This window comes from Pinus tabuliformis, chromosome 7, assembly GCF_031772625.1.
Source record: "Pinus tabuliformis cultivar Carrire ecotype Pingquan chromosome 7, CPIR1, whole genome shotgun sequence".
NCBI lineage: Eukaryota > Viridiplantae > Streptophyta > Pinopsida > Pinales > Pinaceae > Pinus > Pinus tabuliformis.
In genome coordinates, this window is record NC_142293.1 from 221,669,280 (window position 1) to 221,813,458 (window position 144,179).

The following is a 144,179-nucleotide window of genomic DNA, read 5'->3' on the forward strand; positions in this document are numbered from 1 at the left end:
AAATGAATGTATAACTTCCTCTTCTGGAGATAGTTAAGCTTGAACACCAAAAGGGGGAAGTTACGAAGGTTTTCAATTTTGTAAAGGAGCTCGAAGATCCTCTAGTTATCTTACAAAACATGTATAACGATAAAAGAAATGGAGGGCATGAACCATTCTTGTTTTCTTTGTATATAAAAAATATCATTTTATGCAATTGTATGCTTGACTTCAGTGCTTCTACCAATGTAATTCCTTTAGGAGTCATGAATCATTTAGAAATGGAAACCACTAGACTGTTTTCTCCAAATCTATACCTGTCTATGACCTCATGAAAGATGTTAAGGTTGTTTTCTTTCCTAATGGATATCATAGTCATAGTTGTACCATATACTTGGGGAATGTTATTATCTAGAAATTGGTGTGCCTCAATTGGAGAGAAATTACAAATGGATATGTCATATGCTACTATACCTACCATTGAGGGAGCCCCATTTATCATTTATAAGGAGCCACATATGCTAAACATGTAGAAGATATGGAGCCCTTTTCCCAAGCCTGTTGGCAAACCAAAGGTTACCAAACTTCCTACATGTATGTATCAAAGTCATTTCAAATCAAAGGGCCTTGAAAAATTGAAGGAAGTTGATCCTTCTCAAAATGTTTGTCATGTCAAAAATATCTACAAGAAATAAACATTTCAAAAGAAACAATGGGTTCGAAGACCGAGTAGAGAATACCAAGTAGGTGATCTTGTTCAAGTCAATAGGAACCCTATTCTTTGTAGGATCCATGGTAAAGTTGGAGTTAGATACTTCTATATTGCTAAACTTGATTGTGAACTCTTTCCTTCACTGGTAGGAGGGAACCACCTCACTTTGTTTGATGGAAACTAATCATGTTTTATGTAGTTAGATGCATTTCATATTGTGTGAGTATCCTAACCATTGCATTCTTCATACTGTTGTGTTGCATTGCAGATTAGATTGTATTTCAGCTAGATTTATTTTATTTTTGTCTAAATTTTATTGTGTCATATAAAACAAGGATGATAACCAACACCTAACACACATGCTTCCAAACAATTTGATTTGAGTGTGTAGGTAACAGGTCTACGAGCCTAGTGATTACTAGAGTTCTCATGAATTCCCCATTCGAGCATGTGGATCATGTCAATGAATTGGAGCCAAATGTTACCCACCAAAATGGGTAACCCCATAGGAGAAACAATTTCTCCTACATTTGACAACTAGCCAACCAACGACCCCTGATGTTCACTTCTTGATGATGATATGTCATGTCTTTGCGCCATTTGCATCATCCATGCACCTTTCACCATCTGGCATTCCTCTTAGATGAAGGTGGGTTACTACTCAACATGTAATTTGATCATTTTGCAATTGGGTGCTTATACTTGTTGTTTTGGGCATTTAGTATGGATAAAGGGGTAATTTGGAAAATTGACCAATCTTGAATGTAAAATATTCTCTCACATTACCAGGGGTTTAACCCTTAGCCATAGTCTAGTGGGGCCTCCCTTGAGGCCTTAGGGTTATAGGAGGGGCACTACTTGGAAAACCTAGATTGAAGTAGTGTCTTTATTCTCCCTTACACCATACTTAACACTTTCCATGTCACATAATAAGCCCTTTATAAACCATCTCCATTACTTGGGTCTAACTTGTCATTGGTTTATTCAGATTTGGCACCCTCTTATCAACATCCGTGACTAAGGCCACAAAAACATTTCTCTTGAGGTTAATGTAGCTAAAAGAATGATAAATCCTAATGGCCACAATGAAAGAAAAAAAAAATCAAAATGCAAAAGATGGCTCGGACATAAATGAGTGTGTGGGAAAAAGCCTAGCATGAGCTCTACCTTTCTCGTTAGCCATCACCTGCACCTGATTCCCTAACACTTGATGCTCCATTTCATAAAATCGAACCCTTGAATGTCCCAAATCTTATGAGAAATAAATTGTCTCATCTTAAGGGGTGAAATTGAATTCTATATTACAAAGAGCAAGCTCTAACCCTTGGGCTATGCACCCAAAATAAAAGGCGTTATTATGAAAAAGTGAAAGGGGCACTATAGGGGTGGGAAAAGTAGGCCGAGTAGGGTAAATAATGCATCCATGATTGCTCCCTCCACACATCTATATACTCAGGATGTTGACTCCCATTAGCTAGTCCTCTTGTCCATGGCACTTGTCCATGAAGCCTTTTCCCCCTCCATTTCCACTCATTTACACCAACACATATTGATTGAAGGGTTAACTTCAGAAATGCCACCTTCCCTTAGGGGCTGGAAGCACCTAATAGGGTTGACTATTAGCCACCCATACCAAGGTAGGGAACACATTTACAAGAATTCGTCTAGTTAGATATTGGACAATGATCCTAGTTTGAATTATAAATGTGCCCTTAACATACAAGTTTGGTCCACTTAGATGCTTATATGATTTTGGTCTCTAATGAATAATTGTTTTCTCTTGAGTTTAAGTAGGTATTTCTAGGAGGTCCACAACAGCACAAGCCTTATGGTCACCCACTCCACCAATACCTAGGCCTTTTAGAGAGGTTGATGGCTTAGCAGATGCAACATTTCCCACTTACATAAGAGCATTGGGCAGTGTGATGACTTCAACAACTGATGCACGTCCCAAAGTACCACAAGGACCCATGGCGCTAGACTTCTTTTGCTAAGTACAAAGGATTCTGGATGATTGCATCATTAGACCCAGCATGCCGCTAGGCTGTCCTTAACACTACATGATGGGCATGCCATGATCCAAAGGCCATATGAGGATGGTCTTCCATGAGATGACTAGGGATGGCTTATTTCACCTAATGGGGCCCTAACACAAGAGAAAGGAGGCACTGAATTGATCATTGGAGATTATATGGGGGTACCCCTATTGGATTTGGGACATTTGGATCTTCTTTGAGGTTGGAATTGGGGACTACTCCTCAAATGATGGATGATTATGATGATTGAAGACATTTTCAACTTTCTCTTCACCATCACATAACATTTGGAGCCAAAAAAGGGCATGACATCATCATTTTAGAGGCTTGCATCTCACACGTATGGGTCTATTATGGCATAATTACATGTTGAGCTAGTGGGTTGGATTGTAACCCAAGGTTTACTTGTGTTTACTCATTATCAAACTTGTTTTATGGGCTTCTTAGCTAAAATTAGGTGAGGTAGACCTCATATAAATAAAAGGTCACCTCACATTTCATTTAAGCATTACTTGTGGACTATTTCAACCTTGTAGAAGAATTCAACCTAGCTCTTGTACCTCGCTACTCTCAGGGAGATGTGATATTTCTGGATAGTTTTCTATTGGAGACTAGTTCTTGTTTTTGATATGTCATATTGGGATATTGAAGGATTGTTCATTGATATCTTATGAGCACTTCTATTGTTGAATATATTTTATATGGTCATTGTACGCAATGTATTTTGAGAGGATTTCTATATTCCTTGTCTAAATGCATACCTTTATATGAAATTTTTGGTGAAATGTTGCATGCTTTAATTTAGAGTCATGAACATCCATTGAGAACCTCCTAAAGAGATTTTATCTTGCTTTTATCCCTGTATTGAATGATAGCTCAGGTTTAAAAGTGGAAATTTAGGTTTTCCCCCTTACCCCTTTCAAGGGTTTTATATCTCTATAGTAATTTTCCCTTATACTACATCACCCAAGTAGTTAGTAGGCACTGGCTTCCACATAGATGGTCAAACCTATGAAAACTACATTAGTTTCTCCCTCCTAATGAATTTCAGTCCTTCAAGGCAAGTTGTGAGGGCTAGGGCATAGGGCTAAATTCAACCAAGGTTGAAGCCTTTATTTTTTTTGAGGTTGTTCTTGCTAGTTGGACCTTATAACACTTAAATCTTGCAATTTGCATGGTTGGAATAACCTCCCTAGGGACAATGTCACAAACCTTATGAAATGTTGATTTTTGTGTAGCATTGGGAGGTATTCCCGCATGCCAAGAGGCCTCCTAAGTCGGCCTAGAAGAATTATGGAAATTAAAATAAAATAAATTTATTTTGGGCATCATGTAGGCTCAAGAAGTCAAGTCGGCCCCACCATGAAAGGGTGTGTCCCTTGGTAAAATTCACCCATTTGACTTGTATATATATATATATATATATATATATATATATATATATATATATATATATATATATATATATGATGTGACACTTCAATTTTTCACTCACACATCATCCTCTCTTTCATAGCAGCCACATGTGGCAGAAGATAGAGGACAAATTTGACTAAAGTTTGGACTTCGATTTTTGGCACAAATTTCCATAAAATTGGACTTAATTGGCTATTTTTCATATAAGCCCTTAATTTGCAATAAAAGATCATAAAGCTATGGCCCTAAAAACCTTGGAATATTTATTATAGCATTGTATGAGGCCACTTATGTTAGATAATGCCTAAGTAGAGTTGTTACAATCATTAGTTAAATAAGTGTTTAATGACCCTTTTACCCCTCATATTAACATGAGTGGTAAACATAATGTTGTGCAAATTGATGGGATAATTGTAGCCTTCCAAAGGTTTGAATGTTGGTGGAGTCTGCTTTAGGGGTGTATCTTATTCTTCAAAGATTTTCATCCTTATGGTCACATCCTAGTCACTTTCACTTAGTGTTGCAAGATTAGCCTCTAACATAGTGATGCATTTACTTAGTTTTATTCAAATTCATATGTCATTTCCATAGTTTTACATAGGAAAATTGTTTACTACAAGCATAGTATGACTTTTTCCTAGGTGAAATCGGCTTCTCGCCATTTTACCTAGGTGATTTATGTATCACATCACATCTTAACTTTTTTCCTAGGTAAAATCCTCAATTACACCTAAATCAATCACTCCATCTCTTAGAAGGTACACTGTAATTTTTGTCTATGTTTCCCTAAGTTTTATGTGAAAATTCGGTGACCCGAATTCCTACTGCAACAACTGATATATTTTCTCCTACTTGTTAATTTACATGAACAAGCTATTTGCAGTTTCCTACGAAAAACATTGAAATACATAAACTGTAGCCTACACCATTTAAAATAATATTTCAAAACAAGAAACTAAACAATAGAGAGATGAACATCAAATGACATAATTGTTTTTGGATAAACATCCCTGGAAAAACCCAATGCGGGAAAAACAATGCGACAGATCTGAGGGTTTTATTATTAAGCAGAAGTTATTTCTGAATACAACCTCTAGATGCCTTGCAGGCAATCCATTACAGAGAATATCACTCGACAAAAGAAATTAGTGAGATTACCTCACTCTACACTGCAAGTCCTGGTTGATCCGACAACTGAACAAACGAGTCGCCCACTGCTTCTGCGCTGCCCCTACGCAGTCACTGCGTGGGCTGTGTCACAACCCCTAAGGCCATGCGTCACCTCTTTGTTGGATCGATTTTCTCTCAGGAGCTGACTCTAGCCCACCCGACTTAGAACGTCAAACCCCCAACAAATCTTGGACTTCTGCGTGAAGGCTCTGCGCTCCTCTGTGTCACCCTCTCTGGGCACTGTGCTGCCTCCTTTGTGTGTCTCTCTGCCTCTCTTCTAAGTATTCTTGGCTTCGGAGAAGATACTCCAACTAAAAATCTCTATGCCCCTCTCTACGTGATCACTACAAAATCACTGTGCGAGCTTCAATAATTCAATTTGACTGGTCAATTCTCTTTGTGTCTTCCAAATGACCCTCAAGCCTCCTTAAATAATCTTCTCATTGACATTCAATGCCCCAGATTAGAAGCTAATCAATGGCTAAGATCATTTATGCTTGATCCTTGTCTTCTTCTAGAAGTTACACCCACAGTTTAGATTAATACCCATTAATTATTTTAATTTCCTAAGTTTTGTAGGTTTTAACCCTGTACAGAAATTACCTGCATACGAATTCTTAAACAAAGAAAATAAACAATGCGAGAGCATAACCCATAAAACACATGCACAGAGATTTTTCCCTGGATCCCAAAACCGGGACTACCAACTTGATTTTTCATTATGTTCCTTTCAATGTTATAATACATATTTATACATGCCGAAGCATCCAATACCATGGACCGAAAACCGTCGCGTCCAATACCATGGACCGAAAACCATCCCGTCCAAAAAACATGTGCGAAAATCATGCACAAAACCATAGGTGGGTCCGCCCAACCTAACATATGGTCCAAAACCAAAATTTTCCGGCGCGCTGCCCCGGACCCCATAAAGTGGGGTTACGGGTGCCCTTCAAACCCCCTATTAACTACGTGGAAAGAATATAACACAACCCAACAATCTCCCACTTGTTGTTTTCTTTCCACAGGGGGCCACAGGAGAGCTTAGTCATTTTTTCAGCCCTGAGATTCCCATTGCTTCTCTACACCAAGAGAACTTCTCAGAGCTCACAGATTTTGTCAATGCATCTGCAGTATTCTTCAAAGTGTCCACCTTTACTAGCAACACCTTTCTGTTTTCTATCATATCCCTCACAAAGTGATATTGAACATCAATGTGCTTTGTCTTTGAATGATAAGCAAGGTTATTTGCCAAGAAAATTGCACTTTGGCTGTCACAGTCTATTCTTATAGCTCCCTGTACTAACCCCATACTTGAACACAATCTTTGCAACCAAACTGCTTCCTTGCTTGCATGAGTGGCTGCCATGTATTCTACCTCTGTAGTTGATAGTGCCACTACAGATTGTTTCTTACTCATCCAACTGACTGCACCTCCAAATAGGTTAAACACATACCCACTTGTAGATCTTCTCTGATCCAGATCTCCAGCCCAGTCTACATCAACAAAGCCATGAATATCCAACACTCTGTCCAATCCTGGTCTTCCTTGGTAGCACAAACCATAATCACTAGTGCCACGCAAATACCTGAAAACCCGCTTCACTGTTGTCCAGTGCTCCTTCCCAGGTTTTGACATAAACCTGCTCAGTACTCCCACTACATGTGCAATGTCTGGTCTAGTACAGACCATTGCATACATCAGGCTACCCACTGCACTTGCATATGGAACACGGGACATGTCCTCTTCCTCTTCTTGTGTCTTGGGACACTGTTCAGCAGATAACCTCACACCTACAGGAATAGGAACCTTCACCGGTTTACTATCCTGCATATTAAACCTCTGGAGTATTGTCTTGACATACTTCCTCTGGTTTAACCAGAGCTTCCTCTTTGACCGATCTCTTTTAATTTCCATGCCCAAAATATAGTTTGCAGCACCAAGATCTTTCATGTCGAATTTGGAGGACAATTGGGTCTTCAAATCTTGGATAATTTCTTTGTCATTTCCAACCAGCAACATATCATCCACATACAAGACCAGATAAATAATACGGTCACCAATTAATTTAAAATACACACAATGATCTGCTTTGCTTCTGGTGAAGCCAAGTCCTCGTATAAATGTATCAAATTTCTGATACGACATCCTTGGTGATTGTTTTAACCCATACATAGACTTCTTTAACTTGCATACCAGTGCTTTCTTACCCTTCACCGCAAAGCCTTCAGGTTGCTTCATGTAGATTTCCTCTTCCAAATCCCCGTGAAGAAATGTTGTCTTCACATCCATCTGTTCTACCTCAAAATCAAAAGCAACAACAACAGATAAAAGTAATCTAATAGAAGTTACCTTGGCAACAGGAGAAAAAATATCACCAAAATCAATTCCCGGCACCTGGGAATAACCTTTTGCTACCAACCGAGCTTTGTATTTCTCCACCTTTCCTTCTGCATTTGTCTTCTTCTTGAACACCCATTTGCTGCCAATGGGTTTCCTTCCAGCCGGCAACTCCACCAGATCCCAAGCCTCATTTTTGTGCAAAGATGCCATTTCATCAACCATGGCCTCTTTCCAGAGTTTTCCATCCTCTGAATCCACTGCTTCCTTCATAGTTCTGGGATCATTATCAGTAACAGACAAAGAAAAATTTGAACTGAAAGCAGATGGACTATACCTTTCTGGTTGCCTTCTTTCTCGAACTGATCTTCTCACAGCCGGATTTTGTGGCTCTTCATCTTCTGATTCCTCCTCTGCTGCAGAGTCCGATTCTTCCTCCTTTGGCTCAAACTCTATCTTCTCAGGTTCCTTTGGTTGGAATTCATGTTGAATAACATCTTTTACCTCTCTGAACAACACATCTCGGTTGTACACAACCTTCCGTGTGACTGGGTTCCAAAGCTTATAACCCTTTAAACCATCCTTATACCCAATAAAGATGCACTTTTCAGATTTACTATCCAACTTGGTTCGTTTCTCCTTTGGAACATGTACATATGCATCACATCCAAATACCCTTAGATGTGAAAGAGAGGGTTTCTTACCAATCCATACTTCTTGTGGAGTCTTATCCTCCAACGCTGATGAAGGTGATCTGTTGATCAGGTAACATGCAGTATCCACCGCCTCTGCCCATAATTCCTGTCCTAACCCGGCACCACTGAGCATGCTTCTTGCCCTTTCCATCAACGTCTTGTTCATTCTTTCTGCGACTCCATTTTGCTGAGGTGTATATGGAGTAGTCTTCTGCCGTGCTATACCACACTTCTTACAAAATTCTTCAAATTCCTTGGTGCAAAATTCTCCACCATTATCTATCCTCAACACCTTTATCTTCTTCTCTGTCTGATTTTCCACTAGAGCCTTAAATTCTTTAAACATGTCAAAGACTTTAGATTTCTTCTTAAGAAAATATATCCATGTATTCCTTGAGAAGTTATCTATGAATGATACATAGTACACAGACTTACCCAGTGATGGAACCTTCACAGGTCCAAACACATCACTGTGCACAAGCTCTAATATCTGTTTCGTCCTCTTACCACCAGAGGGGAAACTCACCCGATTCTGCTTCCCATATACACAATTTTCACAGAAATCAAAATCCAGAGAGCTATTATTCATACCTTCTACCATACCTTTACCATGAAGTATTCGAAGGCCCTTCTCTCCAATATGTCCAAGCCTTTGATGCCACAACATGGTCTTCTCTCCAGAGACCACTAGATTCTCTACTCCATTTTCAGGAACCATAGAACTATTTCACCCATCAACAACAGTGCTACCTTGCAGCTTGTACAGAGTTCCAATCCGAACTCCCCGCATTAATATCAGTGCTCCTCGAACCATCTTGCAGGTATCTTTCTCGAACACCGTCTTTACACCTGCATCATCCAACTTGCTTACAGAAATCAGATTTCTGGCCAATGCAGGAATATGTAGAACACCCGAAAGTGTTCTAACCCTTCCACCTTGCAACTTCAACTTTACTTTTCCCCGACCAATGATTCTAGCCTTCCTATCATCTCCTAAGAAGACATCACCACCATCGTATTTCTCATACTTGCAGAACCACTCTCTATGGGGAGTGAAGTGAAAGGATGCACCTGAGTCAATCAACCATGCCTCATGATCTACATGTGTACTTGAAGAAGCCAAGTACACATCCCCACCTTCATCCGAGGTGGTTTTCGCCTCTGCAGAAGGAGCATCATCAGATCCCTTTCCTTTATCAGGAGCTTTAGATTTACAATCCCTTCTGAAGTGCCCTTCCTTTCCGCATTTCCAGCACACCACCTTTGTAGGTTTTCCTGGAGATTTAGATCTCCCTCTAGATTTAGATCTCCCACTCGATGACTTATTTTTGTTTCTGTTCTGGGACCGTCCTCGTACAAACAAGGCATCACCATTCTGGTTGTCCATATTTTTCCGTCTCATTTCCTCCGTCAGCAAGGCTGAGACTATTTCATCAAACTACAAAGCAGTTGCATTGCTGCCTATTGCAATAACCAGACTATCCCACGAATCTGGTAGAGAACACAACAGACTGATGCACTTATCTTCATCTGAAATTTTAATATCAACAGATAATAACTGACTTACCACAGTATTAAACGCATTCAAATGCTCTGTCACCGAGTCTCCATCTTTCATCCTCAGGTTATACAGCTTTTTCCGCAGGAACAATTTATTCACCAGACTTAGATTGGTACAAAGTCCCTAACTTGACCCATAAAGCCTTTGCCGTAGCTTCCCCTGATACATTCAACAATACTGAATCCAAGACACACAATCGTATTGTGCTCTTTGCCTTCCGATCCAACTTCTTCCATTCTTCGTCGGTCACTCCCGATGGTTTAGTACCTGGATCTACCGCGATCCACTGACCTTTATCCACCAACAGATCCTCCATCTTGAGTTTCCACAACTCAAAATTCTTACCATTGAACTTCTCAATCTCTATCTTTCCACTGCTTGCCATCTTCTTTCACCACCAGAATCGATCTGGCAGATCTCCCACTGAACAGGGTCTACCACAGGCCCGAGCGAAACCCCTCAGCAGCAAAGGCGTCCCCTTGAAGCCAAAACAACTCCGATACCAAATGTAGGTTTTAACCCTGTACAGAAATTACTTGCATACGAATTCTTAAACAAAGAAAATAAACAATGCGAGAGCATAACCATAAAACACATATGCACAGAGATTTTTCCCTGGATCCCAAAACCGGGACTACCAGCTTGATTTTTCATTATGTTCCTTTCAATGTTACAATACATATTTATACATGTCAAAGCATCCAATACCATGGACCGAAAACTATCGCGTCCAATACCATGGACCGAAAACCATCACGTCCAAAAAACATGTGCGAAAATCATGCACAAAACCATAGGTGGGTCCGCCCAACCTAACATATGTTCCAAAACCAAAATTTTCTGGGGCGCTGCCCCGGACCCCATAAAGTGGGGTTACGGGTGCCCTTCAAACCCCCTATTAACTACGTGGAAAGAATATAACACAACCCAACAAGTTTATACTTAGGGTCCCATTAAAAATAATTAATTATTTTAATAAAATTGTCCCCGAGTGAAATTTCCCAAAAATCTTTTTGGGTTCTTTATAATACATGTGCCCAAGCCTCCCTACAAGATTTGAGACTTAGAGCACATTCGATGCTACCAGAAATCAACACTCCCTCTTAGCGAGGAATGTGCTCTAGCAATGCCTCCCACTGAAGCAACATCCCGACTTCATAACATCGTCCTCTATCCTCCTGATGTCCGAAACGCTGTCCACCAACTACTGCGCTGCTGCTGACACTGCCACTGTCAACATTGCATCCGTACTACAACTCCCTCTGAATTTATGCATCTGTACTACCACTGTCAACTGTCCCTGCACTGCAAATTGCTACTGCTACTGCATCAACAACGGAAAAACATCCAAAATTACTGAACAAGTGTTCAACATAGATGCATCTCGATGTTGTAGATCTGACTGCTGCTAGTCCCATGCTATCTTTTTGAAGCCACTGCGCTGCTGCTGCTACTACATTATGCCTCCTTGCACTGCTGCAACTCTGCACAACGCTACTTAGACTTGGCATTCTAGCCACTGCATCTGTCGCTCCAACACTCCTCTACACCATCTGACACTTACTCCATCTTGTTACTACTGATTTGGGCTCCCATAGTAAGGAATTGATCCGAGATATGGGCTCCTCAAGGATCTTTCCCATCTATAACTCTTTTGAACTACAACTCTAAATCAACCCACCTCCCTCCTGGAGGTATCTAGACTGTCATGGAAAACTCCTCCTCCTCGATCTTCGCGGGTGCAACTTTCAGATCGTGCTTCTCATATTTGTCCTTCTTCCTGAGAGGACACTGTGTTGTGTAGTGACCCATTTCACCACACCTGAAGCATTTGATCTTCAAGACGTTCTTCTTCCACCTTCACTGCTCCTGTTTCCCCTTGGATGCAAGGGCTGAATTCTCATCCTCCTCCTTGGGCTTTGACCCACTGCTGCTGCTTCCGTCAAGATTACACTTGAATAGATCTTTCCTCAGCTATTCCTGCTTGAACGCTGCCCACATACTATCCCAGTCTAGCAAGGCTTCCCTGCCCAGGATGCTTTGGACAAAGACTTGCCACTCTTCCGAGGCTGAGTTTAGGGCCAGTCTCACCATCTCGGAACCTTGATGTGTAGATCCGACTTCTACTAACTCGTCCCAGGTCTCCTGAAGCTTCATGAGTAATGAATCTATGCGATCACTCCCCCTTCTGCATCTATGTAGATCTCAGTTTCTGCTCTAAGTACATCTTTCGCTACTCAAAAGATCCTTGATACAACATTGCCAAGGTATCCCACATCTCCTTAGCGGTCCCTCTGTTAGCGATGTGGCAAACCACATGATGATCATCCTCTTGGCCTTCGCCATTTCTTCCTTGTACTTCTTCAGTAGATCTACATCTGCAGGCTCAATCATCACGTTTTTGAGATAGGTCTTGAGAGAATGCTCATCTAGAAGGGACGACATCCTTACCTTCCAGATGACATAGTTGGATGCCCCATCTAACCTGTCCCGATCTCTCAACTCACTAGTTGCCATCTCTACCACGAAAATGTCGAACTACTCCTCTTTGTTGCTACTCAGTCAATAAGAAAACAAACTTCTTGGCGGGAAGTCTATTGAGGAAAAATTCCCTCACTGTGCTTCTTGTCTCTCTTCTGACATCTTTCAACCCAACAATCTCCCTGCTGAAAAACTTCGTCCCACTAGCTCTTCCTTACGCTGTGGCTTTGCGTTGTTCCCTCTGGCATGACAAGATTTCGATCTAGAAGCCCTTCATTTCTGTCGACTCACTTAGAGAGATGCTTTCCTAAAAAATTCATCCCTCATGGCTTGGACTGCGCAATCCCTCTAAGGATTCGAATTACTACCTCGTGCAGTTCTTCGACCTCCTTCTCTGCTCAATGCTAGGTTCTCTGGCTCTGCTCTTCTTGTTTCACCTGCACTGCTCTGATACCATGTGAAAATTCGGTGACCCTAATTCCTACTGCAGCAACTGATAATATTTCTCATACTTGTTAATTTACATGAACAAGTTATTTGCAGTTTCCTATGACAAACATTGAAATACATACACTGCAACCTACACCATTTAAAATAATTGCCGAAACAAGAAACTAAAAAATAGAAAGATACAACACAAATGACACAGTTTTTTTTACAAACATCCCTGAAAAAACCCAATGCGAGAAAGCCAGTGCATATCGAGGGTTTTATTATTAAGCATAAGTTATTTCTCAATACAACCTTTGGATGCCTTGTAGGCAATCCAGTATAGAGAATATCACTCGGAAGAAGAAATTAGTGAGATTACTTCACTCTACACTACAAGTCATGGTTGATCGAGCAACTAAACCAATGTGTCCCCCACTGCTTCTGCGCTGCCCTTATGCAGTCACTGCGTGGGCCTGCGTCACAACCTCTAAGGCCCTGTGTCACCTCTTTGCTGGATTGATTTGCTCTCAGGAGGTGACTCCAACCCTCTCATCTTAGAACGTCAAACCCCCAACAAATCTCAGACTTCTGCATGAAGGCTCTGCGCTGCTCTGCGTGAGCCCTTCCTAGATCTGTGTCACCCTCTCTAGGCACTGCGCTGCCTCCTCTGCGTGTCTCTCTACCTCTCTGCTGAGTATTCTTGGCTTCGGAGAAGATACTCCAGCCAAAACTCTCTATGCCCCTCTCTGCATGATCACTACGAAATCACTGCGCTGCTCTAGCTTTAGTAATTCGATCTCACTGATCAACTCTCTGTGTCTCTTCCAAATGATCCTTAAGCCTCCTTACAGAATATTTTTGTTGACATTCAACGACCCGGATTAGAAGCTAATCAATGAATAAGATCATTTTTGCTTGACCCTTGTCTTCTAGAAGTTACACCTACAATTTAGATTAATACCCATTAATTATTTTAATTTCCTAAGTTTAGAGTTAGGGTCCCATTAAAAATAATTAATTATTTTAATAAAACTGTCTCCGGGTGGAATTTCCCAAAATGCATTCTGAGCTATTTGAAATACATGTTCCCAAGCCTCCCTGCAAAATTTGAGACTTAGAGCACATATGATGCGACCAGAAATCAACACTCCCTCTTAGCGAGGAATGTGCTCTAGCAATGCCTCCCACACGCCTCCCACTGAAGCATCACCCCGACTTCATAACATCATCCTCCTGTGCTGCTAATGTCTGACACGATGTCCACCAACTACTGCGCTGCTACTGCAACTGTACTACTACTGAGACTCCCACTATCAATGTTGCATCCGTACTACATCTCCCTCTAAATTTATGCATTCGTGCTGCGGTTGGCATTGCCACTGCCAACTGCCCCTACACTATAAACTGCTGTTGCTACTACATCAACAATGGATAAAAATCCAAAATTACTAGACAAGTGTTCAACATAGATGCATATCGATGTTGAAGATATGATTGTTGCTAGTCCCACGCTAGCCTTCGGAATCCACTGCGTTGTTGATCAATGGTTGTCATTGATGTCAACCAAAGCAACACCACGGTCTACCCCAATCTTGCATGGGAATTTTGACTTAACAACTTACTCTATTCTGAGTCAAGGATCTTCTAGATGGATTCTACTCGTCGATATTTTTCTGTTGATATATGGCACGCCACAAAATTCTTCACGGTTTGAGAGATATTCGTGATTGAAGTTAGTAAACCCAGTTAATGGGCTAAAACCATATGGGGTCGTGGCATGGCACTCATAATTGGTTGTAGCCATTGAATAGTCAATAATTAACAAAAAAAATTCTCATAAAATCCCTCCAACATTCACTTGTTGAGGACCCTCTCAACTCAAAACATTCATATAAATAGTGACCCTCATATCCTCCTCTAGTAGGGATTTTGTGGCTTCAAACAAGTCATCATGGAATTTTCGCTATAATTTTATTTATTTATTATTATTATTATTTTTTGTGAAGCTTCAGAAGCTGAAATTAAAACCCATTTGAGCTGAAATCTTGATGAACCTCGTGACTGAATTTCATATCTTGGTTCGATATATTTTCGAAGATATGATCTGAGGACTTTAGGGTTTTTACAGCCTCCCGAATTCCATGTCAAATAGGTGACGTTGGGAAACTTGTCATAACTTTCTCTCTAAGCATTGGATTTAAATTTCGTAAATAGTCACAGAAAGAGGATGGGTTGTAGTTTGTTGAGTAGCGTTTTCAAGGCCGAAGGTCACAACAGTGACACGTGGCACGTCATACAAGTTCGCTCTACTGAACCAGTCTATAATAAGGTCATCGTGGGAAGTTGGGCATAACTCTTTCTTGAAGAATCCAATCTTGATTAGACTTGTGGGGTTGGAAAGATGACCTAGAGGGATACCACAAGATGAAATTTCATACCCCAGAGATTCAAAATTACATAGATACAACAAATTCAATATCGAGCTCCTAGAAGGAAAGAAAAAGCATGCATTCAAGGATCACTACAGTAAGGACCACACATCAACAGTCAAGGGTAAGTCTCCTACAACAAGGTATGTATGATTAGTGTTTACATTTGAAATATGAGTATCATCTCTAACATATGTTTTTGCAGGACAACGTAAGTATATACAGGGTCTTGGTTATATCTCTATGTCTCTATATGTCACAGTTAGTTTTGATACCACATTTCGGATGTCCTATTCTTGATACTACACATTTGATGCTACATATTCTTGATGCTACACCAAGTCTACTAAATCTATATGATGTTGTAAGTTCATGTTACTTGTATTTTCATAGTTGATAGAATGGTCTCTGTTGTTGTACTTAGAACTTGGTCCATCACAAATCTAGGGTCTGTCATCAATTTTTATTGTATATATCTTTAGGTCAGTTTTGGATATAGTCTTGCATAGAGTCCAGGCCTATATCAAGAGTGGGAGTCTTTGTCTACTGCTGCAAAAAGTCAACAACAAAAGTGACAAGCACACTTCAGGTACGCATCGTATTTTTAATTTGTATTTATTCATTATTATGCACTTACATGTGTTTTGCAGGCAGAGGTAAGTTGAAGGGTATTTTGTTTTGTTTTGGGATTGGTTTCGCCGGGCAAATTTTGCATGCAAGTAGAAGAAGATTCAAGTACAACTTCAAGCAAGAATTCAAGAGAAGAAGTATCAAACCAAAGGAAGCATTGCAGTGTGACATATTTTGAAGACATGACAACCATCCGTATATTGTGAAGAAGTGTCAAGGCCAAGAGTCATCATTGTAAAGTTGTAAAAGAGTCATTTGTAAAAGTGTCATCATTGGAAGAGTCAATCTTCCTAGAGTCGAAAAGACATTATTGGGAGGTATGGAGTCTTTGTTAGGATGATGTCATGGTTGGGTTGCAGGTCATAGTGTGATTGGGTGTTTGGTCAAAATCATTGTAAATCATATTGTATCGTTGATTGTTGTCCTTGGTACGAGAATCCACACTCTTGTCACATTTCTGTCATTATAGGGTGGCAGGGAGGTGCTAGGCTGGTGCATGAAGTCGCCTACAGATTGGAGCCTGTGAACACTTTAGGGTGGTAGGTTGGTCTAGGATGTTGGGGCATCCATTTAGGTGACTACTGAAGAAACCAGGGCGTTGGGGCGTCCTTCTAGTGGGAGCTGGAGAAGAATGCTTTTCTAGAATTCTAGGAAGTTGTTGCTTTCATTTATGTTGGGGCTGAAGATTAAAGAGTTTATTAGAAAAGTGTTCGATGGTTTTTGACCTGGAGGGGGTTTTCCACCTAAAAATATTGTGTCTACTGTGTCCTTTTATTTATTTATATTACCACATAAGCATTATTAATAATTGAAGATTAACTAATGCTCCGAAAATATTTAAAAGTGCTAATTGCTAAGGAATACTGATTCACCCCCCTCTCAATATTTCCAACAATTGGTATAAGAGCTTGGTTCCTTCAGTAACAACTTAACGCTGGAAGTCAGTTTTCAGAGCATAGAGATGGGAAAGTCAAAGAGCAGGTTACAAGGATTTCAAAAGAAGTTAGAGGTACAACAAAATCTGAAGAAAGTGAGTATTGTGTACCAACCCCTGATTTTGATGCAGATAATTATTGGATATGGGAATCCAGGATGGAAGTACATTTGCAGGCACATGGAGTATGGGAATCAATTGTTTTTGGAGACACATCTACCGACGAAGCTAAAAGGTAAAATTCAAAGGCCATGAATGTAACTTTGAATGTTTTGCCAAATTTTGTGAAAACAAAAGTTGGTCAATGTTCAACAACTAAAGCTCTTTGGGAAAAGCTTCATAATCTCTATTCAACAAAGCAATCAGGTCAAGATGTTATTGAAAATTTGGATCCTTCTGATTATGATGAAGAAATGGGAGAAATGAGTTAAACAAAGTTTCAAAATGAAGTGATCAAGGTGATAAAGGAACTCAAGAGTCAAAAGGAAAAGACAAGACTTTTGGAAGCATACTTGAAGACAACAAATAACTCATTAAAGAAAACGAAGTGTCTGAGAAGATGATTAGTTGTCTTAGAACTCAATTGGAAGAAATCAAGAATACAATGACATGAGACCTCAAGAGAGAAGTCCAACATAAGCAACAAGAACTCGACACAGCGTTTGCATAGATTAGCAGGATCACACAACAGATGCAGGAAGCAAAAATTGAAAGGAAGGCTCTGATCAAAGATACATATCCGCTATTGACCAAAAGAAAAAGGAATTTGAAACATCTTCAGTAGAAATGAGTAGGCTCAAGATTGAAAATGAGAAGCAGAAGGAACAGATATAGGTTCTCAAAAGAGAAGTAGAGAAGATCACTCTTCTCAAGCTACAGGTTGAGGAGGCAGAAAAAAGAAGGAAGATCTTGAAAAGATGGTTTCAAGAAGATCTTGCTCAAAAGCAAGAAGAACTTGATGCAACCCGTGATGAGATCAACAAACTCAAGGGATCGCAAAAAAAACACTTACAAGGTAAGACAAATGAAGAAGCAAAAATAAAGGCAATTAAAGATGGTAAATCTCTAGTTGATGAAGGTACAAACTCCACATCTTTGCAGGGTGATTCTAAGAAGGAAGTTGATCAACGTGAAAAGCCAAAGAAGAATGTTGCAACTCCAAAGAACAAGACCAAAGCAATCAAGAACAAAGGACCACAATATACTACAACACCACCTCCAAAGAAGAATGAAAATCCTTCCAGGTATGTTGGTTTATTTAACAGTTATTGCTTTTTATGTGCTAACAATGGACATATGGCTAGGGATTGTGAAGTTTTTGAAAGGTACAATCATTATCTGCAAAACCCTAGAAGCAAGTTTGCAGGATCACGAGAAAAGTTCCACGATGATTTTGTTAGAAGAAAATACGTGCTATATGGGCCAAACATTGAATGTTTCAAATGCCATAACTATGGCTATAGCGCTTGCGGTTGCAGATATCAGATGGAATCACCTATGGACAACATTGAATGCTTCAAGTGTCATAACTATGGGCACATGGCTCGAGATTACAGGAATAAGAAGGTCTGGAAAAGGAAACAGGTACAGGAAGACAAAGCAGATAACAAGGTTTCAACAGTTATGCTTTTAGGATTTGTAAAAGCAAAAGTTCATGAGGAATTAGCAATTGCTTCAGATAATGACTCAAGTCAAGATGGCCCATTAGGTGACTCACTATTTTTAACAATCTGACTTGTTGACTCCTTAATGTTTGTAGAGGAGGAGTCTATGTATCAGTCTATGGCACAAGTCTACGATTGACAGAAAGGTAGTTTGAACAAGATGGCAGTTCCATTACAGGTTTAGGGGGAGCAAAACAGTTGAAGGATTACAGGTTACCAAGAACAAGGCAAGATTAGTATGCAAAGGGTATGCATAGGTTGAAGGAATCGATTTTGAAGAAACATTTGCTCCTGTTACTAGAATGGAAGTTATCAGGATGTTTCTCGCTTATGCTTGCTCGAGAAAAATCAAGGTCTACCAAATGGATGTTAAGTTAGCTTTTCTAAATGGTGAATTGGAGGAAGAAGTTTACATTGAACAACCTGAAGGTTTTCTGCTCTCTAACAAAGAAGATTCCCTCTATAGATTAAAGAAGGATCTATATGGTCTCAAGCAAGCTCCTAGGGCTTGTTATGCTTGTCTTGACAGATATCTACATCAACAGGGATTCAAGAAAGGAAGGTTGACACCGATCTTTATGTGAAAGTGGATCGAGATAACCTAACAATTATCGAAGTATATGTGGATGATATAATCTTTGGAAGCAATGATGACAGATTAAGTAAAGATTTTGCCACAAAAATGCAAAGTGAGTTTGAAATGTCTATGACTGGCATTCTGAAATACTTTTTAGGGCTTTAGATTTGTCAGCAAGATAAAGGAATATTCATATATCAAACCAATTACATCAAAGAAATGCTCAAGAAATTCCAGATGGAAGATTTGAAGCCAGTCCTTACCCCCATTGTAACATGTTGCAAGTTAAACTTAGAAAATTGGACAAAGGATATGGACCAAAGGTTGTATAGATCCATGATTGGTAGTCTCTTATATGTGACAACCTCCTGGCCTGATGTGATGTAGGCAGTGGGAAAAGTAGCAAGATTCCAAGCAGCACGAAAAGAATCTCATATTATTGCCGTCAAAAGAATTCTTCGGTATCTTAAGGGCACAACAGAATATGGTCTATGGTATCCCAAAGGGAATGATCTGGTCATCCAAGCTTATACAGATGCAGATTGGGCAAGAAGTGTTGATGATCGTAAGAGTACCAATGGAGAAACATTCTATCTATGTGGTTGTCTTGTTTCATGGTTAAGTAAAAAGCAATCTTCAATCTCGTTATCCACAATAGAAGCAGAATATGTCACGACAACAGCTTGTTGTACTCGAGTTCTTTGGATGAAGCAAACTTTGGAAGATCTTCAAGTCAAGTTTGATGAGCCTATTCCCATATTTTGCGATAACACCAGTGCCATCAGTATCTCCAAGAATCCTGTGATGCATTCCAAAATGAAGCACATTCCGATTAAATATCATTTTTTTAGAGAGTAGGTTGCTAAAAAGAATATCAAGCTTGAATATGTTGGCACAAAGGAACAAATTGCTGACATCTTTACCAAACCATTACTCCTTGAAGCGTTTGAGAATCTTCGCCAAAAGCTTGGGATTTTCCAAGTTTTCATTAGACTCTTTCTCTTATCTACTTGATTAGAAAGGGGTAGTGGAGCTGTGTACAGGTCCACAGGATGGATATTTGTCACGGGGAGTCACCCTTTGCCATTGATGACAAAGGGGGAGATAAGGCAGTAGGAATAGGTGTCATGATCGCAAGGGGAGTACTTGTGGTGCCATCAATTCCAAAGGGGGAGATTGTTGATCAATGGTTGTCATTAATGTCAACCCAACTAGCATAAGGGGCTAGCCTGATCTTGCATGGGCATTTTGACTTGACAACTTACTCTATTCTGAGTCAAGGATCTTTTAGATGGATTCTGCTCGTCGATAGTTTTCCATTGATATATGGCACGCCACAAAATTATTCACGGTTTGAGAGATATTCGTGATTGAAGTTAGTAACCCCAGTTAGTGGGATAAAACCCTATGGGGTTGTGGCATGGGACTCATAATTGGTTGTGGTCATTGAATAGTCAATAATTAACAATAAAAAAATTGCTCCTAAAATCCCTCCAACGTTCACTTGTTGAGGACCCTCTCAACTCCAAACATTCATATAAATAGTGACCCTCATATCCTCCTCTAGTAGGGATTTTGTGGCTTCAAACAAGTCATCGTGGCATTTTCGCTATAATTTTTATTTTTTATTTTTTATTTTTTTTAGCGAAGCTTCAGAAGCTAGAATTAAAACCCATTTGAGAAGAAATCTTGATGAACCTCATGACCAATTTCAGATCTTGGTTCGCTATATTTTCAGAGATATGATCTAAGGAAGTTAGGGTTTTGCAGGCTCTCGAATTCCATGTCAAACAGGTGACGTTGGGAAAATCGTCATAACTTTCTCTCTGATCGTTGGATTTGAATTTCGTAAATAGTCATAGAAAGAGGATGGACTGTAGTTTTTTGAGTAGCGTTTTCAGGGACTAAGGTCGAAACAGTGACATGTGGCACGTCGTCCAAGTTCGCTCTACTGAACTAGTCTATAATCAGGTCATCATGGGAGATTGGGAATAACTCTTTCTTAAAGAATCCAATCTTCATTAGACCTGTGGGGTTGGAAAGATGACTCAAAGGGCTACCATAGGACGAAACTTTAGACCCTGGAGATCCGAAATTACATAGATACAACAGATTCAATATCGAGCTCCTAGAAGGAAAGAAAAAGCATGGATTCAAGGATCACTACAGTAAGGACCACACATCAACAGTCAAGGGTAAGTCTCCTACAACAAGGTCTGTATGATTAACGTTTACATTTGAAATATAAGTATCATCTTTGACATATGTTCTTGCAGGACAACGCAAGTATATACAGGGTCTCGGTTATATCTCTATGTCTCTATATGTCACAATTAGTTTTGATACCACATTTTAGATGTCGTATTCTTGATACTACACATTTGATGCTACATATTCTTGATACTACAACAAGTCTGCTAAATCTATATGATGTTGTAAGTTCATGTTAATTGTCTTTTCATAGTTGATAGAATGGTCTTTGTTGTTGTACTTAGAACTTAGTCCATCACAAGTCTAGGGTCTGCCATCAATTTTTATTGTATATATCTTTAGGTGAGTTTTGGATATAGTCTTGCATAGAGTCCAGGCCTATATCAAGAGTGGGAGTCTTTGTCTATTGCTGCAACAAGTCAACAACAAAAGTGACAAGCACAATTCAGGTATGCATTGTATTTATTCATTATTATGCACTTACATGTGTTTTGCAGGCAGAGGTAAGTTGAAGGGTATTTTGTTTTGTTTTGGGATTGGTTTCGTCGGGCAAATTTTGCATGCAGGTAGAAGAAGATTCAAGTACAACTTCAAGCAAGAATTCAAGAGCAGAAGTATCAAATCAAAGGAAGCATTGCAACGTGACATCCTTTGACGACATGAAAACCATTTGTATATTGTGAAGAAGTGTCCAGGCCAAGAGTCATTGTAAAGTTGTAAAAGAGTCATTTGTAAAAGTGTCATAATTGGAAGAGTCATTATTGTAAAAGAGTCAATATGCCTAGAGTCGAAAAGGCATTATTGGGAGGTATAGGAGTCTTTGTTAGGATGATGTCATGGTTGGGTTGCAGGTCATAGTGTGATTGGGTGTTCGGTCAAAATTATTGTAAATCATATTGTATCGTGGATTGTTGTCCCTGGTAGGGAGTCCACACTCTTGTCTCATTTTTGTCATTATAAGGTGGCAGGGAGGTGCTAGGCTAGTGCATGAAGTCGCCTACAAGTTGGAGCTTATGAACACTTTAGGGTGGTAGGTTGGTCTAGGATGTTGGGGCATCCATTCAGGTGACTACTGAAGAAATCAAGGCGTTGGGGCATCCTTCCAGTGGTAGATGGAGAAGAATGCTTTTCTAGAATTCTAGGAAGATGTTGCTTTCATTTATGTTGGGGATGAAGATTAAAGAATTTATTACAAAAGCGTTCGATGGTTTTTGACCTGGAGGGGGTTTTCCACCTAAAATTCTTGTGTCTACTGTGTTCTTTTATTTACTGTTATTACTGCATAAACATTAATAATAATTGAAGATTAACTAATGCTTTGAAAAGATTTAAAAGTGCTAATTGTTAAGGAATACTGATTCACCCCCCCTCTCAGTGTTTCCAACAATTGGTATCGGAGCTTGGTTCCTTTAGTAACAACACAAATGACACAGTTGTTTTTGGACAAACATCCCTAGAAAAACCCAATGCGGGAAAACCAGTGCAACAAATATGAGGGTTTTATTATTAAGCAAAAGTTATTTATGAATACAAACTTTGGATGCCTTGCAAGCAATCCAGTACATAGAATATCGCTCGATAGAAGAAATTAATGAGATCACCTCACTCTACACTGCAAGTCGTAGTTGATTCGGCAACTGAACCAACAAGTCCCTGATTGCTTCTGCGCTGCCCCAACGCAGTCACTGTGTGGGCTTGCATCACAACCTCTAAGGCCTCATGCCACCTCTTTTCTGGATCAATTTGCTCTCAGGAGTTGACTCCAGCCCTCCCGGCTCAGAACGTCAAACCCTGAGCAAATATCGGACTTCTGGGTGCGCTGCTCCACGTGAACCCTTCCTGGCTTTGCGTCACCCTCTCTGGGCACTGCGCTGCCTCCTCTTCATGTCTCTCTGCCTCTCTACTGAGTATTCTTGGCTTCGGCGAAGATACTCCAAACAAATCTCTCTTTGCCCCTCTCTGCGTGATCACTAAGAAATCACTGCGTTGCCCTAGCTTTAGTAATTCGATCTGACTGATCAAGTCTATGTGTGTCTTCCAAATGACCATCAAGCCTCCTTAAATAATCTTCTTGTTGACATTCAATGACCCATATTAGAAGCTAATCAATGGCTAAGATCATTTCTGCTTGATCCTCGTCTTCTTCTAGAAGTTACACCCATAGTTTAGATTAATACCCATTAATGATTTTAATTTCCTAAGTTTAGACTTGGGGTCCCATTAAAAATAATTAATTATTTTAATAACACTATATCCGAGTGGAATTTCCCAAAACTCTTTCTGGGTTTTGTTGACAGTGCTAGACCTGCCAACATTCAGGGGATATCCCAGATATGAAGTCCCAACTAGACCTCACATCATTTGGTGTAGGAGTCCCATCCGGTACGACAACCCGATTGCCATTATCTTAAAGATTTGCCTTAGCTCTTGCTTGTCAGCACATGAGAACGGTTTACTTTGTCTTTGAAAAATGAGGTTTGCATGACTAGTGAGTGCTTAATGTCGTTTGTGTCAAGATTCTTTCACTGCGGAGGGAGAGGATGAGAGTGAGTCTCAAGTCGAAAGGGAATAGTCCCAACAATGTTAGAGACACACAACACATAAGGACATGCATAGCTTCTGGTGGAGTAGTCCACACGGATGCGATAATCACAAAACTCAAGGTGAACAGATAACACGTACAACACCCAACAGAATAGTCCAGACGAGTGCGACGATAGTTATAACAAGTTTATGAAAATGAATTTGTTAGGTGTTCGACGGAATAGTCCACACGAGCGAGACAACGTTAAAAACTGATACAACACATTTCCAATAGCATATGTACTAGAACAACCGAAATAGTTCAACTGTCTTAATACAGGTTAAAGCAACATGCATTACAAGCGTCCAAAGAATAGTCTTACAAACAAATACAATACATGTGCGAAAATGTGTTGGCCTGTTAACAAGCTTCTGAATTAAGTGAAAGTTCCAAGACACATTCATACACCATTACATCACTAATCCCGATAGCGGGGTGTTAGAGAAAAGACTACAGACTCTCAAGGATATGTGGGAGGAGCCAAGGTGAAAAAGTCCTTTACATGTACAAATGAGGGGTATATATAGACAAGGGTGAAATTGACCCTTGCGACTCTTCGACTTCCCTCATGACTGTTTGACTTACATGACTCTTCAACTTTGTATGTGGGTCTCTTGGACTTCCATGTTACATTACATTGATTACAATAGTATGGTCCACCGTGGTGATGTGGCCGAGATGACTCATGACATGACTCGACATAACAGGGCTTGTATGTTCATGCTGATGATGGTGCCCATGTCAAGCTGCAGTGCTAATGAGTGATGAGTGTGCTCTTGGTGTATCATAGCTTCACCTCTGCATGGCAAGGTGTGCATAGTCTTCGATGGTATTAGTGTTCGCTTGATGTTGCACGTGCATGTATCCCCTTTTCTGGTACTTGGAATGCTTCATGTGTTCATCCGTTTGTGAACAAGTCTCCTAGCATGCGCTCCTTGCTCATTCCGTTCGTCATCGCGCCATGTCTCATTCATGTACCTGTATTTGCAATCACTCATGACGAAACGACATCAAATCTAGAAATATCCTAGTCTACCATGATGCATCATCTTTCGTTTTTGGGTGTAGGTGACCGGGAGAGAGGACAAGTCTTTGAAACTATGCAGAGCACATTCAGGCCGGGATACAAGGCTTCGGGGCATTGTCAAGGAAAATTGCGCAGAGGTCACTAGGAGGCTGGGATGAGAAGTCCAGAACAACATTGACATTCTGCGGGATTTGGCTCAGCTGGGAGGCAGAACTGCGCAATGTTTTCAGGGAGGCAGTGCGGGCAACAAGGAGGACATTGGCTGTGAAAACTGTGCAGATTCCAGGGGAGGTTGGGAGTGGGCTGTAGGAGCTTGCCAACCAATACTGTGCAGAACTGGGAGTCAGGCATGCTGGACATTTATGCACAGTTTCTAGGCTGAGCGAGGTGTTAGGTAGCTGGAAGGAAGTCCCAAGAAAACTGCGTAGTTTTCATAAGGAGCAACAAGTCGGCTAACAAGGGGATCGGTTGACAGAACTGCACAATTTTTGGGGACAGTGCAGCGAAAGGCAGCAGATGCCTGTCCCTCATGTCTGTGCAATTTCTTTCATCAGTGGAGGCGGGCATGCTAACAACTTCTGCACAATTTTTTGGAGTGAAGCCCGAGGTCACTGCTTGGTCAAACTTTCTGGTTGACTAGATGGAGGCTTGATAGATTGGCTTGCAGGCAGCACAGATTGAGATGGCTTCTTAGGAAACTTTTGCGTTGTTCTGGGTGACATTCAGCTAGGTCGATTCTATGATAGCACAGTGCAGACTGCCTGGGAGGCAGCATTAATCTTTTCACAATTCTGGGCAGCATTACATGACCATTGAGGGCTGAGACTGCACAACGCAGCTCAGTGGAGGTCTGGCTAATGGAGGGTGGTCTGGTCGACAGATCTTCGGAAAAATGACTAACTGTGTGAGCGAGTGAACTCATGGTGCATGACCTTGCTAACAGACACTCAACATGACTTGACGACAAGGCATGTCGAACCAACAAGACAACATATGATCAGTGTGACTGACCAAAGGGTGTGAGCGATAAGTGCGACACTTGTGATAGATTGTTGAATGATTGTGACGACACTTGCGCGACATTGCATACAACTTTGTGTGTAAGTGCGACATATGCTTACATAGCAAATACAACTTGTACACACAAAGATGAACGTTTAACATAGCCAAAACATGACTATAAGCATGACATTGTGACCAACATGCTAAAAGATGTCCAGTGAACGGTCAAGCGAGGAGGGTGCAAAGACTCAACACGAGATCATGGGATCAGCTCGAGTGTTTGCAAACATCAAGGAAAAAACCAAGGAAGGCTCTGAAATTGGATGCAGGCCAAAAATTTTGGAGGGTGTTGCAACCGCTACAACACTTAGCGACACACCGGTTGAATACGAGCTTCTTTCTTTCATTCCATTAACAGCACAGGGCCTTGGTCTATCAGGGAGTATTGAATTGTTGTGCGGGTTACTTGGGCTTTCCCACTTACCCCATGGACATACATGGTTCACCTTTTACCAAATCAGTCAAACACAACAAGAAGTTTCAACTTGATCACAACATTTCGAAATCGGGAAGGGTAGTTTGGCTTGCGAGTTTAAAATTTTTAGAGTATAAGTTTTCATCTCTGGTGTTGCTCTGTTGCCAGCAGGCCTAGACAATACCTCCACAAAGTTATGCAAGAACACACACATTTCTCCACTACCAATGAGCCTGGTTAGTACCCTAGTGGAGTTGCATGCTTCACCTCTCTATGCAGGAAGCCTTTCTTTTCTTTCGCCTTTGTATTTTAAAAGAGGATTTTGCATAGGCACTTATTTATTTTTGGGGCAGAAGAGGGATCCCACCTTATTGAGAGCAGAAGAGGTTGTTCCTTCAGAGAAGCATGTAAGATCTATGATATAGGTTTGCTCGTTTAGATTTTCCCTTTCTCCATTTCTACTAGTTGGATGAGCTTGGGGACACATAATAGAGTACAGGCGTGGGGTTTCCTAGTGTGGACATAGGTTCATTGTTGGACTAGAGCTTCCCTTGCAGACGGCTCGTATTTTCCGTTAAGACTTCATCAGTCGAAGGTTATAACCAAGCACAGAGAAGATGAACACAGAGTTGGCCAAATGCTGCAGTGTCACAAGACTCTTTGGATCTCAGCCACATACTCATTCAAAATCCAGAACTCAGTAGAGGGCAACACTTATTGACAAAACAAAAATAGCATGATACTAAGAAAAAAAAACAAAACATAACAAAAATAGTAAAGCAAAGCGAAAATACAACAAGCAGTAAACAGACTATGTACATAGCGCGGGGCACGACCCCGACTTACTGAAAGCAGTGCTTGAGATCTTGGTCATTGACAAGAAGGTTGTCAATCCTCCCGTCAAGTGATTGCAAATGGTACATGTGTGGGCCAAGCTTCTCCTGAACAATATACAGACCAATCCATAGGGACTGGAACTTCGTATGTTTGCCTTTGTCTTCATGGGGTTTGTCCCACTTCAAGACTAAGTCACCCATATCGAAGTTACCGTTCCTTGTAGACTTCTTGTTGAACCATCTCTTGATAAGGTTCCGATGGAGTGTGAATATTTCTTTTGCTTTCATCCTTTCTTCTTGCAAATTGTGAAGTGTATCCATCCTACGCTGAATTAGCAAACAAGGCTTGCCTTGGGATTCTTGGGACAATTGGAGTGCAGGCAAGTAGATGTTTGGCAGAAGGATGGATTCTTTCCCATAAACTAGGAAGTATGGCGAAGTGTTCAAAGAGGGTTTGGGTGTTACGCGGTTAGCCCATAAAGCATTCGTCAAAGCGGAGTGCCAGTTACGTTGTTCAGAGTAAATGGTCTTCTTGATAATGTAGATAAGGTTTTTATTTGTGGATTCTGCGAGACCATTTCCCTGCGGGTAGTAGTTAGATGAGTGTTTAAGCATGATACCATATTGCAATGCAAAATCATAAAGCTTTAAAGACGAAAAGTAAGTTGCATTATCAAACACAAGTGATACTGGAATGCCAAATCGTGAGATGATGTTCTGTTGGAGGAAGCTAATGACTTCTTGGTCATTCACTTGCTTAAGCGAAATTGCTTCTGTCCACTGCGTGAAGTAATCTGTAGCTATCAAGATGTAGCGGTGCTATTTTGATGAATGTGGGAAGATTTACCCAATGATGTCCATGCCCCACTGTTGGAATGGTTCAGTCACTGCAACAGGGTGTAGCGGGGCCGCTGACCTTCGTGTTCTGTCGACGCATCGCTAACAGACCAGGCACGTGCATGTGTAAGCGTGCGCTTCCTTGAATAATGTGGGCCAGTAGAAACAGGCTCACATAACTTTGCGCGCAATGGTATTTCCCACAAAGTGGCCCCCGACTGGTCCGTCATGTAGATCATGCAAAACCTTCTTTGAATCATGTGCCTCTAGGCACCTGAGAAAAATTTTGTTACTGTGCTTTCTGTAAAGCACTCTGTGCACCAACTAATAAGGTAAAGCTTTGAGGTGAAGTGCCCTCTTCTGTCTCATGGAGAAGTGAGAGGGCATGGTGCCATGCTCAAGGTACTGGCGCACATCTTCGTACCAAGAGTTTTCGCATGAAGTGGGTGGTGCTCGCTCTACATCGTACATCTCGATTTCTTGCTCCCAACCAGCGAGCTCTTCTTCTTCCTCCTGTGCATGGACTGCTTCAGCTGCAAGTCTGTAGAGACCATGACCCTTGACAGTGTGAACTGGCTTGATGTCAAGATCATACTCTTGCAAGCCTGTCATCTAGTTCACATGTATTTCACCCAACTCTTGTTGTACAAGTAGTGATCTGACTGCTGGGTGTGGCACAAAGACTATGAAATGGTTCTTCAACAAGTAGGGTCTGAAGTGTTTCACCGCCTTGTATACTGCATATGCTTGTTTGTCAATGGCGGGGTAGTTGAGTTCGGGTCCCTGCATGCTTGCGCTCATGAAGGAGATGGGGCGTTCGTCGTTCAACTCATCCTTCTGAGTGAGTACTGCAACAAGCGAGTTGTCGGAGGTGAAGGTGTATAACAATAAATCTTTGTTAAAATCTGGGTTGTAAAGTGTAGGCGCATCTGCTATAGCCTGCTTGATACAGGTGAATGCATTATTTTCCTTCTTACCCCAACTGTAGACTACATCCTTCTTGATCATGTCTTGCATAGGTTTCACTATCTGTGCATAATCTGAGATGAACTTCCAGAGGAAGTTTATCTTTCCCAAGAAGGACTGCATTGCTTTCTTGTTGGCTGGGTGAGGAATCTGTGTAATCGTCCGAACTCAGTCTGGATCAACCTTGATCCCACTTCTGGCAATGATGTGCCCAAGGAGGTTCCCCTCAGACATTGCAAATACACTCTTTTTGGGATTCAAGGAAATCCTGTATTTTCGGCATCACTCGAATATCTTCTTCAAATGGTGTATGTGGTCTGACCATTTTCTGGAAAAGACAGTCACGTCATCAAGGTACACCACTACGCTCTGTCCGATGAGTCCATAGAAGGTGATGTCCATGGCGCGCTGAAAGGTTGCGCCTGCATTCACGAGCCCAAATGGCATTCTCCTGTATGCGAACGTACCCCACTTGGTACGGAACATAGTCTTAGTCTATCAAGTTTCGCTACGAGAACCTGGTTATATCCCGAAAAACCATCGAGCAAGGAAAACATTTCTGCCCCAGATACTGTCTGTAAAATATGCTCCATTGACGACACGAGGTAGTTGTCTTTGTCCGAGGCGTGGTTCAAGTTTCAGAAATCAACGCACAAGCAGATCTCCCCAAACTTCTTTCGTACAGGAACTAAGTTAGAAACCCACGTGGAATGACGAACTCTATAAATGATTCATGCATCCAACAACTTAGTCAACTCTTTCTGTATGAGGGGTTCAAGTGACGAATGTACTTTTCTCAGCTTCTGCTGAAATGGATTGACCCTTCTTTGATTGGAATCACATGTTGGATTATTCACGTGTCGTATGTTTTCAGATCATCGTATGTCCACGCGAACACATCCTGGTACTATTTGAACAAGCAGACAAAGGCTTGCCGCTCCTGTTGTGTGCAACATGTACCGAGATTAACGAACTTCAGATCTTGTTCCGTCCCCAAGTTAATTTGTTCGTACATCATGGTGGAACTGTGGGTTTTGTTGTTCCTTGGCCCTTGAAAGCGGTTTTGCAAGTCATAGAGCTTTTCGAGAGATACCACACCCTTGGGGATGAGGTTGCCTTTCTTGTCATCAACTGCAGCTTGAAGAGACTACACATGCTCATCTTCGTCAATCGTTGTGTCCTTGAAGACATCAACATTGGCCATGAAATGCAGTGTCTGTCGATCATCATAAAAAATGCGTAGATTAGTTATGTTATCAGGGATAAAAGTCGTGTACAAAATTTCAACAGTAAATCTATCCCTAAGCGGTGACATCCTGGCAGCTACATGTTGGAATTTCTAAGTCTGACACGTTAGAAACCCTTCATGCACTTTACTGATTTATTCCTACCTACTTGTTTTGTTAATTAACAAGTTATTTACCATGTAAATACTAGAAATAAATACAAGTACATGTTCAACACATTACAGATCATCAACTGAAGGAAATAGAAACAAGCACACAAGTGACACCGTTGTTTTTGGACTAATGTCCCCGGAAAAACCCAATGCAGGAAAACTGGTGCAACTATCTAAGGGTTTGATTTATTAAGCAGTTTCATAATACAATTTGGGTGCCAAATCCGACTCACCCAACAGAGAAAAATCTCAGCAGTAGTACCTCTCTACTCGGAAGCAGATATTCTGGTTGAAACCCCGGATAAACACTCCAACAGCTTCACAACTCTAATCTGCCCCACGAAACCCCAACGTCAACCTCTCTCTGGCTTAGCGTTAGCCCAATGTCACTCTGGCTTGGCCTGCGTCAGCCTCTAGAGGCACTGCGTCAGTCCTCTGGTCCTCTATGTCACCCATGCTGGCCCTCGAGGCACTGCGCAACTCCTGGCTGGCTCTGTGTGAACCCTTGGCTGCTTCTGCGTCCCTCTCCCTAGCTACTGCGCTGATCCTCCTGGTGCTATCTCTACCTCTCTACTTTTGTATTCACTACCCCTCAGCTGCAACTCTGATCACTCTCTCAACTTTCTCAGCAAACGCAGCCCCAGAAAGTCGAAATCTAGATCTCTTGGTGTGTTCTCCAAGTGACCCTCAAGCCTCCTCTTATACTTTTCTCGTTGACAAATCAATGACCGAGATTAAGTCCCTAATCAGTGGTTAATATTAGATCTAGCTTGATCCATGACTTTTGGACCATTCTAACACAGTTTTATATTAATTTACATTAATATTTTATTTTCCCTAAGTTTAGACTTAGGGACTCTATTAAAAATATTAATTATTTTAATATCTCCCAAACTGTTTAGAATCTGCCCAAACCCTTTCTGCATATTGGAGATCTAATGCGCCTTAGCATATACACCATTTTTTGTGGCTAGAGCACATCTGTTGCTACCCCAAATCAACATTGCATTTGCTAAGGCATCGACAACTGTATTACGCATTCTGGGCACAACAATGATATTGAAAGCTTGAAAGTTAGATATTAGTCGCCATACCTTTTGTTAGTAACTTTTGAGATGAGGTGATAAATAGTGTATGGTGTTACGTACCTGTCGTACCATGATTTTTAAATCACCTACCACTTTGAGCGCAACAACATTGAGGCTGATGGTTTTGTGCAAGCCCAATACGAGTGCTTCATATTCAACAGTGTTGTTCGTGCACTCGAACTCCAAGCGGCTTGAGATCAAATGTTTCCTGTGCTTCGGGTCTATCAAGACACACCCAGCTTCAGAGCCATCATGTGTCTTTGATCCATCAAAATACATGGTCCATAACTCGTCTGTACACGGACCGCTTGCCACGCTAGTACTACTGCTTCTATTGCTACTAGTGTTACAATGTACTATACAAGTTTAATTTCCATCAGTTGGCCAAGGAAGGAGAACCAACTGCATGTCTGGTGGGGTTGGAGCTGGCTGTGTGAGATAACACCCTAGCTGTGTTTCCAAGAGGCAATTGCTGAACATGAGTTCCGTGAAAGCCAACAGTTCGTTCTCACCATTGATGGGAGTGACATTGTGTTTCATGTATCTCTCAGATAACACTCAGATCTGATTGCTTTTGCCCTAGTACGGAAGCCATAAGTGTGACCAATCTGTAGCAAAGTACCCATTCAACTTGTTGGACCAATCTTTGCTAAGCAGTAAGCCATACGCTTCTGATATGTCCACAATGACAATGTTGATGCACTGGTGAACTCGGCCATCATGAGATAATCGGATGATCACATCCCGAAGTTCACCAATGGCTGGTACGCATGTTCGATCTAGTTGGATGATTTGCGCAGATGTCTTGCTCCATTGTGCATTGATCTTCTTGGCAATGGAGAGTGGCATGACGTTCGTTGATGAGCCAGAATCTTCCAAACAATTGTGAACATTGCAATTAAAAATTTCAAATGAAAGCAAGAATGGAGGGCAAACAGAGTTTGCTTCTTCCATCTGGAGTGTGTTGAGCACAGTTGTGAGTGAACCGGGAGATGTGCTTTCTCCCTTGCTAGTAGAGGCTGTGCTGTCTGTGGATGTTTGCCCCAATGTGCGCAGCATAATATCCCGCTGACCCTGGATCTTAGCTAACTTGAACAAAGAGATGTTTGCACGATTTTTCTTCATATCTTCCACAATATTGTAATCAAGAGTGTATTAAACTCACCAAGATGTTCGGGGTTAGACTCATGTTCATACTGTTCAGGTGAGTGTTATGAATTTTACTGCTCATGGACGTACTCTTGTTTGCAACTGTCTTCCCTGGCTTTCTTTGTGCTTTCTGCTTTGGGACGGCTAGTGGATCAACCCTCCTCAACAGTTTAATCTTTTCTAGCATCTCCCCAATCGTAGGGAGAGCCCCTTGAGTTTTGAGATTGTATCGACCACTTTGCTTTGGGGGCTACTTCTCAGTGTTTGTTTTCTATGGTGCTTGCGAGCATTGATACATGTTGATCACTTGCCTAGTGCTGGGTGCCTCATCAGATGCATCATCTTCCTCATCATCTTCGTCTCTTGATTGACATTGCGCATTGTTTACCGCGTTTGGCATATGCTTGCATACTAAGTCCGCAACTCGTTTCCATTTTGGATAGGTTCCTTTCGAGTTTCGGGTGACGATCTAGATGGAATGAGAAAAAATATTTGTTCGCGCACAGTTCTGTCTAGAACACTGCGCTGGAGCTCTGCGTAGTTTTAGCCAGGAAAGGGGTGCTGCATGATGACATGCTACCCTTCTGTTGTTTGGGAGGCCGACTGCTCACATATGTCTTGATCATTTGTTGTTTTAGCTTAGAGACCTCTGTTGTCAAGTTCTTGATGATACGAGTAAGGGTTTCAATATCACTTGCTTCCATGTCTTTACCCTTGCTCCCCGCAACTTGGGGCTTCCTACTCGCATCTCTGGAGTCTTCTGTTGGTTCATCATCCTTGATGACTCCAATCACGTGCAGGTCTTTTTCCACAATGTTTGCCTCTTCGCAGTTCTCAAGTAACCTTGGTTTTGCAGCTCACTTGACGAAGTGTGCAATATTGGTTGGCAGTGCAGACGTATAATAGTTGATAGTGATGGAGTCATGAGGTTTTGTGTCTGGTGCAAATTTGTTCAATATGCACAAAAACCTCTAATTAAAATCTTTCACTTTCTCTTTTGACTCCATATTCAGACTGCCCAACTGTTTGAGCAACATGGTAGGGGTCTTGTCATCAACAAATTTTTCCAAAAACATACTTTTGAACATACCCCAGTTATGGATGGAATTGACAGGAACTCTGTGATACCATATTGCTACTTGACCATCCAAGGTACACAGAAACAATCTGCATGTAATGTCATTGTGTCGTACCTCGAGTGTTTGTAGTTGCAGGTAGAAGTTGTCCAAGTGGTCTTCTGCCTTCACTGTTCTGTCAGGGTCATACTTTGTCAACATCCTCTTTGAACGCTTTGGCATCCCATGCAAAGCACCTGGGAAAGCCAATGGTCCCTGAGTCATCCGTTCCAAGTTTTGGTCAGCCATGTCTTCTTCTTCTTCGTCCTCCTCTTCTTCAAAATCTGATGATTCCAGCTCTGAGTCTGTTGGTTCACCTCCGCCTCTGCCTCGTCCGCTGCCTTCCCCTTCGTCTCCTGTACCGGAGCCTGAGCCCAAGATCACGAGGGTGTCCTATTCTCCTTGTCGGAAGACTAGAGGTTCCTCTTCGTTCTTAACAGCTTCTGCCAAACCTTTAAGCGTGGCAACAACTACTTCTTCCACTGGTGATACAACAATTCCCGTGGGAGTGGTCTTTTGCTTCTTTGATGCGTATGGAAGATCTTGTATTCCTGGGAACAATCTAACTACTTTGGTGAACTGACGGGTGATGGGACGGACATAGCGGAGGTGCTGATACAAAATTTCATGTTCACGTCTAGGAGGTGAGGAGTAACCAACTTCAGATTTATGCGTAGGTGAGAGGGAGTGCGAGTTACTACCTTGACCAGATGATTGATGAGTGGGGGTGAGAGGACATTCAACCATAAACAACTGGCGGCCCTCCTTCTAGCGCCAGAAATGTTGACGGTGTTGGACCCACCAACATTCAGGGGATCTCCTCGATATGAAGTCCCAACTAGACCTCACATCGTTTGGTGTAGGAGTCCCATCCGGTACGATGGCCCGGTTGCCATTATCTTAAAGATTTGCCTTAGCTCTTGCTTGTCAACACATGAGAGTGGTTTACTTTGTCTTCGAACAACGAGGTTCGCGTGCCTAGTGAGTGCTTAGTGTCGCTTGTGTCAAGGTTCTTTCACTGCAGAGGGAGAGGGTGAGAGTGAGTCTCAAGTCGAAAGGGAATAGTCCCAACTCTGTTAGAGACACACAACACAGCAAGACATGCGCAGCTTCCAGCGGAGTAGTCCACACAGATGCGGCAGTCACAAAACACAAGGTGAACAGATAGCACATACAACACCCAGCGGAATAGTCCACATGAGTGTGACGGTCGTTATAACAAGTTTACGAAAATGAATCTGTTGGGTGTTCGGTGGAATAGTCCACACTGGTGAGACAACTTAACAACTGATACAACACATTTCCAATAGCATATGTACTAGAAAAATCGAAATAGTTCAATTGTCTTAATACAGGTTAAAGCAACATGCATTACAAGCATCCAAAGAATAGTCTTACAAACAAATACAATACATGTGTGAAAACGTGTTGGCCTGTTAACAGGCTTCTGAATTAAGCGAAAGTTCCAAGACACATCCGTACACCATTACATCACTAACCCCGATAGCGGGGCGTTGGAGCCACTGCTCGCTCCTCAAAGAAAAGACTACAGACTCTCAAGGCTATGTGGGAGGAGCAAAGGTGAAAAATTACTTTGCATGTACAAATGAGGGGTATATATAGCCAAGGGTGAACTTGACCCTTGCGACTCTTTGACTTCCCTCATGACTGTTTGACTTACATGACTTTCAACTTTGTATGTGGGTCTCTTGGACTTCCACGTTATGTTACATTGATTACAACAGTATGGCCCACAATGGTGATGTGGCCGAAATGACTCATGACATGACTCGACATGACAGTGTTGGTATGTTCATGCTGATGATGGTGCCCATGTCTAGTTGCAGTGCTGCTGAGTGATGAGTGTGCTCTTGGTGTATCATAGCTTCACCTTTGCATGGCAAGGTGTGTGGAGTCTTCAATGGTCTTGGTGTTCACTTGATGTTGCACGTACATGTATCCATTTCGCTGGTACTTTGCATGCTTCATGTGTTCATCCGTTCACGAACAAGTCTCCTAACATGCGTTCCTTGTTCATCCCAATCGTCGTCGCGCCATGTCTCATTCATGTACCTATATCTGCAATCACTCATGACGAGATGACATCAAATCCAGAAATATCCTAGTCTACCATGATGCATCATCTTTTGTTTTTGGGTGTAGGTGACCAGGAGAGAGGACAAGGCTCTAAAACTGCGCAGAGCACATTTCAGGCCAGGATGTGGGGCTCTGGGGCACTGTCAAGGAAAATTGCGCAGAGGTCATTGTGAGGCTGGGATGAGTAGTCCGGAACAACAATGACATTCTGCGGGATCTGGCTCAGCGGGGAGGCAGAACTGCATAATTTTTTTAGGGAGGAAGTGTGGGCAGCAGGGAGGACACTGGCAATGAAAACTGCGCAGATTCTCAATGGAGGCTGGGAGCAGGAGCTTGTCGATAAAAACTGCGCAGAACTGGGAGGTAGGCATGCTAGACATATTCTGCGCAGTTTCTAGGCTGAGCTGGGTGTCGGGCAGTTAGAGGATAGTCCAAGAAAACTGCGCAGTTTTCAGGAAGAGCAGCAAGTCGGCTGACAGGGGGACTAGCTGACAGAACTGCGCAATTTTCAAAGACAGTGCAGCAACAGCAGGTGCTTGTCCCTCATGTTTGCGGAAATTCTTTAGTCAGCGGAGGTGGGGATGTTGACAACTTATACGCAATTTTTCGGAGGAGCAAAGCTTGGGGTCACTGTCGGGTCAAACTCTCAGTTGACCAGCGAGAGGCTTGATAGATTGGCTTGCAGGCAGCGCAGATTGAGATGGCTTCTTGGGCAACTTCTGCGTTGTTCTGGGTGACAGTCAGCCAAGTTGATTCCAAGATAGCGCAGTGCAGACTGCCTGGGAGGCAGCGTAAAGCTCTACACAATTCTGGGCAATAGTACATGATCAATGAGGGTTGAGACTGCGCAGTGCAGCTCAATGGAGGTCCGACTGATGGAGGGTGGTTTGGTCGACAGATCTTTGGCAAAATGAGCGAGTGAACTCATGCATGCATGACCTTGTGAACACACACTCAACATGACTTGACGACAAGACACCTCGAACCAACAAGACAACATATGCTCAGTGTGACTAACCAAAGGGTGTGAGCGACAAGTGCGACACTTATGATAGATTGTTGAACGATCGCGATGACACTTGCGCGACATTGCATACAACTTCATGTGTGAGTGCGACATATGCTTACATAGCGAATACAAATTGTACACACAAAGACAGACCTTGACATAGCCAGAACATGACTGCAAGCATGACATTGTGACCAACATGCTAAAAGATGTCCGGTGAATGGTCAAGCGAGGAGGGTGCAAAGACTCGACACGAGCTCATGGGATGAGCCCGAGTGTTTGCAAACATCAAGGAAAAAACCAAGGAAGGCTCTGAAATTGGATGCAGGCCAAAATTTTGGAGGGTGTTGCAGCCGCTACAACAGGTTCTTTGGAATACATGTGCCCAAGCCTCCCTGCAAAATTTGAGACTTAGATCACATCCGATGCTACCAGAAATCAACATTTTAAACGATATTAAGGCTTAAAATCTCATATTTCCATGTTTTAGAGTGTGAACACACACCTAACTAGATTAGGATATTTCATTTAAAATTTTAAACACTAAACTGTAGGTTAAGTGCCTAATATTAGCTATTAGTACTTTATTATTCTAATCATTTATTGAGGTATTTTCTCCTACGTTTTACTTGCTAATTGGTCACTATTGGTTATAACTTAAAGCCCATGTGATACACATTACACTAGGAACTCCCCCCTTGGCACTTATGTTGAGGCAAAATAAGAACAAAACCAATTCGCCTTAGCCTTAATTTAGCATTGCTCAATGTGCTAAACCTCATTCATGCTTTATCCTTAACCATTATAACAAGGTTTGAGGAGATAGTTAAGCCTTGGGTTGACTAGAGAAGACCAATACCCATGTGCCCTAGGGTTTTTACCTTCCATCTCATCCATCCACCTCATCCACTCATGCACACATCCCTAGGTGGTGCACTCCACTAAGAGCATATATCCACTTATTATTCAATTTTGTTCATACATTGCACACATGTGAAGTGACTTGTGATGGTTTTGCTTGGTCAAAAGGCACTTATATGCACACATTTTGAGGAGATCTCATGGATTTGAAGACATATTTGCACAAGCGTCAAGGCCCTTCTAGGGTGAGAATTTCAAGGTTGATTTGGTCAAAGTGGGCACAAATTCATATTATTCAAGGACACTCATTTTCTCTCTTTAGGATGAATTCATGAATGGTGAAGGTTTAAATTTGAACACAATGCATAATTCTATGTATTTATTTCAGTCAAAGTGGTCCACAGGGCACAAGTTTGAAGGGTGCACTTGCTAAAGGATTATTTTAAAGTTTTCTTGGTCAAAGGGCCTCTGGAAAGAGCACTTAAGCCTTACACTTGGCATTTGCATACATTTATAGAAGAATGCCCTCATAAATGAAGCATACACATGGAAATCCACTCATTTTCTTGGAAATTCACCCTTCTCAAATAATATTATTGTTTGAAGGTGGTTGTCTCTAGGTAAATGTCTTCATCATGAACTTTTATACTTGCCATTCATGCGCACCTATTGGAAATTCACCCTACCTATTTGACCAATCCTTTTATTATTATTTTTGCACATTTGGAGGACAAATGGCACCTAGATTTTGCCTTTACATGAAGATAAGGATGGGATAAGGAGACACATGGCAACACAATCATCTAGAACATTGTATCCACGGATTTTTCCATGGTCGTTTCACCTAATTCGCCCCACTAGTTAGTGGTAAATATTTTAATTTTTCTTGGGAAAATAATATTTTTTGTAAGGGAGAGTTGACCTAAAATTTTAAGGATTTGCTCACTCTATTTGTAAATGGGGATTGGATTAATTGGAAATCATTTGAATGAACTTTCTTTCCATACAAAAGCTTTTGTGTGAGACTTGCCTCAAATTTAAGTATATGTTCTAGAGTTACAATACAGAATACTTGATCGTGTAGGTTAAGAAACTACTACAACATCAAGCAAATGCATTGCGGGTAATGTATGTCTCCTATCTCTTATCTTTTGTGAAAATCTAAGCTTAAATTATTGTATAGGACATAGAATTATTATGGTTCTATTCTCCGACTTTATGCTTAGTTAAATTTCATGTTGTAGTACCTAGGCTAAGTCTTTATACAATTAGTCTCTCCTAAAATCTCGTATTGCATAAGTATCTACGCTTGAAGCTCATTAAGCAATCCTTCATGGTGATGGTGACTTCAAGTACTAAAGATACAAGAATATCACTTAATATTGGATTAAGTGTACCCCATAGCCCAAGCAAGGTAGGCACTAATCTCCCTTTCAATCATCACCCCAAGCCCATGTTTTACATTTACATCAATTTTCCATTACATTAGTGGCTAGGTTCTCTTTACTCCCCCTCCTACTATAGGAAGTGAGCCTAGTTAAGCCATACGGAAACCCCCCTTGACTAGGAAACTTTTCCCGAATTGAAAGTGTAGGGGAGAGTTGGTGAGGTGGTAGTGGCCAATCTCTTGAGTTCCACAAGGTTAGCACCCATTTTTGGGACTTTTAGCAAAGGTGCTAGTTTGTATGGTAACAAACCCCATAAAAATCAATGTTATTGGAACCAAAACTAACACTAGGGTCAACATTGTTATGTGCATTTTAGTCAATTGGTTCTTAAACCCCTCTTTTGAAAATGTTTGGTCTAGTCACAATTTAACACTTTACCTGTGTTGATCCCATATTTTAATTTTATATACACACACACATTGCTCTATATCCAAACCATTAGACACCAAATATGCAAAGTTATCTTATGTATATAGGATATAACCATGAATATAGCATAATAGCAGTTTTTTCCCCACTTTTGCATGTTTTTTTCTTGTTTTATGGCCATGATAGCACTTGTGAATCTAGTTTCATTGAGGGTTGATCCAGATCAGAATCAATGAAACCCGAGGTTTAGAACAAATGTCCAATCTGATTTGCCAACTGGTATAGAACCCTCAGATTCAGGACAGAACTAGTGTCAGGTCCGGTTCAAAAGCTGCTTTAGCTCCCCTCTGGTGTGCACTGCTCCAGGCCGGCCTGTTCTGATCCAACCTTGAGTTAGAGCTTCACTTTCTCTTTTATAACTAGGGATTTCCCCTATCTTTGTAATCATTCCATCCATTATCAATCAAAACCATTTTTAACTCTAGATAAAGATAATTAGAATTCCTTTAATTATTGGATTTGCAGAAACAATCCACTTTTAAGTGTACAGGGGTCACCAACCTTATATTTATTTGTATATGGTGAATAATTGTTGAAACATTTTAAACTTCATTTATGTCACTTTCAGCTTACTTCCAACATATTTCTAGACCAATTTGCTGTTCATTGCAGTAGCATGTTACTTTTTCCTTCAATCACATTACGTATGATCCCTCTCTTTGATATTTCAGTTTCTTTGGTGTACCTGCTTTTATAGAGTTAAACTTTGAACTTTGGATACTATTAATTTTTGGTACACCATATGGCACTTACCTGGTTTAGGCATGATCTAGGGAAGTTTTATTGAAATTAGGCTTTTAACGCTTTCTGTGTGTGCTTGATACTAACCCTTCTGTTTGTCAAAAAAGCTCTGTATGCAAATATTGAATTGTCTAGACGCATTTAACAAAAATGGTATATGGATATTTTCATTTGAATTGGGCTTGTCCACTAAAAAAAAACTATTTCCAGAATGGTTTTAAAAGGCGAAGGCACTATGTGTTTCCCAAAGAAAGTTAAGACGAGTTTCTCATGATGGGATTTATTTCGGCATCCTCTGCACTAAAAGAAAATAAACAGAAGAATTACAGTCTACATGAAGTTAATTGCAGCTGAAAACTATATGATCAGTTGAAAATTAAAGATCCCTTCCGGACAATGTTCAGTTCTAATTTAGTTATGTATCAAATTGAAATTGGCAGTGGCAAATGCTAAAAAGCTTGATAAAACTTAACAAATACGGAATTTTCAGCATTGATAAACAACTGCTGTTAATCATTCGTCTTTTTTATCTATTTTGGTCTTTAGTGGAGATTAGTACAGATTTCGATTTCAATTGGTCCCAGCTGCTTCACTTTATAGTAGTCTATGGAGCTACAATGAAAATGAACAGAAAGTAAACAAATCTGATCGAATTGTTGCAACCATGATAGGACCTATCTTGCTCTTTGCCAGCCTTGAACTGTAAGGTGACTAGCTTTGCAGCACCAGAGTTCTATTAAGTATCATATCGTCGACTGAAAAGTCAGGTGCCTTTCTGAATGTACCTCGGCCAAAGTCTAGATTGTAGGAATCAGCAAGACCATTGACAAGATCAAACTCTGGCTTCCAGCCAAGATCTGATTGAGCTTTCTCGATGGATGTAAAAAAATGCTGCAAACAGATATGTGTGTTCAGCCCATGGAGAACAAAACTGTCAACAAAATGGCCAGGAAATAACAACAAATATTATATAACATGCATTCTGACCTGATCTCGAAGGGGAAAAGACTTTTTCTTTCCAAAATCAAATTCCTTTGGGTTGTAATAAACAATCTCAGGCTCAGGAAATCCAGCAGCCTGATGAAAAGAAAAACATGTGTTAGAATTCTAACATGTTGCTCAGTCAGTGATTCTTTCAGTGATTGCACAACCAAAAAAGACAACACAGACAGTGCTTTCAGCCTTTCCTTACAGCGGTAATGAACAGGGTTAATGAGGATGCAGTTAGACAGAAATATAGGCTGTTTGGTAGAGGGCACATGCATGCATGTACCATCTACAGTTAATTTATGTCCAGTTCAGAATTAGCAGTTCCAGTTTAGATGGAGTTAGTCTATAATCAGAGTGTTGCTTTTGTTAGTCTTCAGTCCAACTTGCAGTTCAGTTCAGTTATAGTCCTGCATGCATGGTTTATTAAGAGGGGTGCAGATCTGTAGTCTATTAGAGCACTCTTACATGGTAGTTCCGGCTTAAGAAAAGGGTGCAGTTATCAAGGGAATGTATGCTTCACTTATTCATCCAGTTGAGGCACACTTATCCATGCAGCCGGGGCACACTAGGTCATTATACTAGGGTTAGGCTTTGATTAAATCGCCTTTAGCACTTCAAGCATGTGACCAGATACATTGTATCTTCGCTCATCTTATTCTATAAAGAAGATGCAGGGTACACACTGTCTGGTTGGCAATTTTTGAGCTATAGCATTAGAACTTCCTGTTTTCCAGATCTAATAAAACAGTAATGGAAGTTATATCCCTATGGAAGTTACATCTCTATGGAAGTTACGAGTCTTTCTAGAAAACTATATGATCCAAATGATATATTATCTGAAGTTCTGGAAAACATACAAGTCCTAAGTTCTATCAATAGAAACATCAAAAGACCGAGTTTATGGTTCTTTATGGTCGGAGTTCTTATGCACACATATTTTTAATATGATCCAATACAAGGAGATCAAGTTTTATGAACTAGTGCGAGTTCAAGTTTTCCATGTCTGAAATTACATGATGATAGAGAAGACCAAGCTCTCTGTGGAATAGGACCTGAGCACTAACAAAATCTGTTCAATCTAAATCCGCACCTCTTAAACATCATCCAAAGACTGATATCTAGTCCAAGTATGTCGAGATGAACAAGTCTGTGATACAACATGATTTCTATACTCAAGTTTTGTGGCTACTGAAATAGAAGTTCCGAAGTCTGCTGCTCCTTTAGAGGTGGTCTGAAGTTACCTCTGTAGAAAGACCTGAATTCCTTCAGAGACTGAGTCCTGTTGCAGCTCTCTAAACATCAATAGCAAGCTCTGTGGATCAATATGACATAAAATATGAAGCTTGTCATAACTACGATCTCTGAAGCTCGAAAATGTTAGTACCATCTAAAAGCAGTATTTCGTATCCCAGTACATCTCATTGTAAGAGAAGAACATCTGATCTGGCCGCAGCCTATAGGAGCAAATCCAAGGAAAGGATGAGTTTCTTTGCATCTTCTCTGTGTTTGGATTGGGCTGAGGTTGGGCAGCTAACAGGCCGAGTTGGAGGGAAGCTCTGTGCAAGTGTTTTCTGTGGCATAACCTTGTGAATAGGCTGAGTTACAAACCTGTGTTTTGGAGGAGGGCTGAGCTTTAGTTAGGGGCTGTACAGTAGTCTTATCTCTGTTGAAGCAGCAAAAGAAGGCCGCATTACCTCAGAAAAATGTGCTGGAGATGAGGGCTTGAGAGGAAGGGTTTGATGCAGAGTTTTGAGGAGATTAGGCCACAGAATTAGGGCTGACGTGGCTGCCACAGGAAGCCCTGACAGAGGTCCAAAAACCTCAGGAAGAAGTGTGCACAAGGTCAAGTTCTTGAAGGCAGATTGACTTCCCTCAAAGGTATGTTGTGTCGTCCTTCCAAATTGTTGTTTTGCAAGGTGATATAGGTCCAGTTTGGGCAGGTGTTGGGCAGCCAAAGTACAATGATTGTGGAGGACTGTTAGTGGCTGTTTGGAAGCCCTAGAACAATGGACAAAAGGAAGATTTGTCACTGTGTATGGGCAGACTTGTAAAGCCTAAGGATTGACTCTTTGGGGAAGGAGCAGTCAAGTGGGCTAGTTATCAAGCCCTAGTTCATTGAGTTGCAGAGAGGTTATCTTCAGTGATAAGAGGGCAGCCTCCAAGTCCTGACTCCTAAGTCTGGTCTTTTTCAAAGTAGAAGAGAGACAAAAGATCTAGCAGTTTGTACTGTTAGATGAGAAGCAGTTTTGGCTCCATAAATTGTTCAAATGGACTATTTGATGACATGCTACATTCAACCATGAGATGATTGTCGAGAACCCCGTTTTTCATGGAAGATTCAAAGAGCATGGTGCTGATAAGGGACCGAGAGGCTCCAACAGATCTCCACGGAAGAACATGTAGCTGATGTAAGGGAAGCATGAGTACTTCCATTACAAGCTTGGGCTTGTAGATATCTCCTCCCTGTTTGAGAGGGAGTGAGGATGGATTTTTCCTCCCAGGTTGAGAGGGAGTGAGGTTGGACACATGGTTCTCCTTGTGTCATGTATTGTGACGGATTAGGATTAACACCCTAAGTCAAGTACATGGACATGGATAAAGAGAATGGTGGATTGGATAAACATCTTGGACAAACATTTTTGAGTCATGTACTATGATAGATTAGGATTAAAACCCTAAGTCAAGTACATGGACTTGGATAAAGAATGGTCCAATGGACAGACATTTCCTTGAGGGAAATGGTCTAATGGAGGACATACTCTGGTGATCCTAGGTGGAGTATGTGCCTCGGAGAGGCAATGTGGTGTCCTATGGAATGCCTCCTAGCATTGTGCTCTGATCTTGTGGAGAGATAGAACGTACCTGTCAAGGCCTTGGTATTGTGACAAGGTTGGTTATGATGATGTTATCATCATTGATGCTTATCAATCCAGATCCTTTCTTATAGAAGTTCTCAACTTGAGAATATCTTGATAAGTCATTATGAATACCTCCCTAGTTAAGAGGGAGTGTTGGAATTGTAACTAGGTTCGGTCTTCATAATTGTCATTGTACTTGTGTCAATATGTAAAAACAAAAAGAAGAAAAATTATTATTATCATCAAGCATGTTCTTAATGCTTTATTTTGGTCAAAAGAAAAAGACAAAGGCCATGTTCTTCGCAACCTTATGAAAAGAAGAAAAATTTAAATTTTGTAAGTGTCATTTGTTTGTCCAAGTTGCCAAGTCGGCCCTCCTGGAAGACAAGTTGGCCTGCCCAAAGGATGTGTCTCCTCATATGCTCGAACAACTATATATTAGCATCAATCCTCCACAGTTTGGAAATTAATTTCGATCTCTCCTCTGCAATAGATAACTCGGATTTATGTCGTGGAATCTAAAGCACATTATTTTGAAATAAAGCGAAAATCTGAAGCACCTTTCTCTGTGTAATGCGAGCTAGTTTGAGACTATAATTTTTGTGCAATCCGAGATAATTTGAGGCTATATTTTCTATGGATAGAAGCTAGTCTAATACACATGATGATGCAAGGACAGTCTCTTGTGATGATGTGAATTTCAGAGATACTTGATGATTCAAGTTTCAGAGGGGTAGTCTTCTATGATAATACGAGTTTTAGAGGTACAAAGACATCTAAGGGCATGCATATGGCAAAATTGATTAACTATCTTTTGGACAAATCATGGCAGGGTTTGGAGGGTTGACTTGGCACTTTGATGACTAGTTGGTTTGACTTGGATATCTCTTCTTGACGAAGAATCTATAAAGAAAGGATTGATGGGTTTTTCCCCTTGTGGGTTTAGCCTTGGCCTCTGGCCTAATCTTTGGTGTCTCTTGTCTCTTTTGTGCATTGTATTTGTGTAATTGCTTGATGACCTAATGAATGAAGTAAAAACTAAATACACGATATATATATATATATATATATATATATATATATATATAGAAAGAGTCACAAGTAATTACCTTGTTTAGAAATTCTCTCTTGCACTGGAATTTCAACTCCTACTACATGAAAACACATGATTGCAATCATGTTTTTTCATGTATTCCACATTTTTCGTGTAGTAGGGTCTATCAAAAGTATGCAACATAGGTACTCCTTGGATGCAAAATTAAATTTGCATCCAACGAGTGCTCCCACTCGAAATTTGAGTAAAATCATGGGATATAAGTTGAAAAAGTAGTTTTTTCTTTTTTCCTTCCAAAACTTGATGAGGTAATCTAATCTTATTTTATTATTTCCACTATTATTTTATAATATTCCTTAGGAGGTTCATTTAGACCTCAAAATTTCTCTAATGAGCCCCTGATCATGTCCCAAACTTTGATGGGTGATGAACTACATCCTTAAGGGGGTAATAACTGCTATATATCAGACAAAGAAAGCTCTCATTCCTTGAGCTACAAGCAGTAATACAAAGAAGAATCAAGAAAAGGTAAAAGGCGTTTGGAGGGGTGGAAAAACAAAGGCCGAGGTTACTCATGTATTCACGATTTCTCCCTCCTCACATCTATACACCCAGAATGAGGTACTCCATCATAGTTGGTACCCTTGGCCATGGTACTGGGCCATGAAGTCTTTTCCCCTTCGCTCCATAATTATTCACATGGCACCTATTGATTGAAGGGTGGACCAAGGACATATCACTTCCCCTTGGAGGTTAAAAACACCTAATAGGATTGTCTATTAACCACTCCTACCTACGGGGGTAACACCATTACATGACTAAGGCCCCAATTTTGGAAGAGAAGTCTTATGTGAAGTGTTGATTTGCCCATTTCATTCAAGCTTGGTTCACTTGGATGCAATAATGATTAATGTACCCAATGGTGAAAGTTGCAGTGCTGGATATTGTGTGTAATTGGTAGGTGGTTCCTTCTATAGGTCTGGGCAACTTAACTGGGATCCAAGTTCCAAAGGGACATATTGACACCCACAGGTGATGCGTTGAGAGCCATGGGACTCCAAAAATTTGTAGAGCATCATTCGTATCCATGGGCACCTTCAACACCCACAGAGTTCCTGCACTTTGCCTTATAACATTTATGGGATGATGCACCCGAACCAACATGCCCCCAGTCGGCATAACAATATTACAAGGTAAGGCAGTTGATCCAGGGGCCCAGATGAGGTTTGTCTCATGCTTTGAGACATGGGAGGGCTTCTACACTTGTCATGGCAATCAAGGACCCCAACACAAGCCTTAGAAGGGAAATCCGCTAGCATGACGTAAGAAATTACTTCACTTCAGCTCACACGTGTGGAGATATTTATGTTTCTATGAGAGCTACATGGTCGGCTTGTGACCTTGCTTGTAGTTTTCCCATTATTTTATTATTTTAGGGGCTTGTAAGCTAGAATAGGTTGTAGTAGGACACATAAATTAGAGAACATATTATTGCGATCACTCATCATCATTGGAATTTTGGTCTCCTTAGAGGAACTCGCACTTGCTTTCTTGTGGATTTTTGGAGATCTTTGGATGCATTTTGATGTTTGGAGCTGATCTTGGATATTCTTTGTTGCAATTCTTTGGTATAATGGATGGAAATCTTGCATGTTATCTTGTAAGTGAATTTTATTGTTGAATATATATTTCTTGAATGTCTAATGTATGGAATTATTGATTCTAGGTTATGCTAAATTGTGCCATAATTTGTTAAAAATCAATTTTGAATGTCATCTAGATGAATGTTGCATGCATTACTCATACATAACATGTGATGAATTGTCGTAGTGGTAAACTCCTAGTAGCTCTCCCATAAAATTCCATTTTTCCATTGAGTGGGTAAATGCTTGAAATTTGATTGCTAGGGCATCAAATTTCGGCCTCCTTAGGAACAATTTTAGCTAATATTTGACATCCTTGACTCCATATTCCCAAGGGACAAGGCACTAGTCCAATCAATTGGTGATCATTCTCAAATTTTATCCATATTTTCTCTCCCATAATTCAGCCCTTTCAAGGCTAAGTTAGGAAACTAGGGCTTGGTGCGAATCCCTAAGAAAGAGGAATTTTGGTGGTTGGAGAGCCTAAACATCAAGAGGATAGTATTTGCCACAAAATCTATCCTTTTGGTGGGCATCCACTTCAATTTCATCCATAAATTTCCTTGCCCTAGTTTGTCCAAGAGGGAAACCCTAGTTCTCCTTCCTTCAACTTAAGGGCTTCCTTGAAGGTTTCATGAGCCTTGGCATAGCTGGTATACATTGTAAGAAACCTTTTCTCCTAGCCTTGACCTTTGGTTACTCCAACACTCATCAAATTTATCAAACCCTAGGTCTTGTGCCCTCTTTTCTAGGTCTCATCATAGAAAGTGAATTGCTTCTTTGTGAAGCCTTGGACCTAAGTTGTGTCTTTCTTGAAGAGCTCCTAGCGAGATCATTTCACACATTAACCATAAAATATCCATCCTAAGTGATCTCTCTCCTACTTAAACTCCTCCCATTGGTGAAAATCCATAAGAAGTAGGGGGTTTTGGTTGTGGTGACAGTGGGCCATGTTGACCACTGGAGTGGCACCTGATGATTATATGAAGACTCCATGCCAAAGGATGATCCAGAGGACACTTGTACCATCAGATATCATCAGTCAACAAAGTTTTTTAACTCTACTTCTATTTTCTCATCATCTTTCTTGTACCCAGATTCCACTCTGCGGGGAATTGTAATAAGTGATACTAGTAATGATGAGTTTTGAGTATGTAACAGGCCTAAGATGTTCGGACTCGATCATCAAATGAGTACACCTTGGATTTTTTTTTAATTTGGTTAATTATCATTTTTTTCAGAGGCGGATAATTTTCTGGGTTTTTTCACACACTCTTTACCCTAAGTTGGGGTGACGGTTTGAAAGTTGAGCCCCTAACACATCTTAGTGTCTAGAGTTGATGTATATTATCATACTAGATAACACAAAAAATTTCGTGGAATTTGGTTAAGTCTAGGTAGTCATTTTTTTATTTTTTAGATTTCCCACAGGTCAAAAATTGCAAATAAAATTGTACTTGTAATGTAATAAGTGATGTCTAGAGAAGTTGTATGGGGTATGAGTAATGAAATTTACACCTCTCACCCTCAACTTTTTACTATGACACACTTTGATGGGTTAAAAATGTGTTTTGAATCCTCAAAACCCACTTTTCCTAAGTTTAGTGGGAAATCTGGCAATTAATTAAGCCAGAAATTAAATAAATGGAAAAAAATAAATATCCACACATGCTAAATGTTGTGGAAATGAGGTGGAAAATTATGGGGGAGTTAAAGTGAAGTCCCAAGGTGATGTGGACTCCTAAAATCAAGGAAAGGACGTGCTCAAATAAAATCGAATTTCTAGCATTAAAGGAGAACGCTGCTTACTTGGAAATTCGAATTTGTGAAGTTAATGCACATTTGGGAGGTTTTGGGAGAATATTTGGTGGATATTTTTGTGGGGAATTGTTCCCACATGGGTTACAACCCATATACACTTGTCATTCTATCATAAAATTCGAATTTGGCACATAAGGGAAGAAAAAAATGATGTCCACTTGCCAGAATTCGATTTTTACACTTGGCATTGGAGCTCCATCTAACAAATTCGAATTTCTCTTTGGGATTGTCACCTCATGCCACTTGTTTAATCACTTCTACATTGGGATTGGCTCCAATGCCATTTGTCATTGTCATTCTTCATTGGGATTTGCTCCCAACTCTCTATATAATAGAGCCATGGGCTCTCACATTGTATCATGTAATACGAGCTATTGTGCTTGAGGAGACTCTGCGGGATTGTATTCACTACTTGCAATATAATACAACAATCTTTGGGGTAAAGCGTGATGGTGTTCTTCTCCTTGCATGTGTGGTAAATTCTTGACTTCTTGTTATGCTTCTATTTATTTCCTCATGTCATTATTTCTTTCATGCTTGTTTCAAGTTATGTTAGTATGCAGCTATCTCATATTAGCATAAGAATTAATTATTTGTTTTAGGAAAAGAAATATTCTAGTAGATAATAAATGTATCTCTAGGAATTCTTTTCACTGCACTTTTTCAATTTCATGTCGATTTAATGATTTGTGGTGAAGTTTTGTAGATGAATCATTATTTGGTCAAGATTTTCAAGCGTGGGGCAATTCTCGGAGGAATCAACCCATTTTTGAAAAATATTCAAGGAGAACCCGCATGTTTTGAATTCCAAAGTCTCATCTATATCTTATATGTGTCTTGTAGGGATTCTTTCAAGTTTCTTAAAGCTTTTATTTCTTGCATCAAAATATCAAACTTGGAAAAAATTATTTTTATTGTACTTCATTTATCAATATCTGACTATTTCAAAGAGCTAAGTCATGGCTAGTCAAAGAGGAGAGCTTGCTCATACTCTTAGGCCTAGCCTCTTGTAGATTATTTTTATAACATACTTTGTTGTCATCTTGGTCTAACATTTGAGTTATTTTTGTATCCTTTTGAGAAAGATAGTTTCCATGCTTTGATTTGTAAACTTATTCATCTTGAAAGCATTTATAATATCTTGTGCTAACAATTTAGTGTTTCACTTTTCAGGTTTATTTTGGCTTTCCATTTGAAAGCATTTCACTTCATTTTAAGCAAAATACAATTTCATTTCTTAAAGAGCAAATACTTGGAAGGCACTGGTTGTTTATGTATTTGATGCTTATCTTATGAAGGCTATTGCTCATGTCAATTTTTTGCTTATAAATCTTTAAGAGATAATCTATTTAACTCTAACGATTCTCCTAGAAACTCACATCCTTTTTAAATTAACTTTTCATTAGGGACCACCCCCCTTGGCTAACTTAGGAGATAGCTTAAACGGAGAGAGTCGGGATTAGTGTGACAACCCCTTCTCTGAGTTCCCTGCCACCAACCACACCTTGTGGGGTTGAAGGCTTTTCTCACTGACTTGTAGGTAGGTGTAGGCGGCAGGGTCAGTAGGCCATGTTACCCACCCAAAGTGGGTGACTCCTATGAGAATTTTTCTCCTATTCATCTCTTCCAACCAATAGCTAGTAGCCCTTGAGAGCCACTTTGTAGTTGATGTGATGTGTCATTCATATCTCCACCACCTGCATCACTCATATGTCTCCTCGCCCATTTGTCAAGAGCACATGTTGGAAGGTGGGCTTTTGATCAAAAGGTACTTTATTCGTTTTGTTAGCAGGTGCTTATGCCTGTTTGTATTTGGGCATTTTGGCATGGATTACAGGGTAAGTTGGAAGAAAGAAGGGTCTTGGTCGTAATCTTGTTCCCTCACCTTAAATGGGGGTTTAATTCTCAATCCTAGTCTAGTGGTGTTAGGTGTAGACCCTGATTATCTTCTTTATTCAGAGGTATCACCGCATTGGGCCCCAGTTCGTAATGTGGAGGCAACGCCGCTCGTAAAATTTGTGCTGCAAGGGGGGTCTAGGGGGGTTAGCTGCTATCTTTGGGAGCCCCATTGAAGTTAAAAATAGATGTAAAATTGCCTTGTAAAATGTTGTAATTTCGTAGTCAATCTGGGCCATTCATTAGGCGGAGATTTGACGGTAGAAGTTATGTTTAATTTAGGAATTTTTGCTCTAGAAGGCAACCCCTCGCTATATATGAAGGAATTGTATTGCGTCTATGTAGATCTGTATTCTGCGTGAGAAAGAGAGAGGAGATTGTGTGAGAGCGAAGAGGGAATTACAGCAGATCTGCTGTAGGTTGTATCTCTTCAATTTGCTAGATAATATAAAAGGAAGGACTGGTTGTTTCCCGTGGACGTAGCCCAAATTGGGTGAACCACATATATCTATGTCTCTCTTGTTTTATGTGTTTTTTGTGTTTATATTTCTGCGATATATTTTATGTGTTCCATTGCTCTGTAATATATAATTTTCTACAAGTGGGACCTCCCCTAATGGCTCATGGATTTAGGAAGGGGCACTAGTTGGTAAACCATGATTGAGATAGTGTAGCCCCATCTCTCCCTATTCCATACTTACCACTTTTCATCTTACATTATGAGCCCCTACTCCACCTCTAGTCTTCGGGTCAATTGACCATTGGTTCTCAGGGATTTGGCACCCACACATCCTTATACCTAGATAGGGCCTAGAAATGCACCCTGGGAGGTTGATGCAGCTAAAAGAAAAAGAAAGGGCATATGATGGACACAAGAAAAACAAAAACTGAATCAAAATGAAAAAGATGGTCGAGACTTACAAATTAGCATGTGGGCAAAAGCCAAACATGAGCTCTAACTCTATCATATGGCCATCACCTTGTTCCTAGGCCAATGTTTCCCTACCTCATAGAAGACAAGGAACCCTTTCGTGTTTCAACCCTTGATGGGCGATGAATTGCCCCATCCCAAAGGGGGTAATAACTACTATACATCATACAAAGCAAGTTCTCATTCCTTGAGCTATGAGCAGTAATACAAGGAAAAGATCAAGAAAAAGTAAAAGGAAATATACAGGGGTGGAAAACCAAAGGCCAAGGTAACTCATGTATCCACGATTGCTCCCCCCTCACATCTATACACCCAAGATGAGGTATTCTGTCATAGCCGGTCCTTTGGCCATGGCACTTGGCCACAGAGTTCCTTCCCCTCCATTCCATTATTATTCACATGGCACCTATCGACTAAACGATGGACTAAGGACATGTCACTTCCCTTTTGGGGTTGAGAACACCAACTAGGGTCATCTATTAACCCCTCCTACCTAGGGAGGTAACACCATTACGTGACCAAGGCCCCAATTTTGGAAGAGAAGCCTCATATGAAGTGTTATTTTGCCCATTTCTTTCAAGCTTGGTTCACTTAGATGCAATAATGATTAATGTACCTGATGGTGAAAGTTGCAGCACTGGATATTGTGTGTAATTGGCAGGTGGTTCCATCTATAGGTCTGGGCAACTTAACTGGGGTCCAGGTCCTCTAGAGGGACATATTGACACCCATAGGTGATGCATTGAGAGCCATGGGACTTCAGATAGTTATAGAGCATCATTCATAGCCATGGGCACCTTCAACACCCACAACGTTCCTGCATTTTCTTTATTATTCATGGGATGATGCACTTGGACCAGTATGCCCCCAGTCGGCTTAGCAGTAATTACATGATGTGGCAGTTGATCCAAGGCCCATATCAGGTTTGTCCCATGCCTTGAGACATGGGAGGGATAACACCATCTCCATTGCCCTCAATGTTGGAGCGAAATCGGGCTTATTCATCACTTAGAGACCCATGAGGCCCAGTTTTGTGCCCCAAACCCACATTTGGGGGCCATAGGCTGATTTGCAGAGGGATCTAGGGGCCAACCCCTAGACCTTGATTTTCGGAGCCCTCTACACATGTCATGGCACCAGAGGAACTCAACGGATGCCCTAAAAGGGCTTATGACTATTAGAAATGAGAGAGATCAGAGAAAGTGATTACACACAACACCAAAACTCATTATGATTTTATTGATTACATAAGACATTTACATATATAAGAATTTGATCACTGACTCCAACAAATTATGACTCAGACATGACTCGACTCCAACTCATAACATAGGAATCAACAACTTCTAGAATAACGCCTAGGGACTCACAGTGACAACTACACATGACATGGAAGCATTACTTCCAACACCCTCCCTTAATGCTTACATGGAAAACACTGAAAACACATATTACAACAACAAATAAATCTTTGTCTAACTAGTCTTCATCAGCACCCACATCCATTTTGGAATCTCGCAAACACTGCTCTTTCACCACCACATCTTCGAGTTGTTACTTAACCTCCATTTAAAATGTAACCGCCTTTGACCATCATTGACGAACTTTGCATGATCAACAATATTGACAGCTCGGCTCGTAGGGGCTTTCGCGATAAGAGCCATCAAGTAATGAACCATCCTATGCACCAACCACCATCTGTCAGATATTTCTCTTTCGGTTATCCATCAGTTGATAGGATGGAGGTCTGGATACTGAATGTGCTCAAAAGTTGATGAAACAACTTGACCTTAGACAAGAATTGATGTTTCGAACACCGGGGCTTCCAGTTTAAGAACCACCATCCCTTTTTATAACCAAAATTACTAACACACAAGAAATGACCTTAAGGACACCCGGGCTTCTAGTTTAAGAACCATCAATCCTTTTTATAACCAATAAAAAACATAAACACCAAAACCATCTCTCACACTTTTTATTTTTATTTTTAATAATAATAACCCTACTTTATTTATATACAAATATATCCTCTCACTACAATCTTGCACACACGAACAAACACACAACCCAAAAGAAAACCTACAACACTCTTGACAGCAAAACCAGTTAACCATTCTCCACTAAACTCAAACTCTCCCCACAATAGTTGGAAATTTTCAAGAACCCAGAAAATTCACAATCAAATAATTCATTAAGTGACATCCATCCTCTGTCCTCTATTGTTGTACCAATGGCTTCCATCCAATAGTGATCAAACTTATTGATGCAATACCCATCACCTCGTGTACTTCTAATGAGACAGAGATAATAGGAAACACTGTTGCTTAAACATGGAAAATTGTGGTTGTAATAAGTGCCACAGAATGAAAGAGTTTTGGCAACATCCAGAGGGGAAGAAGCTGATGGAGACGTTGTGGGAGATTTAATCACGGCTGCCTTGGGCGTTGCAGCAATAGAAGATTCTGCTCATGAGTGAGACTCTGCCATTGAGGCTGAGCATGTGGATTTTCCCATGCTACTTTAAACAACTTGACTCTTACTGCAATTTAGCTTGCAACATATGAATATTTCCCTCAATTGATTTGATCTGATGAATGTGAGCTCTTCCACCCATGGAACGCCACCTTAACCATGCAGATCTTGGTCCTTTTTATGTTAGGGTGACAGCTATAAGTAGATTTGCGACTTTAACAGGAACAACTTTGCACCATTGCATCGGCTCCTCACAACGCTTAGATTCAACGTTTAACCAATCAATGGTTGTTCCAAAAAACAGATCTTAGCACAACAAACCATGCACATGTTGTTTAATTTATCACTCCACACAAATCCAAGATCTTGATCCTCATTGGCTCTGATACCATATTAGAAATGAGAGAGATCAGAGAGAGTGATTACACACAACACCAAAACACATTCTGATTTTATTGATCACATAAGACATTTACATATATAAGAATTTGATCATCGACTCCAACAAATTATGACTCAGACATGACTCGACTCCAACTCATAACATAGGAATCAACAACTTCTAGACTAACAACTAGGGACTCACAGTGACAACTACACATGACATGGAAGCATTACTTGCCCTCTACACATGTCATGGCACCAGAGGAGCTCAACGCATGCCCTAAAAGGTCTTATGACAGCATGACATCAACATTTCGGCCCTCTTGTTGGAGATTTTATTATGTTTCACATTAGCTACAAGGTTGACTTATGACCTTGATTGTAGTTTTCCCATTATTTTACACGATTTGAGGGCTTTGTAGGCTAAAATAGGAGTTAGTAGCACATGTATATAATGGAGATCAATCATTTGTGATCTCTCATCATCATCACTCTTGGAAATTCGGCCTCATTGAGGAATTCAGCCTCTCTAGAGGAATCAAACTTGTTCTCTTATGGATGTTTTGGATCTATTGGATGCATTTTGACATTTGGAGTTTATTCTTGGATATTTCTTGGAGCTATTCTTTGGCATAATGGAAGGAATTATTGTATGTTTTCTTGTAAGTGTGCTTTATTGTTGAATATCTATTTTTCTATGTCTAATGTATGAAATTATTGATGCAAGATCATGGTAAATTATGCCCTAATTTGTTGAGTATTAATTGAATTACTATCTAAATGAATATTGCATACATTACTCATGTATAACATGTGATGAATAGTCCTAGTGGTGAACTCTTTGAAGATCTCCCATAAAAATCCATTTGTCCATTCAGAGGGTAAATGCTAGAAATTTGCTTTGCTAGGGCATCAAATTTCGGCCTCCTTAGAAATAATTTTAGCTACCTAAATCATCCTAGACTTCATTCTCCCAATGAGCAAGGAATTGGTCTAATAGGTTGGTGATCAGTATTATTTTTTATCCATTTTTTCTCTCTTAAATTTCAGTCCTTTCAAGGCTAGAGAAGAGAGTTAGGGCTTGGTGCGAATTTCTAGGAAGGAAGGATTTTGGTGGTTGGAAAGCCTAAACACCAAGAGGGTAGGGTTCCCCACAAAAACTACCAATTTGGTGGGCATCCACTCCAATTTCATCCATAAATGTTTTTGCCCTAGGTGTTTGCCCTAAGAGAGAAACCCTAGTTTTTCTTCCCTCAACTTGAGGACTACATTAAAAGTTTCATGAGCCTTGGTTTAGCTAACATACATCGTAAGAAACCTTTTATCCTTGCCTTGACCTTGAGTTGCTCCAACACTCGTCATATCTACCAAATCCTAAGTCTTGTGCCCTTGTTTCTAGGACTCTTCATTGAAAGTGAATTGCTTCCTTGTGAAACCTTGAACCCAATGTTTCACGATCCTCCCCCCCCCCCCCCCCACAAGGATCCAAGGCCGGAACCGCAGATCCAAAAATCAGATCCGCGGTTCCATCATTTTGAGACCATTCCTAGAAATCTGGAACCACACGAGCCCAATCCATGGTTCTGGATTCCCGATCCATGGATCTGGAAAAGGATCCGTCACGGATCCGTGGAGGTTCGGGCACGGATCCACGCAGATCGCCAGGGGATCTAGAGGGAGATGGGCGGTTCCACGGGGTTCTAATTTTTTTTTTTAATTTTTCCTTTGACTTAAGTTGGGTAGGGGCTTCTTGGACACTCCCAAGGTGCTCCCTTGATGCTCCTTAGATGCTTCCTAGATGATCCCTCATGGTAATGTTAAATTCTTAAAGTAAAAGTGACATTCTCCTTTCTCTTTCATTTTCATCCTTTTTACTTAAATTTTTAACATTACCATGAAATGACTCGGGATGTTTGAGACTGGTTCCAACCTCATCAGACTGCATATGGAGAAAATAGAATTTCATATCCTATTCAAAGTTCAATAAACTTAATAGTTTTTATGAATTCAAGATCAATGAGATTGTGGCATTTCATTAGATTATATCATGTATGAGGGTATGTGATTGGCATTTAATCAAGAGCACCAAGCCCTATATGTGCTCATGTACCCTAGTGTTGGTGGTGTTAATTGTTGAACTCCTTTGTCATGGCCTTAGCAAAAAATTACCTTTCAATCAAGTCAAAATCATTGATCAAGCATGTTAAGCTTTTTCCACCATATTTTAAGGCTTGGATTAGGTAGTTTGATCAAAATTGGGCAATGTTGACTAATATCCCTAGACAATTGAGGTAGAGGCAAAGGCAAGACAAGAAGAGAAGAATCTAGATTCTAGACGGTTGATGCTCGAATAATATATCATTGATGTACAATGGATGCCATATCTATCTTGATTTATGTACACATATGCATGTTTTCATATCTTCCACAACTAAATTGGTATTTTGGATGTTTTTTTTTTTAATATAAATGCAAAAAATATAAATAAATAAATAAATATATATATATAGTAGACGCTTCGCTTCCTAGATTTTTGGGAAATGATGCGTCCGCATATCCGCTTCCAAAAAACGTCTCCGCTTTGTGCAACATTGCTTGAACCTAAATTGTGTCTTTCTTGAAGACCTCCAAGCGAGATCATTTCACATATTAACCCTGGAATACCTATTATAATTGATCTCTTTATTACCGAGTCTCCTCCCATTAGTGAAAGTCCATAAAGAGTAGGGGGTTTTGGCTATGGTGACAATGAGCCACTAGCCCATTGTTGCTTCTTGGTCTAGTTTACACCTTGTAGGGTTTCCCTCTCCAAAACCTGCTAGATTTTGTAGTAACCGACCACTAACCCATTGTTGCTTCTTGGCCTAGCTTATGCTTTGTAGGTTTCGCTCTCCAAGGCCTGCTAGATTTTGCAGCAACAAACTCGAAGGCCTTAAAGGAGGTCCCACTGAACTAGGGTCAAAAACTAACCTCCCTGGTAAAGTGCGAGAATAGGTTTATAGTCAAGATCTTTCAATCATTCAAATCATCCCTTAATTCATGTTAGAAAGCCCAAAACATTAAGTAAAAGGACATTATTGCAAAATGGTTAAAGTACTTGCCAAGTGATGATCCACCTTCCTTCGAGAGGAATGCCAAATGGTGAGAGGTGTATGACCGGTGCAAATGGTGGAGGATCATGGCATATCATCATGTACTGAGCAATGTAGAGTTGTTTGTTGTCCAAAGGAGAAAAACGTCCTCCTATCGGGTTACCCACTTTTGGGTGGGTAACAAGGCCTGTTATGAAATAAATAAATATCCTCAACTTCCAGCTTGAGGGGTTGGTCATCCAGCATGAAAGCATCATGGTCAGGGCTCCAATAGCCAATCAAAGTTTGCAGGAGGCTCTTTGGTAGATGCATGTTGGCCATTCTTAAAAACTTCAAAAGGCCACAATGACAAAGGGCATTTAGTGCCTCTGGCTCATTTAGCACTTCATTGTCCATGTCATCATGCTCTCTTTCTCTCCATGTAATCAACATTCTGCCCAAAGAGCAATTTTTTATGTCAGATTTCAAATTTATTTATTGTAGCATGTGCACAAGTTGTTTTTATTACGAACAGGTATGTATATATGTGCCTTTCCTTTAGGAGAAAAGCATATACGTGTGCATATATGTGCCCCGTTGAGTAACCTGACACGTGGATTCGAGATTCGTCGAATACGGGGATTTGAGTGTTAGATTCAGACAGGTTGACCCCCCAAAACAGTACATGTTCGGATACGTTATATATTATTTTATATATATATATATTTGATATTTCTTACACAAATTCTCATTCATGATACAAATTCATTGATTTCAAACATAGATCTTCATCTAGATGTAAGTTTTACTCTTTACAAAGTATGTTAGTAACATTATAGCATGCATAGTACATACAAAATTCAAATACGTGTCACATAAATGGTAAATCAATGAATCATAAATTCTAAATTCATAAATGATAAATCATAATACATATTCAATTCATCAATGATCCAATTGGAGAAAGACAAGATAGTAAGATAAAGACACTGACAACTGTAGTTTTCTCATTAAGTCATCAAAATCAAAATGTGTTACATAGGTATGCAATGCCAATGGAAAATAAAAATACAAAATACAAAACAACTACAAGTATACAAGCCTCAAGGCAGTAGGTAGCTCATGACTCATGAGCCATCAATCCTCATAGTCATCATCAAAATCAACATCATTGTCCTCATCATCATGGTCACCACTACTCTCCTTGGCATCCTCCTCCTCCTCCGTATCCAAAGTCATCTTTGCATTTGCTGGTGTGGAGGATGACCCGTCTACAGTATCACCATCATCAAATCTAACAGGATATAGCACTGGATCATTGAGATCCATGTTGGCCAATGCCAACTCAACACTATTGTCTAGACCCATATCATCAAGAAAAACATCCCACATCTCTGCCTTTCCCTTCAACCACTCTTCCCTCTCACTGTAAATAAGACGAAGGTTGGTGTGCACATACACCATTGTCTCTGCCCTAGACTGCTCAAGCCTGCTCTTCTTAACACTATACAAATTCCCATATGTGCTCCAATTCCTCTCGCAACAAGAGGATGAAGTCACCTGAGAGAGGAGCCTCATGGCTAACTGCTGTAGAGGAGGGCTTGTTGCCCCATGATTTTCCCACCAAGAATAGGGCTTCTTAGCCCCCCTATCTCTAATCATATCATATCCTGCAAATTGACTAGTGTTAGTGGAAAACTCTGCAAAGGCATCCTCCACCTCATCAAGCAATGCTCTATCCTGAAAAACTCGCCTGAATGCATCTTTCCTCCCCTGTGAGATTTCACCATCCATGTGAAGAGAGAATCTGTGGGAAGGTCCACCATTCAGCCACTCATGGTTGTAGTATTTTGGGTTCAATGAAGTGAGCCAAACAATGTAAAGCAGTGTTGAAAATATCGGTATCGGAAAAATATCGACAAGGGTCCAGAAAACATCTTATTGGCAATATCGGCAAATATCGGCAAGCATAAAAAATGAATTATATATATATATATATATATATATATTTTATTTATTTATTTTACATTTTTTTTTTTTTTTTTTTTTTTTTTTTTCAGATTTTTAAACATATAAAGCAATAACAACATGAACTAAACACATTGGCACATAAATATGAAGAAAGCACTGATATATATGATGTCAAATAGAAATGATACATCAAACTTCAAAGGCGATTCCAAATGCTGCTGATCCCTGATAATTGTCCAATCACAAACTCAAACAAAATAACATTACATATCTTGCCAAGCCTTGATAATTGTCTAATCAAGGACTCAAACAAAATAACATCACATATATAAAACTTTAGAATTATTTCATCATCATGAGTTACAAACTTATATGTAGCAAAACAAATAAAACTAGCATCGATCTATCTGAGACCAGTGGCCTCTCCCTCGCAGCTTTCTTTCTGTCTTGTTTAGCAATTGCTTCAAGAGATTTTTGTATAACCTCCACACTAGAAGCCATACAAGGCATTACATCTGCGTCATGTGCAGGGAGTCTAGCCAGATGGTATTTCAATCGCGTAACCCCTCCTGACATCTTGGTCCCACACAATTTGCATGATATATATGTCCGATTTGCCCCACCAACAACCTCCCCATATTCCCAAAATGGGTCCAAGGCTTTTGGCATATTTGACATTTGTAGTGAACTAATTCAAACCTAAGGCACAAAAAAAACAAAAAATTGGCATTAAACCTCCCAACACAAAAAATAATAAGTAATAACCACCTTAGTTAAAAAATGAAAAATGGCAATAAGAGGGAGCATAAGAAAGTTGAAAAAAAAATGAAACTTGCTGTCCAAATATGGAGAAAACCCTTGCATTGGCTCATGGGCATGAAAATCATAGCAAATGGAAAAAAAACAAAGAAACAAAATGTTGGTAGGCAAAGAGACAAGCAAGCATAACCCTAAATCTATGAAAAATCATTAACATAAGGGTTTTTAAGAACATACCTGTTGATAGAAGAAATGAAATTTGTCTCACTATTCTTCAATCTTTGATCCACAAAAAAATCTTACTTGGTAATGATAATTGTTGTTTGATCCTGAATCCCTCCTTGACAACCACCACAAAACTCTTCCCCTTCCTTCTCCAACACTTAGAAACAGAAATGAAGAAAAAAAATGATTTTCCATTTTTCTAGCCATGGCATAACATGCCCAGCGATATTTTCTATCGTTTCGTGATATTTTGCCGAGATATCGGCGATATCTCGAAAATATCGCGATATTTTCGATTATCGGCTATATCTCGCCGATATTATCATCACTAATGTAAAGGTGTGTAATTCTTGTCCCATCTGCTGACAAGAATATCCTATATAGTACCACAGAAGGTCTGGTGATGTCTCATACGCAAGGCACTCAATCTGTAGAATAATGCTTCTCACAGACTCAATCATGGAATCCCATCCTTCATAAACCTCTCCTAGGATGGGTTTGTCTATATCAAATCAAAGCAAAGAAATGATAGGGTCCATGATCTGAATAATTAGATCTACCGTCTCCCACCAAGCATCATCTAGCACTGTGTCCTTCACTCGTTTAGAGGCTACTTGATCTGTCTTTCTCCAAAAAGACCAAAACTATGAAATAACCATGGCCCCAAGAGCTGTCTTGACCTCCCTCAACCTCTTCAACATGATGAATGAAGAGGCAAACCGTGTATCTGCAATCTTCAACAATGATAGATTGTTGTATTCCTTGTAGATAGTGAGGGCATTTGTATGATTTTGTACAAAGTTACAGATATGCCGTGCATCCTCAATAATGTTACCAATCCAAAGCACATCAGAAGCAATGGATTTCAGTGCTAAGTTCAATGAATGGACAATGTAAGGTGTCCAAAACACTTGTGGATATTTAGCTTCCACAATCATGCTAGCAACCTTGCAAACAGGTGCATTATTTGTAATGATTTGCACACAAGAATCAACACCTACATCTTCAATAACTTTAATAAACAACTCACCCATATATTGTGCATCCTTGTATTCTCCAAGTGTATCCACTGCTTTCAAGAAAACTGGACCATTCAAGGAAGACACCATGAAGTTGATGAGTGGGTACTGTGATGGATCTGTCCATCCATCAGAAACAATGCTAACCCCAGATGTTGGCCATGATGCTTTAATAGGCTCAAGCATTTTTTGCACCTCTTTTTTTGCCTTTGTCAACAATGTGGTTCTAAGCTTCTCTGAACCAAGAGGCACATACCATGATGGAGCCTCATGAGTTAGAGCTCGGCACATCTCAATAAATAGAGGTGAGCGTGCAACATTAAAAGATATGAAGTTTTGGTAGAAAAAAGGCAATGATGAGATCAAGCTCTTCCCGTTTCTCTTTTTGAAAAATCTTGTCCATTGGACCAAGTGAAATTGCCTTTCTTTTTGCTGCTTGTCCCCCACTAGAACTCTCAAATGGAAATTTGTTGTTACCTTTCCTCAAAAATGGAAGGGTGGGGGGGGGCCATCATTCTTGGTTTTTATTTATTTATTTTGCAGCCACATTTGCCATACCAACAGTGAACTCCCTTTCCATTTCTTTCCTCTTTTGTAAAGGAACTTGTGTACAAGTTCCAACTCCACAGCTTGGTAAAGCCAACAAATGGCCTTTCACACGAAAATATGTGCTTGTGAAAGTACTATGGCAAAAGTTGCATCTCCAATTCACATTGCCTCCTCCCTTCACCTTGCTGCTTGGCCCATCCTCTCTTGTGAAATATTTCCAGAAGGGATATTTCTCAATGTTACCTTTAGGAGGAAGTATTCCTTCAACATTACTTGCAATAGAAGGAATACTTGCAGCATTTCCAATAGGGACATTCTTCCCCTTCCTTTGCACCCTACTTGCTGCCCTTGATTGAGCCATGAATACTGTATAAAAATAAACAAAACATGCACAAATTTGTAAAATAAATGCATATACAAACTGTTGTAATACAAATGCAAAAAAATAGAGAGGAAATGCACTTACCTGTTCCTTGGATCTCCTTGAAAACGCTCCAAACCCTTGGCTCCTTGCTCCAAACTCCTCACAGCAAACCCACAGCTCATCTATTGCAAAAGAAATGACAAAAAAATGATACAAATGAGAGGCATTTTGTTAAAATTGGCAACTAGGGCCAAACTCCATGTGGGTCATCTTATTTATGGCAGCTGATATTTTTCTTGGATCCCTCTCATCGAGAGGTGTAGGATTGATTAAAAGACCATCTGATTCTGATAAGTATTCATGGAGTTATGAATTTATTTGTGTTGTAAGACAATTCGTCAAGGTCGGCTAGCAACCAAATAAACCCCACATGTGCTCAACGTTATAGTATAAAAGGAGATGACTTGAGAGTCATTTCTTACACACACTTCTAGTGATCTCTTCCTCTCCACTTGTCTTGGGTTTTGGTGGGAGGAGAGATCCTAAGAAGACAATGCTGCCCTAATGGAGATGATGCCCTAAAATGCAGTCATGGAGTGAGAAGCCCTAAAGCAGTCAAGTGAAAAGCCCTAACGCTATCAAAGAGGAAGCCATAACGTTGGTATCTACGCAATCTAGATTGCAGGAGGCAAGAAGAGGGCAGTTTTGCGACACGTTGGAGCAGCCTCACCTTGCAAATCAGGCTGCAAACTATAGGTAAGTTTAATGATTGTTTTGTGCATGGTTTTGGGTGTATATTTTTATTTATAGGGCCACGGTGAGGAACTGCTACAGCAGCAATTGGGAGGTGAAGTTTAGATGGCCGAGAGGCCTAGAAAGGCCCTCCTAACCAGGTCGCAGTCATCTCAAAGGGACAGTGTGGGAAAGCATAAGGAGCAACGTGGAGGGCTGTGGTAGGAATAACTGTTGTAGGTGACAATGGATCTGTGAAAGGCTGATATGCATCCTAAGGAAGCATTGTAGCTATGGAAGAAGCTTGCCAAGGTGGGCGGTAGTCATCAAGGGACTTGTTTGATGACTGTTAGGTGGAGTTAGGGCTGCCTAGTGCCCTAACCAGATCAGTCATGAACAACAGGTTGGGACAGCACAATGCATGGGACAACAAGGCAACTAGCACACTAGTGCAGCAAAGATGAATGGGATAGCAAGGTACATAGTGCTGCTAAGACACATGGACAGCAACAAGGTATGCTAAGACGTATGGGACAGCAGCAAGGTATGGCAAGGTAAAGTGGGATAGCAGCTGTGACATGGCAGCAAAGGCACATGGTACAGCAGCAAGCATGGACAGCAGGCAGCATGGCAAGCAAGGTGTAGCAGTATGATGTGTACAACATGATCATGAGATCCAGCATTATGATGATGGTTGCAACATGGTGAGGTGCAACATGATGACGAGATGCAACACAATGATAGGTGAAGGAGTCACCTTGGAGAATCAGTTGAAGCAGCATGTCTTCAACTGATCTCATGTATCATCTTCTTAGAGATGATCTATGCTCTTATCTAGATAAGTCAAAGTGTTGACTTCTGTTGTAAATGTACTATCTCTCTCTCTCTCTCTGCTGAATTATTGAAGAACATATAAGAAGAATTGATCAAGGGTTTCCCCACATTGGGGTTTGTCCTTGGCTAGTGCCACATCTTGTGTCCTCTTGTCTTCGCTTGTCTTCTGCGATTTATGTTTATGTTCTATCTGCAGTTTACTTTAATGCTGATGTGATTGCTAATCTGGAAAAAATATTGAGCTAACTATGAAAATTGAAATAAATTGTTCTAAGCATAGAACATACCTAAAATTAACACATTTCTGCCCTTTTATGGCTGCGCAAGTCCCAATTTGCCGGATTCGTGTCTGGATTTCGTGACATGATGTGTTTGATCAGGACACGATCCGGATTCGATCGTGTCCAAATCAGACACGATTTAGGTCAAATCGTATCAATTTGACGGATTCAGACACATGGCCCTCTAAGAGCGAATCCGCTTTCTGAGGTGCCCCATAGGATCTAACTAAGCACCTATTTAGTGCTTAAAACATGTGACTAGATACATAGTAACTTCCCTCATCTTCTCCTTCTATAATGAAAGATGCGGCGTGCACCACTGTTTAGTTGGCCAGTTTTTGATGTTTTGAGCTATAGCATTAAATTTTACTGTTTTCAAAATTTAATAAAGCATTGATGCAGATTTCAGAGCTTTGTTTTATTTGTAGTTTCTGTTAGTGTTTCCAGCAGCGCGTGTTTGTAGAATAGTGTATTTGAAGATTGCTGTTTTGATAGGGTTTTGATTTTGAAGTTACCTAGGATTTAGTTATTCTTTGAGTGCAGAATCTGCTTAGCATGGTTTCAGAAATTTCAACAGTATGTACTTGCCAAACACAAAACAAGCATATATGCTTCAGTCTGTTTAAATCAATGGTGCCAACTTGAAATTTTAAAATGAAATTGATGACCAAGCATGGCAGAAGATACCTTTGCACATGCTTTTGCTAAACCAGTAAATGTAACATATTTCGCTCCAGATATATTGTAGACTTGCTTACTTGCTTTCTCATTACCGAGAACCATCAGGAAAGCCCTGGCCAAATCCTTCAGAGACAAACAAAAATCTACTTTTCACAAACAGAGCCCAGGCAATCCATATTCTAATAAATGCCTTCTCATACTTAGCGTCAGACAGTTACTTTGTTTAGATATATCTAAAAGGGAAAAGACATTCCATGATGAATTGCAGACCTTCACATGGCCAAGTTGAGTCATTTGAAGACCAGAATTGGGAATTGGAATAGGCCGCCCTGCCTTAAGACGGTGAAAGAACCATTCCTCCACTGGATTGTAGTTGAGGGGTCCATAAATGTAGACTGGCCGTAAAGATGTAAAGTTGATGCCTCTTCTGGTAAGCAGATTCTCAGTGTCAAGCTTTCCCTTGTGCCTACTTTTGGGGTCAACTGCATCAGTCTTTCAGGAACATTTACAAAGATGGCAATGAGTCAATCATTGTCAAGACACATACTGAACAATCATCTCACATCACAAATTTTAGAGAACATATGTATAGTTATTAGTAAGGCACCTCAAAATGTGGAAGTATATCAGACTTGAGATAAACCCCAGCAGAAGAACAGTAGATGTACCTATAGTCAACAATGTTGGAGAAAATGAGACATCACCAAATAATGTTGGAAGTAAACATCAAGAAAAAGTACAGAAATGAAAGGTTGGGAAATGGATGTACTGCTCAATGTTTGGTAAGGCATCCAAGATCGGTTCAACTTCAACCGCCTCTCTTCCTGTCCAAAACAAAACTCAGAAGATCTGTTAAGTGGAAACTTCTCTTTTAATAAATTTTCTGGATCGATCCCATTCATTTTACTTTTCAGATCGACATTTCTAACCTGCAACTGAGGTTCATCATCAGGATGAAAGTATATAGGAAACTGATCAACCTTAGTATTTATAAATAGGGAACTGGCGATAGGGTTTGAGAAAAATGGCCGACAATGAAGTATGTAATTAATTAGAGATTAAATGAATAAAGTGTTTTATTACTAAGATTTATAGTGTATTGGAGTTTTATTAAATGATTAATATATTTAGATATTTTTTTAGAAATTATTGTAATGTATTCAAATTAATACTATTAATTTAAATTATTTTTAATTGAGGGGTTAGGGATATCTTATATTAATTTCTAGGTTGATGTTATGGAATATTATTTAAATAACTAATATATTCAGATTTTTAAAACTGAATGTATTAAAATAATATTATTAAGAGGAATATATTAAATGAGGGGTTGGGGTATATAATTATGTATTATGGTAATATTTAATAAATTTAAAAATTAATGATATTTAAAAATATATTATTGTATTAATGATAGTTAAAAATTAATGAAATTTAAACTTATATATTTATCTTATATTAATTTTAAATTTATGTATAGGTTGATATAATGGACTATTATTTGAATAATTAATATCTTCAGATTTTTAGGAATTAATGTAATATATTAATAACTTCTCTTTGCTAAAATCTAATTGAATAAATCAGAGTGGGACAAATTCAAACAAATGAAAACCTAAGGACTAAATGAAACTCAGCTATCTATTTCTATAGTTTGTGTGTCACTAGCGAATAGTGCAAGATTGTTGGGAATATTCTGCTTAAATTTGAGAGAGATGAAAACAGAACATGGAAAACACATTTTAATGCAAATGGATGCTAGAGATGCACAGAAAATCACAACAATCTTTGAATACTCTCTGAAGATGAGGAATAGAAGTTAAGATCTGAGCTTGTGCCTCAGTACACAAATCGCTGAAAAATGAACATGGAAAACACATTTTAAGGAAAATGGATGCAAGAGCTACACAGAAAATCTAACAATCTTTGAACACTCTGAAGACAAGGAATAGAAGTTAAAATATGAGCTTGTGCCTCAGTACAGAAATAGGTAACTTGTAAATACCATGCAGACTTCCCCAGTTTCATGTAATTTTAGCAGTTAAATCTGGTTGATTTTTGACCAAGATACTAAACTGGTACTTACTACTACCACAGGAATTAAGATGAAGCTCACAATAGAAAAAAATACCTAAAATTCTTAATAAATAGAAATAACCTGGTCAACGGAAGACCTTACCATTTATGTCATAGACAACGTCAAAACCAGAAGCCGAAAGCTTGGTCTTCACAAACTCAAAGTCCTGTCTATCACCTTTAATGTGCAATACCTAAACAGAGACACAGCACATGGACACCATGCTGTGAGGTCACCTCAAGGTTCAAGTAGACTAGTAATCATTTATTCCAAAGGTTTAAGCACTATAGAGTTATTTTTCAAATTATATAAAAATCCTCTTATTTGTTATTGAAAATCTACTATCAATAATTTGTTAGTACAATGGCTGATATAATTACTCTGTCAATACAATACCTCCAAATTGTAAAAGAAACGACAAAAAACAACCGAATTCATACTCATACCTTTGATGAAAATTCTGCATATTCCTGATCTGACTCCTCTGCAAGCTTTTGTGTCACTGGTGATTTACCTCGGGTAAATAAAGTTACCTGTTAATCCATACCACCAAAGTTAACTCCTTCCAACTCCAAACTCAATCTTGAAATAATGAAAGAAAACTTTTGCGTGTTAAAGAAGTGAGAAGCCTGAGTACTATCAATCCACTTATAAAGGGCCTTGTTCCTAGAGGAGTTTTGTTTGAAAAAAGACAGACTGGGAATCAAACCAGAGACCTACTTCCAGCTAACAGGATGCTCTACCACAGTACCACTAAAATCCATGCCTTTTCACAATGGGTACCCTTAACAGTTTGATCTAAAATTTGTGGATTGCTACCTCTGACAAATTCCCCTGCACCTTAACCCACACTTGGGATCAAGGGATACGGCTGAGGTAACCACAAACCAATCTTTGGGCTGGAGGTCCTAGCCTACCTGCAGTCAGAGAGGGCTCTCTCTTTAAAATTTAACTTTGTTTTGAGTTGATTTTAGGCTAGTTATGGTGTACATGGGTTTTGTTGTGATTTTGGTGGGAAGTATGATGTTTTCAAGTAGATTTGGGGTGCACAGTGTGAGAAGTTCAAACCATTGGGCATGGAGTCATGGATTAGGGCTTGCTATTGCGTTTTCTTGGTCACAAGAGGAATATGGAGCAGGATAGCTACACATAGAACAATATCAGGCTGGAATAAAGATGGAATGAAGGTCAGAAATGAAAGGCAACTAAGAATCTTTCATTAGCTAACAGAGAGGGAAGGTGGATGAAAGTTTGTCTAGGAGCAGTCAAGAATTCCTAAATAACAGTCATATGTGAAAGAAACAGGGTAAACATGATCATTTAAGTATGCATATTCATAACCATTTCTGAAGAAAACATATAGAAATAACTAGAACTGAGCATAGGGTGCAGTCAAGCAAAACCTAAGCTATTCTTCTTTCTTGTTATTTAGATGGTAACACAATGGTGCATAAACATATGTAAACTGTAAACAGACGTAGGAGAACACTTATTGAGCCATGTAGTAGCACAGGAATTCCACAGTCACTCTTTGGCCATTAAATAACACAACAGTCAATTCTTCATCCAAAGCATTCCAGCAGTCTTTGATTACAGAGCTTCTCAAAAATACAGCGCAAGTCCAGAATGAGGATTATCAACCAACCAACCCTTTAAACAATGAATTAGGGTGGTTTATATAGGGAAAATATCCAAAAATATCTATTATAGCAGACCTTAAACAGGTCTAAGGGAAATGAGTTCTTTAACCTAATCTTGTCCTGAAATTAATGCAAGAAAATATCTTTTGAGCTGCGCTGGAGGCAGCTGTATCAAAATGAGTTAATATCTGTCCTTATGGCTCTGTGCTGTTCATTTAGCCATAACTGTGCTTTGGGCTTTGATCCCCTGCTCTTGAGTGGCTTTGATGTGCATTAACTGTGATCTGAGAGCCTTAAATGGCTTCACCACTTTCTTTGACTTTGCTTGGGGGCCTTTAATGTTCACCTGCTTTGGTATTGCCGATCTGATACTCTTTGCCGCTTCACTGATACTCTTCAATTTAATCTGGGCTTCATCTTTCCTCTGATACTCTTTCACAGTTGATTCGGGCCACTTTCTCTCCCTTGATATTCTTGAAACTGTCAAATCGCCCATTTTTTGAACCTACATGAAGAAATCCTGTCAAATTGCGAATTTTCGGGCCTGCTGGTAGCCAAGCAATAGGCAGCCTTCCATTTTGATCATTTTTTCTAAGCGCTAATTGCGCATCAAAAACTGCCTCAGTTTTTCATTCCGGGCATCCTTTGCTGCGATTTGCGCCCTTCACGCCTTTCTTGGTGATGACGTCAGCATGGGTCCTAGTACGGCAGTGTGACGTGGCAGTACGGCAGGGTGACGTGGCGGCTGACGAAGGCAGATGCGGTGGCAGTGACACGTAGCAGTGGGGGATTGATGCAGAGGTGACGTAGTGCTGACGTGGCGCTGACGTCAGGGGCGGAGAGATAGAAGGCGGTTTGTGGTTTCATCGGACCGCCTTCTGTACGAGGGCGGTATCTGTCAGAATGGCTCCGATGCAATAAAGGGCGGACACGCGTCCTTCTGTACGACGGCAAAACCGCCGTGCTATCGGACGCTAACTGTCGAGTGACGGGGCGGCTCCGAAATCGCCGATGGCCGTTGGATCTGGGAGGGCGGATCGGAGGGCTGTCGGAGTGCGGAGCTAGCGGCAGGTTTATGTGCGGGGGCTCGCTCAAATATTAAATTAATATTTATATGGCGGGGGTTCAAAAAACTTTGGTTAACGCAAAATTGTGGGTTTTTGAGGCCTCGGAAGGGGTCCGATAACCTAAAAAAGGAATTTCACGCTTAGGAGGAGTTCAAAGGCACTTGAGAGGGGTTTTATGTGCTTTGAGAAGGGTTTATGGCCAAAAAAGGGGTTTATGCCTTGGGAAAGGTAAAACACAGGCAAAGATGGATTTTATACATTTGGAGGGGAATTTTATGCATAGGAATGAGTCCTAATGCATTTAGAAGATAGTTTGCGAGGCAACCAAGGGTTCTGGCTAAGTTTCAGGCAAACTTAGCAATTCCCAAGTATAGTCAAGGTTATCTTTCAACCAGAGGGAGGGGATATGTACATAGGGGAGCTATTTAGTGCTTTTTAGTAAGGGGAAGGGGAAATAGATAGGGATTTACATAATAATGTTAGAAGTTAATATGAATTTGTGAGGTGAAGTGTAGGGGGCTAAGTTTGTGAACTGAAACTTAGGCATAGGAAGTGAATGGACTGCGGAGAAATGATTTTTACACAAGAAATGTGGCTTCTTTTCACTGAAGAAAGTCAAAGCTTGACTTAGTATTTTACAAAAATGAAGTGGTAACAGGACTGGTTGGGCAGATCCCAAGGTCCTCAAGGGGATGTTAGTGAGTGATTTGGGGAATAAGAAGAAGGGGGAGTTAGACATGCCTCGTTTGAGCTCCTCCAAATGAAAATTGCCTTGTAATTGTGATCTGAATGGATATAACACTTGAAAACATGAAATGGATAACATAGTTTGATTCTGCAACCACAAAACTACTTACCCAGCCTACTTACCTAGCATTTTTTCTTCCTTTTGAATGGGTGCACTTAGACTTGCAGACCCTGATTATCTTCTTTTCTTTTGACTGCCCTCCTATCTAAATGTACCCTTATATCTTCCAAGGGCCCAGATTAAGCAGTTGGGCTCCTTCATTTCTCTACCTAGCTACTGATCTGCCAAGCTTAAGCTGTTTGGACAGATATTCATTCTCTATCTTCTAAAACAAGCAATTTAAACCTAGGGAAGCCAAGATTAAGCTGTTTGGCTTTCCCTTAACTGTAAAAACTCTTCAAAAATGGTATGATTCTTCAAAATGGAACTTCTTGGAAATATGGAACCTTGCAGCATGAAAAGATGACATATTTGGCATGTAAAACAGTCAATCATGAAATATGAAACCTATTGCAATAGGAGGCTAACAGTGGCTCCACTTGGGGATGGTTTTTCAAGGTGAAAAGCCAAAAACAGCAGGTCAGAATGCCTTGATCTTCAATTGTTGTTGTAAACTAAAATTCTCCTTCTTCTCAATGCCTTCGACTGAATTCTTATAAGCTGATATGCAGTGTCCTTTTGAGCTGAATTGCCGAAACATTACAGCTCTGCTTCTTGCCTTTTGGGTGTTTCTAAACATATTGAAATCTGCTTGAGCACTTCTTTGGAATTATTTCAAAAACAGAGATCTGAAATAGAGCTTTCTTTGATCTTTCCTTCAAAATTTGCTGCATTGTTCCCTCTTATTGGCCTGCTATAAGAAAAAGTGTTGAAAATTCAAATATTAATGTACAGATAGTATACAGAGTTGTGTTGCATTCAACAAAAGGGATCATGATAGTGCTTTAGCATTCGGCCATTGATAGGGCCTTCTTCAGTTGTGCTGCCATCCAAACTCCTCAGAAAATATGTGTTGTTACCTTGAACAGCAGAAATAATAAAGGGGCCTTTCCACAGGAAATCAAACTTGCCATGCTTTCCTTTGTCCTCTCTTCTTGAATCCCATCTTAAGACTTTGTTGCCTATGCAAAAATCTTCAGCCTTGGTTCTTTTGTCAAACATTTTCTTGAGCTTCTCTTGTAAAATCTGAGCTCTGTCATACACTTGCTCTCTTGTTTGCTGCAAATGGATGGTTTGGTTTATTCTTCTTTGGATATCATTTGGTTCTGCCTGAATCTCTTGCAACAATTTGATAACAGGGATTCCCAAAGAAGAGGGGAACTTGGCCTCCATGCCATAGACTAACTCATATGGGCTCATCCCAATGGATCTCTTGGTTGACAATCTGTCTGCCCATAGGGCATTTACAAGCTTTTTGTGCCAATTCTTCTTGTTCTCCTCCAAGACTTTCTTAATGATGTTAATCAAACTTTTGTTGGATGATTCAGCCAAGCCATTACCTTGAGGGTAATAGGCTGTGGAGTGACCTAAGGTAATGTGGAATTTGTGGCAAAAATTGATCATTTTCTTGGATTTGAAGGCAGCGGCGTTATCTGTAATGATCTTCTCAGGACAGCCAAATCTGGACAAAATGTTGGTTTCAAGGAATTGGATGATAGTGGAGTCATTGGCTTGCCTACATGGGATGGCTTCAATCCACTTGGTAAAGTAATCTGTGGCTGTTAGAATCCACTTATGCTGGCCAGAAGAGGATGGATGGATTTCTCCAATGAAGTCAAGACCCCATTGTTGAAAAGGCTTCTCGGTTGAAATGGGCTTAAGGGGCAAGGGCAAGAGCTTTCTTTTGCCTTCAAAGATTTGGCATTTGTGGCATGAAACAGCAAACTTTCTCACATCAGCAAACAAAGAGGGCCAGTAGAAACCAACCCTTAGTATCTTATCAGTAGTGGACTTCCAATATAAGTGCCCTCCACAGTGCCCTGCATGGAATTCTTTCATGACACTGTCAGTTTCATTCATAGTTAGACAATTCAGCAATATTCCTTCATGATTTTTCCAAAACAAGGCACTATCTAAGACACAAAACTTTAATGCTTTCATTTTTTAAAATCCCTTTTTGGTTCTGGACAACCGTGGAGGAGCACACAAGTTTAACAATATAAAACATATATCAGCATACCATGGGGCTTGCAAAAAAGCTTGACTGATCTGTGGAGTCGCCAGCTCCTGTTCATTGTCCAATTGATTAATATCTAAGGCTTGAAAATTGGTTTTGGACATCAGTTTGGCTAAACCTTGTCCCTTTATCAGCTTGGTGGGTTTTATCTCAATGTCATACTCAAGGATATTGACAATCCATTTGCCTCTTTTGCCTTTTATGCCCTCTTGAGTTAATATGTCTTTCACAACAACATTTGGTACATAAGCAATCACATGTGAATATAAAATGTAAATTCTGAAATCTTTGATTGCTTTAACAAGGGCATATGCTTGCTTCTCATGATTTGGTACTTCAAGGGTGCATCTCTAAGGGCTCGGCTGAAAAATGCAATTGGCTTTTCATTTCCCTGATCATCTTTCTACAAAAGGATAACAGCAATGGTGTGTTCAGATGCAAATGAAAAAATGATGAAATCCTTATCAAATTGAGGACTTGTGAGGACTAGGGCTTGTGTTAAGGCGGATTTTATGCCCTCAAAGGCTTGCTTGGCCTCTAAAGTCCATTTTACCTTGGAATCCTTCTTTAACATTTTATTTAGCATTCTTATCAGCTCGGCCAAGTTTGGGATAAATCTCCTTAGGAAATTGAACTTTCCTAGGAATGCTTGCAACTCTTTGATGTTTCTTGGATAAGGGATTTGAAGGATGGCTTGAATTCTTTCAGGATCAATTCTAATCCCATCTTTTGAAATGATATGGCCTAGTAATTTGCCTTCTTCAAGGCCAAATAAAAACTTCTTGGGGTTCAAGGAGATGCCATATTTCTTACATGTTAGGAACACTTGTCTCAAATGTTTTAGGTGCTCTTGATCAGATTTTGAGAAAGGAGTAAGGTCATCAAGGTAAACCACTAGGAAATCATGGATTTCCTTGGAAAATGCAATGTCCATGGCCCTTTGAAAGGCAGCACCTACATTCTTTAGTCCGAAAGGCATCTTCACATACTTAAATGTTCCCCACGGTGTTATAAAGGTTGTCTTGTCTTGGTCATCCAGGTGAACAAGTATTTGATTAAAACCTGAAAAGCCATCTAGCAAAGAAATTCTTGAAGACCCCACTACTCTTTGTAGAATGTGGTCCATTTTTGGCAGTGGGTAGTGATCTTTAATGGAGACTTGGTTCACATTTCTTAAGTCCACACATAGTCTAATCTCCCCTGTTTTCTTCCTTGTGGGAACAAGATTGGATACCCATTCTGAAAATCTAATGGGTGCTATGATACCAGCTTCAAACATTCTTTTCACTTCTTTCTCAATCAAAGGGAGAAGCACGGGATTGATTCTCCTTAGTTTCTGTTTGAAGGGCTTTTGATTTGGCTTTAAGGGAATGGTATGTTGAATAACGGAGGTGTCATAGGACTTAAGGTCCTCATAACTCCAGGCAAATACATCTTGGAACTCTTTAAATAAATCAACATATTTTGGTTTTTGATCGGGAGGCAAAGATTTAGATAGTTTAATCATTTTGGGCTTCTCTGCTGTCCCGATATTACAGTCTTCCACAGCAGCGTTTGAGGGCTGCATCTTTGGCTTTTTGGGGACATCGTTTGAATCAAATATGTCTTCTAGTGGAGTGAGGCCAGCAGGTAGAAAGTTGTCTTTTAAATCAATGACTTCAGCCTCTGCTTCAGCTATTTCATCTAAATGCATTTGCTTCAGCTCTTGCATGTTTTTCTCATAAAAAATGGTTGGGTGCAGCATTTGATTTGCTGCTTCAGCTGTTATAGTTTGCTCATTTTGGCTCATTTGCTGTTGTGAGTCATCCATGGCATCTTCATCAATGTTTGAGCTTGAGAATTCTTGCTGTAAGGTAAGAAAATTGTTGATTTGAGCATCATCCTCAAACACTTGCCAATCTTTGATATTGTTAGGGACAGCAGGCATGTGCTTTACCTCAGCAATAAAGTGGTAATTGGGCTCAAAGGGCAGCTTGCAAGTGCTAGCAAAAGTAGCTAGACTATGAGCATGCATGTTATGGTTTCTAGAAATCTTAGCAAGCTTGGTTTCGGTGAAGGAATTGAGTATTTCTGTGGCAGCAGACCTATACGCTCTTAGCCTATTGTCATTAGTAACAAAGTTACCTTTCATATGTTGAATGATTAAATCGGAGTCACCTAGAATGGACACTTTTGCAGCTCCTAGAGCTTTGAGAATTTTAAGGCCTAAAAAGAGAGCTTCATACTCTGCCATGTTATTGGTGCATTTGAAATTTAGTCTGTAAGCATGACCCTCTGCATGGCTGTTATGTGTATTGTGAATCCATATTCCTGCCCTTGCTCCTAGCTTATTAACAGAACCATCAAACTCTAAATACCATGTGATTTCTTGCTCGTGGTTAGTATTAAGAGTTTCAGTCATTTTAGGATTGGGTGGACCTTGGTTTTGTGCTTCATGTGGTTCTTCTTGTATGCTGGTTGCACTAATTGTTTTAATAGTTTCATGGGTATGGGCAACTGACTCTTGATTGATACATGTTTCTTGTTCTAAAGGCAAAGGCTTCTCATCAGTGGGAGGGCAGCTGTCATCATTGAACAGTATAAAGGAATCCATATCAGAATGGATTGAGTAAATGGGAAAGTTTTGGGGTTTTTCCTCACTACTTACCACATACTTCATCAGTGTTTCTCTATATAGTCTCTTTGGTTGCCCAAAGACTGAAATAGTGGCATAAGAGAGGTCTAGTTGGAGAGATCCTTGGAGTTTTGCTCCCCAAGATCTTGATAAGAGCATGCCATACTTTGGTGGAATGTCAGCAGCCACCACGTCCATTAGGATCGTTTTGTTGGGAAATTGGACTAAAGACACACACAGGTCTTTGATTAAGCCTAAACACTTGACCTGACTAGAATCAAATGAGAATAAGCCTTTGTAGGGTCTAGTGACATCAAGGTTTAGCTTCTCCATTACAGCTTTAGGCATTAGATTGTGTGAAGCACCTTTTAGGCATTAGATTGTGTGAAGCACCTGAATCAAACATAGCATTGTGCAACACTTTATCATGAATGTGCAAACTGACATAAAAGGGTAGAACAGCTCCATGTCCTGATTTACCATTGACCTCAGGACCAAAAAGTAATTCAGGTTGATTATCTAAGACATTAACATCATCCCTATTCTCTGGCATTTGCAGTGATCTTTTGATTTGTTGTCTGTACACATCATGTTTGGCAAGCTCAGAGAGAGGAATAGATATCTTTAATTTACCAATTTCTGCTTCTAAATCAAACGGTTTTTCTGACTGTGTTTTAGTATTGTGACTGGCAGATTTTCCCTTTTCAATTGTATCTTCAGTGATCTTCTCTTGGTTATCAGTGATTTCTTGAGATTGCTCTGTTTTGGGAAGGCTTTGAGGAGTACTATTTACATTGTCTTTTGAGGGAAAGGATACAAAAGGCTGGTTATTAGAGGGCTGCATGTCAGATACATCCTCTATGGTCACTTCTTTTAATTTTGGGTCTGTTTTATCAGCAGGTTCTGTGATAGCGGCCTTGTCCTTTACTTTCTTAGCTAGCTTTGCATCCTTTGGCTTGATGGGATCAGACACATCAATGGTTCTTGTTCTCAATTTGTATTATTTATGGACTTCGTAGACAGCTGAATCATAGCCTTGTTTGAAGTCAAATGACTCTCCAGACTTGGTCTGAAATTGATTTATATCATGGTCATCTTGGTCTTCTTGGGTTAGAAATACTTGTTGTTCACTTTTCAAACCCATCAAGTTTATGTGAGTGTCCTCTATCTGCTCACTAGATGTGGATGCTTCAGCATAGTTTTCATGAAAAGGAGGTCTTATATCATGGTCAGGACTTGCCCTTCCAACGTTTGGGTTCTGATTTTTTCTAAAGTTTGGATTTCTGATAGGATTGTTTTGCTATCCTTCCCATGAGGCTTTTCTTTCAATAGTTCCCATTCTATTTTCAAAGTTGTCCATACCTTTGATGATTGTGTCCAATTTTTGCTCAAAGGCTGAAGGTTCATCTTTGAAAGTGGTTCTTCTCTCAGCTCTTGCTCTATTTCGCTTGGCAATCAGATTTGCCTCCACACTAACAGCTACATTCTGCATGTCTGCTAAGGTTTGAGGGGCTCTTTCCCTTAACTGATAAGCCATGTCTGAATCAAATCCATCAGGGAATTTGTATAAAGCAAGATCAGGTGGAGGTCTAAGGTTTTGTGGAATAGCGTTATAAACATTGTTAAACCTGGCACAATAGTCTAAGACAGCTTCTTGAGGGCCTCTTTTGATAGTGTCATACTCGGATAATATGTGCAGAGGGTCCTTCTTCTCCCATCTGTTAAGAAATGTTTGGTAAAGGGCCTCTGGGTCAGCTATGGAATTTGCAGCAAGTGCTCTAAACCAAGGCCTTACATCTCCTGTTAAACTTTGGACAAAAATCTTCATTCTTACACTATCATCATCTATTTCATAACTCTCAAAATAGTCCTGCATTTTCTTGGTATGTTGCAGGGCTGTGCCAGAACCAATGGCATCAAAGTATGTGATTTTGGTTTGATAGTCCTGAGGCATAGCCCCTGGATTTGCAGGTAACTGTAAGGGTGCATATCTGTTAGCCATATTTACAGGGATAAGTGGAACAACTGGAACAGCTGGAAGAGCTGTAATAACAGTGGTGGTAGTGGTAGTATGCGCAGTGAATGGAGGTGTGGAAAAGGTGCTTGGAGAAGTGGATGATGAACAAGGGGAAGTAGGGGTTGAACGAAACAAAACTTTAACAGGGGTTGGAAAACAGCTTGGCTGAACTGTTTCAGGACTAGAATCAGCAACCTCTTCTTGTTTTTGTTTGCTAAGGTTTCTAGAGATTAAATTGGGATTTTCAAAAACAGCTGGTGGATTTGGGTCTGGATTTGACCTAGTATTATGTGTTTTCTTCTTGGGAGCCAGCTTCTAACTTGTTTTTTGGAATTTTCTGAATAAGGTCCCTAGCGGAGTCACCAATGATGTTATCACTCAGGTTGTCCCTTGGCTCCTTAAGGGATAAGACCGAGGTAACCACAAACCAATCTTTGGGCTGCGGGTCCTAGCCTACCTGCAGTCAGAGAGGGCTCTCTCTTTAAAATTTAGCTTTGTTTTGGGTTGATTTTAGGCTAGTTATGGTGTACATGGGTTTTGTTTTGATTTTGGTGGGAAGGATGATGTTTTCAAGTAGATTTGAGATGCATAGTGTGAGAAGTTCAAACCATTGGGCATGGAATCATGGATTAGGGCTTGCTGTTGCGTTTTCTTGGTCGCAAGAGGAATACGGAGCAGGATAGTTACACATAGAACAATATCAGGCTGGAATAAAGATGGAATGAAGATCAGAAATGAAAGGCAACTAAGAATCTTTCATTAGCTAACAGAGAGGGAAGGTGGATGAAAGTTTGTCTAGGAGCAGTCAAGAATTCCTAAATAACAGTCATATGTGAAAGAAACAGGGTAAACATGATCATTTAAGTATGCATATTCATAACCATTTCTGAAGAAAACATATAGAAATAACCAGAACTGAGCATAGGGTGCAGTCAAGCAAAACCTAAGCTATTCTTCTTTCTTGTTATTTAGATGGTAACACAATGGTGCATAAACATATGTAAACTGTAAACAGAGGTAGGAAAACACTTATTGAGCCATGTAGTAGCACAGGAATTCCACAGTCACTCTTTGGCCATTAAATAACACAACAGTCAATTCTTCATCCAAAGCATTCCAGCAGTCTTTGATTACAGAGCTTCTCAAAAATACAGCGCAAGTCCAGAATGAGGATTATCAACCAACCAACCCTTTAAACAATGAATTAGGGTGGTTTATATAGGGAAAATATCCAAAAATATCTATTACAGCAGACCTTAAACATGTCTGAGGGAAATGAGTTCTTTAACCTAATCTTGTCCTGAAATTAATGCAAGAAAATATCTTTTGAGCTGCGCTGGAGGCAGTTGTATCAAAATGAGTTAATATCTGTCCTTATGGCTCTGTGTTGTTCATTTAGCCATAACTGTGCTTTGGGCTTTGATCCCCTGCTCTTGAGTGGCTTTGATGTGCATTAACTGTGATCTGAGAGCCTTAAATGGCTTCACCGCTTTCTTTGACTTTGCTTGGGGGCCTTTAATGTTCACCTGCTTTGGTATTGCCGATCTGATACTCTTTGCCGCTTCACTGATACTCTTCAATTTAATCTGGGCTTCATCTTTCCTCTGATACTCTTTCACAGTTGATTCGGGCCACTTTCTCTCCCTTGATATGCTTGAAACTGTCAAATCGCCCATTTTCTGAACCTACATGAAGAAATCCTGTCAAATTGCGAATTTTCGGGCCTACTAGTAGTCGAGCAATAGGCAATCTTCCATTTTGATCATTTTTTCTAAGCGCTAATCGCGCATCAAAAACTGCCTCAGTTTTTCATTCTGGGCATCCTTTGCTGCGATTTGCGCCCTTCACGCCTTTCTTGGTGATGACGTCAGCATGGGTCCCAATACGGCAGGGTGACGTGGCGGCTGACGAAGGCAGATGCGGTGGCAGTGACACGTAGCAGTGGGGGGTCGACGCAGAGGTGACGTAGTGCTGATGTGGCGCTGACGTCAGGGGCGGAGAGACAGAAGGCGGTTTGTGGTTTCATCGGACCGCCTTCTGTACGAGGGCGGTATCTGTCAGAATGGCTCCGATGCAATAAAGGGCGGACACGCATCCTTCTGTACGACGGAAAAACCGCCGTGCTATCGGACGCTAACTGTCGAGTGACGGGGCGGCTCTGAAATCGCCAATGGTCGTTGGATCTGGGAGGGCGGATCGGAGGGCTGACGGAGTGCGGAGCTGGCGGCAGGTTTATGTGCGGGGGCCCGCCCGAATATTAAATTAATATTTATATGACGGGGGCTTTCAAACTTTGGTTAACGCAGAATTGTGGGTTTTTGAGGCCTCGGAAGGGGTCCGATAACCTAAAAAAGGAATTTCACGCTTAGGAGGAGTTCAAAGGCACTTGAGAGGGGTTTTATGTGCTTTGAGAAGGGTTTATGGCCAAAAAAAGGGGTTTATGCCTTGGGAAAGGTAAAACACGGCCAAAGATGGATTTTATACATTTGGAGGGGAATTTTATGCATAGGAATGAGTCCTAATGCATTTAGAAGATGGTTTGAGAGGCAACCGAGGGTTCTGGCTAAGTTTCAGGCAAACTTAGCAATTCCCAAGCATAGTCAAGGTTATCTTTCAACCAGAGGGAGGGGATATGTACATAGGGGAGCTATTTAGTGCTTTTTAGTAAGGGAAGGGGAAATAGATAGGGATTTACATAATAATGTTAGAAGTTAATATGAATTTGTGAGGTGAAGTGTAGGGGGCTAAGTTTGTGAACTGAAACTTAGGCATATGAAGTGAATGGACTGCGGAGAAATGATTTTTACACAAGAAATGTGGCTTCTTTTCACTGAAGAAAGTCAAAGCCTGACTTAGTATTTTACAAAAATGAAGTGGTAACAGGACTGGTTGGGCAGATCCCAAGGTCCTCAAGGGGATGTTAGTGAGTGATTTGGGGAATAAGAAGAAGGGGGAATTAGACATGCCTCGTTTGAGCTCCTCCAAATGAAAATTGCCTTGTAATTGTGATCTGAATGGATATAACACTTGAAAACATGAAATGGATCACATAGTTTGATTCTGCAACCACAAAACTACTTACCCAGCCTACTTACCTAGCATTTTTTCCTCCTTTTGAATGGGTGCACTTAGACTTGCAGACCCTGATTATCTTCTTTTCTTTTGACTGCCCTCCTATCTAAATGTACCCTTATATCTTCCAAGGGCCCAGATTAAGCAGTTGGGCTCCTTCATTTCTCTACCTAGCTACTGATCTGCCAAGCTTAAGCTGTTTGGACAGATATTCATTCTCTATCTTCTAAAACAAGCAATTTAAACCTAGGGAAGCCAAGATTAAGTTGTTTGGCTTTCCCTTAACTGTAAAAACTCTTCAAAAATGGTATGATTCTTCAAAATGGGACTTCTTGGAAATATGGAACCTTGCAGCATGAAAAGATGACATATTTGGCATGTAAAACAGTCAATCATGAAATATGAAACCTATTGCAATAGGAGGCTAACAGAACCTACCTAGCCCTAATACCAGGCTAGGAATCAAACATAGGATATGCTCTGGGCCGATGAGCTACTCTACCATTGAGTTACATGTTCCTTTCGTGATGGGAACCATCATGGTTTTATCTAAATGTGTAGATTCCTACCTCCAACACCCCTCTCCCATCACAACACACTTTAGTTGAGGCCTCCTAACCACCTCAAGCCTACTTGCCGAAATAACAGTGCAGGAACCAAAACATACTTGCTCCTCGCCAATGAGCTGCATTACAATTGAGCTACATGCTCCTTGCACAATGGGAACCCTTAACAATTTGATCTAAAAGTGTGGATTGCTTCCCCAAACACCTTCACTGTTAGTTTTTGTAGCATCGGATGTCTTCTAGCCACGAAATTTGGTGGAGAGGCTAGAATACATGAGATCTCCAAAATCCAGAAATCGTTTCTGGAAATTCCACCTAAAGATGACTTAATTAGATTATTAGCCTATTTTTTAATGTTTCCTAAGTCTAAACTTAGGAAAACTGATTAATTAATCAGAATTAATTAAGTCAAGGTGAGAATTCTCTAGAAACTCACACGGATCGATCTAGAAATGATCTGAGTCATTGATTAAGATTTAATTTTGGTCGTTGGAGTCCCAACAGGAAGATATAAGAAGGGATCAATGTGGTGATGGAGAATACACTTCAGCAATTTGATTTCCTTGGCAAATCGATTTCCAGAGAGCAGCAGTAGTTGCTGGAGAGCCAAAGATCGAAGCAGAGTTAGTGAGGGGCAGAGACAGTGATTCGGAGGAAGTTTTCTAGATTCGGAGAGGCAACAACAAGGGGCCGAATTACTCCCAGTGAAGCAGCAGTTGATCTTGGATGGAGTCTGAGATCATATAGTCTCACATGTGGCAGACAAAGGTACAACCATAGAGATGTGGGTAGCTCTTTCTACGCTATATCAAGGTACTTCTAAGCAGCGGAAGGTGTTTCTAGAAGAAAAGCTAAGATGCATAAGGATGTAGACGAGAAAAGGCATAGATCCCTTCCTCACTAGGATTCAGGAGGTCCGAGATCAACTTGCAGTTGTTGGAGAAACACCTCAACCATCAGAGCTAGTGTGATTGGCTCTAAACAGTGTCTCGGAGGATTGGCAAGTGTTTGTCCAAAGTATATTGGGCAGAGACACTTTGCCAAGATGGGATAGGATGTGGGCCGATTTGCAACAGGAGGAGTTGAGGCGAGCTTTGTTAAAGAGCTCCATCAGTGGTAGCAGTAGCAGCGGATCAAAGGGTGTGAAGGAGGAGGAGAATGTGGCCCTAGCATCTAACAGTCCCAATCAAGGGCAAGGGGAACAGAAGAAGAAGAAGAAGGACCTATCTAAGGTCAAGAGCTTCAGGTGTGGCGAGTTTGGCCACTAGAGTACACAGTGTCTTCTCAGGAAGAAGGACAAGCAGGACCAGGCGACAGCACATGTTGAGATAGATAGTCTATCCTCTAGGTTGGAGGAATATTTTGCGATGTTCGCAGATATACCTCCAGGACTGAGGTGGGGAGACTTGGTGTTGTAACCCCAAAGAGTTACAAAGATTGGGCAGGGTCCTTAAAGAGCTCACCTCATGGATCATTACCTTGCTACAAGGGGCCCATAGTATTCAATAGCAGGATGTATCAGTGGCAGTGGATGCAGTCAGTACCAAAGTGACAATTGCAGACTAGTAGCAGTCAGATGCTGAGGAGCGCAGTTAAATGTTAAAAGCATAGTAGGTGACTCAGTGCAGAGTTGGCAGCAACAGAGAGTCTTCAGTGACAGTGCAAATGCTAGTAATAGCCAAAGACTCAGGAGACAAATGCATCATACTGAACACAGATGATTCAGTATTTTGGATGCTTCTCAGTTACAATAGTTGCAGTTACAACAGCAACAAATGAGAGGTAGTTGCAGTGCAGATGCAACGTTGGCAGCAATTTGGCAGTGTCAGTAGCAACACAGTGGTTGGTGGGCAGTATGGCCAGACTTAGCAGTGTGACAGGAGGTGATACAAAGACATGGTGTTGTGGCAGGATGCGAAGCACTAGAGAGAACATAGTTCTCGCTAAGAGGGAATGTTAGTTTCGACAGCATCCGATGTGTTCTAGCCACAAAATTTGGTGGAGAGACTAGAATGCATGAGATCTCCAAAACCCATAAATCGTTTCTGGAAATTCTACCTAGAGATGACTAAATTAGATTATTAGCCTATTTTTTAATGTTTCCTAAGTCTAAACTTAGGAAAACTGGTTAATTAATCATAATTAATTAAGACAAGGTGAGAATTCTCTAGAAACTCACACGGATCGATCCAAAAATGATCTGATCCATCGATTAAGATTTAATCTTGGTCGTTGGAGTCCCAATAGGAAGATATAAGAAGGGATCGATGTGGTGATGGAGAATACACTTCAACAATTTGATTTCCTCAGCAGATCAATTTCTAGAGAGCAGCAGTAGTCGTCGGAGAGCCAAATATTGAAGTACAGTTAGTGAGGGGCAGAGACATTAATCCGAAGGAAGTTTTCCAGAAGCGGAGAGGCAGCAACAAGGGGCCAAATTATTCCTAGTGAGGCAATGCAGAGGACTGCACAGTTGCTTCAGAAGAGCAATTTGATTTGGTTAGAGGAAAAATCGATTCAGCTTCCAGGGGCCGGGAGAGTCTTCCAAAGGACCGGAGAATCAGTTTCCTCAGCATAGACAAGCAAAACGACTTTATCAGAGGCAGTTTTAGGCTTAGACGTCCCAGGGTCCGCGCAGAGGCTGACGTAAAGGGTCCAGGAGGAGGAGTTTCTGAAGGAAATTTGTTCCACCCTTAGATCCGAACTTCCCAATGAAGTGATCTTTAGATGGGCCATCAGAAACTTCCGCTACGCCATTCTAATAATATGCTCTGCTTCGACTTCACCCTTTGTGAACTTAGAAGAGAGATGTGGAACCCATTGATCCTTTTGTCTTGTCCTTATTGTCTTTGGTGATTGCTCTTTCACTCTTGCTTGGGCATTGTCTTCACCTCAGCTCTGAAACCATGTTAATTTTAGGTATGTTCTATGCTAGAGCAATTTATTTCAATTTCTTTTCCACATTAGCATCACATCAGCATAAAGTAAACTACAAATAGAACATAAATATAAATCGCAGAAGACAAGCCAAGACAAGAGGACACAAGATGTGGCGCTAGCCAGGGACAAACCCCACAATGTGGGGAAACCCTTGATCAATTCTTCCTTTATGTTCTTCAAAGTTCAGCAGAGAATGTGAGAGAGACAGTACATTTACAATAGAAGTCAATCACTTTGACTTTTAATATCGTCATGAGATCAATTGAAGACATATTGCTTCAACTGATTCTCTAAGGTGACTAGTTCACCTATCATAGTGCTGCATCTTGTCTATTTGTTGCACATTACCGTGTGACACCCTGTTGTACTGTCACATGTGTTGAACCTTGATGACTGAGCTGCTCTCATCTTCATGTTGCTCATCATGCTGCATCTTCCATGGTCTTATTCATCATTAAGCTGCCCATGCTCATGATCTCATTCATCATTATGCTGCCCATGCTCATATCATCATGCATCATTATGCTGCCCACGCTCATATCATCATGCTGCTTATTATGCTACCCATGATCTCATACATCATGCTGCCTTCCTTCGGAGACAGATGCTCCGGCCATTTCGGCAGTTCTTGGTAGTTTCGGCTTTTCCGGCAGTTCCGACAGTTCCGGCATTTCCAGATTTTACCTGTATTTCCGGCTTTTCCGGCGTTTCCGACAGTTCTGGCTTTTCCAGCGTTTCCGGCTATTCCGGCTTTTCTGGCAGTTCCGGCTTTTCCGGCAGTTCCAACTTTCCCGGCTATTCCGACTTTTCCGGTTTTTCTGACAGTTCCGGTTTTTCTGGCTTTTCTGGCTTTTCCGGCTTTTCTGGCAATTCTAGCTTTTCCGGCTTTTCTGGCAGTTCTGACAGTTCCGGCTTTTCCGACAGTTCTGACAGTTCCGGCATTTTCGGCTTTTCTGGCTTTTCCGGCTTTTCTGGCTTTTCCGACTTTTCCTTAGGATCTCTCCTCCTACTAAAACCCAAACACAAGTAGAGAGAGGAAGAGATCCAAGTGTTTGTAGAAATGAATTGAAGTCCTCTTCTATTTATACTAAAACGTAGAGGTTGAATAGACATGACCATTGGGCTTCTGAGCCTACATAAGTTGCAGGTCGACTTAACAGTTTGTCCATAACATAAATAGATTCATAACTTCATAAATACTTATCGGAATCGGATGATCTTTAGATCAATCCTACACCTCTCAATGAGAGGGATCCAATAAAAATATCAACAATCATAAATAATATGACCCACATGGAGTTTGGCCCTAGTTGCCAATTTTAACATAAAGGCATCTTTGGTCCTGATCCTCACAAGGATTTGAAAAGAAAGTCAGTCGTGTATTCAGATAGGTCTACAATAATATTTATTGCCGAACTCTTTCTCAAATTGTTTTACTGGAATTTGTATCTAAATTGATATTGCTATTCATTTTTATACTTCAATCAATTTGAAAATTTTAGGTTCATAAACTGATGTACCATTATTTTATTATTTTATTCTTTTAGTTGTTACAAATAAAACATAAAAAAATTATAATTTGAAAAAAAAATAGATTTGAAGAACTTTGAATCTTGGAATTTGGGTGTAAAATTTAAGGCTATAAACTTAGGATAATATTCCTGCTTATCTCACTTAGCCTGACAAGATTTGAGATGTTTTTGTGAGAAGAATAAAAAATTCTCTATCAACACTACCCTTGGTTGATTAGTTGCTTTATCAATGAGCTACACACCCATTCATAATGGACACTCTTAAAAAATTGATCTAAAGATGTGAATTGCTACCTCCAACATGCCCCTTTAAACCACACTTTTGCTCAGGCCTCCCAGCCTCCTTAAGCCTACTTGCTCAAGCCTCAAACCCCAAGTTAGGAATCAAACCTAGGTCACCTAGATAGAAATCAAACCCAGGTCCTGTTCTTGGTCAATGAGTTGATCTACCGTTTCCTTACATGCTCCCTTTATGACAACACCCTTAAAGGTTTGGTTTAAAAGTGTGGATTTCTACCTCAAACAATCCCCCTCAAGCCACACTTTAGCTTAGGCCTCATAGCTATTAGAGAATCTAGTAGGGAAGCTATTTAAACCAATTCTCCGTAACCTTAATAATTGCTTGTGAACTTCAGTTATCTTCTTATGTTTCTTTGTTAGATCTTTTGATCAAACAATTATCGAGAGCAAAAACAATAAAGACAATGGACACAAGAAGTAGCCTCCAAGCCAAAGAAAAACCCCTCCAGGGGGAAAACCCAAAAAGAATATCTTCTCTTCTTATAGAATTTGCTTCAAATGACAAAACCAAGACCCAAACCTCTAGAACAAGACCTCATCCAAGCACCCATTCAACTCTCCAAGAATCTCTTCCAAATAGGTCAAAGATCAGCCAAGTCAACAAGAGTCAGTCTGCCTTCAACCCGCTTCAAATCTCAACTTCGGCCCCTAACTCGGATCTGCAAGCTCGACCTGCAACTCTCGGCCATGCAATAGCTACAGAAAACCTAATTCCTTCGCACATGTGAGAGAATAAGGATCAAAATCAGATCTTTCTTCCTTTTGTTGATTTCTTCTTGCTTCCTTGACCTTCGCTCTTGCTTCCTTCTTGCTCCTTGCTTCAGATCGAACTTGTTTCTTGTGCAGATCAAATGTGTGTCAAATGAGGTCGAAACTGCTTCTATATATACACATCTGTGGAGGTCGAATAGCCTCTTCTAGGCCGACTTGTCACTAGCAGGGCCGACTTGTGCTTGGAGGTCTTTTTGACTTTCTAGACATAAAATTAATATCTTTTACATGTTACATCTTTCCCAATAGGGTCTTATACAAATGATATTGACTCTCTTGACTCATGACAATAATTCTTATGACATGAAAAAACCATAGAAGCATGAACATGCTTAACCTAGATGACCAATCAAAAGAAGCATGAAACCCATGCTTGAAAATAATATTTTTCTTTTCTTCTTTTACTTTTTCTTGTAACATAAGATATACATAATGACATGAGTACAATGACAATTATGAAGACTAAAACTAGTTACATTTTCCAACACTCCCTATTAACTAGGGAGGTATTCATAATTGTACAATTGGTACAAGAATTTTCTCAAACTGAAGAGTTCTCATAAGAAGAGTCGGATTGGTAAGTCATCTTTAAGCATCAACATCATGACCAGCATTGTCAACATAGTAAGGCCTTGTTGAAAAGTGTACTAGGTTCGGTCTTCATAATGACATGTAATTATGATTTTATGTAAAGAGATGTAAGTAAGAAAAATGTAATTATTATGTTGACTTGCTTCATGGGTTTCATGAGCAAGGGATTTTGTTTTTAAGTCAAGACTCCCATTGAGAGTTTTTAGGGTTTATTCATTTAGACATAAAAGAGTCATCGTCATGTAAATGAAGTCATGTTACACTTTATAATAGGTCAATACTGTCTATGTAAAGTATCCTCCAAGAACTTGTCACCAAACCCCTTCAAGATGGCCTACAAACTATGAAGAAACTGCAAGATGAAGTCGGCCTAAACTCCAAGTGTCAAGTTGGTCTAAAGGGCAGCGAAGAAGGGTATAAATAGCCCTACTCGGCCTCATTTCGAGACTCATAATTTGAACAAGCATTCACTGGAAAAGTGCGAAGAGAAGGCAGAAGAAAGAGGGCTAAAAGGAGAGCGAAGAAGGAGAAGCAAAAGAGAAGTGCGGAGATTCTTATGGGTATAGCGAAGATTCTTTTGGGAAGTGCGAAGTCCGGGCAGCAAATTCTTTTGGGCAGTGTGAAGTTAAGGCAGTGAAATTCTTCTCGAGCGAGAGACTCTACTAAGTGATCAAAGTGGAGACCGAGTTTCTCTCTAGAAGACCTAGAGATAGAGATTCTCTAGGGAAGTTCTGAAGGTGCAGTATAAGAGATAGAGACTGAGTTTCTCTAGGAGAAAAGGCAAAGGAAGGAAGAGGCAAAACATCAAGGTGGGTGACAAGGTTCTTGGGAGGATACTATAGTCAAGGGTCTGTGTCATGGTCTTGGTACTTATCAATTGAAGATCTAGAAGAAGAATTTTATCGAGTTTTCCTCTCAAGAGGTGAGAGGTTTTGGCCCTGGCTGGAGAAGCCTATATACTGTGTCACTTGTCTTTATTTATTGGTAATTGTCTTGATGAAAAGAACACACTAAGAAGATAACAAAGAAAGATCATAAGTTAAGAAGTAAAAACATATCACAAGCAATTATCAAGCAGAGAAATTGTTAACATTGAATGCCCTAGATTTCTCAACATGGTATCAGAGCTAAGGTGCTGAAGTCAAAGGAAGGGCATCTAATCAAAGAGACATTCAAGGATCAAGTTTCAAGGAAGGCATCAAAGCAAGTTGAAGGTTATCAAATCAAAAGATCAAGATCTACATTGAAGAATCAAACCCTAGATCGAAGAAGTAGTCTACAACAGCAAGAGCTTTTGTTTCTATAGTTATCATCAAAAGGCCACAAAGACCCTCATCAAGTTGTCTACAAGGAAAGATAGCTCGAAGGACTTTAAAGATGAAGATCACATCATCTTGGAGAAAGTCGAAACCCTAGAAGCATTTCTGATCTACACTACAAGAGAAGTCAAAGTATATTAAAGGCAAGAAGGCATTGTCACCATTTTCAAGGTTATAAAGCAAGCAAGAATCCTCTCCTTGCCCTAGAAGAAGATCATCTGAGGAAGCAGCAAATCATCCTCATCAAAAAGGAGCAACCTTTTCTATTGAAGAAAGGCTTCTTCATTTGGAAGAAGATCATCCAAGAGGGATCACTAATACATCTTCTTCAACCATTATCAAAGTGATCAAGGTGAAGATTTCATCTTCACTTGTCAAGTAAGTATTTTTCATTCTTTAATCAATTTGGTAAAATGACTTCGTGTTTGCAAGGAGATTTATAAGTTGGATGGGTCATCAAAATTCCTTGCATGGAAAAGGAGGATAGATATAGTCCTCTAAGAAGTTGAAGTCATTGAACATATCAATGGAAAGGTCTCCTCTGAATTCATGGAAAGGGATTTTTATTAAAGGTCCCTTCATATAGCAATATTGGAGACATCAAAGAGATGTATATGATAATCTAGTAGGAATACTCTCTGAAGATACGGTCTACACAAAATCAAAGGTATCAAAGGATGAAGGATATCTTCATAAGATCTCATCTACGAGATCTAGGAAAGAAGATAATCATCATTGATCTATAATGCACTAACTGATAATCAAGGTAACAGATATCCATGGGGATAAGAAAGTTACCTCATTCGACAACTTGTGGTTTCTATGCAAGAAGACAAGTTGAGAGCAAAAGTGTTGAAGAATCAAATGAAAGAATTCAAACACTTTGTCGAAAGAAAAGAAGAACATAGCTAAGATTCATTGCTATGAACATTACAGGAAATATTGTCCTTAGCCTAAGAAGGACAATATCAAGAAGGATAGAGAAGAAGTCCATTTCACCGAAGAAGTGGAGGAAGCTGAAAGAAGGAAGTCCAAGGAAGAGAAGCATTAGAAGCAAGAGCTCATGACATAACCATAGGGAAACATGAAGGACTGTTGGAACAAAATCTATGATAGTCAACTTTGAAGGATATAGCTCTTGGTGACCTCATTGGAAGATCAAAGGAAGAAGTCATCTAGGACAAGTCTCATCATACATCAAGGAAACATATGTTGAATAAGGATATGCAAGATGGAATCCTCATTGGAGGATTCACCAATCTAGAAAGGAAGCAAGTGTTTCATCAAGAACTCCAACTTGTGGAGTTCATGGGATGATGGTATGATGACATGAGAGATGAAGCAGATCAAGGGGTTGAAGATCTTTTCAATCAAGGAAGCTACTGAAAGAAGCCTAGATGACCTAAAGGTAAAATGAGGTATGTATTCTCGTACTTAATGTTATAAAGTCATGTCGTATGGTTGCAGGTAAGAAGGATCACCACTTCTATTTTAAGAAGCACGATCAAAGGAAAGGAATCTCCTCCTACAAAAGAATGTCGGAAGGCATGAGTTACACTAGATGAAATCAACTTAATATGTCATCATATGAAGTATGAGGTGGTTGACTACGATTGAGGAACTCTGATTGGAAGCCCCTGGGAATGAAGTGTGTGAAAAGGTAGGAAGAGATCGTGATAATATGCAATGAAAGTAGAAGGCATTCAACATCCGAAATCCAAGAAGATTTGACTAGAAGATCTCCCGGAAGAATGTGAAGACTCTAATGGAAGTCGGAAAAAGATAGAGACCCTTAACACTGAACATATGTGGGAGATGTGTCAATCTGCATGCAGGATGCTAATACTTACAGGAAGATGTCATGGTGAAAGATCATCACAAAGGTAAATATGATTTGAAGTGTTTAGTGATTATTTTTGAACTAACATCTAGTTGGGCTTATGTAGGACTGTCAAAGGGAAGATCTGTGAATGACTTCCAAGCAGACCATATAGAAGGATGTAATGTCCTTCCGAGAAATATGGCATGAAAGTAGAATGACATGAAGCAAAGCCAGATGGAAAATCTGATAGATCACTTTCTGATGAGTTAAGGACATGACTAACTCATGGATAAAAGTGATGGATGATCTATGCCCTATATATAGAAGTTCCCAAAAGTTGAAGACTCCTTAAAGAAATTCATGACATCGAAGAAAGGAGCTCTTCATGCAGTTGATTGTTTTAGGATCTCCACATGAAGAGCTGCTATAGGTCCCTAGTTAAGAGGGAGCATGAGAAGAAGTTTCTTACTTGGAAGAAACTCAGAAATTCCTAAGCCGGAAGCTTAGGTACATTCCTATGTGATAGGAATGAGTACAATGGAATAAATCCTCCTAGTATAAGAAGGAGCGATAGACATGTTGTTCTGTGCTTCACCTGAGAAGACAGAATGGAGGATTGTGTAATCATTTGGCATCTGATGCTCTTGTGGGATGAGATAGGGAATCCCATGAAAGAGTAGTTGTGGAGGATCGATATTCTTTTGGGGACTGGGGAGTCCAAGAAAAGAATAGTCCTTATGGAGCATATCCTGAGAGAACCCAGGTGGGGTATGTTCTGAGAGAGACAATGATGAGTATGTCTATAAATCATTGGTCTCGCCAACATTTTGCTCTGATCTTGTGGAGAGATAGAGTTGTTAGTCAAGGCCTTGCTATATAAATGTTGGTTGGTATGATGCTATACAAATGAGTTACAAATCCGAATTCTTCTTATGAGAGATTCTTCAGATTGAGAAAGTCCAAGGTACCATTATGAATACCTCCCTAGTTAAGAGGGAGTGTTGAAAAGTGTAACTAGGTTCGGTCTTCATAATGACATGTAATTATGATTTTATGTAAAGAGATGTAAATAAGAAAAATGTAATTATTATGTTGACTTGCTTCATGGGTTTCATGAGCAAGGGATTTTGTTTTTGAGTCAAGACTCCCATTGAGAGTCTTTAGGGTTTATTCATCTAGACATAAAAGAGTCATTGTCATGTAAATGAAGTCATGTTACACTTTGTAATAGGTCAATATTGTCTATGTAAAGTATCCTCCAAGAACTTGTCACCAAACCCCTTCAAGTCGGCCTAAACTCCAGTTGTCAAGTCGGCCTAAAGGGCAGCGAAGAAGGGTATAAATAGCCCTACTCGGCCTCATTTGGAGACACACAATTCGGACAAGCATTCACTGGAAAAGTGCGAAGAGAAGGCAGAAGAAAGAGGGCTAAAAGGAGAGCGAAGGAGCAGCAAAAGAGAAGTGTGAAGATTCTTCTGGGACATCATCTTTTGGGTATAGCGAAGATTCTTTTGGGAAGTGCGAAGTCTGGGCAGCAGATTCTTCTGGGCAGTGCGAAGTTAAGGCAGTGAAATTCTTCTGGGGCAGCAAGAGAGAGACTCTACTAAGTGATCAAAGTAGAGACCGAGGTTCTCTCTAGAAGACCTAGAGACCGAGATTCTCTAGGGAAGTTGTGAAGGTGCAGTATAAGAGATAGAGACTGAGTTTCTCTAGGAGAAAAGGCAAAGAAAGGAAGAGGTAGAACATCAAGGTGGGTGACAAGGTTCTTGGGAGGATACTATAGTCAAGGGTCTGTGTCATGGTCTTGGTACTTATCAATTGAAGATCTAGAAGAAGAATTTTATCGGGTTTTCCTCTCAAGAGGTGAGAGGTTTTGGCCCTAGCTGGAGAAGCCTATATACTGTCACTTGTCTTTATTTATTGGTAATTGTCTTGATGAAACGAACACACTAAGAAGATAACAAAGAAAGATCATAAGTTAAGAAGTAAAAACATATCACAAGCAATTATCAAGCAGAGAAATTGTTAACATTGAATGTCATAAATTTCTCAATAGGCCTTAACTGACAAGCTCTTCTTATATGAGAGCATAATGTTGGGAGGCTTTACATGAGATACCACACTACCTCTCAAGGCACATACCCTATCCGGATGTTCACTAAGTATGTCCTTTTAGGACTATTCCTATCTTGGATTCCCAATCCTCAAAGAATATTGGTCTTCTTCGACCACTCTTATCTTGGATACCTATCCAATCCTCAAAGAGTTCCATTCAACAAGAATACTTCCTATCTTGGATTCTTTATCCTCAAGAAGTATTGATCTTAGATGCTTATCCAATCCTCCATTCTCCTTCCCAGTGCCTTCACTAAGACTTACGGCTGTTAGTCCTGGTCTAGTGCATGACACATGGAGAATATGATGTCTTAACATCACTCCCTCTTAACTAGAGAGGAGATCCTCATTCCCTTTTGATTAGGGAATTGATCCTTGCTCCTTTTTCAATTATTCAAGGAGACTTCTTACTTCCTCTCAAACTTAGAGGAAATTCCTTACTTCCTTTTAATTTGGAAGTCTTAACCACAAGCTCTTTAGCTTGTCTTCATAAATGTATCAGCTACAAGTTCTTCATGGAGATCTTCAAGTAATAGCTGCATGACTCCTCCTTTCTTCCTAGATGTTATGGAGCCATCTTCTTTCTTTAATCATGTGACAGGATTCCGACCATCAACCTTTCATATCACTTTCCATTAGTCATCATCAATAAAGGCATTATGTTGGATCTTCCAAAGTGAAGCTAAGCTTCCTCTAAACATGAAAGTGATCATCATGAACTTTAGGCTATCTTCTTGTACTGCTACCTTTCAATTCCAAAATGAAGTACACATCTTAACCATATAATTGAGTTCAAAAAACCAAAAGTTGAACTTGCCTCAACTGCCATCATGCACTTTTGCAATATACTTCCAGGTAGAAAACTATGTCAACCAGATAACCAAAGTATTAATATCAGAATTACCTTATGATGGCCCTTACATCAAAGTATTTGCTTATTTGTATCCTTTGAGATCAACATCCTTCTGTATGGTCCATCTTCATATTGTGCAAGAATCCTTCCCCATGCATTCACTTTTAATGAAGGTGCCCATGGATCGAACTTGATTAGCAAGCTACAATATCTTCCTTGGAGTTGTCATTATCAACTCTCTTTCCTTTTTCTGGAGACCATACTTGATGTTGATTTATGCCATGCTATTTTGCGGGAGAGTCTTGATCTTTAGCCATTTCGAAGCATACCAAACTTCTTCTTCCAAGCATCGAATAACCATATGGAAGACTTACCAAGCATATTCTCTTTCTGTAAGATTCTTGTAGATATGAACCCTACCTTAAAGAAAATTTATTTAAAAACATGCATTCCTTTGCTTCCATACAACCATCTAGCCATACTTTCTTTGAATGAGCTTGCTTCCAACCTTATTGAAGATTAAGCTTTCCTTTAAGAGGAGAAAGACTTCAATTTTGCTTTTCAAACTGTAATTCGACCATTTTGCATGCCTTCATCCTTCAAGACTATAGATTCCATACTAGATGGAATATATACCAGTCATAATTCTTCTTCCAAGAACCTTCCTAAATGATGGTTCTTATAGGAGGATTTTTAATGATCCTATTTGCAAAATGACTACCTCTAACATTATGTTAGAAAATGCTTGGATGAACTATAATATGCAATATGGTCCCAATCTTCTCATTCTTTTAAGCTAGATGATTCCTTTCAAAGCAACTTGATTATGTAGACTCTAATTCTACTATCATATGCTTCTTTCTATGATGCCATGCTTTTTACAAAACCAAGACTCTTCTAGAGAATGCAACAATGCATGCTATTCTACTTTCTACTTTCTAATAAAAGAAAGACAAATTGCATAATGAACCTAATAAAGATGGAGCTTCCTTCAATAGTAAAGATCCTTGGGATCTTCTCCTTTCGGCTTCTTCTCAGGTTATCTCTTTTCCTCAACTATGTGAGCTTCACCACTTTCCTTCCTTTTGTTGTTTTTGTTCGGACAATCCCTCTTAAAATGTCCATACTTATCGCATCCAAAGCATTTAATGTTGGACATATCTAGTTTTCCTTTGGAATTTCCAAACTTCCCTTTCTTCTTCTTCTTGGATTTTACAATAAAAGCTTGAGATTTCTCATTTGATTTAGTTTCATCCTTTTCCTTTATCCTTGTTTCTTTCAAGATACATTGAGCCCATGACTCATCAAAAGGAGTAGTATCTTTTCTAGAGTAGATACTAGTTGCAAAACTACTCCAATTAGATGGCAAGGCATTTAATATACAACTAGTCATTTTTTAATCTCAAACAACTTCCCCAAGCCCTTGCAACTGGTCCCTTATTTTGTGAGATCTTCGTAAGATAAGTGACCATGTCTTCATCCTTTGACTTCCTTATTCTATATAGTTGATTCCTTAAGGATATCTTTTGACCTGATGTACTTATAGAGTACAATTTCACCAACTTATCATACATATATTTGGATGTCTTCAAATCAGTAACAAGGGGAACAAGATAATCCTTTATGGATTCAATAATGATCCTTTGTGTCATCACTTCTCCCTTCTTGTATTTTGCTAACTCTTGAGTCTTCTCTTTGTCCAGTATAGTAACTTCACCAAGAACATATTCCATGACTTCATTTTCTGTGAGTACCAAGTCAATCCTCTTCTTCCATGCTAGGAAGTTTGTTGATCCAATGAGCTTGTTGCTTTCCTTGCAAAATGTAGCCATTTGATCTATAGGTTGAGACATAGAAGACAATATGATACTTACTTGTCAACCAAGAGTCCTCCTTTTTGATGATGTCTTCAACTATCTTGATGCTTTCAAGACCTTCAAAGAGACTTCAAAGATGCCCTAGAATGATGACTTCTAGGATGCCTTTAACAATAGTGTCTTCAAACAACTTCAAAGAGTGGATGATGATCCCAAGATTCTTTGATGCTTCCTTTTCTTCAAGATGATGGAGTGCACTAGAGAGCCTTCAACAAGAGTTTATCCTTCCTTCCTTCAATGAGAGCTTGATCCTTCTTAAGATGATGAGATCTTTAATGAAAGTTTGATGTAGTAACCTTCCTTCTAGGTCAATAGGTCTTCTTCTTCTTTCCTTGTGTCCTTTTGCAAATGATTCTCCTTGACAAGCAATCCTTTCCTACGTCAACAAGATGTTCACCAAGCTGCCTTCTCTTCTTCACCTTAGCTCTCGTACCATGTTGGAGAATCTAGTATGGCAGTTATTTAAGCCAATTCTCCTTAACCTTAATAATTTCTTGTGAACTTTAGTTATCTTCTTATGTTTCTTTATTAGATCTTTTCATCAAACAATTATCAAGAGCAAAAGCAATAAAGACAATGGACACAAGAAGTAGGCTCCAAGCAAGGGCAAAACTCCTCCAAGGGGAAAACCCAAAAAGAATCTCTTCTCTTCTTATAGAATCTGCTTCAAATGAGAAAACAAAGACCTCTTCCAAGCACCAAGTCAACCCTCCAAGAATCTCTTCCAAATAGGTCAAAGATCAACCAAGTCAACAAGGGTCAATCCTCCTTCAACTTGCTTCAAATCTCAGCTTCAGCCCCTAACTCGGATCTGCAATCTCGACCTGCAACTCTCGGCCCTGCAATAGCTGCAGAAACCCTAATTCCTTCGCACGTGTGAGAGAATAAGGCTCAAAATCAGATCTTTCTTCCTTTTCTTGATTTCTTCTTGCTTCCTTGACCTTCGCTCTTGCTTCCTTCTTGCTCCTTGCTTCAAATCAAACTTGTCTCTTGTGCAGATCGAATGTGTGTCAAATGAGGTCAAAACTGATTCTATATATACACATCTGTGGAGGTCGAATAGCCTCTTCTAGGCCGACTTGTGCTTGCCGACTTGTGCTTGGATGTCTTTTTGACTTTCTAAACATAAAATTAATATATTTTACATCTTACACCTTGCCCAATAGGGTCTTATACAAATGATATTGACTCTCTTGACTCATGACAATAATTCTTATGACATGACAAACCTTAGAAGCATGAAGAACATGCTTAACCTAGATGACCAATCAAAAGAAACATGAAACCCATGCTTGAAAATAATATTTTTCTTTTCTTCTTTTTCTTGTAGCATGAGGTATACATGATGACATGAGTACAATGACAATTATGAAGACTGAAACTAGTTACATTTTCCAACACTAGCCACCTCATACCTACTTTGTTCAATCCCAAGCTAGGAATCAATCCCAAGACCTGCCTTTGGCTGACAGACTGCTCTACGCTGATCTACATGTGCCTTAATGATGGGCACCTTTAACAATTTAATCTAAAGATGTGGTTTGGTACCTCCAACACCCTCCCTCATGCTCCACTTTGGCTCAGGTCCACAACCATCTACCCACTCTGAATGATAGAAGACCAGTAATCAAACCCAGGACTTGTTCACACAAATGAGCTGCCATACCATTGAGGTACATTCTCTTTTAGACAGGCATCCTTAATGGTTTGATCCAATGGTGTGGATTACTATTTCAAATATCCCTCTCCAGCCATACTTTGGCTCAGGCATGCTAGACACCTTAGGAATTGAACCCAGACGCTGCCCAGCTGAGGGGCTTCTCTATCACTAAGTTACATGCCCCTCCATCACAGGCACCCTGTTCTATATAAACGTGTGGATTGCTACAGCCAATAAACTCATCCCCCAATGCAGTTTAGCACTATTGACAAGTACATGATAACTGGACTGGTGTCTTCATGGTGGCAGCATAGGATGGCATTTTACCGTCTAGACCAGGAATTAGAGAATGATTTGACAATATACTTCTTCTCTTCAGTAAATTGTGATAGCTAATCAATCATCTCTAAAATCAATATGCTAACCTCTGCTAAAGAAACAGAATTTTAATGGGGACTTTAATTATGGGGAAAATAATATTCATAACACTTGCAATGATGGGTAAGATGACGTTTGATGGACCTTCAAACAGCCAAACCATTCATGGGCATTGAAACATCCAAACACGATGTACTGCATACCAAAATCCTGCTTGAGAAAAACCCAAAAATAAAAATTTAATACCTCATGGCCTGCTTTTACTAGCAGGCGCGAAAAGTAAACGCCAATAAAACGTGTACCACCCATGATCAATATCTTCTTGGGAGCTACTGCAGATGACGAAGCAGTGACCTCCATCCGTCCCCTGGACCGGTATGATAGTTTGTTGGTCTGAAGCTGCAGAAAGAGAAAGAAGAAACTGATATAACTCTGATTGTCTCATAGAACTCACATTGATTATTAAATGCATGACGATGGGCATTGAAAATAACCTGTTGTGGGTGAATATCCAGTCGTACGCCATTGAATTGGGACGAAGATGCAGTCAGAAATGCAGGTTTTGATCCCGTGAAAAATGCTTTAACGTTGTTGCTGTTAATATTGATGGTATTTGCAATGGCAATGCCACTGATATGGTTCATTACATTCATGGCCATCATTCTGGTTTAGCTTGTAATATTATAATCCTCAAGTCAGTAGCTTTGGGAGTGGAGGTGTAATGAAATGAAATGAAGCCATGAGTTGCAGGAGTAGAAGAAGAAGTGTTTCTTCTTCTGGAGGATGGTTCTTGGCCACAGGCACATACATGAGGATGACGAGGGATGAGGATAAGGCTGCCCATGTCGTTATATCACAGATAAACATTTAACATAAACGGTAAATTTCATCTGCTTTATGTTGCAGTGACATGTTGGTAGAATCCTTGTGGACACTGATGGATACAGGCGTTGTTTAAACTTTATCCCGCTGAGGAATCACGCTCGAGTGAGAAAGGGTGTTTTTTCCGCATTTGTCTATAATGAGACTTTTTGGAAGCCTTTCCGGTGGGTTTTTCCGTGTTTTTTCCGCATTTGTCTATAATGAGACTTTTTGGAAGCCTTTCCTGTGGGTTTTTCCGGTCAAAATCTGGCAGCAATTTATTGGAATCGCAAGTTTCTATCACTAGTTTCTGCACAATCAAAGCGTCCCAAGGGTTTTTCAGGGTGCTGAATCCAAATATGCAGTTAAAAAACCATTTTAACTGCAACAAATCAAGATTTAACCTCAATTTCTTCTACGGGATTTCGTCACCGGAATCTCCAAAAAATCGCATTATAGACAACTCCGTTTTTTCCGTACCTCTTCCTTATCATACACGTTTACTTTCACGCAGGGAATTTATAGGGAATTTGCTATAAAATTGTCATAAAAATAAATTACAATTTCATTTTTCATACGCTCAAATTTTAAATAAAAATAAATATTTAGATGTTATTTCGTTTAAAGTTATAATTAAAATAAAATAATACAATTTTACTCTTAAATAAAAAAAATGTTTAGATTTTTATTTTTGTTAATTAACCATTAAAATGATAAATAGATTAAATAAAATTTGTATTGCTTTCAAAATAAGAGATTATCTTAAAAAATTAAAGGTTTTATATTGGTTGGTCATTGGGGAAACTCAACCATATCCAAAAACGCATAATGTTAACAGGGTTAGAGGACAAAAAGTTGCCCAAGAGTTCAAAATATACCATACATATGTTAATATGCGTGCCTTCGAGGTTATGAGAGCAAAAACAAGTAAATAGGAAACTGAGAAACCAAAGATATAACAAGAGTAAAGAGACTAGGGAGAGGGGTTTGAATTTGTCGTTGTAACTTGGATATGCTCCTTGTTGTTGCCTGTGAGCAGTCGTAGTAGGGGAATGCCAAGATGCTTCTCGATGCGCTTCAATCCATGATCCAAGTTTATCATGTGCCAATGTAAATGCTCTAGGCAGAGGAGGAGGTCCTCTTTGTTCTCATGTCGATCCAGGAGAACCTTGCCCAATAGGAATTTCATGTGCTAGTATAGGTCCACCATGTGCATATACTGATTGAAGTACCCACATGTGTGCCTTGCAATAGGCAACTTGTAAACCAACTCTGCCAGTACCTTAATGTCTAAGAGGAGGTGCCTCTGGGTGGTTCCTTTTGGCTCGGCATGAGTGAGTTCTTCCTGAATGGGGGATGGGGTAAGCTCCTGAAAAGGAGTTATTGCTTCCTCCACTCTCTGATGAGTTCATGTGTTGCCACGACTTGCCCATTCTTGATAGTACATTATGCCCCTGCAAACCCAAGCTCGGTAGCAGCATGGCGACTACACAAGGATTGGAAAAAGGCAAGAACAAGGGGGGATGTGTTAAGAAAGAGACAAAGATGGATAGGCGAAAAGGTAGTGATAGCGAAACAGAGCCACATCTGCATCTTAAACAAAGGAATGTGGTCAACCATGATTCAAAGTGGTTGGAAGGGTGCCAGTAAAAGGGAGCATCACATGGATCTAAGAGCCACGAGAGGGAGAGATCATCTCAAAAGTGTAGGGTGGGACAACCCTTTTTGCTACCCCTCTTGTAAATGTCACTATGAATTGTAATTATGTTGGATGTGGGGCCTGATCATCTTCCTGATTGTTCAGAAGTTTTTATTTCAGTTGTGTTGGACCCCTGTTCCTAATAGGGTGGCAACACCAGTCGTTTAATCGCCATCAGGGAGCAACGCCCCCAAAGCTAAAAATAGATGAAAATTTGCCTTGTAAAATATTGTAATTTCGTAGTCAATTTGGATCGTTCATTAAGCGGATGATCTAACGATAGAAGTTATGTTAATTTAGGGTTTGTTTCTCTAAAAGGCACCCCCTCGGTTTATATGAGGGAATTGTATTGCGATTGTGGATTATTATTCTGAGCGAGAAAGGAAGAGGGGACTGTGTGAGAGCGAAGAGGAAATCACAACAAATCTGTTGTAGGTTGTATCTCTTCATTTTGTGGGATTATATAAAAGGAAGAACTAGTTGTTTCTCCGTGGACATAGCCCGAATTGGGTGAACCGCGTATATCTATGTCTCTCTTGTTTTATGTGTTTATGTTTCTGCAATATTTTGTGCATTTCATTGCTCCGTTAATTAATTTCTAACAAAATCATGTAAATAATGTAGAAATACAAATCATGATTAGGCTAGAGTAGTGTACACAGATTCAGAAATTTGAGGAGGAGAAGGAGTTGCTTGCACTGAGTGTAAATCCAAGGCACTTCATGTATTTATTACCTATCTCCTTAGCAAATTTATGACCCCATTGATTTAAGCATTGAAGTTGTGTATGGTTTGCCTAAGTGAAAGACACACCCATATTGTCCCTATTCTCATAGCGTGTGTTTGGAAGTCAACGCGCAAGAGAGGGACATGAAAAAAAAAAGGGGCAAACATAAAATGGGGAGAGATAGCTCGCAAAAGAGAACACAAGGTGTAGCGAATGCAGGAGCACACAGAGGAGTGTGGTGTGAAGAGAAGAGCAAACAAGGCGATGTTCACTTTGATTTCTGGTGTATGAATAGTGATGTGTATTAGTTCTGTGATGGGCAAGTGAAGTCTGAGTGGAGAATTTGACTCACTAGTGTTAGTTGTCTCAACTAGGAACCTCTAATGCTTGTAGAAATTCTGCTCTCTACACAACTTGTAGAGAAACTATCTAATTATGCAATGTACTAAAGCAAAATACTTAATCTACTTCTACAATCAAACTTGCGGAAACTTAATCGATTTGAGCAAGATCAAACAGAACACATATAACAGAGAAGAAGAATCAATACACATGAAACACAGAAGAATACTCTGGGGAAAGCCTCAGCTAAAAACCCCGTTATCTGTATTATCATACAAGTGAAAATATCTCAGGATTACACAAAGCTTTAGCTCTCAAGCTATCCAGCTCTTAGTACAATCCCTCATTGTTGCTCATAGACAGAATAGACAACACATATGCCTTCCTTCAGTCCTCCAAGCCTCCTATTTCCTTGCGCAGTTTCTCCTGGGTCCTCCGCTGCCACCTGTGTGATTCTCACCTCACACACAACACTGACCTTTGAAATAAGTGTGCAATCCTGAAGGAGTTGATTCCTTTTGCATGGATGAGTTTCATTTATAGGAAAATTCCTCCAACTGATAGTACAATGTCTCTGTCTTTAATATCAACTAGGTCTCTGTCTGAATTAACATGCATGAGTTATTTATGAAAGAATATTCAGTTATCTGGAGAACACTAGTTGCATGCATGCATGCATTAACTGACTGAACTCACAGTTAGTTCCTCAAACTGTTTGGAACTAATTTAACTGGACTTGATTCAATTAACTGAGCTAACTAATTACAACTCAAATACAACTCATCCTTATCTCCTTAATTAAGGGATAACTTCCTCAATCAAAGGGATAACTGTTGCATGTCTTCACAAAGACTTCATGTTTGAATTTCTCCAACTAATTAACTCAAGATGAATTAATTAATTATTTTTCAAGCAGCTAGTGAGACTAAATTCGAATTTTAATTCTCAATTTTGATTCAAGGACAATTCAAAATTGGAATATATCCCGAAGTGCTATTTATAGTAATGCTATTTTTAGCATTTCTATTTTTTACTATTTCCAACAGAGTTGGAGTATATCCTGAAATGTTATTTATAGCAATGTTATTTTTAGCATTTCTTGTTGCTATTTTCAACACTCCCTCTCAACAAGAAAGGCATTCAACTCGAACCCAATCCTGAACTTTTAAAATGTTCTACATGCAACACTTCTCTCAAGTGTTGTTGCTCCAGCAACTCCAGAAACAAAAAAATATACAACCTAAATCAGAATGATGCCTCTGTCATCAAAGTCTCTGACTGTTGTTGCCTCTGTCGATTGAAAACTCTGCACCTATGTGCTCTTCAGTATCTGACTTCTCTAGCCTCTGTCACATTGATCTCTGACTGCATCAATCCCAATGATTCTTATCGCTACATCCATGCTGTTGTTGGTTCTATCTCCCAGCACTGCATCCGCACTGCACCTCCTCTCATCATGTTGCATCGTGCTTCCCAATGCTGCACTGCAACTCTCTTATTGAGAAGTAAGTAACTGATCTCCCAACAGACCTCCCTGTTGGGCTAGAAACACCCTCTGATGATGAAGCTCCCTCTGTCGCTCCATCCGCATCTGTCTCTACCCACTCATCCAGTCCTGCTACTCCTCGTCGGGGCTCCCGTAGTAAGGTCTAATCAAAGAGGTTGGGTAGCTCAAGGATCCTGCCCCTATTTTAGCCTTCTTGGGACTATCACTTCATATCACCCCACCTCACACCTGGAGGTATCGCTGCATGTGATCCCTCTAACCACTTGGCTCAAAATTTCCCCCTACTGGAGGTCTTTGCTTGAGTGGATGCCTCCACTCGGTCTCCTCTCGGCTTCTCCAGTTGTGGCTGCTCCACAACCTCCTGAAGCTGCTTCACCAATTGTGGATCCTCCACAATTGTCTGAGACTTCTTCTGGCATTGCATGTTGAGAGGTAATGTACTATCCCTCTCAACCACCAAGTCTCTAACAGTTGCCTTGCTCCTCAAGGCTTTGCATGCATCTTGAACCTCAAGAGCATACAGGTTCTTGACTCGTGAACCGATCTACTTCACCTGTCTGGTGGTGATGTGTCTAAGGAAAACCTTTCCCTTACTAAACACAACATCGTAGCCTTTGTCCTCCAACATCGCGATCGATACCAAGTTTTTCTTCAGTCCTGGCACATACTTCACATCTGTCAAGGTGATGCGAGCTCCATGCTCCCTCTGAAACACAACAGTACCTTCACCTGAAACATGGTACTTTCCATCATTGCCCATCTCTATGCGCATCTGGAGGTCTTTCTCCTCCAAGTTACTGAATAAAATTTTATCGTCGGTCATGTGGAATGAGGCTCCATTGTCAATATACCAAACACAACCCATCATCGATGACACCATGCATGTGAAGAGGGTATAGTCCATTTCGAACCTAGAGGCTAATGCATCACCTTCCGATCCTTTCGAGGATCCCTTCTTGGACTTCTTTGATGGGCAATTAGTTGCATAATGTCCCATCTTGTGAATTCGGATTGCACCCGCAACCCCGAACTTCAAACTTCGAATTCTTCTCAGTAAACTGTTCACAGCTATGATAACCTTTGCTTCGATACCATGTAGAAATTCTGCTCTTTACACATCTTGTAGAGAAACTGTAGAATAATCTGATTATGCAATGTACTAAAGCAAAATACTTAATCTACTTCTACAATCAAACTTGCAGAAACTTAATCGATTTGAGCAAGATCAAATAGAACACATATAATAGAGAAGAGGAATCAATACACATGAAGCACAGAAGAATACTCTAGGGAAAGCCTCAGCTAAAAACCCCGCTATCTGTATTATCATACAAGTGGAAATATCTCAGGATTACACAAAGCTTTAGCTCTCAAGCTATCCAGCTCTTAGTACAATCCCTCATTGCTGCTCATATACAAAATAGACAACACATATGCCTTCCTTCAGTCCTCCAAGCCTCCTATTTCCTTGCGCAGTTTCTCCTGGGTCCTCCAGCTGCCACCTATGTGATTCTCACCTCACACACAACACTGACCTCTGAAATAACTGCGCAATCCTGAAGGAGTTGATTCCTTCTGCATGGATGAGTTTCCTTTATAGGAAAATTCCTCCAACTGATAGTACAATGTCCTTGTCTTTAATCTCAATTGGGTCTCTGTATGAACTGACATGCATGAGTTATTTATGAGAGAATATTCAGTTATCTGGAGAACACTAGTTGCATGCATGCATGCATTAACTGACTGAACTCACAATTAGTTCCTCCAATTGTTTGGAACTAATTTAACTGGACTTAACTCAGTTAACTGAGCTAACTAATTACAACTCAAATACAACTCATCCTTATCTCCTTAATTAAGGGATAACTTCCTCAATCAAAGGGATAACTGTTGCATGTCTTCACAAAGACTTCATGTTTGAATTTCTCCAACTAATTAACTCAAGATGAATTAATTAATTATTTTTCAAATAGCTAGTGAGACTAAATTCGAATTTTAACTCTCAATTTTGATTCAAGGACAAATCAAAATTGGAATATATCCTGAAATGCTATTTTTAGCATTTCTATTTTGTGTTATTTCCAATAGAGTTGGAGTATATCCTAAAATGTTGTTTATAGCAATGTTATTTTTAGCATTTCTTGTTGCTATTTTCAACAATGCTTACCTTGGGGTTGTGAACCACTTAGAATTTGTTGAAGGGTGATAAACCATTGGGGTGCTTATTAGAAGGTTGTGCACGAGTTGGTGGAGACACTAGGGTGCTTACTGTTGGAGGCAGTTGCACCACCTGGGAGGTGTGCTCTGGATTCCTGTAGTGATTGCCTTGAAAATCTAGCTAGGAAACACTTTAGTGTGAGATCATACTCCTCAAACTGAGCATACCTTCATTGTGCCTAAGGGTGAATCCTTGTGATCTATTTTGAGAGGCAATAGAGTCACTATGGTGCTTACTGCTGGAGGTAGTTGTGAACCACCTGGACAATGTACTCTCTCTCATTTGGTTGACTTGTATTGTGTGAATTCCCTTGAGTAATTAACTCCTCGGACTCTGAATTTGGCTAAGGGGTGGTCAGCAGTAAGAAATATTGCAATGTAGTTGGCTATGATTGGGTGGAGAGTTTAAGTCTCTCCCTCAATTTCCAGTCATTCAAGTTAATTAAGTGTATTTACTTGTATATATGTTGCACTATGAATGATGAATGATGTTGTTATGTGTTATGACAATGTATGTATCAACACTATTAATGGAGGAATGTGTTATTCCTATTTGTCTATGATGAGATGCTTATGTGAATGTTATCAGGGACATGAGGGGCTTGGAGGCTTCTATCTCTACTGATATGTTTATAAAGAGTAGAGTTATTTTCATGGTCATGAATGACTAATTGATGCACTTAGCTAGACTATTGCAGTGTGTGAAATTCCATTGCCTAATATGTTATGAATATCATGGGCTATGTTTGTTTAAGAATGTTGTTTATCTATTCTGGCAAAGGACTAAGAATGACGCAATCTATGATATATCAGTGGATGTGACAGTGTTGTTTGGGATCCATTCTGTGGTTTATCATGATGTTGGTGTATTTGAGTTTAAGATTAGTGTTAGCTATGGTTTAGCTTATTTCAGGCCATAATAGTAGGCATGTTGATAAGTCCATGGATTGTATTATGGCTAAATATAACGAGCAACACATTTTGTAGTTGGATAAGGGTTTTATCTCTATGAAATTGATGTTCTAAGCAATGCCCTACTTCAACGAGAACCTTAGCAAAGTCCCTTGAAGTTCTCAGATTTTATAAATCTAAGTATGACAGAGATCAGATTTTGCATCTGGGATCAGATAGATTATTAGGAAGCTAATGTATCCAAGCCATATGTGTTTTTAGGGTTCAACACTTAGGTGCATATGGATATACAAAATGAGCGGATACACTTGAATCTAGTGGATGTATCTAGGAGTCTAAGCATATGGCTAGGCAAACTTTATGCGTTTTTAGAAATGCACTGAATTTAGAATAATCTAGATGTTCTGCAGTCAGGATAATTTGGGTAACAATATCCAGTGGTGTCCCCACTTGGGCAAGGCTTTGTGTTATTTTATTGGTGAGGAATCCAGAGGATCCAAGACTTTGTGCTTATTGTAACTATTAGCGAAGTCGAATGTCGAAGTGGGCTGATAGTTTATTTGGGATCCGAGAGATTCGAGTGTGTAACAAGGGTGCACACTTGCGTACACATCAAATATCTCTTATGGTCTAGGTATAGCATGGAAACAAAGTAAAGCAAGGAGGTCATGGGAGTTATGGGACCTATGAAGTGGTGGATGCCATGTTGGTTGTGGTGGCTACATGGAAGCATTGTGGGCTCCATAGTAGGTCTTGTAAAGGAGGAAATATGGAGTTTGGGAAATCCAGGAAATGGGAAATATTGTGGACACCATATTTTTCTTTGAGGTTGGATATAACGTATAATTATGTAAAAGCATAGCGGGGTTAGGTCTGGTGGGACCTATAGCTTTGAGTCCATGTTGTGATGCAATGTTGATATGGTGCCATGTGATTAGCTAAACTTAGAATGGGCATATCTTTCGATCTAGGAGTCAAATTGAGGTAAGGTTTATGTCACTAAAAATATCTTGATGAGATGAATATAAATGTGCTGTCCAAAGTTAATTTTGCAAGCTTTGGAGAAGAAGGATTTTTGTAATCCCATCTTCATAGTGAGATCATGGAGGTTGGGTTAGTTAAAAGTAACACCTCCCATGCCTTGGGAAGAACAAGGGCATGGGAGTGAGTGTTACAAAGTGGTATCGGAGAAAAAGTTCAATATTGGACCCTTGGGAAAATAAAATTTGGTTTTTGTTATAACATGGTATAAATCTTAGAGTGTGGTATTTAAAGGATGATTGTTTGTTGTGTGAAAATGTGTGTTGATTGTAGAATTTTGACTAGTGAATGTGTGTGGTACACATCTATGTGTTGATATCAAAATTGTGAAATGATAAAATGACTGGAATGATGGATTTGATATGTTATCTTACTTCCTAACTAGCATACTAACTTGAGATTTGATGTTTCAGATAACCATGCATCAACATGCTTATTGCAAATATGCCAAGGCGATGGGTAAATATGTTTACTTGTATATTTGGTTGGTTAATAGTTATATGTGTGTAAGAACACATAAGAAGACACCAAGGAACAACAAGAGAGTAAAGGGATGAACAATGGAATGGCATAGTACAACACTAATAGATCCCAACATTGTCAAGAAGAAGAGTCAATTGGAAAGAGGAGAGAGGAAGACTCCTCTAATTGGATGGACACCCTTAGAAGTTTAAGAGCTAAACTGAGGATTCTCAGTGCTGAATAAAATCAAGTAGAAGTAAATGCAGTTATCTTACAAAGCTTGTCATGCTTACAGGGACAGAAGTAACATGAGCTAGGTGCCAACTACCTACGAATATATAAATCCAAGCATAGTCCGTCAGGCCATTGGAAGCATGAATTGAGGACTGATGGTATATAAGGAAACAAATCTAATAAAAGGTATAGGCAAGCAAGTGAAGATACAATGAGAAGAGGAATTCCATTGTTGACACCTAATCTTTGGGATTAGGTAAATCCATATAAATATTGTAAATAGAAAAATAAAGAAAATTGGAAGACGAAGAGACATTGGGAGATGAAACTCAATAGTCTCCCTCTCCATGTATATATCCATGTTCCATCTTAATGCAAAGCACACTTCAATTCGTGGAATTACCTCCTAGCCTAACATGGTATCAGAGCCAAGTTCCCATTTTAGATTTGTAACTCCTATTCTTGCCATGAATCCCTGCCATGGACAGAGCATTCTCTTATTTATGCCTTGAATAGTCTAGTGTGTACATTGTTTGTATGTACATTATCTGAGTATATGTGGAAACCGAGACCTATCGAGCTTGTGCTAGTGGTGTGGAAGCCGAGACCCTGTGCTGGTGGTGACGCCACCCGGACATGAGCTCGGGAGTGTTGGTGCGTTAAAATACTCTGGTATGTTGCGTATGGTGTAAGTCATGGTGTTGAGAGATGGAAATCACCTGTGCGTTAAACAATTTTCGAATACTGTGAGCTTGGTCGAAACCTAGAGGTGTTGTGTTGGACCCGTGTGTTAATGGTTGTGTTGAATGGTGAGACTGATGTGTGCATTCTGCATTGACTGTGTTCAAATGCTGATGGCATTTGGTAAGTCCTTTTTAATGACCAAAATCCATTAACAACTCATACATTAAAGAGTTTGATGGTCGATGGCATATATGGTGAATGCATAATTTTTTGATAGTCGATGGAATGGTGTCTGGGTGAATGTGCGTTGATATTTTTTAAGACTGTGATATGATGGAAGTGTGTTGGTTCTATTAAATCTCATGATATCGTGATGTGGCCCATAAAAAAAAAAAAAAAAAGAGGAAAGGTCATGGTATATATATATATAATGGAAAATGAATTCGTTTGAGTTTTTTTTGTTAGTGGCCATATATATTATATGGTATAAAATTACATATACCATAATGACATATGAATTCATTGAGCTCTTCTTAATAGCCATATAAATTACCATATGGAGTATATGGAATATATATATATATATATATATATATATATATATATATATATGATTATTGGAGGTTTATACACTTACATTAAATTATTGATTTTGTATGGTGAAGAGTGAAGTTGGCAGTGAGTTTTTAAATCAGTTTTCTAAGAAGGCATAAAGTAAGGATGTAATTATTTTGGAAATCAAAAGCACATAGTCCTTTTGATGATGCATTCACTGGTTTCCATTGTGGGAGTAGTTCTCTCTCGCAAAGAGAACTATCTTGAGTGGTCCCGGAAGATAAAACACACCCTCATTTTTAATGAGTTGTGGAAAGGGGTTTCTGAAGGAGAAGGAGACAATGCACCTGAAAAGCCCACTTCAAATAAGAAGCTTGCCATTTTGGAAAGCAAGAACAACAAGGCCTATGCCTTGATTGCAACATCATTAAATGAAGATATGAGTCACCATATTTCTCCATTTGCAAATGCTTTTGAAGCCTTAAAGAAGTTGAAGGAATTGTATGACTCACATTATGAACTTTAAGTTGTTCAATTGATGATCATGTTGTTCAGTCTTGAGTTGAAAAGTGATGGCCCTCTTGCCTTAGCATCAAAATTAAGATCGATTATGCATGACATAAAAGCCATTGGTGTTGAAATAAATATTCCTCTCATAGCTTATGTCAAGGCACTATATCCCACATATTCACATTATCTTGAGTCATTACAAGAAAGTGGTAACCTTAAAGAGATTATCTTTGACTCCCTTGAGAAGAATTTTGCTGAAAGAGAGAAGGCTTTTGGGAAGGAGACAACTCCTTGGTCTATTGAAGAAGTTGTGTGCCTTGCACAAAAGGATACGAATCATGCACAAGATTCTTCTAGAGGAAGAGGTGGCCGAAGAGGAAGAGGAAGAGGGAGGAATAATTTTAGAGGTAGGGGGGTAGACAGTTCCAAGGAGAAAAGTCTGATTTTCATTGCATACAATGCAATAGAGATGGACATGATGCTTCCACTTGTAAGTTGCCTTGAGATTGAATTGAGCAGGAAAGAAATGAAGGAAAAGGTAAAACAATTAACAAGGGAAAAGGTAAAGCACCTGAATCTGCTCATTATGTTGTGTCACATTGCAACATAGGAGTAACTGAAGACTTATTTAATGCTTCACTTGTTGCATAGAAGGATGATTGGTTGCTTGATTCAGGAGAAACTTTCCACATGCCTTTCAGGAGAGATTTCTTTGAAGAATTCACTAATAATGTTGATGGAGCAGTATATTTTGTAGATAAGTCAAAACTCAAGCCATCAGGGCTTGGCACCATCAGGCTCAAATTGCCTGGTCTTCTAGACTTTCTTCTACATGATGTTCTATACCTCCTGGAGTTGAGGAGAAACTTGTTGTCTTTGGTCCACATCTGCCAGCAAGGACACTCCATTCATATATTTGATGGCAAGGTCGAGGTCAGAAAAGCATCAGATCACTCACTTGTCATGATGGGGATATAAGAAGAAAGAATTTTGAAGCTGCAAGGAACCTCTTCTCATGCACAAAATTTTTCATACAGTTCTCACTATGATGAAGGTACATTTCCATCAAGTCTTTTATGGCATGCTAGATTTGGACACTTGAACTATGACAACCTTCGTTTGTTGAAGAAAAATGGTGTTACTAGTTTTCCTACTATTCCTAGGAAACTTAAGCAATGTGATGCTTGTATCTTAGGAAAGCACAACAAACAGTATTTTCATGATTCTCATTCCATAGCACATAGAAAACTTGAACTCATTCATTCTTATTTATGTGGCCCAATGCCTGTTCCTTCTACAAATGGTAATAAATATATGATGACATTTATTGATGACTACACTAGAATGTGTTGGGTTTATTTATTGAAGAACAAATATGAAGCTTTTGAAACATTCAAGAACTTTCATGCATGGATTGAAAATGATGCACAATATCATATTGGCTCTATTCGCACTAATAATGGAAAATAATACACTTCAAATAAATTCCAAAATTATCTTTGTCGGCATGGGATCTAACATCAAAAAATCATTCCTTATAATCCCCAACATAACAAAGTAGCTGAAAGAATGAACATGACAATCTTAAATATGGTACGTTCCATGATGTTTTTCAAGAATGTTAAACTGATGTTTTGGGATGATGCAGTTCTATGTGTTGTGTATATAAAGAATAGGTGTCCATCTAATGTTATAAAAAACAAGACTCCCTATGAAATGTGGTATGGCCACATTCCTTTCATGAGGCATCTTAGGTTTTTTGGTTCCACCTGTTATGCCTTGATACTCAAGGAACAGAGAAACAAACTCGGTGCAAGGAGTCACAAATGTATCTTCTTGGGGTATTCAAATACCTCCAAAGCATATCATCTCTATGATGAAGTCAATAAGAAGTTTATAATATCTAGAGATGTTATCTTTATTGAATCTTCCAAGGTTGACAATGTTGTTGAGCGACAATTTGATCACTTGGATAAATTCAGACATGCAAAATCTTTTCAAGAGTTTGATAATGAGATTCCACATCTTGAAGGGGGGATTCCCATACTGGATCAATCTGTGGAATCTTCTTCTGAAGCACTCTCTCCCTCGCATGAACCTCCAGCCATTGATCTAGATGACACTTTGAGTGATGTGATTAACAGAACTGGGAGACTAAATCTTGATTCAGCCCCAACTAAGTCAACTGAGCAGTCTGGGCCATCTCAGAAAGGTCCTTCAAAATGGATGACAAAGACACTTGAAAGTGTTCGTCCTGATGAGGTTAAAAAGATAGGAACAAGAAACTCAAACATACAGAATGGAGGTGATGTAGACAATCCTGATTCACCAGTTGATATGGATCTTTCCTATGATTGTGAACTGAATTTGTCTACGGATTTTGAACCAAATTCCTTCAAAGAATTTGCTTCTCATGATGAATGAAAAGAAGCGATCCAGAAATAATGTGATGCTTTGATAAAGAATGGCACCTGGAAGCTGGTTGATCCTCCATTGGGAACCAAACCAATAGGCTACAAGTGGGTCTTCAAGAACAAGTATAAAGCAGATGGCTCATTTGACAAACACAAATCCAGGCTTGTGGAAAAAGTTTTTGCACAAAAGGAAGGGGTCGATTATGAGGATACTTTTGCCCCCACAACAAAATGGGCTACCATACAGACACTCTTTGCCTTGACAACTCAGAAAGGTTGGAAAGTTCATCAAATGGATGTAAAAACTGCTTTCTTGATTGTAGTATGAAAGATAATGTTTTTATGTCCCAACTAGAAGGATTTGTTGTGAAGGGTCAGGAACACAAAGTATGCAAGCTTGTAAAATCCTTGTATGGCCTCAACCAAGCACCGCGAGCCTAGTATGAGAAGTTAACTAAGCATATTCTGAAACTCAACTTTAAACATTATGATCTTGATGATGAAACTTTGTTTGTCAAGAAAGTTGGAAAAATAGTTGTATATCTTGTGGTGTATGTAGATGATATTCTGATGACAGGGAACAATGAGAGCTACATTGCATCCATAAAGAAGGAATTGAGTAAAGTTTTTGAAATGACGGATTTGGGCTATGTTCGCTACTATCTTGGTATTGAAGTAACTCAACATCCAAAGCTTATATTCCTCTCTTAGAAGAAGTACATTGGAGATCTTGAACAAGTTTGGCATGGTTGAGTGCAATCCTTTGACTACTTTAATTGAACATAACTTAAAGCTCACATCCACTGAAGGAAAAGAATTTGAGGATGCAACGAAGTATAGACAACTCGTAGGAAGTCTCAACTACTTGACTACTACTAGACCAGACATTTCATTTGTTGTTGGAATCCTCTCTAGGTTTATGCAAAAGCCTTGTGAGGGTCATTGGTTTGCTGCAAAAAGAGTTCTAAAGTACTTGAAGGGAACTCAAGACTTTGGACTTAAGTATACACAGGTGGGTGACTTCAGCTTGATTGGATACTCTAATTCAGACTTCAATGGAGATAAAGAAACTAGGGTATCTACTTCAGGTTATGTTATGAGTATTGGATCAAGAGATGACTCTTGGAGGTCACACAAATAATCAATTCCAGCAGATTCCATAACTGAGGCAGAATATGTGGCAGCAAATGAAGCAATAAAGGAAATTGTGTGGCTCAGGAAAATTCTAGAATATTTGCAAGAGAAACAAGTGCATGCAACTCCTCTTTTGATTGACAACACTTCTGCAATCAAGTTGGCCAAGAACCCAAAGTTCCATGATTGAACGAAGCACATCAATACAAAATACCATCTGATTCGACATCATGTTGAGGCCAAAACAATCCAACTATGCCATTGTTCCACAAATGAGCAGATTGCAGACATCTTCACCAAAGCGCTTGGAAGAGAAAAGTTTGAAAGATTTAGAATGATGCTTGGACTCACCAACATCCCTTCAGATTAAGGGGGAGGGATGTTTACACCTAATCTTTGGGACTAGGTAAATCCATGTAAATATTGTAAATATAAAAATAAAGAGAATTGGATGACGAAGAGACATTGGGAGATCAAAACCAATAGTCTCCCTCTCCATGTATATTTCCATGTTCCATCTTAATGCAAAGCACAATTCAATTCACGAGTTACCTCTCTGGACCGACATCCACTAAGTACTCTAGAGAGAAGAACGGGAGATCATGAGCAATTGTCTAGTGTTGCAACTAAGAGACATTCTCGACAGAAAAGGAAAGAGAATGATTTGATGCCAGAAGAATTTAAGAAGGAAAAACCTACTACATTTGATGGAGAGGTGAAGAAGGCCATTATTGAGGATGAAGAAGTATTTCAAGGTGCATGATTACTTTGAGAATATGAAGGTAATAGTAGCCATTTTAAACTTAAAAGGCAAGGTTGATATCTAGTGGGAAGACTTGATGAATGTTAACGAAATTAGAGAAAAATAGTGTTTATGGAGGAGATTTGAGAGATATTTATGAAAGAAGTACTTATCTGAAAGGTACTATGACAATAATATCAAATAATTTCATGAGCACAAATTATGGAAACTGACAACTAATGAGTGCACCAACAAATTCTTGGAGTTGTTGAGGTATGTTCCTTACATCAAGGATGAGAAGGTAAAGATCTAGAGGTATCTCAGTGGATTTCCACAGGCTTACAGGGACATAATAGAGTTTGATGAGCCAAAAACCTTGGAGGACACCATCCGAAAGACAAAGTATTGCTATGAATAGTCCAAGCATAAGACAAAGTTTCAAACTGATTTGAAAGTAAGTGGTAAGCCTTTCCTTAGAGGACGGGGCAAAAAACTATAGGATCAACAAGGAGGAAGGCATGTGAAGTTTACCACTCATGCCAAGGGTAAGCTTTATAAAAAATCCACTACTACTAATAGAGATGGGTTCTCTATGCCTACATGAGAGGAAGTCGAAGGGTTTAGGAGAGGCCCTATACAATGTTGGATTGGAGAAAACCACAGGAAAAGGCATTGCCCTCAATGACAATGGAACGGTCCAAGGTTGTACAATATGCAAGAAGTAGAGATAATGAATGATGTGGCTTGGAATGTGCCACAAATCTACGTCGCATTGGATAACAGGTAGGTCAATTACCAAGTATCAGTGATCAAGATGGAAGGTATAGTCGATAACCAACTTTTGATTTTGATTAATCCAACTTCTAATTCCAATTATGTTAGTCCAAAGGTTGGAAAGAAGTGTGCATTACAGAAGATATTTCATGAAATTTCGTGCTTATTTCAGCTAGCAATCAAAATTAAGAGGTAAGATGGAGATGTGGTGAAGTCATGCCTAGTAGTGATAAACAATATTCCCATGTCTGCAGGCTTGAACGTATTGTGTTTGGTTCATATGACATGTTAGTCAATATGGACTGGCTAGTAGGTCATAAGACTAAAGTCTACTGCTACAACAAGTTAATGTAATGTCTCAACTGTTAGAGTCGGTCTTGAGCCCTCCATCAGTGATCAAAACTCTTTGCATTTGCATAAGTAGGTGTCTCATCAGTGTTAATTTTTGCATCCCATTAGGCATGCCAAAAACCTGATGGAGGAGCTGGTGTGTTTATACCCCTCTTGGCATTGTTGGTTCAGTTCATTTCAGTCATTAAGCTCTTTTAAGCTTGTCTTGTCTTGTCTTGAGGTCAATTTCCTAGGTCTAGGGTTTTGGTCAAATATGTTTACAAGGTCATGTGTCTGAAAGCCAATGAGTGTTCAGCAAGCCAGAGGGATGTTTGTAAAGATGTTTCTTCGAAGTTTTTATCTTGTACAGTTAATTCTCACCTTGGATTTAAAAACTCTGTTTTTAAAGCCAAGGTCATTTTTCAAATTTTTGTAAAAAGTGATGAAATTTCAAAAGTTTTCAGTGGACAATATGCAACCCTGGTCCCCTTGCCTAGATCCCTCAGATGATCTACCTGCAAAAAGAATCAAGTCAAAGCACTAAATGAGTCAATTTCAGGACAAAGGAAACCAAAAAGTCAATTTTATAAAGTGTCAAAGAGAAACATTAGAAAGTGGGTTTGAGCATGAAATTTTTTCAAATGAAACTTATAAAAACTCAATCTCCCTCCTTTCACTCTCATTGTGCATCCAAGACACTTGCAAGAGAAGTTTGAGTGAGTGATAGAGTGAAAGGAGCGAAAGCAGAGCAAGTTCGGGCGAGTGACAGGCGCGCGACCCGTCAGGCTAGGTGCGCGACCCGTCAGAGGGTTTCCTGCAGTGCAAATTTTCAACGGGCGCGACCCGTCAGGCCCGCGCGACCCGTTGGGCGAGGTGCGCGACCCGTCAAGCCAACCTCCCTTCAAACCTATTTCAAATTTTCTCAAACGCCCTCCAAGCCATCAAATTGCTTGAGCATATAAATCAACTTTTTACAGGCAGAAACAGTAGTACAGTTTGTCCACTTTGCTCCTTAAAACAATGTCAGAAACCGAAACTTATGAGCAAAGTGATGACCAGTCATCAGCTTCAGAGATTGAGGTACAGAGGAGGCCTCATAAGGGTGGAAAGGGTGGACATCATAAGCGAGAGGAGCCCACCTCTTTAGCAGAGTTACAGGCTTGTCCTATGGCAGTCACATGTTTTCAGTATATGTCTTGTTATGAGTTCTGTGAGAGGATCTCTCGGATTCAGCACCACAGAGAGTTGGCTCGCCTATTTGTTTTGCACTTGCATGATGGACATGTCAACCTTGCAGGGGTAAACTTTACATTGACACCCGAGGTGATCTCACATGCCACAGGGATACCTAATGTCGGGGAGGTGTGGAACAAGCGCAAGGTGCTGGATAATGTTCACTTTGAGCCTTTTGTCCGGCCACCATTTATGAGACATTTGGCAGGTGTGTTTCCATTCAGGTTTCTCAGGAGTGAGTATGCTCCCATGATGAGGCTCATCATGCACTATTTTACCTGTGAGGGCAGATTTTCACAGGTATATTCATATCATATTCGCCTCCTGATGCACTTCACCCGAGTGAGGATGATGAACATCCCTGTTTTCTTCTATCAGAACATTCAGAGGATGGTGCCCATGTTACAGAGGAAGAGCCTGGCACAGCAGTATAGGAGCCTGTACCATTATGGTTTGATTCAGCTTGTAGTATTGCATTAGTTGACTCAGCAGGGCATCTCATGGGAGGAGTTCATCTCTCGTGAGTTTTTCACAGCACCACCCTCGCCACATCCTGAGGTTATTCATGAGGAGGGAGGACCATCCTAGCAGCATGACATCCCTGTCACTAGACATGTCAGCTCCTCACCTCTGGTTACTTATCAGAGAGGCCAGAGGGCCTTATTTGCAGCAGCTCGGCGAGTACTATCTCCACAGCAGGTGGAAGGGGTCTCGCCTTCATCATCAGCTCAACGAGTGTTATCTCCACATCAGGTGGAAGGGGCCTCGCTCTCTTCAGCAGCACAGAGGGGCAAGCAGCCCAAGATTGATGAGGGGCCATCAGGAGTTCCAGATATTGAGTTTGTTGATCTTGAGGCCATTTCTCCGAGCCAAGAGGCAAAGGAGGTCATTCAGCATCTCAGAGCTGAAAATGATGCCTTGCAGAGGAGATTAGAGGGTGCACAATGGACCATCACATACCTGGAGCAGCGCAACAAACAGTTGGAGGAGGAGAAAGCACTTGATGAGCTGTGGAGGATTCGTAGTGACCGAATCTTGAGCCGAAGAAGACCCGGTGACCCATTGCCCGCTGACCGAGAGTCCATGCTCATCCAGGTAAATACACACTTGGAGAGGCTGTTGGCTAAGGCCAACCAAGAGAAGAAACTGCTGAGGAACATGAAGAACCACTACTGGGCAAGGATGCATGTGTGCAAGGCAAAGATGAAAATGTTTCAAAGGCGGTTGACCGAGGCATTAAAACGGAGAAAGAGGCCAAATCCCCTCCGTATCTTGGCTGAGGCTTCACTCAAGGATCAAGGCACTAAATAGCCTAGCCACAGCACAAATCCCAAGAAATTTTGAGAATTTTGGGTGAATTTTGGCATTTTTTGGTAATTTGCAGGTTTTTCCCATTAACGGGTCTCACCCCCCACGCGACCCTTCATCATGGCAACTCCTTTTGACCAAAACTCAGCATTTCCAGATTTTTCATGCAAAGTTACATATGCTCATGGATGGGCTTGAGATTTGGTGAAGTTTTGGGCCTCCAGAAAGTCAAAAAACTAGTAAAAATTGACTTTCTGCCACTTTTTTGAATTGCAGAAAGCAGTCTTGGGAGATTTGAGTTTTGACAGGGCAAATGAACTCCAAATTCAGAAATTCCAGTTGGGTTGGAAAGTAGACTCATAGACCTTTCCAACAAGCCCACTTTTGCTCAATTTGGCCACCTGCAAGTGCCCCAAACATGGCTCCAAATGCGCGCGACCCGTCAGGCAGGGGCGCGCGACCTGTTAGGCAGTTTTGTCCAGAAATGCACTGTACAGCTCGGAAAAGCACAGTTTGACCCAGTTTGACTTTTTGGGATGAAATGTGATCCTCTTTGATGTAATTTGATGTAATTATTGTACTTTTTAGACACTTTTACTCTTATGTAACACTTCTAGAACATTCATTCATGAAAAGGGTAAATATTAAATGAATGAATTGGTTTCCTAGCTTATAGAGGCAAGTTGTTTTGACTGCCTAGTTTGTAGTGCTTAGTTTAGAAGTGGTTGAAACAGCTCCTAGGATAGTGAGCTCGACCCATGGAGGCAGGGAAAGAGGTTAGATCATCTATATTATGTACTTTCTTGCTCATTTTCATGGTTGGACTCTTGAGGGAGAAGCTATCATTGTATTATTCACTGTATCTCTGCAATTTTTGGCTAAGGAAGACCAGGCTTTTGCAGTCCTCTTTGGGATTCTTGTGGACTCATGTGTTGATGGTGTGTTTCTCAATGTACTTGTAAGCTTGTTATGTGATTCATTTCCTTTCTTTTACTTCTGCACATTAAACAAATGAAGTGTTAAAGTAAGAATTCATGCCTGCCATGCTCTGCTTTTAAGTTTGTTTAATTTTAATGTTTTCTTTTGTCTAAAGAGAATTCAAAGTTATTGTTTGCTCTCTTTAGCTCTTCATCTTTCATTCCTGACCATCCACCTCAGTTAAAGGCATCAACGCTATCTCCTACCTCGCCCCAAGGAACCCCCTGCAGAAACTGTGTCCAATCCCCGCACCCAAAATTGCCCTCTCCTCAATTTGCCACCAAAAACTCAAAAAAAAACCCCAAATCAAACTCTTTGATCAGTTTACTAGCCTAATATCAGTGTTACCTTATTGGTCATCTCATCTATTGAAGATTTTATCGAGATAGACCGGAGAGAGCCTTCTCCTGCCCCGTAGGGCTAGCTACGAGGCTAAATGGTTTGATGTTGCCTTGAGGTTTACCTTTCTCAGCCTGAGGTGAAATTTCAAGCGCTAACATACTGGCGACCATACTGGGGAGAACAAACTAATCGTTTGCTCATTGACGTGTTATTTCATAAGTCTTAGACGGAGCCTGAAGTTACGCCAGGTAGCCTTCGAAAACGCTCTTGTTTTACATCAGCGTTAGTAGATAAACACTGCTTCAGTCAATCTCCGTGAGCTTGTGAACGTAGCACTTCATTGACACTTTATCCCAGTATAATTGTTAACTCTGAGCCGTGGATGATAGGTTGAGAGTTTTCATAGGCTGAATGGTTTTTCTTTTCTAGTCTTTTTGAGAGAAACAAGCTGGCTACAGATCCTAGACCCATTTCCAGATCTCATTCATGCCCAACTATTTTTGATTATCTTGAAGATTTAGATTTTGACGAAAGCTTTGAGTTGTCTCTGTTTAAAGCCAAATCTGAAAGTGTGCTCGATTCTCTAGTCCTTGACCCTGATTTTGCAGCTGCTATTGAATTTGAGAAACATAACAAATTGGTCGAAAATTTCATCTTGAGACATCTCCAGACGCATATTCAAGCTACTACCCTTGCTGATTTTGTTGAGAATATCTCTGATCATATTGGATCCACTATCACGGCTCACGAAGAATCTTATCCTCCTTATGTTTCAGTTTCGCCTATAATCACCTATCCCGAATCCACAGTCGGTTCTCCTTCTACACCCCATACTCCTCCTACTTATCCTACCCCTCCGACTCCCCTGAATCCACAACCTCCTCTTATTATAGTCCCACTTGCTTTGCCTGCAAATCTTCATGATATGCCAGCTGATTATCAAAGCAAAATTCCCATGTTTGATGGTACTCCGCAAAGTATTACTGCTCAGCAACATATCGACAAAATGACCACTTTCTTTGATCTATATGAGTTAGATGAAGAAGATGTTACCATGCGGTTGTTCGTGCAAACATTTGCAGGAGAAGTTAGAAAATGGTTCAGAGGGTTGACAGCTAACGACATTGCCACCTTGGAAGCACTTCAGAATCAATTCTTAGATCGATGGGAAATCAGAAAGGATCCGCTTCAGATTAATGCCGAATACAACAACCTCAAGCGCAATCCGGGTGAGTCAGTTCAAGATTACATAATCAGATTCAATACAGTTTACAATGCTATTCCCGATGATTTGAGACCGTCAAGAAAATCAGCACTTCTTAAGTTCCCGGATGGTTTTGATCCGGAGATGGCCTACTCATTGAGAGACAGAGATCCACCTACCTTGGAGGATATGCAGAAGATTGCTGTCAGCGTTGAGGCAAACTTGAATGACAAAAGAGCAAGGATGAAGGCAGAAAAGCGAGTCACAATCAAAGAGGAAGCATCCACTTCAAATCAGCTACTTCGTGATGTTGAACAGATAAAGAGGGCACTTGAAAAGGTTACTATTGACAAGCCAGAGCCTCGGATTCGTAATCCCAATTTCAGAGGTCAACAGTAGCAACAATATAGGATCAAGCAGCGTGAAACAAAGGCACAAGAGGCAGCAGTTCAGCAGCAAATGAAACCTCCTTTTCAGCAGAATTTTGTTAGTCAAGAATCTAATGATGAAGGTGATAATGTTGGAGACGAAAATCACTTCTTCACTCCTGATGATATGCCCACTTATATTACAGAAGAAGATGAGTTGGTGAGTAATTCCGTCATTCCCCAAGATGAGCATTATATTTTGTCAAACGATGCAATACTTGAAGAAGAATCCGAAGAGTATCAAAGAGGGTATTTGCATGCGTTATCAGCCCAGCAAGGCCAGCAAAGGCAATTGAGAAACCGAGCTATTCCCATAAATCCCATTCAGAAAAGGAAAGATACATCAACAAAGAATGATTCAGCTTCCTCACACGCAAAAGGAAAAGATATAGTCGGTCCTTCAACAAGTCAATCATCACCAACAGCTAAGACGGATCAGCCATCAAATGCGCCAAAAGATAAAGCTGAAAAAAGAGATAATCCGGCTAAAGAAGGTGAGAAGGTTTCAGTTTTCAATTTGGAGAATGAGATTGCAAAGTTGAGAGTGCCCATTCCTTTGACAGAAATCATGAAGAATAGCACCTACCGAGGTCAGCTCTCCAAGATGTTGAATTTTGATCCAATGCTAGACACGGTGAACGTACAAGATGATCAGCTGGAGTTGATTTTTGGGCCCGCTTTAAATGGTGAGTCTCCTGAAAGTGATGTTCCTCCATTTGATATCAGTTTGCGATTGCATGAGTTTGTGTTGCACAATGCCATGTTTGACTCGGGAGCCTCGCATAATTTGATGCCGAAAACGATCATGGAGAAGCTGGGACTTGACATCACAAGGAAGTATCATGATTTGTATTCGTTTGATTCTAGCCGGGTAAGATGTATTGGTTTGATCAAAGACTTGGTGGTGAGTCTAGATCAAATTCCCGCGAAGAATGTTTTGATGGATGTGGTGGTGGCGAATATTCCTCCGCGGTTTGGCATGTTGCTGTCGAGATCATGGGGAGCTAAGCTCAAAGGTACACTTCAACTTGATTTTTCTTATGCTACAATTCCAGTTTTCGGTCAAATGAGGAAGTTATATCGGGAACAAAAGATGAAATACATGATCACTAGTAAGGAAAAGCCCGTCAATCATCCTGTAAATTATGTACAAACAGATTTAGAATCTTTTGTTTTGTTTGCGGACAATTTCAATGAGGTAGATAGTCAGTTAGTTCAAGTAGAAGATATACCAGGCATTTCAGAAAATTTCAGAGAAGTTTTGACAAAGGAAAGTGAAGAAAGGTCTGCTGTCATAAGGCCAATTGCTGAAACAAATGGGCAGCAAACAGATCATGCATCAACATCAGATTTTCAGCATTTAGAAGATGATGAGGATGGTCTTTGGACCATGGATTTTGATGGCGCAGTGGGCAACGATGGTGCTGGTATAGGTGTATGGATTCGAAGCCCATTTTCAGTCCAAAACCAAGTTCCAAGCAAGGTACGAGTATGTTCTTATAAATTGGCATTTGATTGTTCAAATAATGAGGCGGAATATGAAGCTCTTATTGCTGGTCTGAAAATCCTTCGGAAGTTGAAGGCAAAGAAGATAGCGGTATATGGCGACTCCGAGTTGGTTATCAAGCAAGTGAAAGGTGAATTTCAGGCCAAACATCCTCGTATGCGAGCATATCGGAATGCTGTCCTAGATATCTTAAAGCGGTTTTCAGAACATACTTTCACATGTGTGCCCCGGATTCAAAATGGTGTTGCGGATGCATTGGCAAAGGCAGTAAGTAATCTGAAAATACCCATGAATTCCAGCAATAAGTTTGAGATATATGTGAAGCATCGTCCTACAGTTCCAGATAATCAAAGGTGTTGGCAAGTTTTCCAAGATGACGAAGAAATCAAAGATTTTCTACAAATTGAGGGTAAATTCGAAGACATTTCAATAGACACAGAAGCTGAAGGAGTTAATCATATGGATGTGTTGCAGCTCAAGGACAATTACATTCCTAAAGGATTAATTCCTTTGGAAGAATTGTTCGATCAAGATGATGTGGCCCGCAAGCCAACTTTGAGACCAACGGACGAAGGAGTTGAAGATGTGAATCTTGGGACAGCCGAAAATCCAAAGATGGTGAAGCTCTCGAAAGCATTGCCGCCAAAGGTAAAGAAAGAGTATATCAGATTATTGTCTTCTTTTTCTAATGTTTTTGCATGGGACTATTCAGACTTGAAAACTTATGACACAAGTATCATTCAGCATACCATTCCCATAAAGCCAAATCAAAAGCCTTTCCGACAAAAGTTGAGAAGAATTAATCCTAAATTGCTGCCATTGATTGAGAAGGAAGTCAACAGGTTGTATAAGTCTGGAATCATAGTGCCAATCCGGTTTTCTGATTGGATTTCCAACTTGGTGCCCGTGAGAAAGAAGACCGGCGAGATTCGATTGTGTATAGACTTCAGAAATCTGAACAAGGTGTCATTAAAGGACAATTATCCGCTACCCAAAATGGACCATATATTACAGCGGGTAGTGGGGGCATCAAGGATGTCATTGCTTGATGGTTATTCCGGGTATAATCAGATTTTGGTACATGAAGATGACCGTGACAAGACAGCATTTACTACTCCATGGGGTACATTTCATTATGCCAAGATGCCGTTTGGATTGAAGAACGCGGGTGCCACATTTCAGCGGGCAATGGACATGGCCTTTGCAAATGAGAAGGATGTCTTTTTAGTTGTTTATCTTGATGATCTGACCGTGTTTTCTAAATCAGATGAAGAGCATTTGTTTCATTTGACTAAGGTGTTTCAAAAGTGCAGAAAGTATGGCATCTCATTGAATCCAAAGAAGAGTCTTTTTGCTATGAGCGAAGGCAAGCTGCTTGGCCATATCATTTCTAAAGATGGCATTCGTATCGATCCTGCACGGGTGGAAGCCATTCAACAATTAGAGCAGCCCCGAAGCAAGAAAGAAATTCAGTCCTTCAATGGTAAATTGAATTTTCTGCGTCGCTTCATCCCCAATCTTGCCGAACATCTTAGAGAGATAACCAACATGCTCAAGAAGGACAGCGAGCTCAAATGGACCGAAGAGGCGGTAAAGTATTTTAATTTGATAAAGGTAATCTTATCTTCAGCCCCAACTTTGATCAGCCCAGATTATACACAGGATTTTATTTTATTTTCATTTGCTTCTGAGCATACGTTAGCAGCTGTGCTGATGCAAAAGAGAGATGGGGTTGAGAGGCCCATCGCTTTTTTCAGTCGTATCATAAGGGATGGAGCGCTGAATTATAATATTATTGAGAAGCAAGCATTGGCGCTGATCAAAGCCTTGAAAGATTTCCGGGTATACATATTGAATTCTCATATTTTAGCATATGTTCCCAATGCAGCTGTTAAGGATGTTTTAGTACAAACGGAACCGGAAGGAAGAAGGGGTAAGTGGATCGCTGCACTATTAGAGTATGATGTAGAAATTAAGCCTACCAAGTTGATTAAAGGTCAAGGTCTTGCTAAGTTGATGGCTGAAACAAATATTCACGTCCTTGATATTAATTTGATTGCTGCCTTGTCCGATGAAGATGAAGAAAATTCAGTTCTACAGGTATCCGATATCTTTGTGTCTTCTCCTTGGTATGCTGATATAGTTTATGTGCTTCAAAATTTGTCTTCACCCCCTGGGATGCCTAGAAACAAAGCTAGAACATTGAAGCTAAAGGCTGCCAAATTTTGCATTATCAAATCAGCACTTTATTGGAAAGATCCCGGTGGCGTATTGCTGAACTATTTGGTCGAAGAAGAAGCTAAGACAACGGTAGAAGATTTTCATAAAGGTGACTGTGGGGGTCACTTGTTTTGGAAGACCACGGCTAATAAGATCTTGAGAGCTGGTTTCTATTGGCCTTCTTTATTTTCTGATGTGTATAAAGCGGTAAAGAGCTGTCATGAATGTCAAATTTTTCAAGGAAAGCAAAAGTTACAGCCGTTGCCTCTCAAGCCCATTGAAATCAGCGCACCATTTCAGCAATGGGGCTTGGATTTTATTGGCGAAATCCACCCAGCATCTTCCGGGCAGCATCGATGGATCTTGACCGCCACAGATTACTTCACGAAGTGGATTGAAGCCATTCCCACCCGGCAGACCACGAATTCGGTAATTATCTCTTTTCTTGAAAGTAATATATTGTCACGATTCGGTTGTCCACATAAGTTGATTACAGATAATGATGCAGCATTCAAATCGAAGAAAATGGTTGATTTTTGCTATAAATATAACATCAGCTTGGGGCATTCAACCGCCTACCATCCGCAAGGTAATGGGCTGGCTGAATCTTCGAACAAATCTCTAGTGAACATCATAAAGAAATTGCTGGAAATAAATAAGAAGAGCTGGCACAAAAAGTTAGTAAATGCATTATGGGCTGATCGGGTAAGTCAAAAGAAGTCAATTGGTATGTCACCTTTTGAGCTGGTTTATGGAGTTGATGCAGTGTTTCCTACTTCACTTAGTGTTCCAGTAGCCAAGTTGTTTCAAGAAGCTGGTGGCGAGGAGGATCCTATGCAACGGCGGATCAGTCAAATGATTCATTTACAGCAGACACGAGAGGAGGTTCATCAAAATTCCCTTAAGTTGCAGGAGCGCATAAAGAAAATCTATGACAAAAAGGCCAAATCAGAGGATTTTCAGATCGATGATGTTGTGTTGAGATGGGATGCCTGAAATGAAGACAAAGGGAAACATGGAAAATTTGACAACTTGTGGAAAGGTCCCTACAAAATTGCAGCATACCGTGGTCCAAATGCTTTTCTTCTCAAAGAAATGAACGGTGATGAATGTCTTGGTGGGTCGGTGAATGGCCGACTGCTCAAAAGGTATCATGCTTGAGCATTTTCTGCTCTAATCACTCTCATTGTAATTACCATTTTACTTTCATTCTGCAGCAAGTGTAAACTGATCTCCCATCTTCAGTTTGGGGCCCGCGGTGAAGGCTATAATTCTGAAAATGGTGATTAGTTGGTGTGAGTTTCTGAAGTTGTTTCAGTCAGTTTATTTTTTGCATAAAGTGAGTTAGTTAGTGTCAAAGTTAGTCTAGGATTTCAGTCAATTGTCCAAGTCAAATAAAGTTGTTCAAATTTGGTCACATGTGTAAAAGTTGACTCCATTGCCCAATGTTAATAAAGCACTGGTTTGCTCTCCCAGAGGTCTAAGGTTCTTGGTACCTCCAAGGAGCTACCATCCCCATTGGAGCCAATGTTAGAGTCGGTCTTGAGCCCTCCATCAGCGATCAAAACTCTTTGCATTTGCATAAGTAGGTGTCTCATCAGTGTTAATTTTTGCATCCCATTAGGCATGCCAAAAACCTGATGGAGGAGCTGGTGTGTTTATACCCCTCTTGGCATTGCTGGTTCAGTTCATTTCAGTCATTAAGCTCTTTTAAGCTTGTCTTGTCTTGTCTTGAGGTCAATTTCCTAGGTCTAGGGTTTTGGTCAAATATGTTTACAAGGTCATGTGTCTGAAAGCCAATGAGTGTTCAGCAAGCCAGAGGGATGTTTGTAAAGATGTTTCTTTGAAGTTTTTATCTTGTACAGTTAATTCTCACCTTGGATTTAAAAACTCTGTTTTTAAAGCCAAGGTCATTTTTCAAATTTTTGTAAAAAGTGATGAAATTTCAAAAGTTTTCAGCGGACAATATGCAACCCTGGTCCCCTTGCCTAAATCCCTCAGATGATCTACCTACAAAAAGAATCAAGTCAAAGCACTAAATGAGTCAATTTCAGGACAAAGGAAACCAAAAAGTCAATTTTATAAAGTGTCAAAGAGAAATATTAGAAAGTGGGTTTGAGCATGAAATTTTTTCAAATGAAACTTATAAAAACTCAATCTCCCTCCTTTCACTCTCATTATGCATCCAAGACACTTGCAAGAGAAGTTTGAGTGAGTGATAGAGTGAAAGGAGCGAAAGCAGAGCAAGTTCGGGCGAGTGACAGGCGCGCAACTCGTCAGGCTAGGTGCGCGACCCGTCAGAGGGTTTCCTGCAGTGCAAATTTTCAACGGGCGCGACCCGTCAGGCCCGCGCGACCCGTTGGGCGAGGTGCACGACCCGTCAAGCCAACCTCCCTTCAAACCTATTTCAAATTTCCTCAAACGCCCTCCAAGCCATCAAATTGCTTGAGCATATAAATCAACTTTTTACAGGCAGAAACAACAGTACAGTTTGTCCACTTTGCTCCTTAAAACAATGTCAGAAACCGAAACTTATGAGCAAAGTGATGACCAGTCATCAGCTTCAGAGATTGAGGTACAGAGGAGGCCTCATAAGGGTGGAAAGGGTGGACATCATAAGCGAGAGGAGCCCACCTCTTTAGCAGAGTTACAGGCTTGTCCTATGGCAGTCACATGTTTTCAGTATATGTCTTGTTATGAGTTCTGTGAGAGGATCTCTCGGATTCAGCACCACAGAGAGTTGGCTCGCCTATTTGTTTTGCACTTGCATGATGGACATGTCAACCTTGCAGGGGTAAACTTTACATTGACACCCGAGGTGATCTCACATGCCACAGGGATACCTAATGTCGGGGAGGTGTGGAACAAGCGCAAGGTGCTGGATAATGTTCACTTTGAGCCTTTTGTCCAGCCACCATTCATGAGACATTTGGCAGGTGTGTTTCCATTCAAGTTTCTCAGGAGTGAGTATGCTCCCATGATGAGGCTCATCATGCACTATTTTACCTGTGAGGGCATATTTTCACAGGTATATTCATATCATATTCGCCTCCTGATGCACTTCACCTGAGTGAGGATGATGAACATCCCTGTTTTCTTCTATCAGAACATTCAGAGGATGGTGCCCATGTTACAGAGGAAGAGCCCGGCACAGCAGTATAGGAGCCTGTACCATTATGGTTTGATTCAGCTTGTAGTATTGCATCAGTTGACTCAGCAGGGCATCTCATGGGAGGAGTTCATCTCTCGTGAGTTTTTCACAGCACCACCCTCGCCACATCTTGAGGTTATTCATGAGGAGGGAGGACCATCCCAGCAGCATGACATCCCTGTCACTAGACATGTCAGCTCCTCACCTCTGGTTACTTATCAGAGAGGCCAGAGGGCCTTATTTGCAGCAGCTCGACGAGTACTATCTCCGCAACAGGTGGAAGGGGTCTCGCCTTCATCATCAGCTCAGCGAGTGTTATCTCCACATCAGGTGGAAGGGGCCTCGCTCTCTTCAGCAGCACAGAGGGGCAAGCAGCCCAAGATTGATGAGGGGCCATCAGGAGTTCCAGATATTGAGTTTGTTGATCTTGAGGCCATTTCTCCGAGCCAAGAGGCAAAGGAGATCATTCAGCATCTCAGAGCCGAAAATGATGCCTTGCAGAGGAGATTAGAGGGTGCACAATGGACCATCACATACCTAGAGCAGCGCAACAAATAGTTGGAGGAGGAGAAAGCACTTGATGAGCTGTGGAGGATTCGTAGTGACCGAATCTTGAACCGAAGAAGACCCGGTGACCCATTGCCCGCTGACCGAGAGTCCATGCTCATCCAGGTAAATACACACTTGGAGAGGCTATTGGATAAGTCCAACCAAGAGAAGAAACTGCTGAGGAACATGAAGAACCACTACTGGGCAAGGATGCATGTGTGCAAGGCAAAGATGAAAATGTTTCAAAGGCGGTTGACCGAGGCATTAAAACGGAGAAAGAGGCCAAATCCCCTCCGTATCTTGGCTGAGGCTTCACTCAAGGATCAAGGCACTAAATAGCCTAGCCACAGCACAAATCCCAAGAAATTTTGAGAATTTTGGGTGAATTTTGGCATTTTTTGGCAATTTGCAGGTTTTTCCCATTAACGGGTCTCACTCCCCGCGCGACCCTTCATCATGGCAACTCCTTTTGACCAAAACTCAGCATTTCCAGATTTGTCATGCAAAGTTACATATGCTCATGGATGGACTTGAGATTTGGTGAAGTTTTGGGCCTCCAGAAAGTCAAAAAACTAGTAAAAATTGACTTTTTGCCACTTTTTTGAATTGTAGAAAGCAGCCTTGGGAGATTTGAGTTTTGACAGGGAAAATGAACTCCAAATTCAGAAATTCCAGTTGGGTTGGAAAGTAGACTCACAGACCTTTCCAACAAGCCCACTTTTGCTCAATTTGGCCACCTGCAAGTGCCCCAAACATGGCTCCAAAGTAGCGCGACCCGTCAGGCAGGGGCGCGCGACCTGTTAGGCAGTTTTGTCCAGAAATGCACTGTACAGCTCGGAAAAGCACAGTTTGACCCAGTTTGACTTTTTGGGATGAAATGTGATCCTCTTTGATGTAATTTGATGTAATTATTGTACTTTTTAGACACTTTTACTCTTATGTAACACTTCTAGAACATTCATTCATGAAAAGGGTAAATATTAAATGAATGAATTGGTTTCCTAGCTTATAGAGGCAAGTTGTTTTGACTGCCTAGTTTGTAGTGCTTAGTTTAGAAGTGGTTGAAACAACTCCTAGGATAGTGAGCTCGACCCATGGAGGCAGGGAAAGAGGTTAGATCATCTATATTATGTACTTTCTTGCTCATTTTCATGGTTGGACTCTTGAGGGAGAAGCTATCATTGTATTATTCACTGTATCTCTGCAATTTTTGGCTAAGGAAGACCAGGCTTTTGCAGTCCTCTTTGGGATTCTTGTGGACTCATGTGTTGATGGTGTGTTTCTCAATGTACTTGTAAGCTTGTTATGTGATTCATTTCCTTTCTTTTACTTCTGCACATTAAACAAATGAAGTGTTAAAGTAAGAATTCATGCCTGCCATGCTCTGCTTTTAAGTTTGTTTAATTTTAATGTTTTCTTTTGTCTAAAGAGAATTCAAAGTTATTGTTTGCTTTCTTTAGCTCTTCATCTTTCATTCCTGACCATCCACCTCAGTTAAAGGCATCAACGCTGTCTCCTACCTCGCCCCAAGGAACCCCCTGCAGAAACTGTGTCCAATCCCCGCACCCAAAATTGCCCTCTCCTCAATTTTCCACCAAAAACTCAAAAAAAAAACCCCAAATCAAACTCTTTGATCAGTTTACTAGCCTAATATCAGTGTTACCTTATTAGTCATCTCATCTATTGAAGATTTTATCGAGATAGATCGGAGAGAGCCTTCTCCTGCCCCGTAGGGCTAGCTACGAGGCTAAATGGTTTGATGTTGCCTTGAGGTTTACCTTTCTCAGCCTGAGGTGAAATTTCAAGCGCTAACATCAACGATAAAGGGGGAAGAGTTGTGCTGCAAGAGATAAGAAAACTTGTGACTATTAGGAAAATATCAATGTTGCAAATGAAGAGGTGTAGTCAGAAAGGTTACAAATTGTATGATTTCCAAGTTGTTGGGCAAGTCAATTGTTTTTTAATTAAGAACAACCAATCCTAGTCACACATAAATTGTCAATTTGGGTAGGCTTTTTGCTTCAAGGCTATAATACAAAGTATATGTAGGAATAGATGGCAACTAGCTCTAATGAAATCTCAAAACCAACTTTTGTAATGTCACTCTCAGCAACCAAAGCTCATTTGTTGTCACACTCCAAACCATTGCTCACACTTTCAGAAAGAAAAGACACGTGTTGCAGGAAAAATCACACTTTGTCACAAAATCACTGTTATTCAAAAGAAACAACACACCGAGAAACCATTAAACACTCAACCATAGTTGAAACACACATTCAATGAAATAAACAAACTAAAGAAATGTAACAATAATAAAGTAACTATCACACTAATGAAGGGACTGGTCCAATACCTATGATGTTACATAATGATAGAGGTTATAATTTTGCAACAACTCAATGCATGAAAAAGATCTATAACAATAATAGTAAATCACACATGAATCACAACTAAGAGAAAATAAATACATAACTACAATACCTCTCTAACCAGTGATCCCTACTAAGAATGAGGACCCTTCCTTCTTAGCAGGGGCTGGTGATTTTACACAGCACACAAGCAAATCAGGAGAAAGATATGGAGCCACAAATAGTAGATATTTGCATTAATGAAAATTTTAAACACATGATTACAATGTTTGTACTACCTCCTCCGATCTTTATCTATGCATGCCTCGTGGGAAAACGATACATTCTTTTATAATCTTTGAATACATTCCTATTTTTGAAAAACAAGATCATCATCAGAATCTCTCAATTCTAAATTACAATGATTTATCAATTGGGAATCCTAATTGTTTCAAATAATTCATCTGCAATGTCCATGAATGTCTCCTTTCAATGGTCAAGTTGGCTTTGACTAGGTTTCTGTCCAAATCAATCTTTGTTGGTAAGCATAGGAGAATAGAGTATCCAAAATAAGCTCATTGTGTACCAATAGCATCAACAGAGTCTTTGTTCCATCCTTAGTGGGGAAAAGTTGGGGGGGGATATTGTCCTATAACATCATATCAACAAGCCACACAACTTGAAACAACCCTTCACTAATTCATTAATAAAATAGCCTAAAGCAGTTAGATTTTATGTCAAATTACAAGAAAAACTAGATAATAAGGATTATATACAAAAATCAAACATAATTTAGTCAATGATGGTTGTCAGAGTGATTAGGCACAACTTTGAGAGTCAAAATGGTAAGAAAAGGTAGGGAAAATAGGTGTAAAAAGATGTCAATTCTATGTCCCAACATCTCCCCCCAACTTAAACATTTGCATGTCCTCATGCAAACCATTATAACTAGTTTATGATATATTGTGACAGAACTTTGGAAAGTCAAGTTCCGTTGTTGTTTCTTCAACTGGTGCTCTGTATCCTCTGGAGACAAACAATTCCACTTCCCACAATCCATCATCTATCTGGTATGGGTGTTGATACTTGTAAACAGGGAGCTAAATAAGTGGAAATATGAACCTGAGTCCATACCAACTAGGCCCACTTTTCTTGATACACTCTACATATTGAGGTACCCTAGAAAGTGCATGTACAAAATTTTGAAAGCAGTAGGGGTCCTCATTCCTCAATTCCTCCCTGCAGGCTTCCCATCTAAGCCTACTTCCTTCCAATGCATTTTATCTCGGCACCATGATACTCTTGGAACAATGCTCCAAGACCTTGTTCTTGAATTCCATCAACATATTTTTAGTGGTTGGGTATTGCCACATCTTATTATATGCCATAAAAATTGCTTGAGTGGGCCCTGGATAATTTTGGATAAGTAGTTTCATAACTCCCTCATTTGTTGTTACAGTATCACAAGTGACCTTCTAGTTGACTTGGTTCGGCATAAATGACATGAAGGCCCTTAGTTGAACATCTCCAACATAGGGTGTAATATTAAAATTCCTTGCTCCAAAATAAGCACAATCATGTAGATACAACTCACACAATAGATGTTGCTATGAAAATTTGGCCTTTTGGAAAGTTTCTAGGAAGGCTTGAACTTCCCTAACTACATATGGTCATTGCTCTTTAATTGTTGTTAACTGGAAGAGGACAAGGAATTCTGCAAATCAACGCATTCTCTGCAAGCTCATACATCATCTCCTTCTCTTGTTGTAATAACTTTACTTCTTCCTGCAATTCTCCTACTCACAATATTGCTTGCTTCCTTTCTTCTTTAATCTTTACCAAGTCCTAAACCAACAAATTTTCAGCCCAAGTCCTCTTAAGATTGTTAGTAATCTCCTTTTGTTTACTCAAATAGATAACTTCACTTTTCAATGAGATTGCCAACCTCTTCCATTTGTCTAGCTCCACAAGAAAAAATATTGATTTCAACAGCTCTTCATATTATGATTGAGTTGTATTAGCTTATGTTACGATAGTAGTCTAAATAGCTCTCTACAATATTTCTTCATTTCCATTCTCCTTCTATTGTGCTACCTCAACTGCTAGTTCTAGTGGAGAAGAAACATTGTTGATAGGTTCTTATGGGGCAACAATTTGATTTATTTCAATCTACTTTATTTCAACTATTGGTTCTTATGGAGTAACAACATTGTTAACAACTTCTTGTGGAACAACAAACTGATTTTCTCCATCTCGCTCTGCTTCAGCTGATAGTTCTTGTGTAATAGAAGCATCATCAACAAGGTCTTCTGGAATAACGATATGGAACTCCACATCATGTTCTTCCACTTGAATTCCAACAGAAATAGTGGTTGGATACTCACAACTTGCCTCCTTAATTATTTTTCTACAACCCATTCATAGTTTTTTGGTTGTGTCAACAAGTGACACTATTTATGCCACCTCTATTAAGGTTTCCAACCCTGTTTGTTTCTTAAATTTAAATTGTTCTTTGAGCATGACAAGTTGTGTATTCAAGTTTTCATTTTCCTCTTTTAATTCATCTATTTGCTAAGTGAGAGGATTAGTTTCAGACTTACCCGATGAAGGAATGTTTTCTTGTCCTAGCATGGGTTCTTCTTTCTTTCCTTCACCAATTTGTTCCTCCAGTTCCTTTTTTTCCCTTGGTTCTGCTATAGTAGCATGAACTGTAGGCATTGAGGCAGCTGATGGTGTAACAATTACTCACACTCTCTTCTTAGGGTTTTTATCCCCCAATGTCTTCTTAAATGACCTCTTCCTTACTCTTGTTTGTAGAGGCATTTATTTCTTAGGTGCTTCCTTAGGTGTCTCTTTCTCGGGTACCTCTATTCCAAGTGCCTCTTGTTCAATAAGGCATCCATACCCAGAAATTTCAGACTATCCACTAGATATATCCAACGATCCTTCAGTACGAGCCCTCTTCATAGAATGACTAATTTGAAGACCCCTCCGACAAGGCCTAGGAGGTTTAACTCCCATTACTTTTGGTTGTTTCAACACTTTCCTCTTGTTCTTCAACTTCACTCTTTTCCTCAGGAGTTGGTACATGTGATTCTACTAACAATCTAGTTCACGTTCTTTCTTGTTGTTTCAACGAGTAAATTATGATCTATTTGATCAACCCATGGTTAGTTATGCATGTTTTAGGATGATTCACCATACATACAATTTTTTTCATATGTTGTAATGATTTTAAAATACAATAGGGTATATTGATTAACTGTCCATTGCGTAAATGTGCTAACAACTAAAAGCGGTAGTGAAACACAATCCCAAAATCCCCCTCACATGCTATAATTTTATGAATAAAATAGACTACATTATCCCAAGGATGAGGAAGGGATGTTTTATGAATCCCTCTTCCCTTATGCCTTACCTCCTCAACTTACTGTAAGAATGTAGCTTTAGCTATTTGGACTGTTATTTTATTACAAAACTAGTGCCTTCCCATCTGAGGCAAACCCATCACCCTAGCAACTACTTCATTTGGAACATCAATCCTAACTCCTCTAACCGTTGAGCCCTACTCATTCAAAGCATGTGAAAATTCCAAAGCAATTTATTCATTAAATCCATGCAACTTCTAAAAATAGGCTAACCAAGCCACATTTTGAAATATCTCTTAAGGCTTCTGGATGGTGTAATAGGGCATCAATAGAATTGGGTTCATGGTGGACTGTTGCTCAAAAAATATTACAGGTTTAACACTTGGTTCATGCAAACATTCGCCAAAGTAGAGAATATCAATTTGTTAGAATTGACATGGTTTACCCTTTCGACAATTTTTAACTTTATGCCATAATTAACAAGTATTGGGAATGATGTTGTGTAGTGTTGTTGTTGCGACAAGCACCCTCAAAAATTTGATCTACACTTGAATTTTGGAGCTTACTGCAGATGTTTTGATCATTCATTCCATAGTCAATTTATGGTTGATCGATGCATTGTTAAGTATTCTAGTCTTTTTCTCAGTTTGTAAGTGTCAAAGTCCCCTGCTCACACATGGTTAGTCCGCAACAAGTTCATGAGTGCACCCTTTTATGAAATCTTGAAAATGCATAGCACAAGTCCATCAAGACAGTTCTTGTGCAATGTTTAATCTATGTCGATAGTCCGTGTGCACTTTCATTGACAACCTCTCACTTTTGGTTGCGATTGTTCTTCTATTTTGGTGAGTTTTTCCAATTGTCACTTTTGCGCACCTTCGATTTCGCAAGTATTTCTTACATGTTTACAAGTGTTGATTTTGATTTTTTTTCACTTTAATAAGTGTCATTTTCATGCTATCTTCATTTGGCATGTGTCTCTTTCAATGTCATTTGCACTTTGCAAGTGTCATTTGCACTTTCCTCTTACTGCCGCAAGTGTCATCTTTTGGGCATGTAAAGTGTCGTGCATTGCATAAGCGGAGTTATGGTTCTTTTCATGGGGTAACTTCGGTGTTAATGAGTCTTATTTATATTATATACATGTATTAGACTCATTCCCAAAGTTTTATGCATTGTTGCACAAGTGTCGTCACTATTGTTGCAAAGTGTACCTTTAGTGTCGCACTTGCAGGAAGTTGTTGTATTATTGTCACATTAAGGGAATCATGTTGTTCTTGTCTGTTGAGTGATCAATATTGTGTTGTCGATTGTTATGAGTGTGTGATCATGTGTAGGTTTTGTCCTTGTTCACTTTGACCTCAATGATCCCACACTTAACCAATTTATGAAAAGCTCCTCCCTGAGCAACTCGACTTCACTCAGCGCTTTGGAACTATGCACTACGTAGCCTTAACCCTCAAACTCAACCTTTCCTCTTATAATTTTGCAATGCATAGTTCCTGCCTCCCATAACTACTCACTACACAATCTCAGTGCTCAACCCTGGCCCCTTGATCTCCAGAACTATGCAAACTTGCCTTCCATTCAGATGCTTTTGTGCACTATGTAGTCTCAAACCTCAAGCTTCTAGCCTAACTCCTTGAGCTGCACAACTGTGAAATCCCTAGGCCTCTTTCCCTCCAGATCTATGCAGTGGGAAACCTCAAGCCTCAAGCCTGCCTCCTTGAGCCCCTTAATTGCGCAGTCACTCTATCCTATCCTTCCTGAACTACGCATTGTGCAGTCTCTAGCTTCAATCATGGCTATTGACCTCTTGAGTTGTGCAACTGCATAATCCTTGAGCCAGTATCTCAATTCAGCACCTATTTCCAGCTCAGTTAATGATTTTCATGAAGCATGATAGGCTAGGAGTTTTCAGACTAATGTCGTCTTGTCATGAGTGGATTTCAGTTGCAGGTATTATATCTCACTATGACAGGATGATGATGAAGGAGATGAAGAAGGAGACCCTGTCAGAAGACACCTTTGTAGCTGAAAAGACAAAACTAATCATTAAACAAGAAGAGGAAGGGATTCCAGATTGTAACAACAAGTGGAGATCAAGATCGTAGTGAAGACTCCCTACCTTCAAGCCTTATGGAGGAGGAAGAAGAAGAACATGTACCATTTTTTAAGAAGACATGAAGATAGTAGTAGAAAGAATGGCTTGACATTGCCATATCATAATACAATCCATGTCAACAATTCCATGTCATGTATTGTCAAGATGTCATGTCAAGAGGATATAGGAGTCATCATTTGCCACATATTTTGTGGATATGAATATGTAATTTTCAATATATGAGAAATGTAATGTAAAGTGGAAGTGCAAGGGTCATTCATATAATGTGAAAAGTCATAAAGGAGTCAAAAGGTCATATGGAAGTTCAATGGTCAAGAGGATAGTCCAAGTCACAAGGGAGGTGAAGAGTCACCCCATTTTTTATATATAAACCCTCATACCTCATGCAAAAGAATTTTCACCTTGGCTCCTCCTACCAGGCATTAGAGAGGAAGATAGTTCTTTTGGAGGAGCAAGTGGTTGCTTTAATGCTCCACTATTGGATCTAGTGGTGTTCACTGTACTGATATATCTTGGAAATTTTGCTTAATACTCGAAGCTAGTTGAGCCAACACACTTTCATGCGTATGTCGTAAATATTGTAAGACTATTCTTTTAATGTTTACGATGTATGTTGTTTTCAACTATACTAAGGAAAATGAACTATTTCAGTTGCTTTGGTACTCATCTTGTTGAAGGTGTGTTGTATGTCTTTTAGCAATTGTTGCTTCTGTGTGAACTATTTCGATAGTTGATCAATGATTCACCCATATGTATATGCTCAATTGTCTCTACTAGATTATTGCTATTACTCTTCTTTTAAAGGCTCATTTTTATCTCCCCTTCGGTAGAAAAACCTTGATACATTCTGCAACTAAACATTACACAATCCATACTCGTTCATTCAAAAGTACATGTACATTACTCCCTTGTGTTGATCATCGTAGCTAAGGCAAATCTCTAAGAACATATGGCAGTCGGGCCTTATTTCCAAAAGGGCTTCAACACCAAACAGTGCGAAGTATAATTGGGAATTTTCATCGAGGAGACCTCCTTGCATGTTGGTGGTATCCAATACTGTCAACATTTTGGTGCTAGAAAGAGGGCCAAATAACAAGTTGTGCATGTTGAGTCTGTTTTGAATCTCTTATCTTAAATGGCTCATCCCCAAATCATAATCCCAAAATGTTTCTCTAACCTATCCCCTGGTAAACTTTTCATCTCCGCAGAACAACTTGATGACTTGTCTCAATTTAAGTTTGATAGTGAGGGTGATACATCCATTATCGAGCATGCATCTCTTTTTCTTAAGTTTTGTGAACACTATGAAATTGACTGTGAAGATGTGGCTTGTATTATTTTTTGCCTCACACTTGAAGGTCGAGTTAACCAATGGTGTCATACCCTACCACCCACTTCCATTCATTCTTTTGAACACCTCATCAAGGAGCTTCATTTAGCATTTGATAGGTATGATTACCAGGATGTCCTTAAAAGAATTAATCAACTAAGAATGAAGCCTAATGAATCAATTGAGGATTTCTCTAATCGATTCCTTCACCTATGTTATAAATTTCCTGAAGAATATATGGATTGGGATTTCTATAAATGAAAGTTTGATTGTTTGGTTCATATCCCTTTTAATGGTGAATCTTAAACCCACGATATTTCTACTTCCCCAACTTTTTTAGATCATGAGACACCTCTAATTTCAAAGGAGGAACCTACTATCCCTTTTGTTCATTTTCCTCCTCCTTTTCTAGTTATGATGTGGGTGCCTCTTTGTGATGATGTCAAAGTTGGGAAATATGAAAATCAAATGGTTGATTTGTCTGTTCAACCTTCGTCTGTTTCTCATTATTCAAAATCTGATGGAGGAAACCTTGGAATGGTTCATGGAGTCCAGGGTGAAGGCTAATCCTTCCACTCCTCAAGATGATACTAGCATCCTTAACCTCAATCTTGAATCTAGTTCCATTAAAATTATTACTTCTTCAAGGGACATTTGTCCTCCTCCATCATCTACATGCCATGACTCTTTGTACTATGATCCACTTGATAAATTTGCTCCACCAACTAGTTCTTCACACTCTCTTGAGTTTCAAGTTGTTGGTTCAAATTACGATAAAGTACAAGGAAAACACATTACACAGGTATATGAGCAAGAAATTGAAGATAATCTTGATATCTCTCCGCTCTTTCAAAAACCTCTATGTCAAGATGTTGTTCCTTCATTCTTGGATGATTTTCAATCTACTAATCTTAGTAGTCAATCAAATGAAGTTAATTTGCTTAATCAATCTATAGTCTTGGGAAACCATCATTCTAATATTGATGAATCCGTTGATGTATGCGATGATGAATGCCCAAGTGCACCAACTGATCTTTTGGTTTCTTGAGAAGATTTTGATTTGAAAGAATTAGATCTGGAATCTGATCTGGTCAAAGAAGATGTTCTTATGGAAACTTCCTCTTCATCTCACTATCCCTTGTGCTCTATTGTTTGTGATGCATCTACTTGCGATGAATATACTCCATGCTCTTCAATTTCTTCATCTGATGAGTTAAATTCTCAATTGACACAAGGTAGTGAGGTTATCCATGATGAAAAAGGAAACAATCAAATCATTGAGTATCCACTCTACTCCTTGTCATTTTTAGTTTTGCATGAAGAAAATTCTTCTGTCCAGGTTACTCATGAAATTTGTCTAGTATATTCATCCTTACATGTGCATTTAGAAGAATATTTAGACTTAAGTAATTTGGTTGTTGAAGTTGTAAAATTTGACCAAACAATAATAGAGATGGATGCCATCCAGTTAGTAGTGGTCATATTGAAATTACTGGTAGCAACTATCTGCACACCATGCATGATCTGATTCAATCTTCAAAATGTGATTTTACAATCCTTGAAAGTTCTAGGACTTGTCAGAAAGTCGAGGCACTTCAAATTTCATTGATGGTTATGTCAGGATCTCGCAACCTTGGTAAGATCCTCGAACTAAGTCAGATCTTGTTTTTCTTGCAAAATTATTTTCTTTGCATGGTTTCACTAGATGTAAATTACTTCTTGAAAGAAATATGATATATTGGATTTAGTCTTTCTAGCTTTCAAGACTCACTTTCTAACCATATTTAAGATTCTATTTGAGTTGATTCATCTCCATGTGAGGCTCTTGTACTCAACTCGGGTTTGGAGTGTGTATCTCTCATGGAAGCATGGAACTGTGAAGTTGATCATTTCAAAGATTATCTTTGGCTGAAGGAATCATACCTATCAGATACATTTCAAAATAGTCAGCTCCTGTTTTTTCTTGTGAATGTTATACATCTAATCTTTTTCTTCATCACACTAGAAATCCTCTTGAATGTTAGTGAATGCATGAGTTATTTGGTGAATCAAATTCTTCTTCATTCTATGTATCTTGACTGGTTTCATGTGTTTTCTATACTGGCATTCCTTTTAACTTCTTTCGACAATTATGATTCTAGTGCAATATGTAACTAGGTACAAGGAAATGGTTTGTCATATTTATCGTGCAAGGGAGATGGTTCTATCATTCAAATCATTTGCGGAGCTGTTCAAACTAATATGTCTATGTTGCCTACTAACTGAGAATATAATGCCATAATCAGTCCATCTGATCATCATGATTGCTTTAGTAACTGTCATTCAACTTATCATTTTCCCACCAACATATCTGATGACAATTGTTTTACATTAATTAATATTTATGGTTTATCTCACTATTTTGATACTTGTCAAGCAATTGAGGCACTTCAGCCTTCACTGATGGTTATGTCAAGCCCTCACTATCTTGAAAAGCCTTCTGAATATGATTAGATTTATTTTTCCTTACAAGATTCTCATCCTGATCCCATGATTTTAATTGAAAATTCATCTTTTAAAAGATTTCAGGGTTTTCAAGAGGATTGTTTTGAGTTTCATGATCTAATCTATGATCAATTGGAAGCATCATACTTAGCAAGCCCTTTTGCTAATAACAATAAGTTCCAATCTTTTTGGATGTTAGCTAAGGAGGAAAATACAAATGAAGATGCATTCACAAGAAGCTTTTGAGGTTTGTTTGATTATGGTTTTCATCAAAAAGGTAAGATTGCAAGTTGGTTAGAAGTAGTGGCTATGACATATATTTCTGTTGACATGCAAGACCTTCAATTTATTGTGCAAGTTATTCAAGCTCTTATCTTTTCTATTGCACATTGTTTTATATATATTTTAATTGCTCATATCTTTGTGTATGCAGGTTGAGAGTAGTTACGATGGCTACATTGGAAATTTCATTACACTTGACCCTGACCTTCTAGTTGGTTAGGTTAGGAGTAGGTCTAGTTGCATACTAGTCTCCCTTGCACACTCATCTTGCACTCGCTCTTTGTAGTCTTTCTTATGTTTTCTTACTTTTGTCTTGCATCCTATTTTTGGTTTAGCCTCCATTTGCTTTGTCCTTTTGATTTTGTTTTCTTGTTGTGTCTTATCTCTTCTTTTCTATTTTTTTAATAAGACTTTGCATGAAGGATGTTCCCTTTGGCTCGAAAGACAATGTGGTGAAATTTGAAAAGGGAAATTGTGACAATGAACGATGCTTGGCTTATCTGTTATCCTCTTCTCTATCTTATTTTTATATCTTTTGGTTGATGATGTTTTAATGGAAAATATGATCCTCGTGTAAAGAGAGTTTTGTGTGAAACCATGACACCTGTATCTATTCTAGGAACCTCGTTTCTATGCTCGGTTCTTTATGTTTCAATGTTTTACACTCTAATCCAAACAATAAGAGAAGGAAAAACTCATATAAGAGGTTTTATATATGCTTCTCTGAAGGAACAACCTCTTCTTCTCTCAATAAGTCGGGATCCCTCTTCCACCCCATGAAATAAATAAGTGTCGAAGCACAGTCCTATAAAATAAAATAAATAAAGGGTGAAAGAAGAGAAAGGATTCCTGCACAGGGAGGTGAAGCAAGTAACTTTGTTGGGGTACTATCCAGGCTTGCTGGTAGCAAATCAATTCTTGTGTTCCTGAAGTGACTATGTCAAGGTATTGTGTAGGCCCGTTGGTAGTGGACTAAAACCAAAGATGAAAACTCATACTTTGAATATCTTAAGCTCGTGAATTACATTACCCTTCTCCTGAATTGAAACATTGTGATATGGTTGGCCTTATGAATGTGTTCAACTAAGAAAGAGATGAAGGGGACTATGTATATAACCAGTTTAAGTGGGGAAGTCAAGGTAATCTACACAAGGAATCAATACTTCTTGTGAAACTAGAACAAGGAAGAGAAGTTGGAGTTCTACCAGTGTGTCGCCAAGTGTTGTCGTTGCAACAAAAACCCTCCAAAATTTGGTCTACACTTGAATTTTGGATCCTAATGTGGATTTTGTAACCATCCATTCCATAGTCACTTTATGGTCGATCGATGCTTTGTTATGTATTCTAGTCTTCTTCTCAGTTTGTAAGTGTCGAAGTCATCTGATCAAACATGCTCATCTGCAAAAAGTTCATGAGCACACCCTTTTATGCAAGCTTGAACAGGCATAACACAAGTCCGTCAAGATAGTTCTTGTGCAATTTTCAACCTATTTTGACAGTTATTGCGCACTTTCATTGACAGTCTCTCACTTTTGGTAGTGATTATTCTTCTATTTTAGTGAGTTTTTCTAATTGTCACTTTTGCGCATCTTTGCTTTTGCAAGTATCACTTTCATGTTTACAACTGTCAATTTTGCTTGTTTTCACTTTAATGAGTGTTTTTTCATGCTATCTTTGTTATGGCATGTGTTTCTTTCAATTTCGTTAGCATTTTGCAAGTGTGATTTTCACTTTCCTCTTATTGTTGCAAGTGTCATCTTTTGGGCATGGAAACTGTCACACATCACATAAGAAAAGTTATGGTTTGTTTCAAGGGGTAAATTTGGTGTTAATGAGTCTTATTTATCATATAGACATGTATTAGACTCATTCCCAAAGTTTTATGCACTGTCGCACAAGTGTCATCATTGTCATCGCAAAGTGTACCTTTAATGTCGCACTTGGAAAAAGTTGTTGTATTGTTGTCGCATTGAGGGAATCATGTTGTTCTTATCTATTGAGTGATAAATGTTGTGTCATCGATTGTTATGAGCGTGTGATCATGTTCAGGTTTTTTCCTTGTTCACTTTGATCTCACTGATCCCACACTTAGCCAACTTCTGAAAAGCTCTTGCTTAAGCAACTTGACTTCACTCATCCCTCTAGAAATGCGTATTTCACAATATTAACCCTCAACCTTAGCCCTTGCCTCTTAGAACTGTGCAAGATGTAGTTCCCACCTCCCATAATTTCACACTGCATAGTCATAGTGCTCAACCCTGATCCCTTGAGCTCCAAAACTGTGAAGCCTTGCCTTCCAGTCAATTGTTTCTACACATTGTGTAGTCTCATGCTCAAACCTATCCCCTTGAGCTCCAGAATTGCGTAGCATTGGCTTCCAACCAGTTGCTTCTACGCACTGCATAGTCTCAAGCCTCAAGCTTCCAACTTGACTCCTTGATTTGTGTAACTGCACATGCCCTAGGCCTCTTTCCCTCCAGAACTACGGAGTGGGAAACCTCAAGCCAACCTCAAGCATCAAGATTGCCTCTTTGAGCCCCTCAATTGTGTAATCACTCTGTCTTGGCCTTCCTAAACTACACATTGTGCAATTTCTAGCTTTAGTCCTAGTCCCTAACCTCTTGAGCTGAACAATTGCGCAATCATTGAGCCAGTCTCTCAGTCCAGCACGTAGTTCTAGCTTATTCAGTGATTTTCATGAAGCATGATAGACTAGGAATTTTCAGACTAATGTCATCTTGTCATGAGTGAATTTCAGTTGCAGGTATTATATCTTGCTATGAAAGTATGATGATGAAGGATATGAAGAAGGAGACCATGTCAGAAGATACCTTTGTCGCTGCAAAGACAAAGCTAATCATTAAACAAGAAGAAGAAGGGACACCAGATTGTGACAACAGCTGGAGATCAAGGTTATAGTGAAGACTCCGTACCTTCAAGCCTTATGGAGGAGGAAGAAGAAGAACATGTACCATATTTTAAGAAGACATGAAGATAGCAGCATAAAGAATGACTTGACATTGTTGTATCATCATATAATCCATGTTAGCAATGCCATGTCATGTCTTGTCAAGGTGTCATGTCAAGAGGATACATGAGTCATCATTTGCCACATCATTTGTTGATATGATTATGTAATTTTCAATATATGAGAAATGTAATGTAAAGTGGAGTCTAAGAGTCATCCATATAATGTGAAAAGTCATAAAGGAGTCAAAAGGTCATATGGAAGTCAAACAGTCATGAGGGTAGTCCAAGAGTCACAAGGGAGGTGAAGAGTCACCCCATTTGTTATATATACACCCTCATAGCTCATGCAAAGTACTTTTCACCTTGGCTCCTCCTACCAGGCATTAGAGAGGAAGATAGTTCTTTTGGAGGAGCAAGTGGTTGCTCTAATGCTCCACTATTGGAGCTAGTGGTGTTCACTGTACTAATGTATCTTGGAACTTTTGCTTAATACTCGAAGCTCGTTGAGCCAACACACTTTCATGCATATGTCGTAAATATTGTAAGACTATTCTTTGAATGTTTGCGATGTATGTTGTTTTCATCTGTACTAAGGAAATTAAACTATTTCGGTGGCTTTGGTACTTATATTGTTGAAGGTGTGTTGTATGTGTTTTAACAATCATTGCTTCTATGTGAACTATTTCGCTAGTTGATCAATGATTCATTCATATGTATATGCTCATGTGTCTTTACTATATTAGTACTATTACTCTTCTTTTAAAGGCTCACTTTTATCTCCCCTTCAATAGAAGAACCTTGATACATTCTGCAACTAAAAATTCCACAAGGCATACTCACTTGTTCATTCGAAAGTACATGTACATTACTCTCTTGTGCTGACCATCATAGCCAAGGAAAATATCTAAGAACATATGGTAGTCGGGCCTTATTTTTGAAAGGGCTCCCACACCAAATGGTGTGAAGTCTAACTGGGAATTTTTATTGGGGAGATCACCTTACATATTTGCGGTATCCAACACCGTTAACAAGTAATCACATTGGGTTTTAAGAGTAATTGTAGGAGTAACAACGACTTGTTATTATTAATGCAGGGTATAATAGATAATTACTAAATTATGATATTTTTATTATGTATCATACAATAGATACAATCCACCTCCTCCCCAAATTAATGATAACAACCATCCTTGGTGTGTGTGACAGGGGGTCATGTCATCCTTAAAGTCGGAAATGCTAGTAAATGAAAAAAAGTATACATGTTGTCGATGTACCATTATGTTGACATGGACACTGTACAAGTGTAATGACTTGATCAACGTTGTGCCATGTTTCATTCGTGGCATATTTTTATTAGTGAAGTCTTCCATTAAAATGATGCGGTGAGAGAAAAAGCTATGTGTTAGCAGAATCAGGTGTATAAGCATAAAATTATACTTTTCAACCATGAGAATGCAAGAACACATATGTGAGCTTGTAATTATGAACACATGAAAAGGTCATTGATTTGTATTAGCAAAAATGTATGAAGTTGTAGTAGTGGCTTGCAAATGTGCACAACTATATTAGCAAAAATCTTGGAGAATTGTATCAACTAAAGATGTTGCATGCAAGCCTGTGATAGGTGTAACAACTTGTGATGATTGATAAATATTGTCTATAATAGAAAGAATATTAAATAGTAAACCAATTACAGACATAAAATAAGAGATATCAGAATGTTGTTACAGAAGGATAAAAATGATGTGATGACCACTAACAAGTTGGTTTTTAGCGACCACATTCATCCAATGGTGCCCTAGAGGGGTTTTCACCATTAGACAATTTTTTTAAATGATTTTTTTCTTTTCTTTTTTAAATAGTGAAAAACACTAAGTGGCTAGAAGCACAAGAAACATTGCCCTTACCCCAACAACTTCAAGGTCTGATTATGCATCTGAGATAATGTTGACAAATGAATCCTTAGAAGTAGGTCTGTGACACAACCCATAGGGTATCCATTAGCAAGAAAATATATATGGGACCCATCAATGGTTATCAATTTCGTTGTCCAACTGCAAAGATTGTATCTACCTTGTAAGGACCTATCCACCTAGTGCACAATTTCCCTTTGAAATCCTTAATTCTGGAGTCATATAACAAAGCCCAATTACCCTTCTAAAACACCTTCTTCTTAATAAATTTATCATGCCACTTGGAATGTTGT

At 39.8% G+C, this 144,179-nt stretch overlaps 1 protein-coding gene across 1 annotated transcript; it reads right to left on the reverse strand.

Annotated features, from left to right (window-relative positions):
- Positions 1 to 40,730: 40,730 nt before the first annotated feature.
- On the reverse strand, positions 40,731 to 97,822 carry LOC149246654 (chloroplast stem-loop binding protein of 41 kDa b, chloroplastic-like). Its single transcript, XM_089457992.1, has 10 exons — positions 97,496 to 97,822; positions 97,248 to 97,400; positions 67,390 to 67,476; positions 67,046 to 67,136; positions 65,636 to 65,690; positions 65,474 to 65,534; positions 65,137 to 65,358; positions 64,873 to 64,989; positions 41,319 to 41,408; positions 40,731 to 41,222 (listed from the first exon to the last, which is right to left on the reverse strand). The coding sequence occupies exons 1-10, from the start codon at positions 97,661 to 97,663 to the stop codon at positions 41,043 to 41,045; spliced, it is 1,224 nt and encodes a 407-aa protein (XP_089314118.1). The 5' UTR covers positions 97,664 to 97,822; the 3' UTR covers positions 40,731 to 41,042.
- Positions 97,823 to 144,179: the final 46,357 nt, after the last annotated feature.

Excerpts from the sequence above, each read along its gene's own strand:
- LOC149246654 (XM_089457992.1), bottom strand. The coding sequence starts at position 97,663 with ATGATGGCCATGAATGTAATGAACCATATCAGTGGCATTGCCATTGCA. Across the intron at positions 67,137-67,389 it reads ATGCAGAATTTTCATCAAAG|GTATTGCACATTAAAGGTGA; the intron begins GTATGAGTATGA and ends GTCTCTGTTTAG. Across the intron at positions 41,223-41,318 it reads CTTTTCCCCTTCGAGATCAG|CATTTTTTTACATCCATCGA; the intron begins GTCAGAATGCAT and ends ATCTGTTTGCAG.